At 38.6% G+C, this 114,121-nt stretch overlaps 4 protein-coding genes across 6 annotated transcripts; all 4 read right to left on the bottom strand.

Moving 5' to 3' along the window:
• Window positions 1-12,899: 12,899 nt before the first annotated feature.
• Window positions 12,900-28,472, bottom strand: LOC121073175 (inactive pancreatic lipase-related protein 1-like). The gene is made up of 12 exons (XM_040563913.1): window positions 28,424-28,472; window positions 27,516-27,670; window positions 26,836-26,961; window positions 24,514-24,648; window positions 23,301-23,409; window positions 20,404-20,523; window positions 20,032-20,151; window positions 18,520-18,638; window positions 17,275-17,407; window positions 16,026-16,137; window positions 15,053-15,220; window positions 12,900-13,072 (listed from the first exon to the last, which is right to left on the bottom strand). Exons 1-12 carry the CDS (start codon window positions 28,470-28,472, stop codon window positions 13,009-13,011), a joined length of 1,410 nt encoding a protein of 469 aa, XP_040419847.1. The 3' UTR covers window positions 12,900-13,008.
• Window positions 28,473-31,976: 3,504 nt separating this feature from the next.
• LOC121073442 (pancreatic lipase-related protein 2-like) lies at window positions 31,977-49,615 on the bottom strand. Its single transcript, XM_040564308.1, has 14 exons — window positions 49,463-49,615; window positions 45,505-45,598; window positions 43,697-43,745; window positions 42,728-42,882; window positions 41,093-41,218; window positions 39,467-39,601; window positions 37,529-37,637; window positions 36,838-36,954; window positions 36,625-36,747; window positions 35,773-35,891; window positions 34,838-34,967; window positions 34,449-34,560; window positions 33,224-33,391; window positions 31,977-32,123 (listed from the first exon to the last, which is right to left on the bottom strand). Exons 2-14 carry the CDS (start codon window positions 45,505-45,507, stop codon window positions 32,060-32,062), a joined length of 1,410 nt encoding a protein of 469 aa, XP_040420242.1. The 5' UTR covers window positions 45,508-45,598; window positions 49,463-49,615; the 3' UTR covers window positions 31,977-32,059.
• A 6,256-nt stretch (window positions 49,616-55,871) lies between these two features.
• On the bottom strand, window positions 55,872-72,651 carry LOC121073443 (pancreatic lipase-related protein 2-like). Its single transcript, XM_040564309.1, has 13 exons — window positions 72,472-72,651; window positions 71,386-71,434; window positions 69,713-69,867; window positions 68,063-68,188; window positions 66,541-66,675; window positions 65,974-66,082; window positions 64,719-64,838; window positions 64,515-64,637; window positions 61,951-62,066; window positions 60,327-60,456; window positions 59,064-59,175; window positions 58,417-58,581; window positions 55,872-58,301 (listed from the first exon to the last, which is right to left on the bottom strand). Exons 2-13 carry the CDS (start codon window positions 71,432-71,434, stop codon window positions 58,238-58,240), a joined length of 1,404 nt encoding a protein of 467 aa, XP_040420243.1. The 5' UTR covers window positions 72,472-72,651; the 3' UTR covers window positions 55,872-58,237.
• Window positions 72,652-94,100: 21,449 nt separating this feature from the next.
• Window positions 94,101-113,869, bottom strand: CCDC172 (coiled-coil domain containing 172). Of its 3 annotated transcripts, XM_040563166.1 has the most exons (8): window positions 113,260-113,869; window positions 112,962-113,047; window positions 109,867-109,983; window positions 108,216-108,381; window positions 106,101-106,202; window positions 105,052-105,154; window positions 95,136-95,223; window positions 94,101-94,297 (listed from the first exon to the last, which is right to left on the bottom strand). In XM_040563166.1, the coding sequence occupies exons 1-8, from the start codon at window positions 113,336-113,338 to the stop codon at window positions 94,265-94,267; spliced, it is 774 nt and encodes a 257-aa protein (XP_040419100.1). In that variant the 5' UTR covers window positions 113,339-113,869; the 3' UTR covers window positions 94,101-94,264. The 3 variants fall into 3 exon arrangements, with proteins under 3 accessions (XP_040419100.1, XP_040419098.1, XP_040419099.1); XM_040563164.1 differs by lacking the exon at window positions 109,867-109,983; XM_040563165.1 differs by lacking the exon at window positions 109,867-109,983 and having other exon boundaries at window positions 94,101-94,294.
• Between the last annotated feature and the right edge of the window lie 252 nt (window positions 113,870-114,121).

The raw sequence follows: 114,121 nt of genomic DNA, 5'->3' as shown, positions 1-114,121 counted from the left end.
TCTCCTGAAAGCGTGAGAGTTCAGTTCCCTTTTCTTCCTTGTACTAATACTTTAAAGGAAGGTTTGACATCGTGACTTAACATCTCCTGACAGAGTATATCCCTTTCTACTCTCTATCTTCAAGGTATTTTATTTCACTTGTTGTCCTGAAGGCCTCACACTTACAATTATATATTCCATAGTGATCTCCTGGGTGTGGGTGTGGATTTAGTTCCCAAACACCATTGGCCTCTAAGATCATATTTAGCCATTTATCTCTTTTCAACCAGAAGCAGCAGCTGTCTCTGCAAATTGTTTTTGTTTGTTTCTTTAGATTACTGTTCTGTTGTTTCTGTGATTTAATTTTTCCTTACAGATGTAATCTATCAGGTGAAAGGATTTTTGTGCCACATTAGAGCTGATTACTGTTCTGGTTCCAGGCACCTTATAATCCAGAATGTGTTCAAGGTAGATGTCTGCCAGTCACCCATCAATTATTAAGAAAACAGATTCAGTTGCAGTGAGTACCATTTAAGTTTTCATATAAACATTGATGCAGGAATGCTTGCTTGGAGGGAGCAGTGAAAATACCGCCAGGATAGAGACTGTTATTTCTAGATATACAATCTAATGACAAATGTTACTCAGTTCCAGTGTTAATTAAAACAAATAGTTACAACCAAAGCATGACTAATAAAAGCAACTGCTACTAGCTTTGGTAGCAGGGCCAGTACACGCCCTTTCAGAGTGAAACATTTCCCTATATGTCACATATTTTCATGCTGAAACTTGATGTTTCTCTTCGGTTTTATTAACAGGAAAGAATTGGATGAAAAATGGGAACAATTATTTAACCACACACCTTCAAAAATTCAGTTGCAATCGTAAAATGCTATTAAAATTATTGGTAGGACAGCTCCTACAGTTCAAAAAAACCCTACATTTTGCCTGCTAATTGAAGGAGCAATGTTACTTTTTTTTTTTCAAGTTAAGACATTTCTGAAAACATACGCCAAAAATCCTGATATCTGGATACACAGGTACACAGTATGTTTGGTCCTGTTTTCTCTCATTAATATAGTAGAACTCATCATCAATGAATCCCTGTGCTCAGGAAACTCCCTTGGTGAACAGGGCTATGTTTGCAGCCTTATAACAGGTACTGTCTTATGCAGACACCTCCATTTTACATGAGGGACCAAGGACATCAGTATGGGTTATAGTACTCCAATCCTTGTTTGTGCCATGCAGAGACACGGAGCCAAAATGGTAGCTTTGTATTTCAGTATTTTTTCTTCTCCATACTAATTCAGGTTAAGGATGCTTTTTGGAGCTGAGGAGCAGCTGCCATTTAGTCTGGCAGAATACAGGATTTTGGACTGTATTTCACCATCAAATTATGAAGTCTGACTTTGGAGGCTGAACTTTAATGTGACATTTTGTGGTGAACTGGTAGTGAAAATAAATGGTATATTTGGTAAATGGTAAATACTTGGTACGAGTCTGCTTTAAGAGTTGGTTAAAAATAAATGCATAAAAGGTGATTGTTTCCCAGAAAGTCATAAAAATAGACATATCATAAAGGACTGTAGTCTTTTAGCCTTATCAAAGTCTGGTTTATTGCTAATATTATAGTATCAGGGCAATAAACTTGCCAATAATCAGGTATATTTGCATGAATGTGCATGTTCGTTGGGTGTTTCTAGATCTAGGAATGTTTAATAAGGTCCTGCTGCACTGAAGAACTTGTATGATAGCTTGTGTGATATATTTTTTCTGCTAAATGTTGCAGGCCATGTGTCTAAAATTTGGGACTGTTGGCACTAGCTATGGAGACAAGTCAGCGGTGTGTGTGACCTTGCACTAAAATACTACTCAAAGGTGCAAAGATGCAGGGAATGAGCTGAGATGCATAGCAGCCACTACACCCCAACTTCCACCTATTTGCTGCAATGAAGATGTTTTACAAGTGCTCTATGACTATAATTATAAACACCATCCTAATAGGCTAGGTACTGTATTTAACTTGTAATGAACTTGATTTCAGCTAAACATTCAATTAATGTTACTAGTACAATGGGAAATATAATTACAGTCTTCAGGGACACATTAAGAACCAAATTTTGCTTTCAGTGTTGGAGCGCATTGCTCTGATTTCCAGGGGAGGTTCATGTGTGTGCATTCACTGGTAGAATTTGGGCCTTTCACTGGACTTTTCCAAATTTGAAGGTTTTCTCATATGAGTGTTTCTATTTAAAATTATAGCCCCTTCTTGATAGGAAGGAATTTGTATAAATCCTACATTGCTTCTTCCATGCCTATAGAAATCCTTACTGAAATGTACAGTGTTTTCACGCCTTCTGCTAATAACCGTGGAATAAAACAACTTATAAAACAATCTCCCTGACAGCAGCGTCCAACTTCCCCAAAGGCATTATCCCCTTTCAGTTTCCTAAATAACTCCCTTAAACGTCATCCAAACATCTCTCTCCAGTACAGCTGATTTGGAGTCTCTTTAGTCAGTGCAAAGAGATGCCTGATTTTCAAGAGGTGCAGCTTGGATAAATTGATGACAACTACGGATGCTTTGTATAACTGTTTTTCACTCCTGTCAGTTGCCAGTCTCATTAGGTACTAATGTTGGATGTCAGCTTTAAAAAGTGAGTCTGTATTTGAGATTTTTCTTGTACAGTTCCATGGGTCTCAATTTTGTATTCTTGGTTTACAAACAAATCATTGAAAGGAAACCTTAAAGTCTAAATTCCCAGAGCATACACTTTTAATCTTTTCTGAATTTTACTGCACATTAAACATTTAAACATTAAACATTTATCTCTAATTCTCCAGAATGTTGAATTGCACTTCTAATAGTAAAGATAGTACTACTAGTAAATTGCATCATTTTTATTGCAAGGGAGTTTACCTCCTCCCTTTACAACAGATTTCACTGGAACCTTAACTATTGGCTAATGAGGAACACACGATGTCCCTTATGTTTTAATTAATCATACATTGTAATTCTTCTATGGCTTTCCTCCTTGGACTCCTACAGAATTTGAGACCTTAGTTTCTCTGTTTCATTCTTTTTGAACATTTTCTCAGATCCCTCTACTGAAATAAGTTCAGACCACTGAATATCTTATCTTGGGAACATAATCCAAATAGAAAAATACCTTGACTCTTAAATGCATCAACTCAAGCTGAACTGCAATCCAGGTTTTTGTTTCTTCCACCATATTAACCCAAGGTTGCCTTGCATTGGCATTTCTTCTTGCACTTCAGTCTTACAAAGGATGCCCCAGAAACCCATTCTACCGTGATAACCTTTCACTACTATAAAATATTCCTTAGCTGCAGCTCGTAACTTTGTCACTATTCCTATTCTTCCTAGATTGCTTCATGCAGCCCTTACCAGCAGCTACCACTGGTGTCTGAACAGGGCATCTATTTTAACAGCACGCAGCATACAAGCTGGCAGTCTGGAACAGGACGTCACCTGTGTCCTGTTGAAACTGCTGTTTGGCAGCCAGGAGGCAGTTTCCTATGTAAGAATTTTGACAGCGCGGTGGAAATGACATGAACACTTACGTGAGGGAGCCTTTTCACTGTTTAGGGACTGCTTCAGATCTCATTAAATTCAATAGGAAGGTTTGTACTGACTTCAGGGGAGCTTTGAGTCTAGCCCATCCTGGCTGTTAGCCAAGCCCTCAAATCCTTTGTAGTCAGAGAGATACATATTCAAAAGTAAATATATTTTGAGAAGCTAGCTGGATAGAAAAAAGTACGATTATATCAGCATCAACAAGAGGTATATCAAAAGCAACTGGACACAGACCTCAGTGATATAAAGGGACCAAGTGTTGTGTATGAAGAAAGTCAGTTAACCACTTTTTTTTTTTTTTGCAAGCCAAGAAATTCTGTCTTCTTTGTTCAACATATAATTGTATAGGTGCTGGCTATAATTGAAGTAGGATCTATTTTCTGTTTTCTCATTTTTTTCGAGGACTGTACTAACTGAGAGAAGTTTACCAGATGCTCACATCCCAGGTTGGACTGGCTTTGTGCCTAGAGCAGAAGCCACTGAACTAGGACATGGTGTTCCTCACCATGCAATGGCAAAAAATTGTTTTCAGGATTTTAAGAATGTGGTAGATTGTGGCCACTATGATCCTTTTATCAGTGTCCACAGGTGAGCTGATGTGAAGCCGGGGGAGTGAAAATTACAATATGAGCTTATTCTGTGAATATTGCGTGCTGCAGCAGAGCCAACAACTATAAGGAGGACATTCCTGGATTAAGTGTAAGGAAACCAAAGGACTCAACCTAAGAGGTGTGTAAGTAGTATTTGGATGTGGAAGGACAGAAGCATTGATATGTTCCAGTAGCAACTGAAGACTGGGGAAGGTTTCAAAGTGGGAAGCAATCAGGAGACTGACAGCTCTGCATACCAGAGTTTGAATTGCTGAACTACAGTGTTCTTCTAAGGAGCTAGAGAGGTGACTCTCGTTTTCATAACAGCAACAAGGAGCATTTCCTTCCCTCTGAGGAATAAGCTCTGCACCTCTACTAAGAACTTCCTTCTGCCATCAGCTGATAAGAGTGGACACTGAACTGAACATATCCTCTTCCTTTGTAGTACAAAGAACAGCCTCTCCACGCTTCCCCCATACAAACACTGCATACTGCACGTGGCATCGCTATTTGCTAACGCATACCAAGGCCATGGTTGGGGTACTGCAGTGTAATGTATCGTTCACAGAGCTTTTACAGATCATCTGGTGTTGGTCTAGATGTTCTTAATGAATCTATTTTCTCAACCCATTGCCCCCTCGCACCTTTTCTAGAAGACTATCAACTCCTCAAATTTAGAGGAGTTGAAGGAAGTTAACCGTGAACAGAGCTGAATCCAGCAGAAAACGTGCTGGTCCTGCATGACATCTGCAGGGGGTCCTGTACTTAACTGTGCTGTTTCACAAACAACAGTACAGCATCCTCCTTCCCTTCACATAATTTTCTTCCAATGTTTCTTGTGTAAGCAAAGGTCCCAGATGGCAGAAGAATCTGCAGTGTGCAACATGTGTAATGTGACTGAGGCTGTTCTAAAACACATTTATATTAATTTTGGAGTTAATTTGTTTTGTCCTAGGGGTGGGGCTGCAAAGTTACTCTCTCTCTAGGCAGTTTATATGTCTTTTGTTGTACTCACCTTCATAAAGTTCTGTGTAGTGTCAGCTCTGAGTCTCTGTGGTTGTCCTACCCGCAGAGAACACAGGAGCATTCCCAACCCTTCCTGCCTCTGACAGTCTTGACACATCTGAAGACTATCCCCATGCTTGCCCTGTATCTAGTTCTCTAATTAAACCTTTCAATCATGTTGTGTAGACATATGATCTTTTTTTTTTTTTTTTTTTAACAGTTCCATTGGCAACTTTGAGGATTAGACAGTGGATGCTGGTTTCTTGCAGATAAACATCTCATTGCTGGAAAGACATTTGGAAACGTAAGCCGCAGTCGATGTGTGCACACACAGAGGACTCCTGTTGTGCACATCCTATTAAGAAACAGAAAGCCCTGGCAAAGTGTCAACAAACAACGAAATGTGATGTGAGTAGTTGAGGCATGTTGTGTTCTTGACTTTTGCAAACGCTGATTAAAGGCCTTCTTGTGTGCAATCTGAGGGGTGCACGTTTAAGCCTTAGGAACTCCTTGCAGTAGTTAAGGTTATATTAGTTGGGTGTGTTTTTGATAGAGTGTTCTTATGTGGTAAACCACAAGTCATGGTTATGAAACAAACTGTGAGTTTTGCACTCATTTTGCTTTTAGAATTGGCATCATTAAAGCATTTTCTTCCAAATCCTATACTGCAGAACTTCCAATAGACTACCTGTGCTTTACTGAAGCGTGTTGAGCTTTTCAGGTATGTGAAAAATGCTGTGATGAAAAACTTCAGGGAGGGTGAGAAATCTCTAACTTCCTGAAGGACTTGCTGAGGATGTTTAGGCAGGATGCATTGAGGTTTAGCAGTTTAAAATGTGGTTTTAAACTGCAACAAAGTAGCCTTTTTTGTATGGCAGAAAGCCTGTTTCATTTGGTAGTCACCCTCACTTTTGAGTAGATGTCAGCACCTCAAGTCCACCTTATGAACTCCCTGTCATTAAATTTTTCTTCTCCAGTGGCTGTTATGGGACATACTGTGCTTCAGAAAACCAGGATGTAAATGAAGAGTGTTGGAAGACAGTGCTTTAGACTCAGTCACTTAATTGCTATTTTACTCAGAATTGCTGGGTGTGGAAGAATCACAAGCTGTCTTGGTAGATTCTCATTGCTCCATCACCTAAATCAATATGACTGATATGATGCCAACAATGTATGGTAAGCACTATATAGCACTATTTTCAGCTCTGCTTAACTGATGGAGAAAGCAGAATTGCTGTAAACAACAAAACTGCTGACTATAGTGCAAATGCTGTAATAGAGCTGTTTCACCTTTCTTGTTCTACTTCCTCGCAAAGGTAAGATGAAACATTTTCCACATTGTTTCCATGCCCATAAGCCCTTACATGAACAAAGAAGTCCACAGGGTTGTTATGAAAATCAAAATGTGCCCCAAACCCTAGTGTGCAAATGTCCTTTGATGGAGTTCTGGCTGGGAGTGATAGAACAGCTGGACCTGTTTCAGACAACAAAGCAAAACAAAAACAATTGGAGAAATTCTCCAGATGTCTTGAACACTTCTGGGGGCTTTTGGTGTGTTGTGTTAATCTTCCCAGAGTTCTATTAGCATATTCACTTGTATTTAAATGATTAATTTTCTCTTTATATGCCGAGTCTTAATTTTTTGTTCTTTCAAAATTATTGAAATCTATGACAAGAGGTAGGTGATACAAGGAAACGTTTGGTTTCTGGTTAGTTAATCAATTCCATAATATCTCATTCTTTACAATTGCTTTATTTAATAGCACCAATTTCTGCTTTCAGGTCTTGACTTCCCTGTTAAGCATTTAAGTTTCAGATTTTTTTTTTAATCTTTTAACCTTTATCCCTTTGAATTTTTTTTTCTCAGCCTATAATTTGTTATACAGTCTCCTGTCAGAGGAGGAGGTAGACTAGGTGATTTTTACTGTATTGCAAATTATAATTATTATCGTTATTTGCATTAGTAATGGATTCATTCTTATCACTGAAAACAATTCCATTATCTGATCAGACAGTTATCTTCACACTGTCCGTGATCATATATTTTCATTAGGCACCTCTTTCTCTGTGGGTCAAAAGGAGAATTATTCTTTAGTGCAGTCACTTTTCTCTTCACTCTCAACATTTTCCTTGGTTAAAAAGAAGTTGTTAAACCTCTACAAATGTCCTTTGCAACAAAAATATGCCATTTTCTGTTGCTGTGTCCCTTCAGACACAGCAAGGAAGTGCTATAAACTGCCCTTCAGTGTCCTTTTTGTCAGAGACACAGGGAGGGGATTTGCAATTCAGGTTCAATGGGAGGAACAGAGAGGATGATTTTCATGACCCAGCAAAGACATTTTGACTCCATTTTGAATTAAATGAAGGTGTAAGGATTTGTAACCTCTGTTCTGAGATGGAGAAGCATCTTTTCCCAAACCCTCCTTCTCTGTCTTGTGTGAGAGGTGCAAGGTTCGGACTTCAGTTATCACAGTGAGGTTGCAGAGGAAGCAAACCCACCCTCCTCTCTGATGCCCCATAGGCAGTGGGTATAAATTGTCAGATAGCATCAGTTTCCAAGCTGCCAGCAAAAGAGAGATGAGTAAAGTTGGAGGGAGGTGTGAGGTAAGGCTATGGGTCCTCCTGAGGAACTGAGAGCAGCCTTGGTTGAAGGTGGTGGAGAACTCCTTTCACGCTTCCTCCTGTTAATCTTTTATTCCCTCATCAAATGAGAGATGAGCATTGTATGACTGAGGAATTAAGGACATCAAGAAAAAGGTCATCAGTATAAGACAAGAGTCTGGGTTTCTTTTTAAGCAGCCACTTTGGGAGTTTTTGTAGCCTGACTGAGACTGTGGTCAGCAAGCACAGTGCTCGGTGCTCAGGGAAGGAAGGCACGGGCTTCTGCCCACCCTCTTGGGCAAGACATGTACATGCTCCTAGTATGCTTAGCATACCACATAACTGAGGTGATGATTTTATTCCTTCTTCCCAAAGAACTCTGAAAGCTGTGTCTGAGCAGGGCTGCACCAGTGCTCCTGTGAGACTGGGCTGTCTTCAGAAGCGGTGGCTGCTTCCACCTGCTGCCTCCGCCGAGCAAGGAGTGCTGGTGCTCTCACGCGAGGCTTGCTTTCCAAAGGGTATAAACAGTCAGCACTCCCATGTAAATCAAAACTCCGTTCACGCTCTCAAATTGCACACCCTGAACTGAGGGACCTGAGCCACTAATTGCTCATTGTTGTTGTTTTTAATGAGATCATGTGAGACTATGTTTATCTAAAATTACATTGTGAAAGAACGCATTGCTTTGCAGGTTTAGATCCCCTGTTTTTTCCCTTCACCTCCATAATTGGTTTGATGTGGAGCAATTATCCACTTAATGCAATTAAAGGTAAGATTTTTCATATGATATGTACCACAACAGTAATTACATAGGCCATAGCACAAAGGGGGACTTGAATACAACTTTTGTCTTTGGGTCTCACATAATAAATGTCTTTAGTATGCTAGCAAGTGTAGTAGCCACTCAGTTGTTGCTGTGCAATTGAATACAACATTTAGACTATTCTAAAGGCTACTTTACAAATTGTTTCTGTTTGTATACAGGCACAATTTAGAAGCAAGTGGCATTTAGGCCATTGTTAGTATTTTTTAATTTAGGGCTGTGGGAGCATCACATCGACCTTCTTCCTCTGCCCCCCACTGATGCCTTCTGTTTTGGCCAATTAAAAATGCTGATATATTTTTCCCCTTTCATTGTCTTCAAACTTGAGAGTGTTTTCAGATGAAAAAAATGGATATCAGAACTTATTGTCTTTTGCCCCCCCTAAAATATATACATATATATATTCTTCAAGGCAATATCTATTTTGTCAAATAAACTGTTTTCAGTTTAAAAAAAATGAGATTTTTAACAAGTATAGTCTTGTTTTACGACAATTAAATACAACCATACAGAGTATATATTTCTGAAGCATGAGGGTGTAGCAAAACAGCCTGTGATTTACACTCAAATTAAGAACAAAATAGCCTTCAGGCATAACATCATAAAATTCCTATTTGCAGCCTCTAAGGACACATGCCAGAAAGGTATAAAAATAAATATGTGTACATAAGCACTGTCTGCTGTGGCTAGGTGAAGAAAGCTTTAATATGACAAACTAGATTAAAAAAACCTCGGGAGGTCCAGAAAGAAGAATTCATCAATGCTAAATTAAGATACACTCAAATATTTCTTGAAAGATAGAACCTCATTATTCTACTGATTTATAGAGCGAAGTAATGACTATAGGCAGCATTGTCTAAAGACAACAATGAGTGCTGCTATATCTCAGTAATAATTAGAGTCACATGAAATCTTCATTTTTTTATTGTTCTTAGATGATTTATAAAGTATGAGAGAAATACATTACACATTCTGAAATATAATGAAAATATATGGCCCAAGTTGACTCCCATATTTAAAATTCTGATTGCAATGCTGCCCACCAACAAAATAATAGTAATTTCTAGCAGGAATTATAAAACCTAAACTACAGTACAAAGCATTGTTCACCAAATTACTCATTCCATAACCACAATTATAGCCCATTTGTTTTCTTATGCTGATAACAAAAGATAGATTTTAAGATCTGTGCTGTGCTACTCTTCCTTTAATAAATAAAGTGAGCTTTTCAAAAGCTGCAAAATGATGCAGATAAAAATCAAAACATTTCTACATTTAAAGATTCAATCAAAGACTTGCCATGAATGGTGTGATATTAAAGTTTAAAAAAATAATCAATTTAGCATGTATTTTTGAACACGATTTGTCACAAATAGCATTCCCAATAGATAAGAATGATTATATGGTAAAGAGCGTAATTTATATATCTCAAGCACTATGCTTTTGTCACCGACATCGTTAAGGAATTTGACACGTTTGCAGGAGAACAATATATGTCAACTGAAATATATACCAATTAGCCATAAATGGGACACTGAAATGAATGATGCATGTGCATGCTATACTTACAAGTAATAACATGTGGTTTAAAGTCGCTTGCGTTTTCAAACAAGAATTCTTTTTATGTTGTCATTTAAAAAATCTAATATTTGAAAAGGTCAAGAATAAATAGCACCATTAGCATTAAAAGCTAGCTAAAGGGAAAGTAATTTGTTGTTCATTTAACATTGCATTTTATGTAATGGCTTTGTAAAGTGTTCAGGAGGGGGGAGAGATTTTACTCTGCTAAAACAAGATGACGGCAGCTCCAGTTCATTATTAAAAGGAGATTTTTTATTATGCTATTGTCAACTTTAACGTCTTGATTCTGTTAGGTGTTTGTTAAAATTACATGGGCTGCTGAAGTGGCTATGGCAAAGGATAATGCAGAGAATATCATGACTGTCAAAACAATTGTGTAGGCAAGAATCTGCTTATACTACGATAAAGGAACAAAAGACAAAGGAGAAACTCTTTTGCAGTGTTAGGAAGTTAATAACCCTGTTGAGGATTCCTCGGCAGGAGGTACTGAGATCAGGAAGCCAAATTCTAGAAGAGACAAATAGCCATGGCTAAAGGAAGCAGGGGACATGGAAACCTGGCATCGGGTGCTGGCTCTGGTGTCTGTGGCTATGTGAGCTCTGGGCAAACCCCGTAACAGTTCGCCTCCCTGGAGCGGCGATGTGTGCTCCTTCCTCCTTGGACTGTGTGAGTGATGTGTGAAAGTGTGCAGAGCCCTGTGGCTAGATCCTGTCTCCTGAAGATGCATGAAGATGCAGAGATCTGAGAAAGGCTTTGTAGGAGCAACTGAAAACTGGACTTACCAAAGCCCTGGCACAAGGCAAACTATTCATATCTTTGAAATGGTTAGGCCTTACACCTTTATTCTGTAAGGCTGACCACAGATGGGAAAAACTGGAGGCAAAATAAGTGTTAGCCTGTACCCCTTATGGAAGGCATAGGCTGGGAAGAAAACATACAAAGCAAAAGCAAACTTCTCAGCTGTGCACTTGTTGCTGCCATGAGGAGCTGCAGGGGTGGGGTAGCAACGTAATGAGTGGAAAGCACAAGTAGCATCATCAGGGTGAAAAACATCTGCTTACCTCTCAAGAGAGAGAATTTGGACAACAAATTGTCTTAGCGTTTTAACACACCACACATCTATGACAGCATTGCAAGGGATGTCTCCTTTGCTAATTCATACATTTATTCCCTACTATCCTCTCTAGAGCAAGGTTTCAGAGACTTATGAAACAATGATTCTCCAGGTCAAAATTTGATTTGTGCTGTGCTCCTGGGGCAGCACAACTGGGTATTGCATTTTAATCTGGGTATGTAGCACAAGTGTAATTTACAATGTTTTTAAACATAAAATCAACCCTGCAAATTTCCAACTAAAACTGAAGTTGATGGGAAATATTCTTTTCAGTTGGGTAAAATCAAGGGACGGTTTGTTTCTGACACAAGGAACTGGTTCCAGCTCTGAGAATGCCAATAAATTGCCAATCTTCAGTGCTGACTCTTCTTATTCTCCTCTTTACAGCCTCCCCTTTTCAACCTCCACCACCGAAAGGGGAATTCAAAACCTTGCAAGGGGGCTGATGTTCTCTCAGGACTAGACCTTCTGGGGAGGAAAGATCATGCAGAAAGGCAGAAGGAGCAGAGGGCCCCAGCCTGGGGAACATCAGGAGAAACCCCTTAAGAGAAAGGGTCCCAAGGAGTGGTGGGTCTCCGGGCCTCAGCAGTTCTGTGTTTTCTTCCATTGAGGATGGGGTTCCTCTGAGAGCAGAGGAGAAACAATCTGTTTCTCCAGCAGCAGGATGAGGGAACTGAGATAGGATTGCTTAGGGACAAAAATTAATTTGTGAGCTAACTACATTTTTGCTGATAGTGTTTGTCGAAAAGATGAGAAAGAAGTGGCTCCCTCATTGCATTGTCCATTTTGTAACTTGACTACTTATCATCTGGCAGTTTTGCTCAAGACTGTGGGTCAGCAGATGGAATTTCAGAATAATTTGATGATTGTTCTGATTATAAGCATGTTAGTGAAATTTCAGTAACATTTGAAATTTGATATGCAAATTTCTCAAATTAATTCTATCTGGATCCTGTGGTTTAAGCTTAGTTTAGCATCAGTTCAGCAAGTTCTTCATCACATTCACTATAGCATTTCTCACTGGTAATTAAAAACTTCTGTCTCCTTTTGTAAACTGCTCACCCTCCTGTCTCTGTTCACATTTTTATCTCTTGCTAATTCCAAGTTTAGCCTTCAGTTTGGTTAAGAACATCAGATTCATTAATCCTCTCATCTCTTTCTTCTCACAAGCATGTCTGCTTTCTCATGGCACTGTCCAGAAGCCATGTGCCAGATTCTGTTACCTGCCCCCTTTCTTCCCCTTGTCTGAAATTGTTTTGAAACACACTGAAATCAGGGGATTTTTTTTTTTCCCAGTGGGCATTGGCTCATTCACTTCTAAAGATACTGTAAAAATTCTGTATTTTGCAGGCTGTCCATAGAGAGATATCCACAGACTCAAAAACAAACAACAAACCCACAACAAACCAAAATAAAAACAAACAAAAAAACCAACACACAAAACCCACATGACCACCCAGAAATAACAAAATGTGCATCTGCAGCCTCCCCATCCCTTACACATTAAAATTCCTTAATTATTATTATTTATTTTTTATTTATTTTTAGCATGCTAGAGCAAGGAAGGTTTCTTCTTGCATGTCTGCATCTAAAAGGTACAATTCATTACTCGGTATGTAAAGCTTCCATTATAACTGCAGTGACTGAAGACTCCAGTCTTTCATGCATGACTAGCTTTTATTGAGAGCAAGGCTTTGGGCATCCATAGGTGTTGTTAGCAAGCAGTAAGAGTTTGCAGAACTTCCTCCCTCACAGTCTCAGAACCACAGAAACGGAATCTGAAGGAAACAAAAATATGTGAATGTCTTGAGCTGTCAAGATTTACTGAGATTATACAAGCGGATTTGTTTTAATATGTCAACCCGATTTGTCATTTGACACACTGTGTTGAGTTTACGTGGCAAGGTTTTGGTAGCAGGAGGCTGCAGGGTTGGCCTCTGAGAGAAGAATCCAGAAGCTGCCCCATGTTAGGGAAGGACCAGTTTCAGCCAGCTCCAAAGGGACCCGCCACTAGACAGAGCCAAGCCAGTGAGTGACACTAGTTGGGTCACTGGGAGAGCAGACTGAAGAAAGGAGAAACAGCTGCTGTGCAACAGCAGCTGGGAGAGTGAGAAGCAGCCCTGCGGCCCCCCAGGTCAGTGCAGCAGGAGGGCAGGAGGTGCTCCAGGCACGCAGCACAAGTTCCCCTGTGGCCTGTGGAGAGGTCCCTGGTGGAGCAGGCTGTCCCCCTGCAGCCCATGGGTCCCACATGGAGCAGATCTCCACGCTGCAGCCCGTGGAGGAGCCCCCGGTGGAGCAGGTGGATGTGGCCTGGAGGAGGCCGCGGCCCATGGAGAGCCCCCCCAGGAGCAGGCCCCGGGCCGGAGCTGCAGCCCGTGGAGAGGAGCCCACGCAGGAGCAGGGGGTCTGGGGGGAGCTGCCGCCCGTGGGGGACCTGTGCTGGAGCAGTTTGCTCCTGGGGGATGGACCCCATGGTACGGAGCCGTGTGGGAGCAGTTCTTGAAGAGCTGCTGCCTGTGGGACTGACCACAGCCCCATTCCCTGTTCCCCTGCGCCGCTCGGGGGGAAGAAGTGCTCTACCTTGTTAGTAATAGGTAATAAATTATATTAATCCTGTCCTTATCTCAACCCTTGAGCCCTTTCCATCATATTTTCTCCCCCTTTCCCTTTGAGGAGGGGGGAGTCAGAGAGTGGCTGTGGTGGCCTTCAGCTGCCCAGCTGAGTAAAACCACTACACGCACCCATGCTACCTGAAAAGCATTTTTTTTTTTCCAGTTTGTGTGCTACCATCACTAGATAGATGATCTCAACTCCGTGTGCAAGGGTGTGAGTCCATAGAAGAGCATGTGCTCACTGAATACGCTTTGTCAGCATGTGGTTTGATGAACAGGAACTACGACTGGACTACCTCTGCTAAGAGATAATGCTTTGGTGCTGTAATAATTTTCCTTTGCTTGAAACTGTTTCCAGCTGCAATGTTGTCTTTTAAGTGATTACATTTTAACCAGGAACTTGTATATGGGCCTAAAACATATACTGTACCCCCTCCTCTAGACATCCAGTCATAGGCTGGATCAAATAACATAAATGATTGAGCAAATGAGGGGTTGTGTTCTAAAAAGTCCAATCAGATGGTTAAAATAGGATCAGTAAAACATACTTCTTTAATCTGAGCATCCACACTGTACTCCACAAAGTCTACAGAAATCAGTTTTAGCCTATATCAATAGACTTTATATTTAGCCATTTAAGTACAGTTTCCAAGTATTAGTCTCTGGAATGGTAGGCCTATTATTGCAACTCTGTCTCGTCAAATGTGATCTCAAGGACCATCAATATCAATGGAAATCTTCTGCTGATTCCCACTGACAGTGAATCAGGCATCCTAATGCAAGCTCAGACACAGATAACCATTTCTTGCAGACAGCAAGTAGGAACTTGGCAAGAATGATGCTGATAATCCAAGCCAGTACTAATCTTTCTCACCCAAAGAGTTAAGCAGGAAATTTTCCCTTCTGAAGCCTGGAAATATTTAAATTTTTTCTTTGAAGTTATTTAAGCTAGAGAGTTGAAGTAGTAGTGAATGAAATTATGTATGAACAGTATCTTGAAAGGGAGGAAATTAAAAGTGTTGTTTAGAGTCTATTTCTTTTAATGCTTTAAACACCTTTTCTTGTGGAAACATTTTTGCTCCACATATACTTTTGTCACTTACCCTTCAAAGTAACTTTCAGGATTTTTACAATGGGTATACTTACTCTTCTCCACTTTCTCCAGATTGTACTGTGATAGTGGCGGCTCCTAGTTTAGGGAAAGTCGGATTTATCACGTTGTTGTTCCAAAGAAATTTAACCTTTGTAATTGTTCTGATATTAACTTCTGCATCAATGAAGGTTGTATAAGTGTTGTCTGGTTGGAGGGTTCCCCTGTGGAAAAAAAAAAAAAAGTTTTATGGATGCAAGACTGGCTGGCATTTTAGTATTAATTACTAGTCCCATCAACTGATTGTCTATGGTGGCAAGTCAATGGAAAGTTAGTAGTATGTCAGTATAATGGAAAGTTAGTAGCATGCCAGTCCATTTGCCAATATAATGCATCCAAATCAGTATTTGTCAGAAGAAACAAAGGCAGATAGGCTTGATATGGTGCAGTCATAACTCACTGTGAACACTCAGTTAGAGGACAATCCCTATGGAGAAGGTAGAGCTGCTCCCTGTTGCTTATGTAGGCAGGGTTTATACCATGTTTTGCACATTAAAAAAAAATCTTATTTAATGTTAATTGATTTATTTGATACAGAGGTTGGATTTGTTTGGGATGGCCAAAAGGATTATCCACCACCTGCTCTGACCGGCTCTCTACCAGAGGTTCTCAAACTTACAGCAGTGTGACTGAGTAAAATGTGCATCTGCTCTTGGGTCACCATAGTTCATAATCTGGCTCCTAATTTCATGTTGCATCAACAGAGCGAGCTCTAACTGGCAGCAGTTTGAGACTGCACCAAATTCTAATGTTTTAAATTTCTAAGATTTTAAAATTCTGCATTCTGAACTTTTCCCCTCTAAAGTAAATCCAGAGTGAGTGAATTGTCTCTGCATTTGCATCAAGAAGCTGTACCTCGGAGTAGAATTTGCTCTGCAAAATTGGACTAACTTAAACAGAAATATTATTAGAAATATGAATTATGCATTCTAGAAGAGAAGTTTCTTTTCTATTGAATATTGAACTCACTTGAGAATCTGATGCTGCCTTGTGTTCCCATCATTCCCATACAGGGCAATATTTGCATATCCTGTTACTTTTCTGTTTCCAGAGAGTGTCACGGTTACTTTGTACCTCCAAACTACACAGAAGAAATACAGTGAGTTAGATCATACCCAGAGAGAAACAATTTCCAAAATATCATTTTTTTTTCTTTTTCTTTTCTGTGTAATGTAGTTGAAAGCAAAAATAAAATAAAATAAAAAATTATCACTGCCTTGCACTTTTAGCTCAAGGCTACATCCCAGGCTGCCTGGACTGGGCAAAGTTAATACAATGCTGTCATGCAGGACTGTTGGTGCTCACCATTTTTCATTGGGTTATAACCGTGCAACACAAACAAAACACCAGTGAGTCAGATCTGTTGTTATGTCTTAATGAGATCAACAGGAGAAATGGGTAGACGTTTGTACGGCTTTCTGAAAGCAACCAACTGACAAACCTAGCTCGTAACACGACAAACACATCATAGACCTGAGCATTTTGACCACAAATGTTTCTACATACAGTGAAGCTGGAAAGAAGGAAGTACTGGGAAAAAACACTGATCCATACCAAGTATAAGCAGTATAAAAGGAGTGTAAAAAAATATCCAATGTGATCATTTCTATGAGTAGGAAATTGCCTTTAGCATGCAATTAGACAAAGCACTTCTTCTCCCTCTGATTCTTGCTTGCAAACATGAAGGGAGAACTGTCTTATGAAAGCTGACATTTAGGATAGCTTATAACTTAGGTTGTAAAGGAAGTTATCTAATCCATCAATTTCTCAAAGCAAGATCAGCTTTGGTCAGGTTGCTCATTGCCAAGTTGAGTTTTGACTGTCTCCAGAGTTGGAGATTCCACAGCTTCTCCAGGCCTCTCTTTCTGCCTTTAACCACTGCCATGGTGACAGACACTTTCATAACATTTAGTAAGAATTTCCTTTCCTATGACTTCTGTGCTTTGCCTATCATCCCTTCTCCATGCACCTTGCAGTGTAGCCCACTGAACATCTCGGTGACTTCCAGTTGGCTATATAGCCCAATGTCCTTCTTGTGCTGGAGGGCACAAAGCAGGGCATTAGTATTGGAGCAGAAGAAGAAAAGGCACAAGGACCGAAGAGCCATTTGTACTGCTATGAGGTCTATTCATCTGTTTAAATTAACCGTAAAATGGGGGGAAAAAGTATGTTTACAAGGAGTAGGGAGTAGGTAGCAACTGAAGCAATCAAAACTCACGAGCAAAATCCTTGGCTTCTCCAGTATTCAGGTAAAGTTTCACAAAACTGTTATCTTTATATCTGGCTTTGAACTTATCTGCGAAGTGACCCATATTTGGGCATCCCTCTTTTGGGCATGGGAAACAGTTTTCCTAGTGAAAATAAATATATCTGTTAATAAAATTATCCAGACAGCCAAGAAAAATAAGAATAATAATAATACTGATTATTAACTGGTCATGAATCACAGCAACGAGTTTTAAGTAACTCTTTCTGTAACTACAGAAAGATCATATAAGCTAGCCAGAGTTCTGCAAGACTGATTTTTCAGGGCTCCATGTTTTTTCTCATGCCATCTTGCTCTCTGAAGCTGTATAAGTGACATCCTTGAGTAGTCTTGAACTGGAGCAGGGAGAAGGAGGAGAAGATTTCTTTCCCAGCAATTTCTGAGAAAGAGTGATGTCTCCTCATACCTTCAGGTTGGGTCAAGAAAGTCTTTTGCGTTGAAAACAAAGCTCATTTTTGTCTTGAAAGCAGCTTTTTACCCTGGTGACAGAAGCATGTAGTTGCCTTCTCCCAGAGTGATCTGTATCACCTGGTCAGAACGTATAAAGGTCAATTTTATACCTTTTATACTTGTTCCTTGCTCTGTTCCCTTCTGTCTGTGCTGCTTGTGGGATATGATGAGCCTGTTGCCTCCCTGCTACAATTAGGCTGTAGTTCATTATCTCCCAGTCTGAGACAGGGAAGGGTTTCCTGCCCTTGGTCCATAAAGCATTGTCCTCTGTCCTTGAGGCTATCTTAATTCACCAAAGTACTTTGACCATGGACTAACCCCATCAGACCTTTACGTATTATTTTACTTCTTATTGTTCTGAAAAGATGTTTAAGCTACATTTGAAAGCTCATCTGCTACACTATGGGATTCTCCTTGCTGCTGTGATTACTGGGACAGGCTCTCCTCCTTGCCTGTTCCCATTTGACACTGCAGGATAGGCCTGGGGCCTGGAGCCCCACCAGCTCCAGTAGCACCTTAGGGCTGTGACAGCAGCAAAGTACCAGGGATATCACTGTTTTGCTGTTACCTTATCCTACTTTGACCCATTCATGGGCTATAACACTGTAAGATGTCTGTCACTTCTCTTACATGTGCACCCATTTGGGTGCAAGCTAGCAAAAATAAATTGAATTTCAAATTTCAGATGTATTGATAAGAGTCACTGCTTTTGAAATGGCCCATCCCGAGGCTCTGAAAAATACTCACTGTTTGAAAAGCATCGTATGAAGTACAAGAATAACCCAGAAATCCATCAGGGAAGATAATACTGTCCGAGTAATACTTGTAACTCCGCAAATGGTTACAAGCCACAAAGTCCCGAGTTCCTGTGAAAAAATGCTCTCGGGTTAGTTCTTATTTTTGGTAAACAAACAGGAAAAGATAACAACACAGCACTTGCCATGCCACCAGAATTTATTATTCTCACTCAAAAGCCTCCCCACTACTCTTGGAGTGGTGAACATGAGGTTTGAACCTTGCTTTTGCAATGAATTGATGCTCTGAGGAATGTCATTGAGTCAACAGGTGTAAAATATGAACTTGCTTTGTGGAGACTGACTGTGCAGCCCAGCCCACCCCTAGTCCCCCCCCTCCAAAACGCTTTTTCAAGTAATCTGACCGAGTTTCACAATAGAAAGGAGAGCTGCACCAACCAGTCTTTTATAGGCAATAGTTGCATTACCATAACAAAAGAAAACTGAATGCCAAGTATTCGGTTTGAACTGGGCAATGCTGATTTATTCCAGCTGAGGACTTCAAAACAAAATTATTGTTATTTGGAAAGTGTTTAAGGGAGGAAGACTCTTAAAATTAAAATAATGAATATATTATTTTCCTTTATATTTCATTTATTTTCCTGTCTTTAGATTAAAAAGAATATGATATACAACACTGTTATTTCTTTGTGCTTTAATTCCCCATTATTGATAATAAGTTTACTTGAGAGTGAGGGGGAGTAGTGCTTCCAGCTGCATTGATTAAAACCTAGATAAAAAGGCTGGTTATCACATAGAAATTAATGGGTTCCCAGACTATAAGGTGCTTGCAGTAGTGTAAGAAAGAGCTCAAATTGTATACTGAAGTCTTTAGAGGAGAAAACTTTTTTTTTTTTTAAATGTTCTGTTATGTGCAATGTAAGTTTATAATATTATACGGATGTTTAAAAAATAATTAGAGCATTTATTGAAACTATGCAAAACAACAAAGAAAAAATTATTGAGCAGCCTCTTTCCAATCTTTTTTTAGCTGACTAAAAAATAGACAAATTATACTGCTTCAATGCAATCCAGATTTGTGATGGGTAGCTTTAAGAAAAGAAAAGAAAATTAAATGTATTGCTTATGTCAGAAGACTTGCAGCTGAAGATCCCACAGCAGAAGTAGATGTATCATTGCCCTATTCCACCAAAGTTAAACGTGTCGTTATAAACCCTTCAAAGATTTTGGCACAGCTTAAGTAATATTTGTTTGTGCTATTAGCTACTTTAGAGGAGGTTTCCAGACCAAAGCCTTTGTCCTGTTTCTTTTTTGATCCATATATGGGAATAATTACTGGAAAGTGTTTTGTTTGAGCATGCTAGCAGTTTCACTGCACTCTGTAGCTGCCATTGCTGGTGGGCCCACTAAAGGCTAACACAAAACACCTGAATGAAGAATAGCTCAGTCATTACATTTTGAGGTTGACCTTCCTCTAAATTTGTAGTGTAATCAACCTACTTACCTTCCCAGATGCCATCAATATCTACAATCTGTGAAACAGGATTCTTCCCACATCCTGGCATTTGCTCTCCTCCATTTGGATAAAAATCAAGATGTCCTATTGCTGGGCTCATTCCAAAACCTGAAGCATTTAAAGTAGGGGTAAGTACGTTTTAAATTCACATCATCTCATATCTATAGCTGTTGGCTTGAGGTTTATCTGTGGTATTTGAGAATATGAAGTCTCAGTGACCAGAACTGTGTGTTTTTTTTTTTTTTTTTTAAATTGTCTAAGAACCACCCAGCATACTTGAGTCTTGGTGAATAATTAGGACATTCAGGTGCCACACAGGACAAACAATTAGGTACCAATACAGTAAAGCTGAACACTCACCGAAGTAGGGGATAGTGGGAGCTGAATCCGTGTGGATAACATCAACAAACTCTGCATCAGATTTATCCAGTCTGACTTCAATTGGAGTGTCCTGAAAATAAGGTTGAGCAGGATCCAGTCCTGAAAGAAAAAGGTTAGTGTCATGTACAGTTGAAGACATCTAAATGTGTCATTTTATGTAATAGTATGGTTGTTTATAATTAATGTCTCATATATTGCCGTCTGTGCCTCCTTATATCTAAGTAGCATACACGTTAATAAAATGATGATATGTGCACTCTTTCCAAATGGCTTAGTGTTGAATTCTAGGTAGGAGAGAAGGTTACTTGTGAGAAATGTGTTGAATTTTGGTGACTTATTTCAATAATGGATCCCAGCACTTGGAGGTTGGTTATTATTTTGAGGGAAGTTAGTGTTGCTCAAATCAAGGTTGCTGTGTCCACATCCCATAGTGCTCATCTATGTGGTTTCTTGAGTACCTCATCTGAGCATACTCAGACAGGAATTGATACTGAAAGCATTACTGCCATGTGCTTGGAATTGTTGAAATCAACATGCCTACTTCTGGCTCCAGTCAGATTTTGAAAAGGCATCTAGTTTTGAAGTTATGATCTTTGCTTTTGATCCTAGCAGAAAATACTACTCAATTTGCCTCTCAAATTGCTGCTGCAATTCTGGGAGCCTGTGTACTCCTGCAGATTACAAAATATTATGGTTTTATACTTGCATCTCTTGTTTTCCTTAGGTAGCAGCTTTTGATTTTGCTTTTAGACTGAACTTTGTAGACTATTAGTCTAAGATTCACCAAGCCTGAAATCCCTAAGGGAATGTAACAGAAAAGGGCTGGGTTAATAACTTGTTAATACAATCCTGTGGAAAAGGGAAATCTTTATATGACACTTGGCAAGGCAAGTGGGTAGTTACCTAGGGCTGTGACTCACCAGAGATTTAACGTATATTTTCTAGAGAGGAGGGAAGAGTTGTCAAGTTAGTTGGAAAATGCAGTGAATGAGATGTTCTTTCAGTGACAAGAAACAGGAAGGCTCTGTGGAACGTGAGTGTACAGGCATTAATGATGCTGAGCCTTCTTTAGATGGAGAGAGAGCCTCTGCCATAAGAGGAGGCAGGTGGAGGAACTGGTAGAAAATGTGCTGCTACATACTGAAAAGAGACTAAACCAGAGGGCTGCTGGAAGGTAGAAATCCAATGAATTATATATAGCAACTGTCACCCAAACCACAGCATTCAGGGCGTCCCTATACAGACAGACAGCTGATACAAGTTGAAATTTCCAGCGTGGCGTTTTTAATAAGAAATTCAACATCTAAAGGTCTATCTGTAGAGGAAGTCATTAGATATAGAAGCGCACACAAAATAACTCAACGTGAGGGTCTGATCCTGAAAACATTTCAGAGCTCAAGTTACAAAAGCCCCACATGAAGGTCATACAGAGTGGATGCCAGCAACTAGTGAGCCCACCTCTACAAGCAAATCTACATAACTTTTGAATTCAGTAGTGGAAAATATGCCTTGATGACCAAAAGTCAGCTCGTGCAAGTGATGCTATGAAATTATATAGCTAAATAAGCAGATGAATGCTGAAAGAAGAAGGGAGTTCAAGTGAAATCTACAGTTTCTTAGTAAGTTCCATTAAATCTGGGCAGATGATATGTTCCCATGTTACTCAACTTTTGCTCCTGAGACCAGAGATTTAGTGTATCAAGTTACATAAGAAATTAAACTTTAGAAAGCTTGCTGGAAATAAATGAAAAACAACAAAAACCCCACCAAACAAAACAACAACAGAAAAAAAAAAACACAACAAAAACCAACCAAACAAAACAACAACAACAAAAAGAGTAAAACCCAGAATTTCATTACTGTAAACGTGTTCTACAGGTGAAAGGTTTATATAGTCCTAGATCATGGTGATTGTGGGTGATATTGAGAAGGTCAGCCTATTGCTTCTGAAACATCAGATTTGGAGCACTATGTTTTGGAAAATTGTATTTGTTACCAAAACTGCAGTACAAAATAATTGTCCTCACTGCTGTGCTGCTTCTAGTATGCTTTGGAATGACCTGCAAGCAATGGCTGTGATGTTGTGTATCAGATGTGCTTCTATATAAAAGGTGAGATAAATGAAAGGTGAAAAAGGCAGGAGAAAAGCTGCCAGGACAAGGAAGTAGGGATTATTTTCCTGGTCTAAGTCTTTAAGGCCAGGCTGGATGGGGCTTTGAGCAACCTGATCTAGTGGGAGGTGTCCCTGGGGTTGGAATTAGATGGTCTTTAAGTTCCCTTCCAACCCAAACCATTCTGTGATTCTATGATTGTAGTAGTGTTGGAGAAACTATTTCGAAAATACAAAACAAAAAACAATGACAAAAAAAACCAACCACAGCAGCTGAAGTTGGCTCTGCGTGTACATTCATCATTGTGAGCTCGTTTCCAGCAGTGACAGTAGAATGCTGTTGTGGTACAGCGTGGCTCCAGTGCTGCTGCAGACGAGCTGGACTGGAGCGAGCTGTGGGCACGCTGCAGTGACACTGCTGGGCTGAGGCACCAGAAAGCAAGCTCTGCAGAGATGCATTGATGTGCATCAGGAAGCCAACTGATGTCATTGCAGGGGGCATTCTGGCTCTGTTAGCTGCAGGGAGCTTTCCCATTGCTGTGTAAATATACGCACACAAGATAATCGTCATGCTGACTGCCCCCCAGGCATGCCAGGGTGCAGCTCCAGCCTGTACTGTGAGACAAGATAAATTATATATTGCCCAAATTACTCTTGACTAAACTATGTCCCCCAGTCAGATACGATTGAAGGAAAAAATGAACAGCAGTGTTCCGTTAAGCAGTGGTATCTCTAGGATGAGCTGTGACTTTGATCCCTGCCTTACCAGTTATTCTTCCAACACCTGGCCTCCTCCTGCCAGCCTCCCCTGCCACGTGTGCTCCCAGGCTGTGTCCAATTATATGAACTTGGGCTGGAGAGTATCCATATTGCTCCTGAGAAAACACCAATTAGAAATAATACCTTACTGCTTCCATTTTCTATCAACAACAGGAAAAAGTAAAGAGGGGTTGAAAGCCAACTCTTAATTTGACTACAGATTCAGGGCCTAATCTGCAAGGGTATTCAGCATACCCTATAGACTCTCAGAATTTTTTGCCAGTTTAGGTGCTTATATCCAAAACATGTTTTTTTCCAAAGCTCCTTATTCAGCTGTTGCCCTCATTTGGATGCTCTTACAACTCTAGACAGCCCTGTCACTGAGCCTTGAGAGACTCAACACCCTTTTTACATCCTAGACCACTGAAGACTCTCAGAAAGCTTATCTTGCTTGCAGGGTTCAACCAGGGTTAGTTACATCTGGCAGGTGAGGCACCGTGTGTAGCTGGAAGATGATGCAAGAGAAGAGATGCCTTCAGCCTTTTAGACAGTAATTCAGCGGCTGGAATGCAGATGTGGAGGGTGAGCGCTGGGTTTGAGCCCTGCAAGCCCCAGCATACTGTCTTGTCAAGTAATTCAGAGTTCTCTTAAGGGGAATGCATGTTGAAAGCACTTAGATGAAAAGAAGGCTTCAAACCAAGCATTGCTTCCCACATAAAGTTGACTGAGAAAGGGGGCATGCGGCACCTCCTGGAGATGTAGGCACTGCATGATGGCTTTCCCTGGGGGCAGCTGGAAAGGTCCCAGGCACTTCTGGTCACCTGAGAGCAGTTGCTCTCCAGTCGCTGTTTGTTTTTCAGTCATTCTTAAGAGCTATTTTATACGTTTTTGTCCCCATGAAAAGGCAGTCTACTGTGTCCGTTATTTCTGCATATTTAAAACTATGCAGCTCTTTACATCTGTTAATGCCTATGGGACAAATATTCAGCTGTAGCATGGGGATGTCTTGAAGATCTTGATATCTGTAAGTTTACTAAGCTTGCTGTTATCACAGTTCTCTGTCTAAAACATAAATCTGTTTCCAGCAGAACTTCTAAAATAATCACTGAGTAGAAGAAAATGCTTTTACTGATGACATTCACATTCATGAAGGTTCCTGAATCACTTTTTTTTCCCAAATCAGCATTATAACTGTATCCATGTAAACGTGAAATTCTTACCGTAAGCACATTTATAAAATAAGCTATTTCAGCTCCTACAACACGGACGTTGTTCGATGCCTGGGTGTACTGACATTTTGAGCCTTTGCTCCAGTCTACACAGATGCAGTTCACATCTTCCACTGTAAGCATCCTCTGTTTTGTAAAACAAAAGCAAAAACCACACAGTTCAATAGTATATACAAACTGTACTGGCTGTAATAAGCATTGTGAATCCAAACTAATAAATGCTGCATGAATTTGTTTGAGAACATTCCAAGAACCAAAACCTTAGTGTATATCTGTGGCCATGTCTGGACACAGTATTGTGTGAGCATGCACATGCCCGAAATGGGGTGGTCTGCTGCAGTAATGGCCACTCCATCATTTTAAATACCCACAGCAGTATTTTGTGCAGAGGGCAAAACAGCACAAGTCCTGACACTTAATTTCAATCAGACTTTGTATATAACACTAAAGTGCTCTACACGTGTACTGGTGCACTTAATTTATTTAAAAGTACTTCTTTAATTTGAATTCAGTTAGAATTTTGCATTACTAAAATCAGTGTTTTCCTGATATAGATTCATAAAAAAGTGTGCATTCTAATAAGAGGTTGCATAAGTCGCTGCTGTCACTGAATATTCATTTGGGCTTTATTTTGGAAGGTGCTTATATGGGCAGATGCTTCATTGTCTGCCATAGAATCTGGAGCTTTGCTTTTCTCCTCTGAGCTGGATTGTTTGGTTAAGTGTAGTTTGCTTTAGTAGATTTAGTATATTTACTTTCCTTTGCACTACGTTCAGGCATACAGAAGCATACAAATCAAGGTACGACTAGCAAAGAACAGAAAAAAGCAACAGCAGTCTGTGACCATATTAGAAATGGTAAAACACAAATGTGCAGATAAGTAATAGCTCTATTGAGAAGGACAGATAGCAGATACACATACGAGGGTTGATATATTCACAGTCCCTCTTGATCTACTCTTTACTAAACAAGATTCGTTGAGATTGACTTCTATTATTTTTTTAAATCAATTGGAGTATTGTGATAAAAGCATAGACCACCAGAGTACGGAAAGAATTTAAAAATTTATCTCATGTCTCAAAGTCCTAATGAAAATTATCCAAAAAGATTTGAGGGACCAGTTGGAACTTTTAAAATGTGAGCTGTCCTCTTGATTGTGAGGTTCTAGAAAAAAAAAAATCTCCAAGAGTCTCTCATTTTACACTGAGAGCTACAGAAGATCAAACTGCTTCTGATACTTTGAACAAATTATTAACTAATAAATCCAACAGTCATTCCCAGGTGTTCGCAAAGTATTAATCAATGTAGGTATGTTTCATCTAGAAAACCTGTCAAATATAATTTCTTTTGAGCTGGTAACAAAGAAAAACAGGTAATGCAGATGCAGTAAGTGTGAAATACTTTGATTTTAGTGGACTTTAACTTTATTCCTCATAGTGTTCTCTTATGTAAAATAAGAATATATATAATTTCCACAAAACTGGAATGGTGTGAATACCTAGTTGAAAAACCTTATCCAAGTAGTGTCATATGCCATCAACTGGTATTTTGCTCTGTGTGCTCTATGACTAGTAGCTTTCATTAGCAGCTGCAATAGAAAGCAATGTTTAGAGGTTTTGAGAAAACCACAAGCTGGAATTGCAACTGCTTTAGCCCTGTGTTAATGAGGTTAAGAAATAAATTGAGAAAGTGGAGAATCAGTGCAAAAATCAATAGAGTACAAAGAGTGCTTTGTACTTCATTCGGTGTTCATAGCAAGCCCTAGATTGAGGGCTTGGTTCACAATGATTCCCTTGAGGTCCCTTCTGGCTGCACACTTCTACAGCCCTACTGCTCCTGTTAGTGGCCAGTCCATGTCCCCAACACCCAAGTGGCAGTCCATGCCTTTGTGATGGACTTTCCACACCTACAAACCTTCTCTCTTGTCTAGAGAAATATGAAGCAATAGTTACAAGTCTATTCTGGAGCTGTTTCTGGAATCTCCTCCTTTCCTAACCAACATCTTGCTCCAGGGTTTGTTTTGGTTTTAACCAAGAAAAAAGACACTTGCTGAGCCAAATCCCACTGTCACTCACTTCAGTAAAGTGAAGGATTTCATGCATTTTACCTAATGTTTTTCCTCAAGGTGCAGAGCTGCAAGTCTAAGTTGCTAACTATTTGAAAAAACATGGCCTTTTTTTTAACCCTTCTTATTGCTACAAGTAGTACTAAAAAAAATTATTAGAAATAGAGAAAGCAGACAATATATAGGAATGTATTATTAAATGCAAACTAAGGAACTTCCCAGGGACAGGATTTCCCTGCAGTACATACCTTGCACATGTCTGACAGCCAGTTTTCTTCTCCGTTATCTATAAATCCATGTACAATAAATCTTGTCATCCTGCTCGTACTAAAATTTGAGTGCCCAATTGTTGTGGCTTCAACTGCAGAGATCGCCTGTTGTAGATATTACATGAATAAGGTTCTAAATCTCTTTTCTGTAAAAAAAAATATTTATCAAAATTGTGGAGAGCTAAACTGTGTTCTTCTGTATAGGTGTTTAAAAGTTTTGTAAAATTAAGCTCATCTGCAAGTGTTCACGTGACTACGGCTTAAGGTCTGTATCTCCCCTCAGAGCAAGCTCTGACACACGTCTCAGAGCAGCCAAAACTTTCTTTTAAGTATGTTTTCATCTTACCTGTGGAGAAAAAAAAATAAATCACCCAACATTAAAAAATATATTGTTTTGCAGTACTTCTCAGTGGGCATATAGAAAATGTGCGCTGCTTTGTGAGGGCTGCTAGGGCTATTTTGCTGTAGGGGAAAAAAAAAAAAAAAGAAAATTTTGCCCAGAGAGCTTGCCAAGCAGCTCGAAGAGTTTCCCTCTTGGGGGGGGGAAAAAAGAAAAGGCTATTTCTAACACTTTTCAGGAACACTGTTAGTTGAACTCTGTGTTTATTTACTCCTTTTTTTATGTCATTTACCAACATTTAAAGCACAGTAGTTCTTACTTGAAAGTTATTAGGGTTTCCTCTTGTGTACAGGAGGAACTGGACGTCTATCTTTTTTGGATCCCAGGGTAACTTATAGATTGGTCTTTCCACAGTCCCAGACCATGGTCTATCATCTGTGAAACATCCCAGCCTTTCATAGCAAACTTCTTTTCCTGTAACATGTAGATCAGATCATGAATTTGTGAATGAGTACAGAACAGCAGACTAATCATAACATATAACCTCTTTTCTCTAGAGGTCTCTTGGTCTGTTGAAAATCCTACAGTTTACATAAAGCAAAGACCAGCACTTGTCCTGTCTTAGCTCTCAAAGGCTATGGTTTATCCCAAGGAAAGAAGTCACCCTGTTGCTCATATAAAAAGTATTCAGTGCGGTTCTCCTGGGGGCATCCTATACCATATCTTGGGTATCTTTCCTCAGCTGCATTTTGCCTAATGCAAAGACAGCTGATGAGTTTCTCCTAATACCAAACCAAGCTAATGCAAATAATCAGCAGTAACTGGAGATTCTGCTGAGCAGCTAACTATGTGAGAAATCTTATAAGCCAGTGACTTCTGCCGAATATAAAGCTGTGCACCCATTGAACTGCTTTGCTTTTTTCCCCACTGACATCACTAAAGAAGAGTACAACAAATCATTTCTTAACAATGTAGCTTGGTAGAGAAAGGAAAGCCTTCCTTTGAGATAGAAGACACCAGCACTTCTTTCATGCTCCTAGGGTGGGTTTTCCAGAGTGGAGAAAAGACAACACGCATATAGACACGTGCTCAATTCACCATCCTTGTATAGGAAAGTGGACCATGTAACCTCAATCAGTAAGCGTGGAATCACCACAGTGCAGAATAAAATCTAACAAAACCCAGCATCATAGAAAGACTTCACAAACGATAACTCCATATGCTTACCTTTGGCTGTGCTGAGCAGGAGTAACGCGAATATCCCAATTCCAAGCATCTAGAACAGGAGAAAAAGAAGCAGCTAGGATTTGCTAACCGGCTTGATTAGCAAGCCTATCTAGCTTACTGGTGCTGATTTTTCTCATGGTGAAAAGGGCCCTGGTCTGTCTTCTCTGCAACCTGTACCTCTGACTGCCATGTATGTCAGTCAGCTTTGCCTGGCTCCAGCTGAGATCATGGTGCTGCAAAATCTACTAAAAATCTGCTTAAAAAAATAAACTAATAAAGTCTACCAAAAAAAAAATAATCTACTGCAAGATCTACTAAAGGCATAACTGAAGTTCAGAGCGATTTTTTGTTCTGGTAGGGTTACTCTGTTAATAGGTTGTATACCAGCTACTTTAGAACCAGCATAAGGACACCCGTATGTGCTACTATTCCCCTCCATACTGTCATGTATTAGGAAGCCATTTACCTGACACGGTAAAAGCAACCTGCCCTGTCCCAGACCCGAACTACTTACGGTGCAGCCTTGAAACTCCATGCACTGAGTGAACTTTGCATGCACTTTATAGTTTGCCTTATCCTTGGAAATGTTCCTGGAAAGATAGGGAAAATTTGTTTATTTCAGATTATAGTTTATAGCTAAGCAGTAAAATGGCTTTAATAGTTGGCTTCTCTGCGAAGTCCAAAACTGATGGACATTGATCTCTTCAGTTGGTGTGCTGGAGTCCAGAATAGGGTCGGAGCTCCAGAAGTAGGGTAATTCCCAAGCAGCAACTCATTAGGAATGGCACATTAGAAAGAAATATGTGGGTCTGGGTAGCAGTGCATTTAAGGGCTTGTCTTAACTGGGAAGGCTCTTGTTTTTAGTGTTGTGTAGGTGGCATTTAGGGGTCTACTGCGTGGTTACTCTAAGTAATGAACTGAGAGCAAACAATCCTGAAATATATACCAATTACGCATGGAATTCCCCCAGATGTTGGGACATGGCTGCTGTGTGTTTTGTAGCAGTATTATAGAGTTCACCAGCTCATTCTCCTAAAGACATCAGCTAAAACGTGAAAGAAAATCTGTGCAAATGAATGGGGCTAGGCCTGGAAACCCCTTGGTCCTATCCTTCCACAGGAGAAGGACATAAGCAGACTCAAGGAAAGAAAAAACATGAGACCTCAGTTAACTTTTCACCTAGAAAGCTTTGTCACCTTAGCTATTTTATTTTATTTTATTTTTTGGCTAGTACCACATATCTTTGCAGAGCTGACATTCCCTAATCTCCACCTCTGGGAACGACCAAATGGATACCAGCTGCATGCATGTGTATCACACTGCTATCATCCATGCTAGTTGGGTTTATTTCTTTAAATAACAGTTTTTTTTTTTTTTTTCTAAAACATCACTTTTGATACTAACGTAGAGCACAGTGCTTCCATCTTTAGCTGAAGTAGCCATTTAGTTTGTATGTTCCTATCAGTGAGTGATACAGGAGAATCAGCAAATGTCCTGCTGCACGATAAGTTTTGCTGAATACTTGTTCAGAATGAGGTAGGAGGCGTCCCATTTAACTTAAGCGCTGGTGGAAAAGATTTGAGTTAGGTTTTTATCGTAATTACTCAGCTTCTCTTTGTCAACACCATAATAAAACACGACAAACTGAATAACTACACAAATCTGTAGTCTGTGGGCAGCTGGGTTCCAGCTGCTTGCTTCTCCTTTAGTTAGAGGGCATGGGGCTGGGATGCACAGCTCAGGCTGCTCACTGTGCCTGGAGGAGCTGCTTTGGCCCTTGAGGCCTTTCAGTTCAGGGACTGTTGGAAAAAAGATGGCTTTTGAGAAAGAAAGTGTCAAATGAGGACTCAGCTATGTTTTAGAGTGAAAGGAATTGCTGTCTGAAGTAGGAAGAGGGCCTGAGGGAGACCCATGAAAGGAATGGATTTCACATGCTACAGGAAGGCCCCAGCTTGCTTCTGGAATGTGCTGTGGGGCTTCCTGGCATTGTTCACGCTTCCTTTGCCACCTGTAAGGTCCCTGAGTGACTTGTAGTGTTGGTGGCTGCAGAGCTCTCCTGGCTGAAGCTCAGCCTTGTGTTTAATTGTACTTTCATAATTTCCTACAGGCTTGGTTAGTGTTTAGTCAATACTATACTGGCTGATGTCTTGTTGTGTTTTAATGACATCATTATAAATGTTCTTAATGTTATACTTCTATTGATATTTCTTAGAAGTTTATCTACTCAAATGCTTGTACATTGTTTTTCAAACATGGGGAAATGGGAAAGAATGAATGGAAAGAAAGAGGGTCAATCTTTTATTAACTGAGAGTTTGCGTTTTGTGCTTGGGAAAGTACATACTGCCTCGGTCCCTTAAAGTTCTAGGTGGCTCATTCATGCCATTCTTTGCAGAGCAGTAGTGTTCACTTTAACATGAAATAGTCGATCCCAGTTTTTGCAGAGCCTGGAGTTATTCAAATTCCCTATGGAATGATTATAAACACTTCTTAGGACTCGGTATTTTCTAGGACAAAAATGGTGAAATCAAAGTTACCATGCTAAATATAAAACTATCTGGAAGAAATTAAATTTTCTCCCTATATTTACATATATAAATATATGTAGGAATCTGAACTAGCTCATCTATAATTCTCAGACGTTTGACCACAGAGCAGTATCACATGAAGCTGAATCCAAATTAATGAATACCATACTTCCTTTAGGCAATAGTTTGAGAAGCAGTCCCCATTCCTGGAGGCACTGCAATATCAGGTTGTTCACAGCACAGGTGGAGCAGGAAAGTGCTACCTGGGAGTAGTGGAGAAGAACTACTTGTTGAGAAGCAGATGCAGAAGTTCATGGACATGGTTGGTGTGACCCTAGCCTCATAAAAATTGAAGCCTCAACTTAACAGGAGAGCTCTTTCTTGTCCTGTCAACTGTAGTTAAAGAAATGAAAGGTGAGGGTGGAGGGAATAAAGCTTCCTGAAACACTGAGCTAAATGGGTGCTCACTGCAGGGAAGAGCAGCTGTATCTGGCTCACAGCTCCCTTAAGCAAGCTGAACAGATGGGCTGCTGAGTGGTCCTGGGTATTGGGGATGCACTTTTTTAGTTTTGCCTGGTGCCTCTGTGAAGGTACAGTGCACAAGGGGCTGTTCTGACTTGCTGAAGTCTTTGTGCTCTGTTTTTTCCTTGGCCCACCGTGTCTTCTGAAAGCAGTGCTCATACGTGGTGTTGCAAGGTTTGAAGCATATCATCAGCTGCAGAACGGAGGCACTGGGGACAATTCCTGGCTGTGGGGGTGTTGCCCAGAGTGGGTTCTGCAGGCAGCAAACCTGGCAAATCATCAGCAGAGTTGGGAAAAAGTCTTTACCCGCTTCTCTTGGGGCACTATTAGAGTAAGAATGTGCCAGTGTTAGAGATGGATTTTGCCATACGTGATTTTCAGTTGCTTCCATAGCTATGAGTGCAATAAACATGACTTCAACATGAGAAAATATTGAAAAATGTGTTTGGAAATACTGAAGAAAAAAAAAAAGGAAGCAACAAGTCAGTTTGAGAATTCTCTTTAATGGCCTTGAGCACCAACATTGCCTTGCACAGGACTGATTGTTTACTCAGCTGCAGCACACAGAACAGATGTACTCAGTGACCTCTAGCAAGGTGTAAGGAGCTGGGGAACTCCATATGTCACAGTTCCACGGCCACAGAAAGTTGACCTGGGAAGGAAAACAGTGTCATTCAAAATCTGTTTTATTTATACGTATGCACACACACACACACAAAGGAAAAGATGTCAGCCCTCACCTTGAGGGTTGTTAGTTAGCTCCATAACCCCACTTAAACCTTCCTAAAAGCCCATTGGCATTCACATATTAGCAGTAACAAGGCAAATTTCCTTCTTATGAGGAAAAGTTGCAAAATTTGGGTTTTGAAAGATGGATATGATTCACCTCTAGATTCACAAAAATAGAGTTCCAGGTAAAAAGTCAAAAAGCCATCTTGTAAGTACCCTTTACTGACACCAGCTGTTTAACTGGATTGTCCCAGCCAAAACTCTGCAGCTTTTTTTTTTTTTTTTTTGAGCTAACAGTAAAAGGGGTTTCATTCTTGTCTAAATAATCCATACCAATGCCAAACAATAAGAAATACTAGAAAAAACTCTAACATATATTTTCTCTGTTGTGAAACATATCAGTTAGTTCTTGACCTAAACCCAGCAGATAAGCAGAACAGCAAACTGTGGTCCTTCACAAACAGCTTATCCATCTGTCTTTATGCCCCTCTCCAGGCTTCTCTATAGAGATTAAAGATACATTTCCTTCAGATGCTCTACACAGACCATCTCTACTAAATCTCTTACTCTTGCTGTTACTCTGGACTTCACTCTGTGTGCATGGTACCTGAAGTATGCACTCCAAGCTTGAAAATGACCCTACTTCTGGTTACATTCTCAGCCCAGCCAATTAAATTAGAATAACTACTCCCTGATCATCTATACAGTACTCCTGGTAATGCACCTGGGGATGAGACTTGCTTTATCTCAACAGCACTGTGGTGCTGGTTTGTAATTGTTTTGCTGGGGCAGAGTATCCTCCGCAAATTATTCACTACTGGATTCTTTTCCAGACGGTTATTCACCATTTTGTATTCAAACATTTCCTTTTCTGTCGAAAGAGTAGTATCTTGTCATTACTGAAATTCATGCTGTTGATTACACATTGTGTGTCTGGTTTATCAAGACTATTTTTTAATCCTGTCTCCCAGAGTCTTGCACTCCTTTCCCATTCCTTCTGACCTGTTGAAAGCACCTACTTACCGACGACCATCTTCTCCGTGAATTATGTTGACTGTTTCTGCTCCCAGTCTTGCCCATAGCAGAGTGAATAAAGTTTTATTCCAGAGAAATTCAACTTTTGCAGTATTTTTGGGGTTAATTTCAACATCAAGGTATTTTGTATAAACCTGGTCTTCAGAGAGGGCTCCACTGGAAACAGAATGAAGACAGTGAAGATAAATGTAATAGTTTAGAGACTACTGGACTAAGTTTTGTTCTTCACAAGATCAGGCTTTTCCCTTTGTTGCTGTACTTTGCAACAGCATAGGGTGCTGGACTGGGACTCTGTAGGCATGCGCTGAACAGGGAGAGGACAAAAACAATACCAAAAACTTTTAGTGGGCATGTGGCAGGAGACAACCAGGAGATGATCAGGGTGAGGTGGGGATGGCTGCTGGCGTTTGTGTGCCTCCAGTGCCTGAGCGCTGGGTTTTGCAGGTAGGGAGGGCTCTGGGTGAGGTTTTCAGAGAGGATTTTTCTGTGACTTTATAGATGAGCTGGGAACTTGTGGCTCTGCTCTGCACACACACACACAGGGGCATGGGAGAGCACGTGGAGGTGCTTGTTTCACAGCAAGTACAGAAGACAGTGGGAGCTATGATTTGGATAGCCAACAGAGATGATAAGCTGTGAATGAAACTCACTGTCCAGACTGTATAAATGTGATATTTATATCATAGTGATGGATTTTAATGTATCGATGGAGGAAGTACACACATCCACTTTGCAACCTGAGGTCGGGCACAGGATTGCCTTGCAGGAAAGCGTACAGCAAGCCACTGGCAGTGCAGGGAGCCTTATCAGCACCCAGGTGACTGCATTAATGCATGTGATGCAATGCTGGCATGGGAGAGGTCACGCTAACGTGCGTATGAAACAGGTGAGCGCAGTCAGAATTACGTGAATACAAGAGGTGCAATCTTTTTTCCTTTAATGAGCAATTCAGAGAAACAGCACTTTCGTCAAGCTGCATTCCTAATTTGCTGTAAAGTCACAGAACTCATGAAAAGGACGTGACTTTTACTTCTTGGCACAACCATCCTTCTGCTCTCATGGGTCTTACCTACATGATAACTTGTTTCATAGCTAATGTTAACTAGACTGTCTGCAACAAAGAATAAGGGTTTACACTGCTCAAATATCTGGAAACTGTGTAGATTAAGGTTAGCAGTATTAAATGCGATAGGGCAGTACTAATTTATCTTACCTGGCAATTTCATATTCTTTTGTGTTCCCCTCTGTGTCATGGAAAATTAGGTTTATGTCCCCCCTCATTTTCTTTACACCAGACAGTTTGATAAACACTTTTTGTCTCCAACCTGCGTAAGAACAGCAGAATAAAACTGGATTGTCATTGATAGGAGAGAATTAAAAGTGCTAGCATCCTGGAAAATGCTTTTTTTCTGACCAGAATTCATTCATGCTAGCTAATGAAAGATTCATTGAGCTTGAAAGATGATGATGATGCAGCATTTTTTTTTTTTGTCAGAGGTCTTAGTAGGTGTTTATAGAAGTAACAGAAGAGCATGGCTGTAAATCGTGTCAAGGCAATCACTTTTCAAATGTGAACAACTGTAACAAACCTTCTCCACTTACTAGTGAAAGGTGGATCTGCTGCTGTATTTAAAAAATATTTTTGGTTTACTCTCTTAAATTTATCTGGAAATCTGTCAGCGTAGTGCCCCATCATCGGACACCCCTCTTGGGGACATGGGAAACATTCTCCCTAGGAAAGATATGAGCATCGGTTAATGAGGTGTGTGGTTTTCATCCTGGCTTGGACAAAATTAAGGCTCAATTAAGGCTTCTGTTCTAACCTTGCAAAGCTGGGGCACTGCTGTATGCTGTTATATCTTACCACCAAAACCTGATAATGGGCTCTGTACTCATGCACACAAGCACACGTGGAATAAGCAGATATGATACCTGTGTACATGATGGTCTGAAACTCCCTATTTTGGGGAGTCTATTCTTCAGCTAGAGTCTAGGACAAAATGTAAGTTTAATTTACCCTACCAATGGAAGGGAACCTGCCTGTATCCATGTTGCAACACTATATGGGGGACAAAAGAATCATATGTGCTTTAAGTTTCTTTTGTTAGTGTATTTATTCAGGTGCTCTAATCTGCCCGGTGTAAATTAGAACATTTAAGGCTTTTGGAAGCTCCAAATCTCTCTTCTTCCAGCCAGGACTTAGTAGGGTTAATATGCAAAGAGCCTATATGTTCTTTGCATAAAGGTTTAGGGTGAGAATTGCATGGGGTTTATTTTTTATTTTTCTCTTTATTTTGGTGGTTTCATCTGTGTATTCATTTTTCTAAAGCAAAATAGTTGATGGATCCCCTGTGTGCTGTGCCTCCTCCTACTAACTTGCACTGCCCAAGCTGACTTTTGAGCTCAGGTCTGCTGCTGGCTAGGTGATGTGAGAGCAGAACCACAAGCGCTCTATGCACATGGTGTGATCTAACCTGAGTGCAGAGGCCTTGATTATTTTCTTTAGATTTCATCTGTTCTTGGGCCGATATACTTACTGCCTCATAGGATTTGTATGATTCACAGGGATATCCAATGAATCCGGTGGGATAGAGGATGCTTTCAAAATAATACTCGTGGCTGCGTGAGTGATGGCATCCCCCAAAAATCGTAGCATCTGTTGGGACAAAGTTTGTGAGCATCCATGAAATAACCTCCTGCTATCCTGTACAAGACTTGTACTTGCCTTACCTTAAGACATGGAATACAACAGCAGCATGGATTAGTAATATATACACACACACAAACATATACATAGCTGTCTGTATATATGATGTCACAGCAAGTGACATTAAGTATAGTTTTAAAAGGTTTAGTAGAACAAAGAGAATTCCCCAGCCTTCTGCCATCCACTCAAGTCTGAAGAAGTCTCAGGTGGAGACATGAGGTGCCCACAGTCCCTGACAATGCTGTGTGCTTCTGTCTATTGTGTGCCTTCAAGGTGCTGGATGCCCCTTGCAGCACCTGCGAGGGACCAAGAGCAGTGCTGTTGTGCTGCAGGTTTAGCAATGGCACTGGCCACCCTCAGCCTAGAAAGTGTCCTGTTGGAAATGTCGCTGGTGTGGGGCTGGACTTGCCTCTCTGTGTTCTGCAGGTTCAATTCAAATTGCAGAAGCAAAACCTAGGCCTATTTGATACCTCTGACTTTTCCTGCAGTGTTCCCTGAGTAGCACTGTTCTGATCTAGCCTTTATTTCTCATTTTACTTTCCTTCTTATAAGTAAATAGGCAAATAATAATAATAATAAAAATCTTGTACTGTTTTCTTCCAAAAGAATAGCTACTTTCACAGTTCACGTTTCAGAATTGAATGAAAATTAAATACTGAGCATGTTGGGAATGTATGCTTACCTGCAATAAGAGCTTCAAAATCATTTTGTTTCATCTCTGGAATTAAATCACTGCAGCCAGGCATTACAGTTCCTCCATTTGGGTAAAAGTCAAGGTGACCAGTAGCGTTGTACATTCCAAGCCCTAGGATTCGTACATGATTGTGTCACAGTCTCAAGGTACATCTGCAACATGCCCATCTCTACAGCTACTTGCTTGCACATGAATGCTTACCTATGGCAGGAAAGTGGGCAGCATTACTGTGAATAACATCAACAAAGTTTGCATCTGAAGGATCCAGCCTCACCTCTGGAGGAGTGCCTTCAAAATAGGGTCCAGCAGGGTCCAAACCTTTAACAAAAAAATAAAGAAATTTGGGTTCAGGAGAGGGAAAAGTTACACATTAATGTCTTTTGCCAACTTACAACATCAGACATTTAATATTGCACAAGTCATGTTGAATAATGACCAAACTGAACCAAATGCACAATGTGAACCTTTCTACAGACTCATTCTAATACAAGCAAAATATTTTCAAATAGGATATATAATAACATTGTATTACTGTGAAGGAGGCATTTTATTATCAGTCGTTTTGTTACTGGACTGTTGAGCATCATGAGTAGGAAAACAGGCTTTTAGATGTGTTGTTTTGTCTTGGTATAGCGCTGGATTCAACGCAGTGGATGACTGTGATGTTGCAAACATACTAACAAAGAGCTCTTCTGCTAAATAGTTTTAAACCTAACTAGAGAAAAAAGATTTAATAATTACCCTTGTTTCTGAGAAGCCTAAAGTTTGTTTATTCATACATGGTGTTTGCAGCACTGCCAATGGTTTAATTCCAGTCTACAGACCAGAGTGCTGCAAGTTTCTTTCCGCTAGAAGCGTCCCTGCTAGATCTGCCCCTCGGTGAGCAGCCTACCTGTGATCCGCCGGATGCCTCGAATCCTCCTTCCCGCCTCTCCCGCTGTATGTGCGCCCAGGCTGTGGCCAATTAGATGGATTTCACAAGGGCAGTACCTGAAGAGTTTCTGATCATTGTGGTGGTGGAGAGACAAGAACACAGGCTTTCAGTAGTGAGCAAAAAGGGTGCCTTACGCTGAGGGCCTTTGGGAGCCTGTAGGCTGACTTCTTGCTTAGCCAACAGTGTGTGAGCTGCTTGAGTTAATTATTGTTTAAATTAACCTAAGACTTGAAAGAAAAATGCCCAATCTAGAAGTTTAAATGCCTCGCGATGATGAATTCACTATCATAGCCTCAGCATATGGTTACCATGTTCAGTTACCCTTGGTGACAAAATATGAACATTCTTGCTCATTTGGATTAAGCCCTAGTTTAAAGTTCCAATGATATGATCTTGTTTTTTATTTATTGACTCTGTTATGGAGCCCTCTTTCATCATGCGACTGTTCTCCATGGGTCTGCTTAGCAAATGTGGTCATGTCACTCAGTAGTACCTTCACTGACAAGCTTAGGGGTTTGGCATCCATTCTCCTCTTTGCCAAGAGTCGCCTGTACAAGACCTGCACTTCTCAGGTGTTATACATGCTTTGAAGACAGCAGTAGAAATTAATGAGCATGTAGTCTGCCTGCAGGGGACACATTTCAGCCAGGCATGTCCTGGGTTTGTAATGTGCAAAGCCAACAAGGATTGTTTGCTAACTGCTTGAGGCTTTTACACTGTTTTCTTTTGTAATGTATAAACCCCCCCTCCACCGACCCCCCCCCCCCCCCCCCCCCCAAAAAAAAAAAGGCAGATCTTTACTATTGGTCTGTCTGTGCTTATCAGGTGACAGATACCTTCAAATACTCTTTACTGTAATTCTTCTGTTTACAGTGCAGCTTAACTTTGCTTAAAGCCAAACTCCCCAAATCTGCAAATTGTGGAAAAGAAAAATTAAGGATCACTTTTTGCAGTTTTGTAATGGAAAAAAGAGAGGTCCAGACCACAAATGGTGCAGTAATAGAAATATTAAATGAAAAGAGGCAGACAGAGATCACATAAGAAACTGAACCATCTTTAAATGACCTGGGAGTTGTATGCAAAGAAGAAAGACACAAAAACAATAGTGTGAGGCTAGATATGGAGCCTTCCTAGGTAGAAACAGCAAACTGTGCCTCAGCCGGTTCTAGAGAAATGGTTTTTGGTACTCAAGTATTCATAAAGTTGGTATGTGGCCTTGTGGTCTCTGAATATCTCTGCAACGCGAGGATTGCCTAGTTTCCAGCATCAAGTCTGCAGCCAAATAGGGGCTGATTTCAGCAGCCCTAAGTACTTGCAAGTCCATTTGAAATCAGTGGGACACGGTGGTACTCTTAAACTTTGCAGCTGAGCAGTCCTGTGCTATATGAGTAAAAGTGAACACTTGCCTTAGGAACATGAAGTTCACAACTAGAAGGCAACAGGACAATTTATTGTGCCCGTAGACAGCAAATATCAAGAAAACCTCTGGTGCTTTTAGCACCACGTCACTTTAGTGCTGCTGAGGTGCCGATATACTTGTGCTAGAAGGAAATTATTCAGGTAAAGACTCTTGTAAGCACTGAACGTGCCTTGCCTCATTGCCACTGAACGCCTTCTTACCCGTAACATCATACGGAAATGTTGCCACCTACTGGTCTTTAATTAATTGGCACCTCTTTTCAACTACATTAGCTTAATTGGAGTCTTTTGTGGCTGTGAGAAGTCCTTACAGAGCTGATAATTAGTATAATTAGCTGTATCTCAACTGCATGCATTGTGCCGCTCTTTCTGAAGCACTAGCTGACCGTACTAGATGAGGTTCAAAATCAAAGCAGAAGTATCATAACCCCATCTCATCTGCTTAAGAACTGTAGGTTGTGGAGCTGCATCTTTTACCTGTAAAGTTTTTATGAAATAAGCAACCTCGGCTCCAATCACGCGGATGTTGTTCACTGCGCTGACATAGGTGCCTTTTGCACCTTTGTGCCAATCAACAGCAATGCAGTTCATGTTTTCTGCCTCCAGTAACAGCTGATGTGGGAACACAAAGCAAAGCATTTAAGGAAACAAAATAGCAGATGGGAATTCAACTTAAATCAAAATAAACAATAAATGGTAACATAATCATGCAATTTCTCATTCGTTACTGAATCGAACTCTTCACTGTAGCCTGTTCCACGCTGAAAAATAAATCTTCTTATAAAACAGAACACAGCAAAAAGTTTTGAGAAACAGTTTGAAAGACTGTAATCAAAAATATTTTGCTATAAGCCATTTATGTACATATTTGATATGATTTGGAAAAGCCACACACTGCACAGTAGCTGTTATGTATGCTATGTGACTTTCTTTGAAAGTCATCTGTAGCTTAACTAAATACTATAAGAAGTGTACTTATTTACCAAGTGTCTTTAAAACAGGGAAAATCGTGTCAGACTGGAAAGGTTCAGAGCAGACTAGAAAGTTCCTGTTTCAGCAAAGATACCTAATGTGTATCTGCCACCTCTGTACTGGCCACAGCCTTGCAGAGATCAGTGATTTTTCCGCTAGATGAATCACGTATTAAAGTCTGCAGCCATAGCTTTCTGTGATTAAGGCTTATGTAAGGTTTGAGAAGGATCAAGGAGTAGAAACAAAAATTGATGCATGATAAACAGCTGAAGGTGAATGGCAAAGAAAGCAGAAGCTTGAATCCTTTCCTTTAGGTACATCATGAAAATGGCTTCTAGTGAGGCAGACAGAATTGCTGTTTCTTTTCCACTGGAAAATTTGGAAATGTAATATTCTAGATTAAAAGTTTTCACAGATTTACGAAAAAAAATAATGCTGCGGAACTGTGACTTAGCATTCAGTGGCGGTCTTTTTCTGTCTTTGTGAAAGAAGCAGAAACCACAGAAGATTTTCGCTTCCTTGTCAGAGCCAAGGCTGACACCACCACTATACACTCCACTGGCCAGAGGGCAGCAGCTCTGTTTTGTGGTAGCTTCCACATTTCATTTTTTGAAATCTTTTTTTTCCCTTTGCACTCATTAATCAAACAGAAAGCTTTGTCTTTCCTTTTTCTTTTTCTTTCTTTTTTTTTTCTTTCTTTCTTTACAAATTGAATAGTTCTGAAACAGAAGAGTGTTTGTAGATTGAAACCTGAACTATTCAGGAAAGCCTTCAGCTGAAGGATGGTTCAATAGTTCCTGATGGGAGAAACAGTGAGTTGGCCTAATCTGATATTCTGACACCAGTGCAGAGGCTGGGGACATCTGTGTTCAGTTTGTTGCTTTGATCTGATTTGTAGGGTTTTGGGGATGAAAATTCTCTAGAGAAGCACAATGTCGGAGATGACCAAGAAGCCTTGACTATGCAGCACCTTCCAGAACGGGAACGTTTTGGCTTTGGTTGGTAACTTCTTGGTTGGTATCTGCAACTATTTAATGCATTACAAAATAGGAGGTGAATCTTGGTGTCTAAGTGATAACGACAGAATGTAGTTACAACTACTGAAGGAAAACAGAGGATATTGTCTCATACCAAGCACATTTCTACCACCCAGCCTTTTTTTCCAGTGCTGCCAAATCCATGAATGATGAAGGAGGTTTTCCTGCGTGAGGAGAAATGTGAGTTTTGGATTGTTGAGGAGTTTATCGCTGAGATCACCTGTGTGTAAACAAGCAAACAAAAAATCAAGTTGTTTTATCTTCTCACACTTTTAAATGTTTTAAAAGTGTAATCTAAGTCATCACTTTTGTAGGACTCACACAACTCCTTATAATGGGCAGAGTCCCAGGCATTTCTCTATCCCATCTTTCCCAGTCCCACCATTGTCTCCAAAGTTGTGCCAACGTGGTTTCTGCTGCTCCTGTCTATTTTCCTTGATGCAGCAGGAACCCCCCATATAAGGTCCATGGTGCCTGAGATGGATGAGTTCCTCCAGAGGGCTCCATGCCTCCTGATTCAGCTTGTCCTTCTACTGACCTGACCTTTGGCCTCTGTGTGCTGCTTTGCATCTAAGAAACAGCATGTCTTTCTGGGCAGGTGATGTTTCATGTCTGTTTTTGTCACCAGCTACTCCAGAAAGGCTGAAAGAATTTAATGCAAGAACTGTATGCAGTAGTGGTGAAGCTGATCTTTGCCCACCACACGTTGCCACAAGCTGCTTAATTATATATATCTTTTACTCTGAGTGCGATCTCTGACCACCTGTATTGTTTTCAAACAAATATAGCACCTGTGATGTGAGCTCAGGGAGTTTGGGTGTGGAAGGGCTGTGCACTAGATCAGGGAGATGTTTAGGTGCAGTGCCTGGGAAGTAATGCAAGGTGTATTTTGACTTATTTTATCAACAACCGAAATGCCTGAGTAACCAATGCTGACTGTGTGCTGTGAGCTCACATGTCCCTGCTCTGCAGATCGTAAAAGTTTATTACAGGTGTAACTTCTCATCCTTAAAGAGCCTGAGCTGGACTTGTAGCATGGCAAACAGGACTGCTGTAAGCTGCAATGCTTGTGGTGCATCGTATTTCATGGCAGTGGATAAATGTTCCTGTATGGAACAGGGGACACTAGGTCTAGGAGCCTGCAAGGGATTTAGCAGCTTCACGTGCATTTGCTGAATTGATGTGGTCCCAGCCCCACATCTTGCAGATCCTTCTCCTTGCTTGGCTCAGAATTTCAGGACATAAACAACTTGGGTAGTTCTGTCTTATTTTCAGCATGGAGAGAGGCAGGTAAGAGTGTACAGTCACTCAGACTTCAAGGAGGAGTGTGGTTTGAAAACCGTATGAAAATGGCCTGCTTCAGACTTCTGATTTTAGAAGTCACTGGTGCAGCTTCCCCATAAACCAGCAGTACTTGTTCCCCTATCTGAGCATTCAGAAAGCTGCTTATTTGAACAGTTTTCCAGCTTTCCTGAGAGATCTAAACACATGCAAAGGGCAGTCTGCTATAGCCCAGTTCTTGTGCAGGAAAATACCAGGAAACCTGTTCCACCTGACAGTTCCCTCACCATCATTCTATGCTTTACCCCAAACAGGTTGAAGGTACAGTAATGAGTGAACACTGAAGCTAGCTTCTTATTTTGACTCATTTGCCTATGATGACTGATGTGGGCTTGTTAACAAACATTGGTAGCTTTAGTCAGTTCTTGATGTTAAAAATAAATGTCACCTGTGAGTTATTTCCTGTTTCCCTGGTGTAGAGAGAGAAGCTCAAGTTCATATGTTCAGGAGAGTCAGGCAAACCTGTCAGAAGTCTCCCTGGTACCCCAGACCACGGGGGGTCATCTGAGAAACAGCCAAGCCTGGGGAAGCAAATTTCTTTACCTAGAGTAGAAGAAACAAATGGTTTATGTTTTGGACTCTCTTACAGCTAGATAATATGTTTAAGACTGCAACAGTCTGAAGACTGTCCTCAGGAAACTGAGGATTTTGTTCTGTGATTGATTTTGAAACAGATTTCTTCTTGTTTCTTTTATGGGTATTGCCTGAGGTAGGTAACACAAGGGGAACTATATAATTTGAAGATAAACCAAACCAAGTAGGGATCCAGACACTATTTTGACACCATATTCTCAGCTTGTAAAAGGTGTTTTATTTTATTTATTTATTAAAAGTCTTTTAAGAAACGCTTGTTAGAACTGCTCCCGCATTCTTCCTGCATCAAAGCATTACGTCTCATTGTAGGAATGGATACGTATGCAGTAGCCTTGCATAGTGAATGAGTTGATTGTTTCTTTTAATACATCATCATTTTCCAGATCAAACAGGTCTCTTGCTCTCATGCTCAACTTTTCTGTTACAGCACTGTTTGTTGTACTAAGCACCCTATTACCGAGCCATTCTTTGTAAACAGCAGTAACAGGTAGAGACATTCGTGCACTGTCTTGATAGAGCTAGGGCACATGACTGCAGTTCTCCTCTGTGAATTTTTGGCATAAAGTTATGTATCTTGTATTCTTAATAAAATTGAAACGAGGTGGAGCCTTTAGCATTAGGTCCCTGTCCAGTAATAGACTTTGCCATACAATGACACACAAATCATGCTATGACTTCAATGTAAAAGATGTCACCGTCTCCTCTGTATTATTTTGTCTGAATTCATCTTTTAGTGATGGTTTTTATAGATGTTGTATCTCACCTGTTACTGTGCCAAGGAGATAAAATGCAATAATCCATATTCCAACCACCTAAAGCAAATCAAATATACAGGTTAAACTTTTTATTTGTGTTACATTTTTATAAAAGGGACAGATCTATAAAGAGAAACACAAAGAACTACAGCCTAGGAGGAATAACCCAGTACCCCTGAGGGGCCAATCGGCTGGAAAGGAGCTTTGCAGAAAGAGGTGCGTGGGGGGGGGTCCTGCTGGCCACCAACTTGACCATGAGCCAGCAGTGTGTTGGGTCTCCAGGCATCCTGGGCTGCATTGGGAGGAGCACTACTGGCAGGGTGGGGCGGGAGATCCTTCCCCTCCACTCAGTTCTCTGTTCTTTGCATTTCTTCCACATCCAATGCTGGATGTAGTTTGCTGAGGGAGTGAATTGGGCCATGAGGTTCTGACTCTCCTGACGGCCAGCAGATAGGTGGGAGGTGTGGCAGAACTGACGGGCATGCATGTAACTTGGTGGAAGTCTGCGTGTTTGGCAGCTTTATGCTATTTGTGCTGCCCTCGCCCAGGGCTCCTTGTGCTTCTGCACCTTCATATTCCCCCTTTGTTTGGATTTCTTTCCTCTACATTTTCCTCCCTTGGCTTTCCTATGGCAGTGGCTCCACATATTTCATCATTTTCCTCCCTTTGTGTTTGCCTTCTTCACTGTTCTCAATTTCTTCTTTTAGGTGTTTCATAGGGCATCCACCTCCCCTTTCCCACATTCTGCTTTTCTTGTAAAGTAACAATCTTGAGCTGTTAACTGCTTTTCAGTCCTAAAATCTGAAAGGCAGCTCTGAAATTAATAGGCTTATGAAGAAAATGGATGAAAACTCACAGGTCATGTCTATAATCTGTGCTGTACTTCTTTTCAGAACACCTCACCAATGGGTAATGACTTTAGAAAATGTGGGAGGTTGTTGCCAAACAAGAGTGATCAGCAATTTCTTTTCAGAGGTTCGTCCTTTGAAAGCAGAAGCTGGAAATGAACGGGTAGCTAGGCAAGTAATTCAAGATAGAGAAAACTCTTTTGTGTGTCTGTGTGGAAAGTCAATTCATTTTGTTATGAAGAGAGGTGTATAGTTTGGATGGGAGACAATTTTTTTTAGCAGGTAGTTTTTCTATATTGGTTTATGTTAGCCTAATAACAAAAGGACTGGGGAGATGTTAAGAAATGATATCTTTCTAAAAAGAGTTGAGGCACCACACAATTTGATGGGAGAAAATTCTTTCAACAGGCATTTAAGAGCCTTAGTGCTGAACAAGAGGAACTTGAATCACTTGTTCGTGAATGTGAACTCAGCCTAACCAGCACTGCTGGCAGGAGGGTTCCTGAATGCTGAGCTCCATTGTTTTACTCGGAATGAAATGGGATATGCACCCCACTTAGTAGCCAACCAGTAATAGCCATTTCCACTTTGCTCTTCAGCTCAGAGGAAAAAAAAAAAGTGAATGTTCATAGATTGACATCCTAATCTATAAAACCTACACAGGTTTAGTAGCTGCCCTTCACAATCCAGCCACCTTTTGGACACTGTTGCTCAACCTGTGATTCATGGGCTGCTAGTGGATGGCTTGTGAGATATGAAAAAGTCTGAATATGACTGCCCCACACGTGGACCCACACCTTCTCAGGACATGTGCACAGACACAGTCTATTTAAGAGAGGCAAGACCAAGTGTCAGACCTTTTAATTATCAGCATCTGATAATTCTCCCTTTAGGAAATAGTGGTTTTGTTTTTGTTTTAATTTAAAACAAAATATGTTGTTTATATAATTCCTAAGACTTTTACTCACCATTCTTTTATCACCCTTATCTCCTTCAGTGGTTAGCAGTAACAGGACACAAAAAGCTTTCTGTTTTCTTTAGTGCAGACTGGGTTGCTTTATGCTTTAAAAAAAAAAAAGGAAAAAGATGTTAAGTACCTATAGGCTAACTCAGTAAAGTGAAAGAAACTGGAAGAATACAGGACAAGAAAAAGGAATACTGGGAATTAAAATTAGAAATCACACGAATTTCATAAGAAAAGCAGCAATGTTAACATACATTTATGGCCTGTAGAGTTAAGAAGGAATATTTCATGTATGGAGGAAGTAAAAAGATGCAATGTTTTTGATTCATTACTAGATAAAATTGGGCAAAAGACAATGATACAGCTCAACCAAGGTCTTTGCACTTTTATTTTTCTATGTTTACCAAAACAAGCTGATGTTCACACCAGGAAAAAAAAAAAAAAAGAGTATTGATGGTGACACTTAGAACAGCTGCTAGAACTATGTGTTTTAAAATAAAGAGACTTTGGTAACTCATAGCTTAGCTAAGAACCTTTTTTTTTTCTTTTTCCATTTTAAGAGTATTAAAAAAATCTATTGAAAAATTTTTGTTAAGTTACTGATTAGTAAGAAAATTCCATAGACGTGGTTTGAAAAAATCTGATATGCTAACAGGTAAGAAAAGATAAGACGAATGATCTGTGGAGCTTCAGGGCAATATCAGCCTGAGGCACTATAATGAAACTTTCCACAGGACAGTTGAAAAGAAAATTTGTGCAAAACTGTTAAAAGATTAAATTGTGTAATTGAATTCAATTACATGACATGACACTCGTATGAGATCAATATTACTAGTCTCATAATACTTGAATTCCAATAAGATGTTCTGCTACTTGATATTTTGGTTAAGGAATTAAAATGTTATACATGCTCTGCTACAACAGTTAAGTGGATTAAAAGTTGAATGTGCGGATTAAGTAGATTAAAATTTGAGTAATTACTGCATCTCAGAGTATAACGGCAATAACTAGGAGGCAAGCCCTGGATTGGAAATACCGTTCTTGCTATTGTGCACAATCACATAACATCATGATCAAAATGTGATCACGTTTTTTAGCTGTGGCTTTTGACACTAGATTTATTGAATGTTTACGATGGATCATTACTCTGTAAATTTTTAGAAGAATCAGTTCTTGGTATTACATTGCATGTCAACATTCAGCACTGGTGACAGTGATCCAAAAGTACTGAAAAAGTACTGACATCTAGGCTAAAGGATTAGTAAATAAAAAGTACATGTAATTAATTTTGGATTATTTTATTTGTTTGGGAAAGTAAATGCTGTCACACTGCATATTATATTTACTAAATGGAGGTAAACATTTTGAGGAAGCAATAACTGAAAAAGCCTTTGAGGTTTTTCTAATATATTACTAGAACTTTTGAGTTGCTAAAGAACTTTTTAGTCTTTATCCACATACACAGATGAGAGATATATATATGCACGCACACATGCAAATATACAACATACATTAATATATGGATGGGGATTGTTATTTAAGGAGTACAGAGGTTTTGTTGCTGCTTGAATGCACAATTCAGGAGGGATACTAAAAAAATTGAGAAGTTTGAGAGAACATCATCTTGGGCAATCAAGAGGATGGAAAAGAAGGAATGTGGAGCAAAAACTGAAGAGAGGACTGTTTTGCCTAGGAGTACAAAGTCTCAAAGCACAGATGATTGTTCCCAAAGACATAACCTATTTTTCACCATTTAGATTTCTGTTTTTCCAGCTTTCCTGCCGTACTGTTCCTGACTTCCAACCATACTTCCTATATTTCCTGCTCCAGCATTGTCCTTGAAGAAAGAACATTTCTGTCTTTCAGTTGTTTTAATTTAGTCTTTCATATTTTTTGGTAGTTTGGTGTAGTGTTTGGTTACTAACGTAAAGGCATCACAAAAGAGAAGTAATCCAGAGTTTAGCCGAGAATCCTTGACTATAAGTTACAAGTTAATTTCCCCTTCTCCCAAAAACTTATTGCATGTATTTGAGCCTGAGGCATTTAGATACCACTTGCTAATTACACACCCAAACATTGTAAAGTTACACAAATGGATAAAAGAAATTGAGGATAAAAAATATTACAGCAGTATCTGTAGGCCTCACAAAGGAGAACATGTATGTATTTAGCCGTATGTAAATACATGAAAATCCACTCTAACTTTTTGAAAATATATTTTGTAGAGATGGCCTAGCCCATTCTGTACAAATATACAAAGAACACCTTTTCCAGGCACAGTCCATGTTCAGTAGCTAACACAGCAAGAGCATTTCTCCAGCTTATCAAATGTGCACAGGTCTGGGCTTAGTGCTGGTGATATAGTGAACTAATTCAGGTGAGCAGAGTAACTGGCATAATTGGTTGAAGACTTAATTTCATCTCAGTCTCCTCCCCATCCCTCAGATGTGGTTGTAAATTGCCCATAGTAAGATTCAAGATGAAGGAGCTTTGGCTGTGCTTCAGTACAAACAAGTAATAATAAGTAAAAGAGCATCTGGGCAACTAGCCAGTTTCCTTTCCTGCTGGCTCACCAGCTTTTAGGTAAGCTCTCCAGGAGGAAACTGACTCTAAATGAATAGCTCTGAAACCAACAAATTTAACAGCAGACAAATCAATCTCATAGTGGAGCAAAGTAGTCAGGTGATCTGGAGAAAGGAAAAGGTTCTGGACCTCGCAGGTGTCAAGGTAAGGCAAAACAGGGTTCACATACGTTGCCTGGTCTGGGTATTAGAGTTTTCTGAGCATCTACTGACCTCTTAAACCGAGTCTGAGACAGTGAACTAGGGCATTAGGCTCCCATAATGACTCAGAATACTGATGCAAATTCTTTTCTTGAGGCGTTAAATGTGGGAAGCGCTCCAATAAAAGGGCAGTATATATGCAAAGTCATACATGTATTTGTTCATCATTAGAGATTACAGTAAGATTGGGGCTTTCAAGTTGCTTCTGTCAGTCACTTAGAAATGGTGTACAATCCAGAGAAATGTCAGGATAATAATGAAGAAAACCTATTAAATATGTCCTGATTAACAGACATAGCTAACACCATCTGCTTTGACCTCCTAAATAATAGGGTTCTCACCTTGTCCCTACAGTAGTGTTCAGACAGTAAAACATGCAATTATGATTATTTAATCTAACTACAAGCATCATATTTAAAAAACAAAACCAACCAACCAAAAAACCCACCTATGATTCGGTTTGGGGAGGTGGCTATGCCAATTCCGGGCTAACTTAAGCTGACTTGCAGCTGTGATCTGGCCACTTCTGTCCTTCCAGGACTTCACTAGTGTCCTTCATAGGTAGACTACTGTTACTTTTAGCCAGCTCTAAGGCCAACATTATTGGCTTTTTGCCATTTCTGAGGTGCAGAATGACCCTTGCTGATAACAACTTACTCCATAAACTGTGGTACTAAAACACATCCTGTTTGCCTCATCCTTCCCTATAACAGCTTTGTAATTCTTCCTCACTTCCATTCTCCCTTTACATTTAGAATGCTCCTAACAGTGCTTAATTTTTTCTTTTCAGCTATTATTTGTATTCTTGTGTACTTTTTCTTAAAATAAATAAGAAAAGAGTCCAGACTCTATGTGGAAATACCATCATTTGATCTTTCTTTAAAAACACAGAGATACATTATCTGCCTAATTGCCTTAGCCCCACTGAATCCACCCAGTTTTCTTAGCTGCACTGCAGTGTCCCAGTCCAGATAGGATCATCTCCTACTGGGATTTCCTGGAATTGAAAAGTTTTTAGCCCTGTTGCTGCTGCCAGGGTCTCCTCAGTATTGCTTCCAGGACCACTCTTTGTACTGTTCAGCCTGTCTCTTTTTTTTTTTTTTTTTTTAAGCAGGAGCCCCAACCATCCATTAGCAAGGACAGTTACCCCCAAACCCTACCAATTCCTCAGTCACTTACCGCTGACTGCAGACCGCGTTGCTGCTTTGTACGCTCCGCTCAGGTGGCTCCTGTCAAGCCCCGGCTGTTCCCGGCTCTTTTCACTTGGAATCAGTCCCACTGCCATGGGTGTGGACCTGCCCACACGGTGCCTAATTACAGGCCAGGTGTGGGTGAGCGAGACCTTTGTCAGAATGACACTCTTAGTGCTGGATGTGACATGTTGCCTTTTCTTGTCTCTCTAGCTCTCCCGTCATTTTTAATTCATCAACAAAAAATTTACCTCTAAGGGTTTTGCTGTGGGTGTGAATAAAAGCAAGGTGAGACCGTTTTAACCCTTGAAGGGGATATGGTATGGGACATTGAAATGCTTAACTGAGTTAACTGGTTATTGGGGGCTCCTGCTGTAGGCAACAGACTGAACCTCCTCTGTGGGCACTTAAGAGCAGAAACTTAATTATGCTGTTTGGTGTCACCCTCTGTTCTCAGACTGATATATGTACCTTGTGAAACAAACCCTTGTGTCTTTTTGTATAACAAAGCTTATTATTATTTTTATTATTGTTATTATTTTATTTATTTTTTTTAAGAGATAGTGGGTTAGCTCCTTTTAAAAAGGGGAGGGCAGGAAGAATTGTTGTACAACATAGTGCCTGAGGATTTATTAGCTTTTGCTAGTAAAGTTACTCAAGCTCTGTCTACCCACTACCATTTCGACTAATCTATGTCCTCTTAGGCCATGTGGGATTCACTAATTAGGTGCCAAGCTTTAACATTGGTTGGTGTGCTCTGAAATAAAACCGACAACTCTTGGCACTGTTGCAAACAGCATAGAGCCGAGAAACCACAGCCACCTTCATTCAGACATGTCAGGAGGAGAAGGAGAGGATGATGATAATCACCATTGTGCATCTTTTTCTCTAATGGCCAAGTGACTAGAGAAGTGGTCCAGCACATAAGTCCCAAGTACTTTTCTTTGCTCAGCAAGCTGTGGGTCTCAATGAGCTCAGACCACAGAGTGTGTCACAACCCAGTTTTTTCAGCAGCTCCTGGGCAAGACCTCAAGTCACTGCACTGCTACCTATGGGATAGGTGCTCCCATAGTCACCTGTTCACACAACTGTGAGTGACATTCATCGTTATACATGGAGTGATTCAACTGCCTAGGGGCAGGAAGTGACTTGGGTTGAATCTAAGTTTCATATAAGAAGCCAGTTTGTGGTCTTGAGATACGTGCAGTGTTTGAGAGAAGGTATAAATTCAGAAATATCACCTAAGGTGCATTTTTTTCATATGCTAAGCAGTACATAACGTGCTCAGCATGCATTGTAAAATACAAGACATGAGCGTCTGTCACTCCTTGTAGTCTACGGAGCCCGTGCGAGTGTTTGGGTTGGGGACTGGTTCTTGTTTGTTGGTGAAGTGGTGCAAACCAATGCCATCTGCAGCGATCATCACTAGCAAGAAGTCTCAGAGGAATCAGAAAGAAGCAGTGGCTGGTCAGTGATGGGATCTCATATTTAATTGCTGCTCAGACTGAAGACAAGTATGTAATTTCAGATAAGAGAACAGATCTAGCTAGTAAGAAATGATTTACAGATCTACTGTATAATAAAAATATAAATAATAAAAATTAAATATGTGTGTGATATATATATAAATATAAAAATATATAATAACAGTTATAAATAATAAAAACCTCATTGACTGGAAGATAGAAAATGAACTGGAAGATTGACTGGAAGATAGAAATTGGGCAGCACTTATGGGAACAGTATCAGATGGATACAGCTCTTTGGATAAGTCAGGGAAGGCATGGGGCTGGGGAGCCACAGAACAGAGATAAGGAGTGTCATGTTCCCCGTTTGTCAGCATATTGGCATGTAAGTTATATGGAAAGCAGCCAGTGAAACTGGTGCCTCTATTAATGATGAAATATATTCCAAAATTGCTGAACGTCTTTGTGTGAAAATCAGACCCCTTAAAAGCATTTGTTAGGGGACCAGGACTGCTGGGTATGCTCAAATATTTTGCTGTAATTTCCACAGAGCTTGCGTTTTGTGTGTGAGTGTTAAAATGGTGCTGCAGAACATCCCCAGAAGCGCACAGTTACAAACTGAAACAGAGATGCAGGCTCATAAGAAGCAAGATATACAATACCTCCTTGGACAAATGTGCACGAATAACTGAGAAAAGCATTTGGCAAGTTTTTAAGTTCACTAACTCCATTCTTCAGTTTGCTTTTTCGTCTGCTCTGTATGTTGAGAAGTTGTAGCCCAGTTAATATGGAGGAACCATACACATTTTCAACACAGAAGCTCGCTGTCAGTGTATTTCAGAGGAATATGCAGTGGTGCAGATAATATTAATGTAGCTCAGAATGACAAGATGGATTCAACACTAGAAAGAGTTTATAGCCTATGTTACAGGGTTTTCGAGGTCTAGCTTGCTTTAGGAATGGCTGCTTTTTCTTGGTATGTTTTTATGACTTAAGAGGAACAGTAGGTTTTTACGGATAGTAACAAAAGTCTGGTTTCTGCAGTTGCCTCTGACAATATGCAAGTGAACGCATCCAGATGGTTTTATAAATGTCAACTTGAAAATTATCAAGGACATAAACGTATTCTGATGGTAGTGGCCTTCGCATTAGCAGGAAAAAAAGGATCAAAACACTCACTGAGAATCATGTTCTCCAAAGGAAACTCAGCAACTGTGTTTCAAGTGCAGTGATATATAAATTACCAAGGCTTTCATAGCAAGATAAGTGAATAAAATTCTAAAAGCAATATTTTTCTCTCTCATTTCAATTTTAGATTGAAGATGGTTAATGAATTTCTTAGCTTGAAAGAAGGTCACCTGGAAGTAGCTTTGTTATTGCATCCCCTAGAGAATTGCTAATATGCATAGACAAAGACCACTCACCTTCTTGGAGAATCTTACCATTAGTCCCTGAGTGACAGAGCCACGAATAAAAGACTTTCTTGATATTTCTATTGTCTAACTCTGATGTGTTCATTCTGGTCAAGTGAGCAAACTTTATATTGAATAAAAAGCAAAACCAATTTGCCTTAGCGTATCCTTTTCAGTGTTGCACAGCAGCAATAAAATGAATATTTTGGAGATGATAAATATTGATGACCTTCCATGATACTTGCTCTCTGCTCATTGAATCAGTCAAAGCAGTCCCTTGCCCTTGCCCAAAGCAAGCAGAGATAATGTTAACTTCTGGTTTTGTGAGCTGAAGACTTACGGAACATAGGATCATGGTAAGGAAACAGAAACGGGAGAATTTTAAAGGCGGTGATGGAAGTAACCAAAACCAGAGTGGGTGGAAAGATTAGGGAGAGCCAGGCTTCCTTTCCAAGTAATAGGCAGAATTAAAAGAGAAGAGGGTGAAGTCCTTTTTTCTGAATGCTTTATTTCCTACTAACACTAAAATATTTAATTTATTTGAAGGAAGAAGCAGAAATAAAAAGGAATAGCTGTAGGTTTTGCCTTGCAGACTGATAGGCAAATGCAAATCTTCACAAATGATCTATGAAAGAATGGATCTGAACAGCTCAGACACAAAACAGTGGCTTAGAACAAAGTTAGCTACCTTGGGCTCTGGACACCTCTTACATTATATCCTAAGTTTTCCTAGTGTCTGAAATGTATGGGACGAAAAGGAGACTGACCCCAATGTCAGCATGTATTTTCAGATATTGCTTGTGCTTCCGGTGTTGCAAGACACTTGGCCGATCCCATCTTGTGGTAGCTGGGAGGAGACGTATGTTGTCCGGTAACACGGCAATCTAGGTGTGCTCTGTTTGTGTGCGGGCTGGTGATGATGCATGCTCTTTCCGGAAGGTTTTAGATCCTTGATAGCTAGAGATAAAGAACAAATTCCTGGCTCTGTTTTATTTTGGAAATACCCCATCAAAAATAAATTTCGGCATGCTATCAACATCCACTTCATAGTAATTGGAATCAGCATAGCTTGAAGCAGCCCGGAGACTGAAATTGCCAAGTCCCTGATTCTGTGTTAATAAAAAAGAGATCCATGAGTTTCATAGACTGTCTGCGTAGATAGGCTTTGTGATGGGTCAGCGAGCAACTGTTTAGCCTCCCAGAGGCAACCTCAATCTCAACCAGCTTTGATTTTGGAAGGATAACTGAAATAAGTGTTGGGAAAGCACATTCAAAGCTCCTCATTTTTTTTGCTTCTGTTCCAGGACAACACCAAAGGTTACAGTTAGAGCCTATGGGTTACATAGAATACCCTGACCTAAAAATGGGTTAAAGTCTCAGCAAAATCCTGTCCCGATTATTTTATTTTACCCTCTATATAGCATGCACATATTTGGAAGTTGGAGCCTATTGTAGGGGAAAAAAATCACTAATTTTGATTGAGGGAAGTAAACATAAATAATTTCACTATAAAAATATTAATGAGAATTTGCAAGAAAAGGGACTGAGGTGATAAACTTGCAAGAGTGCTATCTGGGAAGACCAACTTGCTCCCAAGATGTGTGAGGTTATGGGTGGGTTAGTAACTGATACAACACAACTGTGGGTTTAGACGTTACCTGAAAAAAGGGAGAACAGATCTCAGATGCAAAAAAAAGTCCCCTTAGGATGTAAATTCTCAGGCACTGTGCCACTGTAATCATTCACTCATTTCTGGTATGCCAAAGACAAAAACTCTAACCTAAATTAAAAGCAAAGAGAGAAATCAGAAAAAAATGTATCGACATACAACTATATAGAAAATAATTGAGTTATCTTTTCTTGGGGAAAAGCAAGCCTGAAGAGAGAAAAAAAAACTGATGATAAAATCATGTGAAAGCAAGTAAAATAGAGATCTTGCGGATTATCTAGGGGAAAAAAGGAAAAAAGAAAAAAGCATGATGTATTTTTTATTCATGGAGAAATTTAAGAAATTTCCCATGGCGTTTCTGTAAGTAAAGATTCTGGCAAGTGACTGGGCTATAAAATGATGTAATCAGAAAGCAGATAGTTTTAAAGGCAGGATGTAGGCATTGGGGAGGCTTTCTGTGTAAGAGACGTGTCAAGCTTCTTCTCTAACAAAGATGAAAGACCAGAAGGACTTCTTGAACAAAGTGGTTATTTATTTCCTGCAAATTTGTGGTTCATTTTCAAGGATTTTATCAACACATTCTAGGGTATTAAAATAGTGTGAAAAAATCTGAATAGTCAGAGAAATAAAATAGATAGGATCAAAAGTGGGAAGAGAGATGACTGTATAAACAAAGCATCGAGGTCTTCACCTAATAGTTCTCATTAATTATTCTTTTGCTTTTTGTTCTGGGCCACAAATATTTATGAGGGACTTTTTGATACACTGCATTTTTTTTGAAAGAGGAAAGCACACTTTTTGCTGTGCTTGCAAAAGAGGAAGAGAGGTAACAACCTCAAGTTGCACCAGGGGAGGTTTATTTTGGATATCTGGAAGAATTTCTTGATGGAAAGGGTGGTTAAGCATTGGAACAGGCTGTCCAGGGAGGTGATGCCATCCCCAGAGGTAATTAAAACATCTGTGGATGTGGCACTTAGGGACATGGTTTAGCTGTGGACTTGTAGCGTTAGGTGGATGGTTGGACTTGATGATCTTGAAGTCTTTCCCAACCTAAATGATTCTATGTTTCCATTTTATTCCTGCTACCAGAGAACTCTGATACAAATGGTTCTTGTTTTCAGCACTTCTTGAAAAGCATACTGTTTCTGCTAAAATTATTGTTTCTGATGCTACATATAAGGCAAATGCAGATGATGTAAGTGGAGCAGAGGGTTAGTATTGTGCACTACCTTTTATTGCTGTTTCTTTATTCTATAAAAGATCTAAGAGGTTTGTTGGTTTGTTTGACCTTACCCCCTTGCCAAAAGTGTGTTTTGAGAGAGAGCAGGGACTGAGGTGGAATGCCTTATGATGGTTTGTTAGTAGTTTACCTTGGCATTGTTTTTGTAGTGAACAAATGCTTAAGGAGAATTAAATGAAATTTTTGTTGTAACTCTGAAGCACTCTCAGTATTACAGAATATTTAAATAATTTAAAAGACTGAATGGATATCATCATACATCCTTAGAAATCCTAGACAAACAAAGCACATTTGATTAAAAAGAAGTCTACTTTTCAATTTGACATCCAAACACTTCAAAAAGTACATCTTATGACATTTCAAAGATGCAACTTAAGTTGTTATAACAATCTTGCTTATGTTGTTGTGAAGACATGAAGCTATTACCTCTTCCAGTCATTGTCAAAGGCATAGTATCTTGTGAAATATCAAACCCTTGCATTTTATGGACTGGCTCCAATAACACAAAGTGATAGAATCCAAATTTTCCATACCAAGTAATAATTTTGATTTTTAATTACAAAGAGAAACAGGAGGAAAAAAAAAGCTTAAATACTAAACTAAACCAGCAACACACAGCTGCTTTCAATATTTTTTCACCTGTAGTTCATAAAAATAAACCTCCTCTGTTTTCTGCTCTGTTTATAGATGTCTTAGCAAAAATGTGCGGTGCTGATATTTACCATACCAAAGAGTGAAAATTAACTCGAGAAAGAGTATATAATATAAACACAAAGTGGGACAAGAGAAGGGGTAGAAAGTAACACAATATTTTATTCTTAGCCGTACTGATTGGGTGAGGAAACACCTATTTTTAAGGGGCCTAATCAGCTTATAGCAGATGTTATCAGCTCATGTGAGTTGCTATATTTCATCAGAAAGCTGTTGAAATCAACAGCTAAAAATTAAACAAAATGAAAGTTTGTATTTTTGAAGGGAAGAATTTTATGATTTATGATTCATAAAAACATCAAATTAATGTTCAAAATTGCAAGGAAGACACAGCCAAATATGGAGACAGAAGGGAAAGGGTTTGTGCTTTACAAACTCCTGAATTCAACAGGGTGATGTTTCTTTCAGTGAGAAGCCATGGCCCACATTATCCTGTTCACCCTGATTCCTTATGTCATTAAATCAGATAATGCACTTCCTGGCCCTGCTAAACACATTTTTTGAGTCCCCAAGAAAAATATTTACGTTTCTTTTGCTTAAGGACCTGAGTGCATGAACAGAATAGTAAGTATTCCTTTCCCCCTCCCTCCATCTGCTTAATTTGTGCAACTCTGAGGCAGAGAGCCATGCCTGATTTATGACAGATGGCCAAGATAGTGTAATTCCTAACTATAGGTATTTCCCAAATATGTGCATGTACCCAGGGCTTTGGTTTATACTTCTCTGGGGAATGAATTCCATGCTTGGGAAGGTTTCTGGATCCTATTCCTCATGTGGGTGGAGGTGGTAAACATACCAAAGCAGGGAGCCCGTGAAAGTGGACAGATTTGTGAACTTCGATTCAAATATCCTAAGCAATCTCCTCTGGCAAACTTCATGGGAACTGACTGGATTCTGATATCTCAAAATTATTGCTGCATAATTTATAACACACCTGTTCATCACTCATGTTTAGCCTTGTGTAACTCATCTCATCAACGGTGTTTCTGGTGAACCTCATTGGAAGTATTCTGGAATAGCTAGTTATTAGGATGGAACAGATCAGAGTTGGCCAACATGATTCCCACATCGGATTTCTGTGCCCAAATGATAAACCTCATATTAGGTTTAAATATTCGCTGTGTTCCTTAGACCACAGTGAGCAATAAAATCCAAAAGGATTTTTGTGGTGAACTTCCACTGAAACAAAAACAGTCTGGTAGCCTGATTTTGCTAAATAGTGTTATCAAAATACTCCCAAATGGTCTGGGGCAATGCTACAATAATGAAAATACTGAAGCTGAGGCCCAACTTAAGCATCATCAGAATTTTTGTGGGGAAAAGTTTTGTATCTCAGAAAGGGGCATATTAAGTTCTTTATACTGGGAAAATAACCATGATCCTAAATATTTTTCTAAGATACTTTTCCTGAAATTATGGGAGGTCTTAAAGGTTTTCTGGTTTTAGAAAAGCAAGATGCAGGTGGAAAATTCAGCTTCAATGGCAAAGGGAAAATTATTATTTTGAAGGCTGACAGAAAATTTAATATCTTCAATTGCACAACATTATCTTGATAAAGAAGGTACCCATTTCAGGTACAGAGAGAGTCCCAGCTCACCCAATGTTCAGCAGAGCTGAACACAGCAAGTCAATGAAAAAGGCAACAATCAAATATTCTGCTGTGCATTAAGTTGTCCTGCTTGACATAAGGTGGACTTTGATGATTGAGTTTCTCAGGGTACAACTTGGTATGCAGTCCCAGCTGCTAAACAGTCTTTTGGATGTGTTGCTAAAATGTTGTTTAAATACATTCTTCAGGAACGAAAAGCAGGTGTCACTCAATGCCATTAAAACTCTGAATATTTTTATATTAAAATTATTTGTCAGAATCCTCACATAGAATAAGATGCTCCAGAAAGCATGAAGGTGTCCTTTTCCTGAACAATCAAGCAGGCACAGTTAAAGGATTTGTCTGTCTATGCTGTGTTTGTTGTTGTCGTTGTTTTGTTTTTAACCTATTTTAGTATTGTCCTCCTTGAATTTGCAATACAACCAAACCATGTGATTGTATAGCTGGTAAAATGCCTGTTAGCTGTGGCTGTAACTAGAATTCACAGAACTGTAGCTCCCCTGTTTGGATACAAGCTGACAGCACCGATTTAGAAATAGAGCTTTAGTAGTAGGCTGGAAAAATTGTCCATTTCTCTTGGAGGAGCCTTGCCAGCAGTTTGGCTGAAGAAGCAAACTCTTGCAGAGGGCAGACAGCTGTGGCATTCCTCTCCCAGCCCTAGCAAGGCATCAGGGTTTGCCATTTGTTCGGCTGCACAGACCCGTGGCCACAGAACACAGACCTGGCAACAAGAGAAAAGTTTAAGAAAACAATCTTCAGCATAATGGCATATTTTTCTATTCCCCACCCCTACCCCCCGAGTCACAGCATGGAACACAATTAGGCTGTATACTCACACATTTCCATCTTCCCCAGATATTACAGTGACTTCATCAGCTCCCATGCAGCCTCTGTGTACCTGACCTAGATGCTTCTTCCAGAGAAACTCGACTTTTGAAATGTTCCCAGAAATTTCTGTATCGATATAGTTCAAGTATGTATTGCCTGGCTTGAAAGTTCCCCTGCCAAAAAAGAAAAGCATATAGATGAAATATAAATCCACGTTTACTGGAAAAGGCTAGGCTGAGTGGGCCACAATGCCAGACTCTGGCATGGTTCATAAGAAACATGCAACTTCCCTGCTGGTGTACATTCCCTAGGGGAGGGAATGATCACACAATTATGCATCATTCGTCTCTTTGTCATCTTAAAGAAGATTTCCAAATGACATGCCTGAGACCAGAAGTAGCCTACTATCAAGCCCCAGAGCTCTTTGCTCTTGCCCACTTCGCTATACCAACCTTTGTCTGAAAAGAAAGCACAGAGCTATAGAGACCAGCAAGCACATTTTGACCACAGTCTGTAGCATGAGGAACTTTGACCACGTATTACCTGTTTTTATGACCAGTGTAGATCACGGATCACAAAGAACAAGATGAGACATGTAAAAAGAGACATTACAAATTCAGTATAACAATTTTTTCAACAGTGATGGTATACTTACTTGTCAATTGTATATTTTCTCCTGATCCCATTAGTACCAGTCAAGGCTACATCTATATTTCCCTTCATGGTTTCTGTTGCAGATACTCTGACACATATCTCTTTTCGCCAGCCTTTGAAAATAAAATGAAATACGAGGGAAAGAAATCTCTTTACAATCATTGAAACCTATGTTTCAATGCCTTTCAGGGAGAGGAGAGGATTGCACAGATGTGCTTGTAAGCAAACAAAATGCCGCTCTTACTATTAAGGGAAATATAAGTTCTGTGTGATTCTAGTAATTTTAATTTCCTTGACAGTGGTCTAAATCACAGATGCCAACCAGATCCAATCTCTGTTGGCCTTCTGGCCATGTGGAGTATTTAATCTGCCGTGGGCAACACTGTGCTTTGCTCTTCCGCTTGGCCTCAGTTTTCATTTTGTAGTTACAGTTATGAGAAATTTGGGTGTGGCGGGGTGTCTCATGAGTAGTGCATATTGATTTCAAGTTACCAGGTTTGGAAATGTTTTGTACTGGCTTTAATTTGGGCTATTAAAAGGATAGTCTCTTCACCCACCTCAGGGTATGGTTTCTATAAACTCAACAATGTGGATGTTGAAATTAATGTATTCATTCAGATTTAAGAAATGAATAATTTCTCTGCACTCAAATTCATTTTTCTGCTTCGTGCTTTTCCCAAGATGAGATATAAATATTTTTTATACCTAGTTTTTCTTTCATATTCTAGTGCTAGCGAATGATGTCCTCAAAGACCGTATCTGATTCATTGCCATTGCAATTCATCATCCAGAATAGATTACATTTTATTTACAAATTTCCTTATTTCCCATTTCTTTGTCTGCTTCTACATTAATCACATTTAAAACTATGCTTATACTTATTATTCCCCGTCATCGTGACTTGATGAACTTTGCAAAAATACCCTAAAATGATCTAGTTTTATAGATTTTTGTCAATGACAGCAGTGCAGCTTTACTTGAAATCTTGCACTTTCAGCATATAATTCCTCCCACCTTCAGCTTTATAGAGCTTTTGAAGCCATCATGTAGTTAACAAAATTTAGCAGAGTTTTTAAGTCACATATCAGCATCAATTCTATAATTATCTCAGCCCTTCCCAGATAATGCTGATATTCCATATTCCTAACAGACATGAAATTCCATGAGCACCTCTTACTTGAGTTGATTTCTGTAGAAGTATAAGGTATTTGTTCATATAGACTTTGTTGCCACTTTAAATTCATCACCCAAAACCAGTACTTACGAGAATATGGGGGGCGGGCCCCTGTGTTTAAATAAACCTTCTGCTGTTCTTTCTCAGTTTTATAAGGAAACACGTCGGCATAATGACCCATAAGCGGGCATCCTTCCTTTCGGCATGGGAAGCATGCTCCCTGGAGGAAAATAAGTTTGTTACAAGATGTTATCTATTTTAATCTCAATTCTTAAATTACAATAAATTAGGATATTTCAGCTTTCTCTCTCTCCCTCTCTCTCTCTCTTCTTTTTTGAAAAGGTATTTGTTTCTGAGTTCATATCTTCAGTATTTAAAAGAGTGGTGGCAAAAGGAGTTGAGATGGTCAGTCTGCTTATTTCTTCTGGTGAAAAAACAGAAAACAAAAAGGTTAAAATCTGGCCTAACTCTTTTTGTTCCTGCAGAGACCATGAATAAATATGTAAATGTATGCTGCACCTTACTACCTGACCTGTAAAATACAGATAAGATATTTAAGCATAGGAATAATAAAGCTTGGGGCGTCACTTTGGTATGTGGAAATTAATCTGTGTAGATTGAATATTGAATGGTCTTGTTGTCTATTAAAAAAATACTAAGCATGTATATTTTCAGTGAAGGGATTCAATTTCAGTTGGAGAAAAAAAAGGTTTTGCAATATTTGGAGAGTTCAATTTTGATAATGAGGAAGTTCTGCATCTGTGGCATCTGTGGATCCTTGGCTGTTTAGGCATCAGATGAATGAAAGGCTAAATGAACATCATCAGTTATTATTCTTCAATTGACAAAATCATTTCCCCCTCATCACTAAATTGCACAGGGTTCTGGTTTTCATTCAAGACCTGAATTACATCAGACTTTCAAGTTATGTGGCAGAATCACTACAGGCAATAACAACTTTTCAGCATGTCCTGGTTTCACCTGGGATAGAGTTAGTTTTCTTCCTAGTAGCTGTCGTGGTGCTGAGGTTTGGACTTAGGATGAGAGCAATGCTGATAACACCCCACAATAACACACTGCAGGAGGAGGGTGAGCGAAGGGCTGTGTGGTGCTGAGCTGCCTGCTGGGTTAAACCACAACACTGCAGTACTGCAATCCTTCCTTTTGTGAGTCAATAGAAGCAAATCCAGTCCTGGCTTCCTAGTTATGTCAGGCATGAAACACCAGGACATTCTGCTGCCTTCTTTCTTGTGGCACTTGAGGGTTGTTTTATGTGGGAGCACTGCTGCGCTGTATAAATATTTGTCTCCCCTGCTCTAAATACCGTGGCTCCTTATTGCTTATACAGATGTTTAAACATGTACGAAATCCATCAGCCATCCTCTTGATGATGGGTTCCACCAGGTTTATAAGACACTGGTTTAAATGGACGTCCTTCAGCCAGACCATGTCCCTTGCTGCTGACCTATGCAGAGGGTGAACCCAGCTGTGTGTATATGTACTGTCTTCATTTTCTCCCAGATCTTTCTAAGGGTTTGCTGCTTTCACATTTTGCCCATTTTCTGCCTGTGATCAAGAGGGAGGGCAGCCAGTGGGTCTGCAGAGCCATCCTCTATCCTATCATTTAGAGTGCAGAAATGGTCCCGGAATTTAAGAGAAGGAGGGCTGAAGGGATAACCTTACCCACTTCATAAACATGTACCCTGATACTTACCAATATAAAATCTCGGTATGTTTCACACTGGTAGCCAAGAAATCCATTTGGGGTGATAATACTTTCAGCATAATACCGGAGGCTTCTTTTATGTCCACATCCAATAGATCTATATGCTAGGAAAAAGCCCACACAAAAAAGATTAGAGCAATACATTAACCATAAAGTCCATGCCAAAACAGGAAATGTGGGTCTTTTATCCTCCCTCAAAAGCATTTGTACATACAGTGAAGTCTTGGATTAAAAAACAGTAACAATTAAATGATGTTTAAAGTGTGAATTATTTGGTTTTATGGTAAAAAGCACACTTGCAACTACAAAAATATTTTTGATGGGGAAGAGCTAGGTACTGCCCATGTGTGTCCCTGTGCCCATAAAGAAGCTCACAGAGGTGGAGATGCACCTGGCAGCCTCCAAGCAGCCTCCAGTCCTGCTCTGTGCACCCTTGACTGCTTTTACTTTAGCACGAGAAGAGGGGAGCGGTTAGCCAAATTCATAGTTGCGGCATTTGCAAAGCATATAGTAGTTACTGTGAAGTAGTTTTCGTTTGCTTACCATTATCACAATGTGGTATTTTGTAAAACCACAGTTTCCACTCACTTCTAGAATTAAAGAAAATTGTAGTAATTATTTTAACTTCAGTGGCTTTCAGTGTTTTTAAGCTCTAGAAAATCTGCGGTCATTTGACATTGGTGATTCTGTGAAATGCTCTGAAAAGCAAGATGTTTGGCAGTGTGTCCTTGATTTTGTTAGAATTATTCTAAACAAGTGCATTTTGCCCTCAGAGTGAAATTCCTAAGCAGGCAGTGCAGGGAAGAAGAAAGTGCAATTTGTGTTATATTTACAGGTCCCTTGTTACAAGCATTGTCTTTATGAGTTCCAAAGCCTCTCCTTTATCAAACACACCAACATTAGGCTATAAAAGCAGGCTCCACTGTGCTTCAGGGTCGGGGGACCTCGCCTGATTATAGGGTGATGTCTTGGAGGCACTGAAGTAATTGCAAGCTGGCACAGCTTTTAGTGAAATCAGAATTTCACCTATAGTTATACATCAATATTTATGCATCTTAAAGATAGACCGGTTGATATTGACCAGTCGATACACATTGCTCTTTACGTAGGGAAAAAAAAAAAAAAAAAAAAAAAACAAAGAAAAAAAACCCTGAAGAGTATTTTTGTCTGTGTTTCTTGAAAACAATCCAGGTCATCAAGGCTTCCTGAGTACATTTTCTTTATAGTTCTGTCTTTAAATCTGATTCAGAAGGGTCTGTGCTTTTAACTTTAAAACTCCCAGCTCTCAGAGTTGGCTTACTTTGTGCTAGTGCCAAATTCACTTGACATCTATACAATGGGAATATAATACTCATCTCCTTCCTGCATCAAAAGTTGTAGAAAGAAGTTACTAAATAGCATTTCTAAAGCTTTTTTTTTTTTTTTTACATAAAAGCACTACATAAATGTAAATATTATCAAGCAGAAGAGATAAGTACAAAGCAAGGTTTAAACAAGAGGCAGGAGTTAAGGCTGTCTCTATTTTTAGAAGCTGCATGAAAAACCCACTCCATCTGCTTGTGTTCAGAAGAGCTGGGCTTGTTTTTTACCACAAAACATTGCAAGCAGCCTAGTGAAATATCTGTGGAAAATACGTAATTTTTGCTGAAAACTGAGACATTTTTCTGTTGTCAGTCTTGAAGGTGTTTTGGTTCCAAATGATTCTGCGTGTAGCCAGCTTTCAGTCTTGGGTTACTAAGTTCTCAAACCAGTCCTGATACAGAGCATTTATGAAAACCAGTTACTTAAGTAGTGGTAGGGATTTCAAAACATTTAGCTGTGAATAACATATGTTCTTATTTCTGTAGGGTAGGACCAGAAGGCAGGATTTGGGGTATCTGTTGGGCTCAATCCCAGGATAATTCTTATTAACTGCCCAGCTTTCTTTGAAGAACATGAACTACTAGTGCAGCAGTCATTTTATCATCTTCTGTATTTTTAACCTTGTGCCGTTCCCTTTGAAGACACTAAAGCTGCTAATGGCATGGATGAGTATGTCTGACCCCGGTAATACTGGGACTGATGTCTTTGTAGCAAGAAGGGAAGCTCAGATTTTTAAAAACTCATTTTTGGATTATCCTTGAATGAATTTCACTGGCCCTTTTTGCGTGGAATTTCCACAGAGGTCAGGCAGCCAGCATGGTGCCAGACATTTAAAACAGGCTGGTGAACAAGTCTGTATGCTTTGACTGAGGTTTCCACCTGGAGTTTTCCTTAATTAGTATATTGATATGCATACGCATACATACACACATGTGTATATTATTTATAAACACCCATGGGTGTATAAATATGTACATTATGTACAAACACCCATGGGTGTATAAACACCCATATATGTATGGGTATTTCACAGCTTTAAATCTTTCATTTTTGAGCATTCTCTCCCTACCCCAAATCTGAGGTATATAAGTAATGTATACATTCAAAAGGCTTTACCTTAGCCTAGCCTGCAAACTAGCCTTTCAGACTACAGCTTATAGTGGCACATTACCTCTTTAAAATATACTTACCTCTCATAAGGTCATTGATATCCCGAGCTGTGGGAGGTACTCGAAGCTGCTTGCATCCTGGCATTTTCTTCCCACCATTTGGGTAAAAATCCAGGTGGCCACAAGTCTGAAGAATCCCAGGAGCTGAAATATGTAAAATGACTGAAGGCTGATCACTCTCTGATATGCCTTTGTGTATGTGTTGGCTCTTGCGTGAAAACTTACCAAAGTCAAAGAAGAGATGACCAGCGTGAGTATGAATTACATCAACAAATTTTGCATCTGAAGGATCCAGCCTAACCTTATTAGGAGTATACTGGAAAAGAGGCCCAGCTGGATCCAAACCTCAATGAAAGGAGATGCGACTGGTTAAGTAAACAATAACTTATTTACTGTCATCACACGCAATGTGTATACACTATATGTCATTAAATTTCTACCTTTATTGCTAAGATAAAAATCTATTTTGTGGATGTAGGACAGCTGGCCAAACAAGTGGGGTTTTAATAGAACTGTGGCTGGAGGCAACACAGCAAAAATTGGACGGATGGTTGACTTACTACTGGGGAATAGTGTCCTAGGAAGAGGTGGTTTGTTTGTTTGTTTGTTTTATAGTAGCAGAAGATGTGAAATTTTGGTATGTTATTCTAACCATGCATATTCGTCTGAGAATTTTTATCTGGTCAAAAATTTATTTGAAATAGCAAATTTGCTTGAAAACATTGTCCTCCACTTCAGGCTCACTGAGCTCTCCCTGTGGCCAGAGCACTAAAATTCTGATCCCATTTTCCCCAAATTGCACACAGCCTAGTCAAAGAAATGTCTATGCAAAGCAAAGAACTGACTGGAGGAGAAAGGAAAGCAGAAGATACTGAGCCTTTAACAGATGTGATGTGGGAGTGTGTCATGATATTGTGCCTCCCTGCGTAGCTATGCAGCTAATAGCTTTCTTCCTTTTGAGGGTGCCCACAGCTATTTATTGTCTCATCCTGACACAGTAAATATAGGGGTATTTAGTTTTTCATTTCAGATTTTCAATCTTCTTAACTGCTGAAAAGTCATGTTAGAGTGGGCTTTTAAAGCCAAATATGATAATGAGTTGCTAACATATTTACAAGTCTGTTATTCCAGATGTGATACGGTATTTTCTTCCTGCTCTTTGATATAGCTAAAAATCATAGGCAGCTTGCTCTCAGGGACTCAATATGATCTATGCAAAGTGACATATATTTAGCCACAGTAGGGACAGTTAAACCTTTCTGTTGCTGTCCAGCCTTTCTCAGGGCTGTGACTGGTGATGTGAAATGGCATGGGATAGGACATGGCTTCATTTGTGTGCAGTCATGCTGGCTGTATGCTGTTACTTATGGCAAAGCAACATAGTGCAGTCTGTGTCGTGTTCGTTAGGTAGCAGTGACTCTCTGGTTCACTTAAGTTGCATTAAAATATAAAGCTTCTGCAGCTGAAACAGCTTCAGTACCTGTTATTCTTCCAATGCCAGGTTTCCGTCTCCCTGCCTCCCCTGCAGCATGTGCTCCAAGACTATGGCCAATGAAGTGAATATTGGCAGGAGAGTAGCTGTAGTCTTTCTGTGAAAGATGTATGGAAAGGAAAAAACAAGGGTGCTAAATGGGAAATAAGGTATGAATAAAGTGGCTGTGGTGCTATGGAGGTGCTCCACCACCCAGCTCCTGCAGGAGGAGGAGGCCACATGCTGCTGGCACTCTGGGCTCGGCTGAGCCTCTGTGGGGAAAGTGTGGCTTTGGGTGGCTGTGGGAGAATCGCTTCTCTGTGCTGCCATCCGCTTGTAGCTGGAGGCAGGGTGTGAGGCCCATGGAGGGATATTTTAGTCATGTTGGCCCTTGACTACTGCTCCTCTCCTTGCCAATTTTCCTAGTCTCCAGCCAGATGGCTCATCCAGAAAAAAGGCCATCACGAGCATCTGTACTTTCTGACTACATCACATCAAATCTAAAGATGCCACCTTGACCACAGGCTTTACCATACAGACTACATGCTGGTGTTCACATTCCATGGGTACTTGTACCTCGAGAAGGTTCACAAGATATACGAGCTCAGCCCCCACGATGCGGACGTTGTTAACTGCTTCAGTGTACAAGCCACTGGAGCCACCTGTCCAGTCAATCAGAATGCAGTTTACATCTTCAACATGAAACATGAACTGTTGGGTATGAAAAGAAGAAGGAAACAAGTGTGAAGCACAGTTCTTCCAGGTTATGAGCAAATAATCATTTGTTTTGCTCTACCTGGGGGTTCTTATTGTAGTTCTGTGCATTTAGATTTTTGAATCCCGCCCTTGCAGAATTGGCATGCTGCTCCCGTCACGAGGCTCTTTTGAGCTCCCCCTCTGCTCTCCTGCTGTCTTCTCTGCGCACTGTTTTATAGAAGCCTGTGGAGCAACTTGTAGACACCAGTCTGCAAGGCCAGAAAGCAGGCTGCCATGGAGTACTCTATGCAGTAGTTATTCTTGTCAGTGGTGTGTTGAACACAAGGGGGGATAATTTGGAGATATATCGTCAGGATATATATATATATATAAATATATATATATATATATATATATTTGGCCAGTGATTTTTAAATTTTTTTTTTAAAGAAAATAAAATTATACAGCTCTTAGGGGATTCTTTCTAGTAGTGCGTTTTTCTAATATCATCCTAGAAACTCAGATTTTGCATCATTCCATTACTCAGAAAGTGGCATAGCAAAATGATGCTATATGCACCTGCTTTGTTTATGGGACTGGTAAGGATATATTTTAGAGCATTTTTTCCCATTAATACTGTAGAATCAACACAAGGAGGCAGACTGGAGGCAGGCTTGAACACTGCATAAAGGCGTCTAACAGCTGGTTTCAGTTGTTTTCCTTCCCAGCTGCTGTCCCTGGTTTTAGAATATCAGCTTGTCTTAGTTACCCCAGTTAGAAAAAGAGGATTGAGTGATTTCTTTTTTATTGTCCAAGCTCCATTCTTCAAAATTTATACATTCAGATCATCTAATGAGATTCACAAATTCACGTTCATGTGCTTGAAGTGCTCAGCCCACAAATCCAAGTATTTTAAACAAACTATTCTACTTAGAGACTTTTGGCAAGTGAACTTTCTGATTTTTCATTTTGAAACAATTTCATTTTTTCCATGTTCCTAAATAAAATGAAACCAATCTGCTGAACAAAACATTTTAGTTTTGGTAGATCAAATGCCTCACTCGACCTGAAATGTTTATTTTGAACTTTTACTGAGGTGAAAAAAGTGACCTTTTTTTCCTTTGTTATTGTCAAGGAATTGAAAAACCAATCAATTATAGCTTTCACTGTGGAGGTGAATGCAGCAAAAAGCTATTAAGTAGGAGTCTGAAGTGCTCTATAGCTAGGAACAAGCAGGCAGTTTTCTGAAACTGAACTTGATTCCGAGGATTTTTCTGCTCATATATTCCCAGAATTAACAAGAAAACAGAGAAGTTAAGTTTCGTAAGCCAATTAATGGGGAATGTCTATGGATATTTTCACTTTCAAATACAACAACTGTCAGACAGTAATCACACCATACCCTGCACATGTTTGATATCCAGGGGAGGTCCACTCCACCAAGATGGCCATGTATAATGAAGCGAGTTTTCCTGTGTGCTCGAAAATTTGAAGCTTTGATAGTTGAAGGATTTGAAGCAGAAATTTTCTGTGTTGAATCAAACAAACAAGACAACAACAATAACAATGTGAATGCTCTGTACAAGTGCACAGTTTGATATGGGGCAGAGTATCCCAATATTTAGAGCATAGTTTTGTTCTGGGCTCTGAAGAGATGGGTCTTGTTCCTGGTCCTAAACTGCCTTGCTGGGGAATATCACTAAATAGCTTCAACAAATTCAACTTCTATTTAATTGAACTAATGATATCAGTATCCTTTGCACAATGCTTTGAGATATACAGGTACAACACATCATATAAATAAAAGATTTTATCAAAAATCATAACCAAAATACAAAAAATAGTGTTTTCTACGAGGTATAATGCAGTTGACATTGAATCTGTATCTTTTTTTTTCTCTTTTTTTTTTTTTCTCTTTAAGATAAGATTTGCATTCTAAGCTTATTCATATATTATCTTAAAGCTAGTCTAGACAGCATGACAAAGGCCACCAGGCTGACAGCAAAGGCTGTGTAGGTATTTTGGGGTTTATGGAGAGGGAAGGCATTATTTTCTTCAAAAATGAATTCTGAATAATGCATTCCTTTTGAAAACTGGCACTTATTTTTTGTTATAGCCTGGTAAGCTTAAAAGGGATGCCACACGCTAGCTAGAGCACATCTCACCTCCAGTGAAAGATTGACTCAGATTGAAAGCTCACAGACTCAGAGATGTCTGAGGTGACTCAAAGAGGAGAAATCATTAAAAGTCTCCACTGTGACTACCATTTATAAAACAAACAAACAAACCCATCTGTGAAATCTTTTTCATTTATCATAAACCAGCAACAACAAAGCAGCCCTTCTCATTTTTCACATTAAATTACTTAATTTTTCCTTGCTTTTTGTCCAAGTAAAATTCACAGGGATGGTTATTCTCTTCTTCATTTTTTCTTTTTCTTTAGTCTCTTGGTTTCCTTTCTAAGCTTTTCTTTAAATTTTCATCCCATTTTCCTTCCCTTCTCTGGTGCGCAGTTACTTTCCCTCCAAATCTTCCCTCTTAACTACCTACGTACTCTTAGGGCTCAGTGTTGGTCATCACATGAGCAGAGCCTCTGAGACCAATTATGTATCATTAAAAGGATCCTGTAATCATGTAGGAACTGCGCCCCCAATTCATGCATATGGGCCTGAAATATATTTTTCAGCTGGAGACGCGCAGAGTCCAAAACTGAGCATTCCTTTTATACTTGTCTTACTTCTGCCTTTTTAATGATAAAACTGAAACTGAATTTGGGCCATTTGCTTATTGTAGAGAAGTACATAGAATAAATGCAAAAATGTCTTTGACTACTTGTGTTAGAAGACTGCAAGTTAGTAAGATGTTGCAATTATACCTGGCCCATCGGAGAGCTGATGTGAGGAAAAAGAAATGAGATGAAAGAAAATTGGGATGGACTGGTTCTGCCATGTGTAATATGGACTGGAGCCTTTCCTGGGAGGAACGAAGCAGTCCGTATAATCTGTTGACTATGTAGTAGACTATCAATATTTAAAGCAAACCAGTTTCTTACTTGGTATTTCATGGTGTTGTCTCTAGTGTAAAGGAGGAAATTGGTGTTCACAGCTGCTGGAGGGCTGGGCAAGCCTGCCAGTTCTCTGCCTGGGATCCCAGACCAAGGGGGATCATCGGTAAAGCATCCAAGCCTTTCGTAGCACACTTCCCTTCCTGGGACACAATGAACAATGTTAGTGTTCTGGGAATGTAGCATGCCAGGCTGCTGCCTCTTTACAAGAAGCTGGCAGTACAGTGTTTATAGCAGGGAAGTGGAAAACAGCTGGTTCAGATTAGCGTGGCACCTGTGTCCACTTTCATTAAGGGCTCAGTTGTGCTCTTATGCCTTGTGCATTTAGCAGGGACTTGAAACTGAAGATCCATTCCTGTTCCAGACGTTGCCTAGAGCTCAGTTAGGTGAGCTCAGGAGAAAGCAGGATTTGTTTTGTCAAACATATCGTTAAAATAGCTATCGGAAAAAAAAGTCTTGATCCTTTCTGTATATTGAGATCAAACTGAATTTGACGAGCTTTTGCTTTTGCTGGCAACTTTTGCTGCCAGCTCAGAGAATTCTTCAATTTAGTGCTAATGCTCCACGGATTATCTAAATTGTTACTTCTTGTGCAAGAATTAAAGAAGGAGTTAAAATAACAAAAGAAAATAAACCAAAAAACAACCCAGCAACAGAAAACACCCGATCATTAAAATATACACCACTGCTTGCTCCACCACTTATGTAAACCACCTCTTGTTTTTTTTAATCATCAAGGATTTAGTGGAAGCAATGGAGTAAAATCTGAGTGGAAGCCTAGAGCAAAGCACAGACTAAGGAAGTATGATTTGTGGCTGAATTTCCCAATTTCTGTTGTGACTTTAATACAACAATGATGTAAATATGACATGCGGGCGTTGCCATTAAATGTCAGCCTTATCCACCATTATAGCACAATAGTTGTGAAATCCCAGGTTTTTATGGCTATTAAAAAGACACTGAAAACAAAGAGAAGCTATTGCTACCGTGGATGGGTGACGGAGTCAGAATACATCAGACCATGGCTTACTCTATTTGTAAGTCTGTACAAAACTCTGATGTATTATATGCTGGAAATACATTCAGAGAAAGAGAAAATTTGATTGTGGAGCTGCAATCAAGGACTCCACCAGTGATTCAGTCATTTTCAAGGTTGTTTTGTTTTGGTTTGGTTTGGTTTTTCCCCTGATTCCAGGCAACTTCTGGATTGTGTTTCACTCTTTGTTTTCTCCCCATGCATCCATCCCTATTGAACTATGCTTTCCTATCAGTAAAGAGATGTTTTGGACCAGGACTATTTTTCTTGTTCTCCGCACAGTGCTGTGCAGAGTAAGCGCCTAGACTGGCATTACAAGTTGTTGTAGCTACCATAAATGCTTGTGGGTGGGTGGGGAAAACAGTTCTGGGAGAAATTTAGAATCCATTTGTATATTAAAAAACCTTTCTAGTTCCTTTTCTGTTTGTGATCTGCAAAAGCCTTTGCAGAATTAAAGAGTGATAGGTTAAACATGGCAAAGACAAGACAGAACTCATTACTCCTAATGAAGAAGTCTATTATATCCATTCCAAAGCATGTTCTTTTTCTAAAAAATAGTTATTGTGGTGTAAATTGCATACAACAATTTTTACTGTTTATAGACTTTATCAACTGTGTGTCTTACCTGTGGCTGCATCAAGAAGGAAAAGAGTAGTGATCCAGACTGCAAACATCTAAAGCAAATAAAAACGCAATTCAGACCCAATTAAAAATTGAATCTGGAATTCACCTAGGGTTTTCCTTGATCCATTAAAAGAGTCATAGTGACCACAGGAGAGCTTCAGACATAATGAGCTGGATCCAAAAGAATCAACATTTCGTTAAAGACAGCAAGTTTTCAAGAAAATACATTTGGCATTCCTTTTGTTTGCCATGGCAATACTGTGAGTATACAGTATATCCTCTTAGCATCTCTTAAACATTGTCTTCCTGACCTTGACAAACAGAAGCTTTTTTTTTCCTCTAGAGCTGCAATTTATGGACAAGCAAATGAATTTTTAAACAGATTTGCTACAACATTTTTTTACAGAGTAAGATTTCTTTTATCATTTAATAGAAAAGTTATTCACAGAATTACTATTCAGTGATTATGTTTAAAAGAACCCAGGAACAAACTTAATTTGTATTTCTAAATTGTACTGCAAAGATCAAACTGAGTCTTCAAGACTCTCAGCCATGTACACTTATTAGCCCTGATCTGTTTGATCACCTAATCACCAGCTGATATGTAAGCATCGGAGTAAATGGAACCAGTCAGGTACTTCGAGGTAAAGCAGGCAATGTATTTTAAGTGTAGTCTTACTGCTAGTAACTTATCTTCAAAGGAAAGATGAAGAATTATTCAGGTACCATTAGTCAGCGACATAAATATATGCTGATTGACTTTAAAACTTGTATTTTGAACGCTGTATTAAGTAGGTGTGCAGTAAGAGAACAAAAGTAAGAAGTGCATGCTATATGTGCTGTAGAATCTGACAGCTCATTCTTAGAAAACTAATATCAGGTTCCGATCCTCCAATAAGTCCTGCATCCCCTCCCACCACAGTCCCCTGAAGTCAATAAAATCCCGTTAGGAGCCAAGAATTCATTGCAGTAGGACTCACTGCAGGTTCAAGCATGTCCTGCTTCCATCTCACCACTCACCCAACACCCTGCACCTTATCAAGATTTGAGTTCCTGATTTCCTTGGCTTCAGTATCTCACATTTTACCTTGGCAAGGCTCAAGCGTGTTCTTTGGGTCCACCTCAGCTGATGGCAGCAAGCCTTGCAGAAGCCCTTTGAAGTGGCTGGCACGAAGCAGGACAGCTCTGCACCAGCCCTACAAAGGCAAAGGGCAGATGGATGCTCACCCTGCCACTGCTGCGCAGCGCTCGGGCTCCTGGCAGCATCTGGGACATCGCTGGCTGGTGCCAAAAGAGCTCTCGTTGTGTCAGGAGTGCTTCAACTAAGATAATAGGAACCAGTTCAGACCAGTTGCTGCGGGACTCCACCTGCTTAATGCAAAGTGTCAAATAGGATGTTACTGTCAATCATCGGTAATTATTTTTAAAGCTAAAAAGTACTGGGAAGTGTGATGTAAACAGTGAACAAACACACAGCCTTTCAGCACCACGAACGGGGTTATTACCATCAGCTTGGCTCCCCACCTCCATGTGGTGCTGGGTTTGGATCCAAGTGACAGCAGCACGCAGAAGGCTGTAGCAGAGTCTGTCTTTTGTGTCCTACACCAAACTTCTAAAAGCAAAACCATCTTTCCTGGACCTGAGCCCTGCCTTAAATATTTTACAGTCTTAAGCAAAGTTTTAAAATTCCTGTTGAATAGTTGACCAGCACACAACTAAGGTGTGGAGGGATCAACTAGCATGTATGTTTGCAAAGTTTAATCTGTTACTTGAGAAAAAGCAAAAAAGAAGAGACAAGGATGAAAAATGGTTTAAAAAAAAAAGTATATAAAAAAAATGGTCACTGTCATCTGTTATTTGTTCATTTTATAGTTCTCGCATATATAATTTTGCTAGTGGATGAATTACCTGACTCTTCTTTGAAAAGAGGACAGGAATGCTTTTAAACACACAAAACCTACTCCCAAGTTACCCTAGGTCATCCTGGCCTAAACTGCATTCAGTGATAACTACAGGTGCTCAGATCTGTGATGATACAGTGTATGGTATGTTCAGATCCGTGATATAATTTCAGGGAGTGGATGTTGTGTCTTCACATCTCTAAGCATTTATAGACAAACTCAGAAAGGCTGATTCAATAGTTGATACAATATTTATTAGTTGACGCAATGAATTATTATTGTTAATTTGGATTCACAGATTTTACCTATAAGTAGAGTATTTTGGTGCATATGCTCTCTGGAGAGCTCAAGAAAATTGAATCATCCATTACATTAAGAAGCCTTTCTGGAACCAAACCTACATCAACCGTCTGCTGCAACATGAACCTCAACAGCAGTCTGATGGTGAAGATTTCACATCACTTACAAGATTTAGGGGCTCTTGACTGTCCTGGGTAACCAGGGTGGCAGCATCACTGTCTCACATCCTAGCTACAAATTTGTGAAACGTAAAGCCCTTATAAATCATTGTTCTATCTAGTACTGAGCATCAGTTGAGCTTAACTTCTATAGGCTTTTCTTGGAACATGAAGTAGATATTTAGTGAAATTCATTTGACTTTTTGTAGTCAGTGAGACAGCACAGCACTGCCAGAGTTGAAGGCAAGGTTACTGGGAGAACAAGGCATCTTCTTATTTGTCTCCAGCAGACAAGCATGAAATGGGTTTTTCACACTAGTTTACTAATACCAGGAAAGCTCAGCACCATTGTCAGCTGTCAGCACTTCCATGTCAGCTTCTAGAACTCATATCACTGTAACTGGGTTAGCTACTTCAGTATTCTTTGGGACCCGTGTAGGAAGGAGCAAGCCAGAAAGTTCTGCCCTTTCATCCTATAGAAGCTTGTCCAAGCTTTCCCTGAACTCACACAAACTTTTAGCATGCACAGCATCCTGTATCAAGCAGTTGCACTTTGTAATCATGCCACTGTGCAAAGAAACATCTCCTTTTGCTTGTTTTGAGATGTGCAACTGCCAGCTTCATTTCATGCCCCCTGATAGTAGTGTGGAAGAAAACGAAAAAGACATTTGTATTTGCCTTCTTCATGATACTGTTTGTTCCATAGACCTCATTCATGCCTCCATCTTTTTTCCAAGCTGACTTCTTTTTTTTTTTCCCCTCATGTTTCAGAGGAGGTGAGAAATGACTGCTTGTTCCCCTCAGCCAGAGTAGATGAACATCTCTCTTTGTCTTCCATTACCAAAATCAGTACGGGATTCTTTCTGCCTTGAAGTTTTGTCCATGAATTTTTGCTTTATTAAGAGAAAAAGTGGCCACAAGTGGTAGAAGTTTCTTTCTGCAGCTCATATCCTGCTTTGTGCAGTCTCCTGAAAGCTCCCTTCTGTTGAAACATCTGTAAGAGGGAAAATTCTGTGAAGAGGTGCACTCCATATAAGTTATCAAAAAGAAAAAAGAAAAGAAATGAAAAGGATATAGGGATATATAAGGAAATATAGGGACATATAAAGGAAATAGGGATAATTCAGGTAAGTTATTGTGCAGAGCTGCTTATGCTATTTTTGTCTTCTTGTTCCTCAACTGCAACTGAACCCACCTGTCATCCTGTCGTGTTAACCCAGAGGGTGAACTTTCTGGGCAGGGACCTACCTACCTACTTCTGCACATTGTGGAGTGTGTAACTCGTTTGGGATAATGTATGAGTAGTTTTTATTATTAATGATAATAGTGCATCAGTTGTAAGAGCTTCTCTAAGGAAGTAAGACTTTTGAATAAAAACTGAAATACCGCTAAGTATTTTTCTATTCTTTCCAGTCTGCTTGGCTGTTGAAATATGTATTCAGGCTGCTGATATAGGTAATATGCTGCTGAGGGGATTACTATTCTTTATATCTGCTGTTATTTCATTATGATCCAGCTTCTAATACCTTTATTGATGCTAATCCCATTGGGATCACTCATAGAATAAAATACATCTTAGCTAGAGAGAGCGCACCATACGTTAAGTTGCACTTGTTTTGTATTTTAATACCATTTAAACTAACCTCTGCTGTGTGACTTATTTGTACCTCTGATGGAAGCCCACATTTTTTCTTGTACTCCTTGAGGTGAGCCTGGAGATTTCATAGATGGCATACCCTATTGTGGGCTTGGAACTAGATGATTTTTAAGGTCCCTTCCAACCCAAGCCATTCTATGATAAGATTTGAAATGTAATGTTCCTAAGTTTTGCCCCAGTAATTAAAGTGAAGAAGTTATTTAAGAGCATTGTTTCCTATTTGCTCTCCTCATAGCAATATGTGAGTGTGTATGTCTTGATTTATTAGCTTTCTAGCTGGGTTGCCTACAACCTGAAAACACTCCTGGGTGAGCAATGATTAAGGTTCACAAAGAATATGGCAGGAAACATTCCCTTGAGGTTCGTCTGTCCTTTTACAGTCTAAATGAAGAAGTTCTGTATAGCCTGGTCTGTCCTGGATTTATCTGGTGTATCTGGGAATTACTGAAACGTCCCACTACCCTGCTGCAATGATATTTAATTCAGTGCCAGTTTAGAGCTCCTAGAAAGCTGGAGACCTGTACCCTGTCAATGTTAGAGAGCAGAGATAAGCATCTGCCTTTAGTCCTAGCACTGTTTAACTTTCTTTTGGTAAAGTTCAGTAACATCAAAATTAGATTGGAAAAAATGGGGAAAATAATCATATATGCATAGTTTCAGTTTGTTAAAATATCCCTCTCCCTGGAAGAGCTTAGAAGAGGAAAGAATTCAAGAAGCATTAGTGATTTCAAGCTTGAGGACGTCTTATTATTTTCACATAACAGTGATGCAATTGCCAATAACCAGCTGATTAGTAATTGTTTGTGCTTGTCTACAGCAGTTACTTGCAGATTATAAGAGTCTAGGCTATGTATTTGAAATAGATATAGTAGGTCATTGATTGGATTCAACAGGCTGATTTACACCAGGCAAGATCTGAAATTTTTGTCTTAATAAACATAATAAATTTCTTCTGGTAGTTATGTCTTAACTTGTTGCAAATAGAATTAAAAGAGAGGCAATTCTTCATAATTTCAGTGCTAAAAACTTGTGCTTGATGCACATTCTGATCAATGCATTGAATTGAAAAGTACAAGATAGGAAACTAAATAAGGTGATAAAAATAGAAAATTTAGTATTTTAAGGCATGAAGACATTGAAATGTGTTGATCTAAATTTCAAGATGTAGATTAGTTATCTATAGTGAAAAAAATAATGAAAGAAATAAGTAACTTTTGGACTTTTTTCTGACCAATTGACATGTCTTTCTTTCTCTCATCAGCCATCTGGTTTGAAATTATTGTGTTTGTACTTGTTGAAAGTTAGAAATTATGTTAAAAAAAGACAAATACCATATAAAATGGATTTCACAGGTTAATGGAAAAGCATGGAATGAAGATCCAAAGCGTAACGCTTTTTGACAACCTCACAGAAGGCCGTGGTAAATTAATTGTAATTGATCATGATGAATTTAGTTACACGGTTTAAGGTTTACATGAAGTGGTGGAAGAGCTGCTGTAGATCAATGCCTTTGATTTTATATTTATGATTTTTTAAATGTGTTAATTAAAGTTGGTGGTTATTAGTAAAATAGGAGGCTGTACTTTACGAGATAATTGGGACAAGTCTCTATCTGCTAGCATACCTAGTGAAATGCTATGCCTTTAGGAAGAATGTGTGACTTTTTTATAACTGCTCTTTGCTTGAAATTAAGGAAGTCCTATTTTATGTTAAACAAGTAACATCAGCTTGCAGGGTGGCGGAGTTATTTTCTGTATCGTGATGAAAATTTCTGATGTATTTATTTCTGAAAGACCAGATACTAACGATAAAGACACAGTCATTCTATGTATTCTAGTGTCTTACCAGATTGCCTGTGCATTTCAATCTTAATCAGCTTTTTTAATATCTCACTTTTCTCAAACCATTGTGACTGTAATTATTGGAAGAGAACTCTCCAAGTATAAAAAAACGATGATAGAGCCATACAATGTTATTAATTTATAAAAGCCGTTAGCTGCTCTTAAATAGAAACACCTAGTATAATTACAAAGTGGCTTCACATCATGCTTTTTGTGTTGTATGTGGCCTGGTTTATTTGGGTTTGGTTGCTATTTCGCAAGTGATGTTTTTGTTCTACTGTACTTCCTCTAACTTAAGTCTAGTATAGAAGGCTTATGCAAAGGTGCTGTTATGTTTGTGTCACTGCCTTTAAGTTCTCAACTACTTGTGGTTTGGCAATCCATGTAATAATTTAATAAAAACGTATATTGTTTTTATTGGCATCCTTTATCCTGCACCATGGGTTTGTGTATGTCCCTATTCTGTGTCTCATTTGGAGAGGAAGTTTGAATTTGGAGAGGTATGAGATTAAATCAGTTTTTAATAGAAGCATTACCTATGCCTTCTGCTGTTTTAGGAAGATCTATCAACACATTTGAGAGGGGCCAGTCAATACAGGGAAGACGCTGAGGAAAAGTAAGTAATTTGCAGCATCTTCCTGTAAATCATGCACTGGCATCTATTTGTTTTACAGGCCAACTAGATTAGTATCATGTTCAAAATGACTTAAAAAAAAGTGGGTATCACCTTTTCAGCTTTAAGCCTTTGAAGTTAAGCCTTTGAGGCTTTGATGTTAAAAACAAACAAACAAACAAACAAACAAAACAAAAACAAAAAAACAGATTTTTGCAAAATTGTGAAGAATCCTCCAGCCATGAGGATCAGAGAAGAATATTTAAATACAGTGTTGAAAAGGGCCATTCCAAATGAGAGTTGTAAGGCACGACCACAAAGCACAAAGTCATTTTAAGTGTATGGAATGTGGGAGTGGAATGCTGCAATCAGTCATCATGCAATATATAGAGGCATTACTCCACTGATTAGATCTAAAGAAGTTTAACTGGAATATTTCATAACGTGAGCCCAACGCCCCCTCTTTTTGAAGTCAGCTGAAGTTCTCGCCATTGATTTCAATGAGCAAGGGCAGAGCCAGCATTTCAGCATTGATTTCACTGTGGTTTGTATTTGAGATGCACAGAAATGTCTGAAAAAAAAAAAAAAGTCAGATTTCAGTAGCATTTCAGTGATCTATTACTGGATGGATACTAAATACTAAGTGTGAGGAACTGAAGAGTTAAAACCTTTAGGACTGGTTTACCTGTGAGCTTCGCGCTGCTGAAACATCACTTATAAATTATTGCAGTAGGCAGGTCTTAAGTTTCATAGAGCTGTGAGTGTTTTATGCTTATTTGACAGTTAAACCTTATGAAAAGAAATGGCTATCTAGGCATCTTTATAAATTGCATTTTAAAAGCGGTGACAGAAGGATAAAATCTTCCAGCAGAATATAAGAACTCCTAGGCCCTTGGTTGTCCCCTCCCTTGTTATGGACATGTCAGAGATGCAATGGGCAGTCCGTTCGTGTGTGCAGAGCAGGTACTGGCTTCCTCGAGGCACTGCTCACCTCAGATGTGCTCTGCACCATGCACATGTACATATCCTTGTTGGCTCGCCAGGAGAGAGGACACTGGGACTGCCATGGACACACCAGCCATGATTTGTGCAGTGCTGGTGTATGCAAAGCAGGTGGCCCTGGTGGTCATTTACAATATTAGTGATAAGCAACATAAGCAACAATTATCTGCTTTCTGTTGCTACCAATCAGACTACAGTTTGGGCTGGTTAAGGTTGATGTAAAACATCTAATGGCCAAAGCTAGAATTATCAACAGTCACAAGAGGCCAGAGCTGCGAGCAGGACAAGCCATGCTAGCTTAGGAGTTTACTGCAGCCTTTGCCAGACTGATCAGGACCACTGCCAGCAGTGGGATGAAGTCCTTTACGTGGATAAACTGCAGTTTCACTTCTGGGGCCACCGTGCCAGGCACTCTGTTATTCATCAGCACAGCAGATGCGCTGAATGGAATCTGACCACATGCAGGCCAAGGCCAGCGCTTGCTCCTGGAGCCTCCAGCAGCCATTTAGGATGAAAACGAGCTGCCAGACAGGCAGGTCAGGTTTGGCAGCCAGAGGTTTTCCTGTTTGTCGTGGCTACCAGTGGTACAGCAGCAGAGCCTGCATCAGCACTGATCCAGCCAGGCGTCTGCATGAGGCTTGTGCCGTCACCCCCAGCTGCAGGAGGCCTAGGCCCAGTGTTGGACCAGGAGACGGAGTTTTGGCCAAGGAATCAAATGCAGTCCTCATCGCTGGCAGTTTCAAGGGTTCTAGGAAAACCAGCTCCTTTGTTTCTCTGAAGCCTTGAAAACATACTTCAAAGGTATTGTTTTCCATGGCCTTCATCTAGATACTATCACTTTGTACTTATCACTGTGAGTTGGACTCGATGATCCTTGTGAGTGATCCAAGTTGGGATATTCTATGATTCTCTGACTTAAAGTAATAATCCTCTCTCTGCAATAAAGCATGACGATTATCAGGTGCAGTAAGCAAATACTTTTTTTTTTTTCTTTAATTTGCAATGTAGAACACAAAATGAAGGCAATGAGGAATTTTTAGTCCTGGGCAACCTGTGTAGGGTGGCCCTGTGTGAGCAGGGGGCTGGACCAGGAGACCTCCAGAGCTGCCTTCCAACCTCTACCGTTCTGTCATTCTGTGAAGCTAAAGGCCTTTTTAGTATAACTTTGTTGTCATAATAACTGCAAGTATGTCCAATGGTATGAAATCTTAAATACAGTGGAAATAACACTTTAAGAGTCCTTGGTTTTGCCGTTACAGATATTCTCTGCTGTAGCCTTTATCCCAGTAGGACTTTGTTACCGAAACTTTTCTCATTTCCCACAGGAATGCTTAACAAACTCCTGAAATTTAATAATTTAAATTATCATTTAAATTATTATTTCTTCCACACTGTGTACATGTCTGCCTCTTAGCATGTTTACTGAACTCTGTGTAAGAGTCTATGTGATACATAAATGGGATTTACTGGGCATACTTTTTAACATCATTGACATGAAATTTTTTAAAAGGAGAGAATTGTCATCAGACAACTACCAAATCTGTAGAAAGATGGAGAATATTATATGTATGTCTCCTGTAGTGACACAATACCTCCTGCCTTTATGGAAATTACAGGGAGCTCTGGCACCCACAGGGTGGCAGCTCCAGCCCTCGGCCTCCGAGGAGCATGTGCAAGAGCACTGCTCACATGGGCAAAAATGCCACGGCATGCTTGGTGCTCTGTTAAAACATGTATCTCCCAGAACTGACTTCGTTCATTAGTGAAACATTCCCTATGCCCCATCCACAAAGAAAAATTAACAGTGAACGACTTCAGAAATGTAAAATTGTGTTAGAGCTGCAAGCAGACAAATGGTCTAGGTTACTGAAAGAACAGAAAAAATAAGGCCCAAGATCTGCCACTCTCTGCTAGAGGTGTTCATACACCTCAAACTGATGCACTTTATACTTTCAGAGAATTAATAAATAAGGATAAAAAGTCTCAAATATAACGATTCCTTTGTGAATAGAATCATGGCCTCATTTTGTTGGAGGGCTCCTTGGATTAGCTGACACAGCCATCCAAAATTAGGTGGGTTGATATCCAAATACCAGCATCTTTACCCACAGTTTCAGTTGATTTGCAAAGACACTGTGATCCCTAATTACACATGATGATTCATTTATATTATCAGCCCCAGGAATGTGTCCTGGTTCCCAGGCTGGGGTCCATGCTCTGGCAATGTACTTCTTGTATATGGGGTTGAGACCCAACACACACTAGCCTTCACACAAAAAAAAACCTCTCCATACCCATAGTGAGACAGAAACTGGAAGACTTTGTAGTCAACTGGGAAGAGAACCATGTGGTGAACTACAGACTGCCCCATTCTTTAAATCTAAAGGAAAAAACAGCTTTCATTGCATTGCAGAGCAGCCTCACTATTTCATTATTGCCTTAAAATGACATAGCCTCTAAACAATGCGTTTATTATTATCTTATTAGTTCCCATTAGACTGATATATTCAGACATTTTAACAATATAATTGAAAGTAAATTACCAGGAACATCACTTTTCCAGTTGCATTGTATAGTTAGTAGATAAATAGATGACTTGAAAATGCTCTTGCTTTAGTGTGGTGCAAACTTGGACTACTAATTTCTTGTGCTAAGAGGGCATTTAATGGCTGAAAACGATGCTTTCACCAGATGATGTTTTGAAGAGGAATAAGTTAAATATATAAGATGGTTATACTGGAAATACACTGTAATACTATTATCAGTTTGCACTACTGATTCCTAGGAACCTTTGCTTGAAGAGAAAGTGCAACATGCCTGGGCCTGCATGAGTAGTATGTAAAGATACTTGCAACTCATCTTCCTAAGTTAGAGCAAGAGCAGCTAGACCAGCCATTCTCAGCTCTGGAGTCTGCATTAGCTCCACAATCTGAGACCTGATGGCACTCCTTGGGGTTCAGAGTCTGTGAAATGCTGGGACTGCCATGGAGGTATCATTTTACTAATACTGTCATTTGCAGACTGATTTCTTAGCTACCTAAAGGGAAAATGCTTTAAAATACTTACTTAAAATTATTTGCAAGTACTTTTTATTATCAGAATATAGTTTCAAAACAGTATCTAGGAGTCTGAAGTAGTGAAACACTTAATGAAAGTTTAGAAATGATAATAAAGCATAGCAGATGTATTAATCAGACTCTCTTGTGAATTGAACTTGATCATTTGGATCTTGAAATATGTTGTGAGTTTCCTGTGAAGCTAATAAGCTTGATTACAGTTGTAGAATCTACTCAAGACAGGATCAACAAGCACCTGCACATATTTATGCAGAAGAAATCTCATATGTTAATACAGAGTGTCATGAAAACGAGGGTAATTTTGCATTCGCCTTTCAACTTCATTTTATAGTATCATTTCCATCATCCTATTGCCAGATACTTGCATCTCAGCAGCACCTAGAGGCCAGCACTACACAGATGTGGGATGGGAAGATCTTGATCCCAATGCAATGAACAGCTGAAATCAACAGGGGGGAGGAAGGAAGCAGAGACCGAGAGTGATGAATCAAGCAAAGTATGAGACAGTTGACAGCAGTCATTGCTGCCTAAGCAAAGTGTGAGACAGTTGACAGCCATCGTTGCTGCCCACCCCATTAGCTGTCAGGAGGTAATGGGATTCTGTAGGTAAAACTACGCTGCAGTGCCTCTTAGAAGGTTTTAAAGGAATCAGAGATGACAACTGGCCTGATATTTTTGTCACTTCATATTTACTGTTTTATGACAGTCCTTCTGTGAAATGTATTCTGGTTTATACCTGCACTCTAATATATGAAAAGTTAGAGCTTGCTGAATTTTTTGGAGAGTTGGAACTAAGCCTTAAATTAGATGAATAATACTTTCCTTCTTCTCAAGACTGAATAATAAAATTGTAATGTCTTATTTCCTTGAAGAAATTACAAGAAATTCTATGTTAACTTGAGGGGCAAGAGAAAGGGAAAGGGAAGGGGATAGGGAAAGGGAAAGAGTCCCTGTAAGTTACCTCTCTAGTAGTGAAGCAGAGCCTGACTGAAAACAAAACTGCCTTTCAACAAAGGTCGCATTCTACTGAAGCACTGCATTAGAAATAAAATAAAAGCTAGGAATGTTGGCAAGTAAATAGCAATATTTTCACACAGCCATGATTTATATATCCACAAATGGCTGTTTCACATTATTATTGGGGTTTAAGATAGAAATCTGCATCAGAACATTTGAGATTTCTGACATGGCATGTACCAGTGTATGCATACAAGTGACATATACCAGTATCTTCTATCTGAGTAGAAAATTACAATTTATGTAACTTGAATACTCAAAGGGTTTGAAAAGCTCTATTTATGTGTATTCAGTTCAACAGGAATAAATCAAACCCAGAGTAATACGATCTTCAAATACGTCTGATTTCTTATATTTGCTTGAGTATTTTCCGAGAAGCATTAGGATGAATCATTTGGTTTACATAATTGTATTGAACATATAATTGGAGGCAACTGTGTAAAAAGGATTTTCATTAATCTATTGGTTAAGGTAGTTTCCCTGGAAACTTGAGAAGGATCTTTCTCACTGTAGTCCTTTTATTTTTATTTTAGTATGTGTGGTATTTTGTTTGATGAAATGATTAAGAGTATATAATGATTGGATGAGTGTTTATTTTCACTGCTTCTGGCATAGGGGACAGAGTTATGGTTTATGTGTCTGAGTGTGACACAGAGATGGATGTCAGCTGATATTCATAAATATCTTCCACTGATAGTCTGCAGGTATTTTTTTCATTGATGATTTTCTTTACAGCTTATGACCTAAGGGAAGCAAATTAACATAACTCTTTCTCTACCTGTTTTTGCAGCCTTGTTATGCTCCTTGTACTGCCCCAGTCACTCCTGAGACAATAAAGTCAGCTGTGATTTGTTTGTTCACCTCTCCTGCAGTGTCCTTCCTCCTACTAAGCCACTCCTAGACCTAGCACCTGAGCTTGGTCCCATCACCTGCCCATCATCTGCTCCCATCACCTGCCTCCTTCCTACACATCCCCTGCAAAGCATTCCTCTGCTTCATTTCATGTGTAAGCATCATTATGATGCACTCAGCTCTGCTCTGAGTAACTCTGTAGCCTCCCTGCAGGAGGATCTCTTGTCCTCCTATCCCCTTCACTCTGTGGTTGTGTTTCCCGCTTTTGACTGAAATGAGATTTTCAGCTCTTCTGCGATGCCATGTAATCTGTCTGTGCTGTGAGGCACCAGTTCACTTCCAGATGCCATAAATAAATAAATACAAATGCTCTAAATTTATAGGTGATAGTTTTTATATTATGTCTGTGCCTACGAGTTTAGCCTGGCGTTGTGTTCTAGTGGAGCACTGGCTGCTGCATGTGTGTGCGGCAGCATGCAGGGTCCTGCTGTAAAGTGTCTGGACCCCATCAGGAAGTGCTGCAGTGGTGTGGTGACACTGAGCCACCGCAGGAGAGGAACGTTGGAGCCATTTTGGTGGTCATACGGGTTTTCAAAATCTAGTGCGCTCTTCTGAGCTTAAAGCTGGTTCTCTCTAATGGACAAGTTTGAAAAATGTTAGCAGAAGCATCTGGAAGATGACTAGAAAACCTCTTGTGAATATGCAAGGCAAGCAAACAAACATAAAAGCAAAGATCCCTAAAATAAGTGGGCTAATTAAGAAAAGTCATCATGGAAAAGTCTTTCTGAAGGAACAAAAATGGATTAAGGGACTAGAAAAAAAGGACTACAACCCATTCATGCTTTGGTATCCTCCTTGTTTATTTACCCTGTTAGGATTAAGGAAGCATTAAGATACACCTTATGTATCTAGCTATAGATGTATAGATGGTATAGAAGACCTCAATAAGAGAAAAGGTTGTGTTGTCTCTCTTTTGGGGAAGCTAACATCTGAAAAAAAAAATCCCTCTGCTTTTTGACATTTACTACTGTATTCAGTAGATTTTCCTAGGTAAAGTATTTCTGGTTAAAGAAAAAAGCACTGCAGATTTTATAATGAGTATCACAACTATTACAGTTAATCCTAGACCATTTCCTAATGAGGCGCATGTTCATACTACCACCTAGTGCAATTCATGCTTCAATGCAACAGCATTGTACAATATGATGTCTTTATTATTAATGAATTCCTCTGAATGATTAATCTTGCTGAGGTACTTATTGACTACAGTAATAACTATTAACAGAAGAACCAGAAATAGAATATAATTGTTCTCTACCTCTAAGCCCTCTGTAAATAGTACGCTGCTTTCCATACTTTATCTGCCTATTTTTCTCATGTGCACATAGTAATTTCAAGATAGTAATCATTCCCCTAGCACAACAATACCCACCTACACTCCTGCTGTGGGTTTATATGAATGAACAGTGGCTGGTTTTTATCAGCACCCTATTAGTATTTGTAGTGTTATTTGGAAAAACATAGTAGATTGTCTTGTGCTGTGATGTGTAAAACCACAGTAAATCTCTAAGATCTTAGGTATTGGCATGCCGCTCTTAATGAAGAAAAGTACAGACTAAACAGCAAATGTTGCTATTTCTTAGTGTGTAGTTGTTACTTTAGAGTCATTCTAGTTCTATCAAGAAACAACCTTTTCTAAAGGTAGGTCTGGTAGACTTTCTTGAATGATATAGGGATTTTATAAATAAAATAATGTACATAAAACATTCTGATCATTTACAAAGGGCTTGGGTGTTTGTTTTTTATATTTAATACCATAATCCTCATTTTATCTCTACTAATGTATTATTTCAGAGTCACAATATGGATATTATCATCATTTCCTTTAAAAAAAACTTTGTGAAGTTGATATTTACTATTGCTATTAACTCCCCTGCACTACTCTAATGCTGTGTCAATAAGGAAAATATACAGGTAATTAGCTTACTGTGCTACAGAACTTCCTCTAATACTGCCTATATTTGTCCTTGCTCAAAAAAATAAAGAATGTATACTTATTTCGTATGCAGAAATAATACAGATCTATTAATAGCAGTTCTCTCTATGGAGTAAACTAATCACAACATGTTCCCCATTCTGAAAGAGCTAAATACATTTTAGTTTCAATAAGGAACTATTTTTTTCCAGGCCTCTCCTTTTCAAATTAAGGTAATAATAAGGTAATAAGAGTCAGATCTAAAGAGACAGGACGGATTAAATGCCCTATAAGCTTAACACGCAAATAACTGAAGTTTCACTGATCTCGAATTGCAATGCAATTTTTGCAAAGGGATTTTACCTACATCAAAAGTTGAGTGTTTAAAACTTAGGTACAGATGCGGAGGGTGAAATTTGGGGCTGACAGATAATTCACTGGACTCTAGCAAGACTGCAAAGTGTTAAGATATGAACAGAATGTAAAACAGTTAGTTTAATAATTGTAAGCTCTAGTATTGTATGTAACTACAAGTTATACAGGTACCTTTTCTGACAGGGTAAACTCTTCTAAGAGCAAACATCAAATACGGTGTTGCAGTTTGTCCACCCTACCAGCACTGGCTGGTTCTATAACATGGCTTCACTTTCACTGTCAGGTTTACATGTGTTGTGGTTTAGCCCGGCTGGCAGTCAAACACCACACAGCCGTTCGCTCACCCTCCCCCCTCCCTCTCCGGGATGGGGGAGAGAAACGGGAAAGTGAAGTCTGTGAGTTGAGATAAAGACAGTTTATTAAGACAGGGAAAAAATTAAAACAATAATAATAATAGTAATAATGTGTACGAAATAAGTGATGCACAATGCAATTGCTCACCACCCGTTGACTGATGCCCAGCCTATCCCCGAGCAGCCGGCCCCCCCCCCCCCCCTCCACCCCGGCTAGCCACCCCTATATATTGTTCAGCATGACGTCAGGTGGTATGGAATACCCCTTTGGCCAGTTTGGGTCAGCTGTCCTGGGTCTGTCCCCTCCCAGCTCCTGCTGCATCCCTAGAGAGGCTGAAAAGTCCTTGGCTTGGTGTAAGCGCTGCTCTACAACAATTAAAACATCAGCATGTTATCAGCGCTCTTCTCATTCTAATCCAAAACATAGCACCCTGCCAGCTACTAGGAGGAAAATTAACTGTCCTAACTGAAACCATGGACAGGTATGGCTATAAATTTACTTTATGAACTTTAGAGGAGTGAAAAATTATGTCTTTATTTTTTGGGGGGGCAATATTCCCAAATAAACATTTCAAATGCACCCTCCAGTAGATTAATACTATGGCTACTCGATGCAGAAAGGGCAAAGAGCGTCAATATATTGTTTCTGTTTTGTGCTTGGAAAGAAATGTGTTAATTCCACTCAATTCATTGCTAAGTAAGGGAGAAGTTAGACATCTGTTAGGGATGAGTTTTTAAAAATGATTATGTCTGGATCATTTGCACCTAAAAATCCTTGAAGGAAACATCTTTGACTGAGGCACTCCACATACACCAACCTCTTCTGAAATTAACTTGGGACCGCTGGGGAAAGTGCAGAAGCGGGAAAGCTATGAATAGCTCCCCAGTATTTGAAAAGGACTTTTAGCTAAATGGCCAGTTTACCTGACTTGAGCTCCAGGTGGAAGAGTGGGAGGGAACATGGGATTGCAGTGTTAAAGAATTAAACGATAGGAATGCAATTAACACAAAGCAGCATGATTTTATAGAAAATAGACCTAATTTAGCTCCTTGAGATAGAACAGTTGTAATCATACTGCATAGATATCATATGCCTTAGCTGCTAGAAGACATTCAGCTAGCACAAAATACTACTGTTCATCTAAAATAAGTGGCACCTTAGCACATACAGTCTATAATCAATGACTGAAATCTGAAACTGATGGTTTTGAAAAATAATTCCAGAGAGGATTAATCATTCAGTGAGGCTGTTTACAATTCTGTCTTCCAAAGAAGACTGCTCAGAGGTGATGCTACAGTATTATGCATAACCTGGACATAAACATAATTCACAGCTGATAAAATATGCAGATGACACCGAGACTTGACAGCAGGATAGCTAAAGGTGGTGACAAGTCCATCACACCAAGTAACATGGATAGCCTGGCAAACAGAACCCATGCAATTAGCTAATGCTATAATGCATACACATGCAGAGCTGCGCAGCTGAAAATAACCAAGGTTATAAGTATTGGGGCAGGGCAGGGAGCACTGTTCTGGAAAACAGCAACTTTGAAAAGTGCTTATAAATCATCTTGAACAACTGAGTCAACACAAACTTGAAATGTGACATCTGAGGTAAAAAGGCTTAACAGGAATCTGTAAATCTATTCAGGAAACCAGTGTGTAGGAGTGAGAAGGCAATTTTATGTTTATATAAGCACTGACGAAGCCAGCACTAGAATATTGCTTGGAAGTCAGGTGTCAGTGTTTCTAACAGTGCAAGAAATGGAGAGGGTGTATGAAAAAAGCTACAAAGATTATCTGAGCACTGGAAAAACGCTTCACTGTGAAGGACAGGAAGAATGCAATTTGTTAAGCTTATCAAAAAAGAGTCTGAAAGGTAACTTGATTGCAGCACAGAAGTACTAGCACAAGGAGAATATACCAGGTATTAAAAGACTTTTTAATCTCAGAGGAAAAGGCTGAAGAAGAAACGTGCTAGAAGCATCAGCTGACACATTTGAACTATCAATTATACAAAGATCAGTGTGCCAATTAGTCAGCAGAACAGGTCTGATCCATCTCCCCTCTTGAAATCCTTAAACTAAAGCTGTGTCCCTTCCAGAAAGATGTATTTTAGCCTGACTGGCTTATTGATCTCAGCCTCACAGTATGATTCCTCCTCCTTGTATGTAATACAGTTTGGTTGGTATATTCCCACTCTGCATAATATTTATCCCAGTTTGCACAGGAATAGTCTGTCCTTACATCAAGCCAATAGAATTATTTTAAAGGCAATGTGTCCAACATCATTATATATAAACGATAAGAAGTTAGTAAGTCAGTAAAAAGAAGTATTTTCTGATTACAATTATAAACTGGAAATTGTCACACGAGAGGGAAAATTTATTATTAATATGAAAAAGCCACTAGATGGCACTGGAACATCCCTTTACAATCCTCTCACTTTGAATGATAGCCTGATTATCCATATTTTTTAATCAAGACTAAAAGGAATTTATGAACCACAGTATGAAAAATCCAAGGGACATAAAAATATGATACTAGATAGGATGAATTTTCTTTGTTGTACACGATATACTGTTCATTATTTAGTTTATGACTAAGTTATCTTTAGGCACTTATATGTTTGGAGACTTTTTAAAAGAAGTTAATCAGTATCAAATTATATCAAATGTGCCTTAGAATATGAATCGAACACTATCCCAATCCATAGTTTGATTGCTGGCTAGATTCTCTTCCTGCTTGAATAAATTTAGTTAAATAAATTGCAACAATACTCTGTTCTAAAGTGAAACATGATGTCTCACATATATCTTGATATCAAGACTGCTTGGAAATTTATTAGTACACAATAACAGGAATTATTGTTTCAGTAAAATGCAAGAAATATAGCGTGTGCTTATAAAGACTCATTTCTGGCATTTCATCTGTTTAATGAATTATTTACATCTAAAAATCTATCACTGGAAAGCTATTTCTTCCAAACAAGTAGATGTTATCTTTAAAAATTCAAGACATTTAGTGGAAAGAAAGGAATCAGCTCCCACTTCACATGTCCAAATACATTTTTAGGCTTCTCAACTATCCAGACTGTCAGACGTGTGCTGATGGGAGCAACCAAAGGAGCAGTGAAAGCTGGCAATATCTGAGAATTGCTGCATAAGTCTGAAGAAATGCAGAGGGCATATATTTAATGAAACACATCCAGTGTTTGAGAAAATGCAAGTCATGTTGCATTTCAATTTCTGATACAACTTTAGTCAAACAATAAATGAAATACCAGCTTTCTGCTAATGACAATCCCATGCTGAAAAGGTTTTCAAAACCTACAACTATCAGCAGGGGACTGCAGGTGACTGTGAAAGAATGTCTGTGCCTTGACTTTGGCCCTTCAGAGAATCTATGTCACCTGCATGGATTGCAAAGATCAGGGAGTGGTTTTGACAATTTGTGCTTTAGGAGTTTTACTTGTGAGCCAGTGGAAAAGTGTCCTTCTGCAGATGAAGGTATTACTAAATATAAGCTTTTTTCAGCACAGACTATAGATACTTTCATAAACAAAAGAGCTATAATATTAGCCTGGTATCTAGAATATAAAAAAGCATCTAGAAATTTGATAAAAATCAGCCCCCCAAATTCACCAACTGAGCAACCAAATAATTACAAAAGTCATTTGGATAAGGGGCTGACAAATCCTAGCAGACGTGGCGAGAGTGGTGGGAATTTGGAAGGCTGGGATATGGCTAGAACACATCAGCACTGTATGTCAGCTATGTCAGCTCCCATCAGCAAACAGCTCAAAAGAAGCAGAGCAACTACTTACTTAAATACTGTAATACATACTGTATTGACATAAAAAATACTGTATTGACAACCAAGGCATAGATCATTAGACATTGAATCCAGTCCTTTACCCAGTTAACTTACTGTAGGATCACATCACATTTCAGAGCACAGAACTGGAGCTCTTTTGCTAGTCTTCTTTACCCAATAGCTGCTTATTGCATTGTCAACCTTGGAAAATGGGCATACGGCTTATCTACTAAATCCATCATCTTTCCATGGAAATCATGTGGAGGTGTTCTCTCTTAGTAGAAGCTTCAGGGCATTATTTCAGCTCAGCCAATGGTAAAATCCTTTCTCGTGTTACAAAGTGGTATCAAACCAAAGAAGACTGGTAAGCCACTTAGCTCACAGGTAGAGTGTCTACATATGGTTGAATCTGCAGCAGAGAGATGCAGTGAATGGCAAATCAAAAAGCAATGTCTTTTTTTTCCTCTCCGAGGACAAGGAGCATCTGCTACAGATAGGCAGCACAGCTGGTCAGGCACAGCGTCCTTAACCAGGGAGACGTGCTGGAACAAGCACTTTCTGTTCTTGAAGGAATTGTGCCTCTCTTTTACACCTCCATGTTGTCTCCTATGTGTTTTTCATCAAAATGGGATGTTTTCTGAATTTAGATACATATTATTTATTAAGACACAAACCCCGTTCTCAGTGCTGCACTTCTCTAGTGATCTGCAACTGACCACCTGTGACTTGAGCTTTTACCCCAGGGCTTCTGCTATCACCCCAAACCTGCACTCTCATATTCCCCACTACACCTTTGTGGCAGGGGTTGGCCTTGCAGTTTTTCAGTCCATTTTTGATCTATACGTGTAATTCAGTCACAAGTTTTAAAAACAAATATTCCCTTCCTTTGGGGTCTAATTTTTTTCAATGAGTCAACTGCCAAACAAGTCAAGCTCTACGCAGGCAACCAGCCCTGGAGCTGGAGGCTGTGACTGTGAACCCCATGAGCTAGGTCAGCTGAACATGGACCTGTGACCTTAAATGACATTTTGCCCCCTGCCATATATATGATTTTTTTCCTTGCTGACTCAGTGTGTCCCCAAATTTTTACTTTTCTAGTTTCTGTGACATATTCTTTATTTCTTGTTTGTTTTCAATTTATAACATTAATTTGGCATTACCACAAATTCCATTGTATTTATGTCAACCAATTAGAAATAATTTGTGTGGGTACTGTTGCATTAGCTAACCGTAATTTTATTCCGTGTTCCGATATTGTAGTGGTTTTCATGTGTATGAAGTCTTTGATTTGAGCCATTAATAATAAATAAAATAACATGAAAATGTGGCAGCTTAATTCCTTTTTATAAAAACCAAAACAAAAAAAGGAAAAAAACAACCACAAAACCAAACAAAACATTTTTAGTCTCTCTTCTTTTTTTTTCTTCCTCCTAGTTGCAGCTGTTCCATGTTTTAAAATAGGTACATCTCTGGGGAGCTAAGAGTAACGTGGGGAGCTTTTGGTACAGTTAAGCTGTAATTACTGGGGTTTCTGTTCTGTTTTGGGTTGTTGGATATCCTGCTTTTTGAGTCTTCAGCTCTTCAGCATGGCCTCTGACCATGACTTTTCCCTTGCATTTTGGCTTAGTGCATCTCCCAGTTTCTTTGGCTTGCCTTTGCTCTATCTCCAGACTCATAAAGGCTGACAGACTATTTCCTGCTCAAGTTTCCCCAGCAGCTAATCTTGTAGATTTAGGGTTTAACAGACCTTCTGTTTTAGGGTTCTGTGCTCAGACCTCTCTCACCCTGGTTAGTAAGCTCTTTTTTTTCAAGTTTACTTATTTCACGAGTCTTCTCAGGCCCATGTCCTGGCATAGTAGATTTTTTTTCTTCATGTGGATCTTGGATTCTCCATTGGAATCACCTGTTTGCAGTAGGCTGCTGCTGGGAAGTGTCCTTTAGTCCCCATGGCTGGGAGCTGTGGTTTGATGATTAAAAACATCAGTGTGCTCAGCTGTATCATAAGGGGAAGGGACTGCAGAGCTGGGGAGCTGTGGTGCCAGCATATAAACCTGAGATAAAACTGCAGTTTGTACATTGTGAAAGATGGGGGGACTTGATGCTTGTCATATCTCAATCCTTACCAGGCAGATTTGTTAATCTTACATTTTTCTTTAGCCCCTTTCAAAAATGAGGGACATTTTCTCTGTTTCTCATAACAAACAACTGTCCAAAGCAGAAGCATGGCTAATTTTTCCTATACTTTTTTTTAATCTAAGATGGCTTTTTTTTTTTCTGTGATACTTTCCTCTTTCTCACTAACTGCTTCAAGTATTTCTATGGCAGTACTTTTTTTATTCTATTTTGTCATTAAAAAAGGGACAACTACTACTTCTGGCCTCAGAGGCTGTGATATGCTAGGTGTGTAATCTATGCTAAAAAAATAAAAATTCTTTGTCATCTGTGCAATAATGATTTTTTTCATAATAACTGTGTGTATTTTTGTAGTAACTTGGCAATGTTCTGTAACATGAATTAAATAGGATGAAATTTGCTTATTTTTCACTCTTTACTTTAAAGATTAATCACCTCTGGATTAAGAATTTTAAAGAAAATCCATGAAACACAATTTTTGCTCAATTTTTTGAGTTCTCTAGACAGAAGTATTATATTGGTCCCAGTTTATATTAATCATGAGACAGTGGTGACAAGTGTATTTTTATACTGCAGCAATTAGTTTGTTTTACCCCGCAACAGCTGGTTTAGTCCAGCATTAAATATTTTTTATAGTTGTTGAGAGATTTCTTTAGCCCAATAGAATTTATATTGATTTGTTTCACTTTTTTTTTTGTGAGCTTTATTTTTGTTTTGCTGCTGTATTGATTCAGAGAGTTCTAGCCATTTGAATTGTTAATACAAATTGTGCTATATTTATGCTCTAATTCTGCTAAAATAATCAAGAATTTAGACCTTCATAGCTATTTAAATGAATGACTAAATACATCTGAAGCTTGCAACTAGTTTTTTGGAATCAGAAGTATCTCTGAAAAGGGACTAAGTTGTTTAAAATTAAGAACATCCTACAAGGATCTCCTTTAGGGAAGAGACAAATCTTATAGAGAATTCTGCTCCAACAGCACTGTCTATTGAGAAATATAGTTCCAACCTCCTGGAATTATCCTAGTTAGCCCAGTGGATCAGAATACTCTTTGATACTGATTCTGCAGATCAAACCTTGCCAGTCTTTAAACTGCAGCTGTGTCCTAAGAGGGGAAAAAAACTTTTTATATCTCAGGCAGAACTTGGCCAGTTTCGAAAAAGATCGATTCCTACCCTCTTAATAAAACATTTTTAATGACAGAGCTTGGAGGGCTCTTGGTGTAGAAAAACTAGTGAAGATTATTCACTTACATGGCTTACCATAACTGGAGGCATCTACTGATCAGTAGGTTTGAAAACTATTCTGGACAATCATCCAGTATCACTAGAGTTGAGCTGTTTCAGAGAGCTAGTTATGGAATTGCATTGTCAGATATAACCTAAATAGCCCACAGGTCCCGTTAAGTATTTCTTGACGTTAACACCAGTCTTCCTCTCAAATGAGACCGCATCATTACCTTAAAAGGAGAGTGTTCATTCTGAAAAACAGTACGTAGAGAACGAAGCTTGTGTTATAGGAACTTGGCTGTGTGTGTAGTAGAATGTGTTGTCCATTCATGGGCAACAAAGAGGAGAATAAATATGGATAGCTGTTGAACTGGAGGGAGGATAAAACACACACAAAAAAAACCCCACACTTTTAAATGAATAAAATTTGATTTTAATGGAAAATAAAGGCAGATACAAACTGCGGTTTAACCAAACAGCACCAAAAGGCATGCTGATACAGCCTGCATAAAATTGTTTTAAAACTCTCAAAGATTAGCTTCTGTGACACTTCATATGATACGCCACATATTATTCACTTGTCTGAAGACTTTTTTTGTGATAGCTTCTGGAAAACAGAAAGAATTGAATTACAGAAAATCAAGTCAAATAAGTTCACTGTGTTCTTTACAGAGAAGCTTTTAAACATTATGCTGTTTTTGTTTCTGAAGTTTGACAAGCATAATAAAATTAATGGAAGAAGTAAAAGAAAGTTATATTCCTCCAAAAGAAATTTAAAAATCATCATAACAGTCAGTAATACAAATTTTCCATGACTGATATTCTGCTGTTGATGATAGTAGCAGCTGCATCTTCATACAACTCAATCAGGGGCTCTGAAATGAACCTTTAAAAACCCTTAATTTCCAAAAATGGGACTTCAAAATGTTTTTTCTCTTTGTATTATTACGCAGACTGACAATCAAAAAATTTGAAGTTAAGATTGACATTTAGAGGAAAACACACTTCAATTTTTTTGTGAAGAACTTGAGTGGACAAAATACTTCCATAAAGAATGTTATTATAGCCCTATTTCTCCATATTCCCATCTTTCATTTAACTGACAGCTGGAATTAAAGATTAAATTATCTCCTAAGTGCCTACTCTTTTTGCAGCTTTCAAGAAATTAATGATTACTGCTAGTCTCCCAAATAGGTCTTGTGCTACAAATGTATCTTTAAATTCTTTTCTGTGCTTCTTTTTTTCCGTGAGAAATGATATTCCTGGACATTTGGAAATAATATGGTAAAACAAATGAGAATTGAGTGCACCTGCAATGCAAGGATGTTTGGCTGTGTACATAGTATAAAAAACCTGCTTATCTAAAACTACTGTTAATCATCCTAAATTACGCATTTAGAACTAAGATTATCAAACACTTAAAATATGTAGGGAAAATGGCATACCATTTGCAGAATTTCAATTTCTGTTCGAAGAGTCTCATAGATACTTTCCCAATCATCATCTTTGTAATTTTCCAATTCTTTCTTAAGCCTATGTTCAAAAACAAAAAATAAATCAGGGAACGGCTGTTTGGATTACGCTGTTCAGCTTTGGTCCCAGTCGTCAAGTTGACTTATGTGAGAGAACCCTCATTGATCTATTTGCATGATCAAGACTTAAGTTTGCTGGTTTTGTAGCTGGCAGTCAATATGCTGCTCTCATGCAGTATCACTGGATTTCATCCATCACTGGCAGTTGTGGTGGCAACGTGAGGAACCTCGAAAAATGTCAGTTTGGGTTTTTACAAAGTATATCTTGACTAACAGTGCTTCATTAGACAGACTTCTAGACTATGCTGTTATAAACCATAAAAGATTTATGGCCTCATTAGTCATCATTTTCCTTATTTAAACATGTGAGTTTGAGTGTTGATAGTTGGGAAATACCATATGGTCCTGTTCTTACTTTACTTGGGCATCCACTCGGAGCTGCTGGCGAGGACAGAATATCGGATTAGATGGGGCCTCTGCCTGACTGCACGGGGCAGTTCTCGTGCAATACTTGTTCCGTGCCCCTCCACAGGCTCCTTGGCTGTTGCTGCTGTTCTCCCCCCACTGCTCCAGCCCTTGCTGACTGTTTTCCTAATAGTCTCAGACAGGAGTTCTCTAACTTCTCCACAGTAAGGACTACTTTTAATATAGGGATTATTCCCATTCAAGAGAGCATTGGGTTTTCCCCATTCTTTCAAGTTTATACAATAGCCCCTATGGCTTCTGTCTCTTGCAGTCATAAAGCAGTTTTTACAAATAGCTCCTGATTTTACCATCGGTATGGAAACAATTAATAAAACCAAATGTTTTTATTCTCAATTGTTGCAGCTACTGAGTCACTGCAGCTCTTCTCCAAATATTTTCATAGAATGAAAAGAGACAGGGGGATTACCTAATGTTGTCTACAAACAAGGCTCACAAATCCAGTGTTTTTAAAGCCAGAAAATAGTTTATTTTGGGGGGAAAAAGTCCTCTATAGAAGAAGAGATTCCAAGGGGAATATCAGTATTCAGGAAATACTCAAGTCATTGGTCCTGCTAAAAGTAGAGGCCTAAACTTTGCACAACACTGCCTATATTGGTTTAGATTAATGCTCTGTAGGCCAGGAAAAATTTTCATTGAGAGAAGCTCAATTCAAGGTCTAAGATCAGCTTCTGATCTTGGTTAAATCAGGTTAAGTTCATTGCCTTTCCTCCTCGTTTTTTCTCTGTGCTTTCTGCTAGTGTGATTTTAGAGCCCTAATTTAAGACAAAACAAACAAACAACAAAAACACACACACACATACACAAAAGCCCTGCTTTGCTGAATTTACTTTAAGAAAATGCTCTCATTGTATTCCACATTGGAATATTGATGCATAGCCTGTTTGCAACTTGTCAGCTAAGAACGATACCCATCCATGTTTAGGTGTACACTAAGGACAAAACAACGGGAAAATAACAAGTAACAGTTGCTAATTTGTGTCTTGGGGTTGTGAATTAATTACTATTGATGATGTGCTTCTGTGAAGTTTTGCCTATGGATTTTTAAATTTTATATAAAATATTTTATAAAACTTAAATGTGATGAAAGCACAACTCCTTATATAGCATCAGGTAGTGGTGATAAAAGTCATTTATTCAAATGTGGTGTTTAATTTTTACATTAATCAATTGATTTTGCTTTCAGGTCTTCCTTCTTTCTTATTTAGAAGCTGGATAATTACAGTATGTGCCAGGAATATTATACTCACAAAACAAGGGCTGTCTGTTAGGTTGCAGTCTACACAATTAATGCGCTGGAGATGCCTGACTTACTGAATAAATGATGAAGTTTTACCAGAAGGAATGTGAGACAATGGAACTATTAAAAATAATGCTTAACCTGGAAGCAGACTTAGCTTTTTTATTTTACACTTAAGATAAACAGGATACTCCTATTCATCTTTTCACTATCGAATCAAATATGCAAACCAATTATTCATGGAACTATACTGTCTAGATGTAGGGCAGGTTATCTGTCACCTTTGGAAATGGAAAGAGATGTGCCTTTTGCCAGAACAAGGATTAATATGACAATTATACCCTCCTTACAACTATGATAAAAAGCAAATCTGTTTAAAAACAAAAGAGCAACAAAAACTGAAAAGATAAATTATTTTTTCATCTTCCACATCCTTTGTTCTTATTTTTAGCACTTTGATCTTCTAGAGGGAAATCGAAGGTATCTTTAAAGAAAAAAAAAAAAAAAAGGTCATTACACTGAATTGATGCTGTAATAGTAAGTTACAGAATCACAGGTAATGGGCTCTAATGACTAACTGGGCTGGAAATGCCATGTTTGTGGAAGGAGGTTTGAAAAACCTTCTTCAAGATAAGGCTATGTTTTATTACTGGTATTTAAATCAGGTAGGTGGGACAAAAGCATCAGATTTTTTTTTCCAGATGCTAGCTTGCTCAAGACTACTCAACTATCTGTGGCCTGTTTTCCATTACTCTCAAATGCTAGAAGTGACAAAGAGATGAAGACGGAGATCACTGAAGATGATTGGTTTTGCAGCTTTGAAATGAGCACATCTATTAAACATCATTGGCGTTTGTGGTTGATATGCACTCTACTTGAATTTTAGCTGTATATGCAGAAGGCAAATTGGAAAAATAATTGTGAAATCAATAGTTGTTGGTATTATGAATTGAACCGTGATGAAAAAAATAATATTCTCAGACAGATTCCTCTGAAAATCATCCACAGGCTCATAATACTGAACCAAGGCTTAGTAGTCAAAACTTGCACTCTAAGAATGATTTTATGTAAAGAGGTCTCAAAGCAGAAATAGTTTGTGTGAATATGCATTTTAGAGGTCTTTTTTGTCTAAGTGGAAGACAGATCCAACCTGGTAATTGTTGGGGTTGCAAAAGGAGCAGACTCTTTCTTGGTTATGTTTTAATGAGACAAGAAAAATATTTTTTTCCCTGTTCTCCTTGCCTCTGACTTGTGTATGATCACTGTTCTATTTTTTAACCATAAGTACGAGGGAAAACATTAGCATATTATAAACGGAATTGCTTGATTCTGGGAATCAGGGAATAGAATTTGTGACACAAAACTGGAAGTTCCCTAACTTCCAGAGTATCTACGTTGATTTTCCTGAACTTTACCAGAAAGGACAGGAGAAACATTTATCAGGGTTTTAAGACTTTATTTAAACTGAAGAAAAGAATAAAAGACTGGTTTACTGTCTCAAGGAAAAGCAGAACTAATGCATTGGGGCTGTTCAGTCTCAGTTCGGTACTGGGGCTAAATTAATGTGTATGATTCTAAAGTGAGTGCAAGATTTTGCTGGGTATCTACAATTTGCTACTAAACAGAAAATGCTATTGATACAGCTGAAGAAGTCAATGAATTTCATAGTATTATCAGTTGATTGAGGAAAGGAGAAAATAAATCCTGAATGGAATTCAGTATCTCAAAACACAGCTCAAGCACTTGAGTTGAACAAATAAATTATAAAAGTATGTGCTCAATGGAGCAGAAATAGAATAAAAATTAAGATGTAGTAGTAATAATAAATACTAGCAAGAAGATTAAACTAACAAAAGCAAACAGTATACTAGGCTATGTAACAACTGGAACTATGTAATGTAAATAAAAATAAATGGAATAACGTTAAAGAAAAAATAGGGGAGAGATTCCAAATGAAGCATTACAAATAAAGTTGCCACACAGTATTCCAACTGAGGTTGCCTTGACCAGTAATGTTAAAACTCATGTGGTTTTTGTGGGAAATAACTCTTGCTTTTATGTTTTCCACAGCTATATTTACTTTCATTGTTTATAGTTATCTTCTGATAACATAGTATGCTCAGGCCCCTCTTCTTTGCTTCCAGGTATCTAGTATTGAAGTCCTTAGTACAAGTACATAATATATAATATATATTTATATATAATTACGTTCCTCCTCCTGTATATAATTACGTTCCTCCTCTCTTTTATTTACTTCATTCTGCAAGGACTAGAGTTCTTATATTCTTTCATGCTATTTTCTTAAAAACACTTTCTATTCCATAGTTATTATTTAAAAAATTGGACAGAATCAGCTGTGACTGCAGTTACCTTCTTCCAGCTCTTTTTATGTATTTATTTTTTCAGCCCTATTACTGTTATTTCTATCAGTCATTTCCTTACTCAAAATTTTTAATGTGTCTTCTCCAGTTTAACTAATAGTTTCCCACATGGGATAATATCAAATACTTCACACGCGTCTAGATGGATGATACTGAATTTTCTTTGTATAACCAATCAGTTGTCCTATCAGAGAAAGACATCATTATTCAGATTTGATCTACTTCTTGTAAATCCATACTGCAATTTATAATTGAAACTTTTTAAAACATAATTCAAACTATAATAGTTCCACTGGGTACTTCTGTTAAAAAGAAAAGCTTAAAAAAATCAATTAGATGATTGTCATTAAAAAACTCATTTTGAACCACGTATATTACTCCAGAGATTGATATTTCCTGATTATAAAATTTAACATAAAATTAAATTGAAAAAATATTTTTAAAAACACCAGAAACATGGCCTTAGGCAGTCCACTGTTAGCATGAAACATTTGTTCAGCTCTAATGAATGTATTTCTTGTAAGATTTAGATGAAAGAAAACATCACTTTTTCCTTCCTAATTTTGGCAATGGAGTTTCTCTTTCTGTATTCCAAAGTTTAAGAAGCAATTCTATATTTCTTGGAATTATGCAATATGCAATGCCTTGAACTATTTTTACAAAGTGAGCTGACCATGCATTTCCCTTTGCTACTGTGATTATGAAGTAGAACAGAAATTCAGGTTTTGAAGAAAAAAAATATCCTTAGTCTACCTTTTAGAATAGTGTGAAAAATATAAATTTTAGGTAGAAACTGTCTGCTCTTAGTCTATATAATCTTCAATTAAAATTATTTATAGGTTGCTTTTCGTAAGACAATACACAAATCTAAAATTGTGAAACAAGATAATTAATACGGTAAGTAATTATAGTGAATATAATAGTTAAATGCCATAGTTAGGAATTTGTTGGTACCAGTGAAAGGCTCTGCTTGCTTCTGTATTGTTCCATTTAAGTGATGCTACTTGCGACCAGCCTGGGAAATGTGACTCAAGAGAGCTGTTGCCAAAGTTCTCTCAAAGTTCTGTGTGTGGGGCTGGCATTAGAAGAGCAGATGATGACATTTTTTTATTTTAATTGCACATCTTTTCTGAAAAAGCCCTCTTTTCTTAAAGGCATCTCTGTATTATGCATCCAGATCATGAGACTTGTGACTGTCAGGGAGCCCACACTGAGGAATAGGGTAAAGTGTCTTGAAGAGAGAGAAAGCAAGAAAAGGAAATTCTTGTGTGTTTGTTTTTTGGATCTATGACTTTGTTTATAGCATTTTACAACTGAAAATATTCAGTGATACTGAAACAAAAACACTTTTAGTTCATGTCAGTAAGAAAGCACTTTATGCTGTCAAGACCTGCATGAAGGATGCTGACAACCATGAAGAATTTAGCTTTTAGGACTAACAATCAAGATGGCATCATCAACAAAAACCTCAAAAGTTCTGAGTGAAAATTATGCAGCTAAAATATATTGCAATTCTAAATTAACAACACATAAAGCAAAAAAAACAAAACAAAACAAGTAACAGGCTTTAATTACATTGTTATTTTCACAAGTGTTGAGGGAATTCAGGTTGTTATAAATTTGAATATTTATTTCTCTTAATTGCTTAAAATGGGCTTAAAGTCTCTTATTTTCCAAGTCTTTTTTTTCCTCCCTCTCATTAGCTTTCCAGAATTTTACTAGTTACTCAAACGGAACAGTAAGCAAAATAACAGAGTTTCAGTGTTTTAAATTCTCTTTTTGTGCTCAGTAACATTTTAGTATTTTGTGAAAAAAGTTTCAGAAATAGTGGAAAAGTTTAAAGAATACACTCTCATTAATTTCAATTCAATAATAAATTAAGCAAAATCAGAATGTAGTTCAGCATAAGGAAAAGCCTAACACCAAAGATTGCACTAGAAAACTTCTAAATGCTGTATAAAAGCATCATTTTTAATGAAATATTTTTCTTAAAATAATACATATATATAAATATTGAATAACTCTTTTACCACTGAACGTTCAAGCCAGTATATACAGCAGTCAGTATATTCTACATATGTGCTTGGAATGTAACTGGAAGTCAAAGGTTTGGTGTATCTTTTTATATGCAAAATGTAGTGTACTTTATACCTTATCTTGAATTTGTAGTCATAGCAGTCTGTCAAGAAGGGAGTTAGAGAGTCAACACTGTAGAGTTGTAAAATTTTTTGAGCAGGTTGATCTTAAAAAAATAAATAAAAATAAAAGTAGCTATCAAACTATTGAAGCATATGGAACATTCCTAGTTGTGATGGGGATGATTAACTTAGGTACAGAAAATAGGTTTTTCATCTACTGTATGTGATAACTTTAAACAAGGACAGTATGATTGAAATTGTGAAAGTTCAGGGGTTAGTGATAGGCAGAGTATAGCAGCGAGTCATGGAACGTGGTTTCTGCCATTGGTAGTACTGCTGGCAGCAGTTATCCCTAGCTAACAAGAAGCTAGAGCACTCCCTGATCTCAAAGAACTTCACTGACCTGAATTTTCAGGATGCTGGTAGACTTGATTCCTTTAACTTAGCTGGAATTGTTCAGTGAGTCCTGCCTTAATTGCTATTACCATATTTTGGCATGAGGGTTATTGCTGGCACAGTTTAGAATCATTACTGGTCATATGACTCCTTCCAGTGTATTTCAGCATGAAATAAAATCATGTTGTTGTCAGTGTTTTGTCAGAAAACATTCCTTCTACGCAAGGACTCGAGAGGCAAATGCAGAATTGAAGATCTATTAAAATGCTGGATTTTGAACGTGTGCCTTTTGGTACCACTGTATCTCATAAAAATAAAATCATAATATATTTTTCTCTAATTTTTGGAGAAGTACATACTAAAAATCATATTTTCTTTACTCCTTATCCATAACTATATCTGTATTCAACATTCAAATTTCGGTTAGCTTTTTCCAGTATTTTATGTGTATTAGAACAACCTTGTAAATGCAATACCAGTAGCTGGTGGAATTAACAGTGTGCGCTTCTCACGACCTTCTGTAATTCTTTGATGGATTTCGGAGAAATTTTATGAAACTGCAGATATGGTATAGGGCATTTTTCTGAGATCAAAGATAAATTGCTGTAATTTGAATTAGCTGGCTACACTCTTCAGGTGAAATGCAATTTACTTTAAGATATATACTTAATTGTAATGAAGATTCTTGCCTTGCCAGCTACTTTTGATATTGATTTTTAAGCTGGGACTAGGTATGTGATCCAATAACAGACTTAGAGGGTGGCCTGGGAGCTACATATATCAGGTTATCGATGCTGACTCTCTCTCATGTTTGTTCTAAGGAAGCATTAAACACGTTGGTATTTTTGCCATTTAAAAAATGTTGTGGCTTCCTACATCATAAAAAAAGACAATCAAATTTTGTGCTTTATAGAAAAAGTATGAATTTTTGATCCACACTGCTTGTGTTATGTCAAAATATTCCTCTCTTTATAATGTATACTAAATGTGATTTTCAGTAAAAACTAAAACTATATTCCTGCAATAGATTCTATATGGGGGAAGGAGAACTGGGGGGAAACAGAAGGTGTGGGGGAGAAGCCTTCATTAAAGAAAAACCTGGTCTTCTTGATGGCCTCCTTGTAAGTATCGTAGGGCAGTTAGGTTCTCCCAGAAGGACTATATATACTGTATTATTTGTAACATACTTTAAATTCCCTTTCATTGTCTTAATTCAATAGTTTAGATGAAGAAGTCATGAGTAGGTTCAAAAAAAAAAAAAAAAAAACAAGGTAAGAGGTGTACAAGGCTAAAAAGCTGTGGGATGTGGGATACTTCTAAACAGCACAGCGCTGTGACATAGAGAAGTAGATCAACGAGGATTGCCTGCGTAGCTCTACTGAAAAGCAGAATCTACTAGTGCTGACAGAAGTGCAATGACATAGCTCTGCTGCTTCTGGCATCGGAATTAACTTGTTCAAAGCTATCTTTCTCTATCAAGCAAAGAGCTTTTGCACATATATATGAGACCAAAGGCCAGAGCAAGATAAAAGTATGATTTAGACAAATCGGTCATAAATTATGTCCAGTATCTGAAATGAAAAAATATTTTGATATAAACAAACTTCAGTATATTGTTACACCATAATGAGTGTTTGCTTTTTGTGACAATAGTAACAATAGTAGTAGCACTTTATATTTTGCACTACATGCAATTATCAAATAACAGACATGTATGGGCTTGAATGACTTGCCTGGGATCTCACAGTGAATCAGTGGCAGAGCTGGGGATTTAAAGTATTGCTGCTTGCTACTTCTGTAACTTACACACAGGAAACCTGTTACAGAAAACTAATTATGACAATTTGAATATTAAGTGGCATTATGGCAGTAAACTAATCCATGGGAAGTGTATTATTTAGAAGAAAGCTGACAACCTCATGTATCACAAAACCTAATATATCATGGTGGAATGAATAATGTAGAGGAGTGAATTATAACGGCCTGTCTTACAGCTGCAACGGAATTGCAACTGTTATTATTATTTACACTGTCCTATATGTATATGTTGAATGCAAAGTTTTTGCTACTGTATGCGGAATTGTAAGCTAATTAATTTTTATGTTGAGGGAATTTTGGCTATGTCTCAGCGCCATGTAAGAGGTTGTACAGTTAGTAATAGGGCTGATATATCATTTTTTCTTTCAGAAACTGGTATTCAGCAAAAAAATTGGTCTTTAACAAATCGTCTTTCAGAAAAATGCCCAGAGTTCCCTGCTAAACTTTATTTCTTCATTGAATGATTTCAGAAAAATATACTATATTTATTTTAGTCAAAAACTAATAAATGTATAGGAGAAAAGGGTGACGTTACAAAAGTTCTGTTTTCCCTAATAATTTCTTTTAGAGAATAATTTGGACCAGTTCTTCTAAGAGGAATTTACATTGTCTATTAAATATTTTTAAATACTCATAGGCACTTTCACATGGAGCACCATAAAATTAGAAAAAGAGTTACTTTTGTGACAGGGAGCTTTTTGCATTGAAACTTTTTGTTTTGTTAAAGTCCATTACATGCTTTTGTGTATGGTGAAAATGTAAATGTCACACTTGAGCAAGCTGACAACAAATGAGTCATGACTACTCTCTTCCTGGGGAGCAATATTGACTATTAAGGGAGACTGTGCAAGGTCTTCTGTCTTGTTTAAATCTTCAAGATTTTGTTGTAAACTAGCTTAATTAGAAGTCAAACTAGAACTGATGGCAGGGACAGCAGAGAAAATAAATCTGCATTAAGTTCAGTGCAAAGCCCACCTGATCTGAAGAGGTTTTTGTGGCCCATCCAGTCCATCATCATTCAGCCAGTTAATATATATAGCATGATGGGTAGTTCTTCAATATTCTCTGTACCACCACCACTAATTTTACAAAGACTGAAGAAACTTACTACCCACGGAGCAGGCTTTTGCTCACCCTCCAAGTATGACTGTGATTTCCTTGCAAATGCTTTCAGTTTTTAGTTCATTGCAGCATGTATGTAAGGGTGAAAGACTGTAATAAACAAAGAGAATTTGTGTTCTCTAATAAACACAATTGGTTCTTCTGATTTCCAATGAATTGTATAGGAATATACAAAAAATAGTTATTACTACTGGAACTGAAACTACAGACCTAAAATTAAATTTAAGGATCTACTAATATGAGACTCTTACCTTAAACATTCAGGATCAGTCTGAGGTTTTTCAGTGACTTGGACTTTTTCTGTTTCTAAACGTTTTGTTGTTCCTTCAGCCTCCTTGATTAACTTCTCAAGGTCTAAACATACATTTATAACGTCATTATTATTTTATTAATCATGCATATTCAATGACAGTCTGCATTTTCTAAATTTATCTAACTTTTTTTTCTGTTGTCGGATAAAGGCAGCCGAATGATGAACATGTATAATTTTAGTGTTGTAATCGGTATATACATTACAATCTTTTAGAAAAACTTGTTCACTTTCCAAACAATCTGTGACCATATTTATAACCTATCCTTCCTAGCTCATTTACTGTTACATGCTATTTATACATTTCCAAAAAAAAAAAAAATTAAACCATTTCTTAGATTTTTTTTTAAACCCAAATTTCAAGATAATTCCTATTGCCTGACATCACCTATGAAACAGAACCTTTCTTGGTTCTCTCTGTATAGTTGTTCCTTTTACTGGGGTTCTTGTGTATTTGACACCTTTTTGTCAGACTTGTGTGTGGATCTCTTTTTTTATGCATTGCCTTTAATACACAAATGTCAGTAAAAAAAAACAGTTGAGTTTAGAACTCAGAGACAGTTTTGGCTTCGTCCTCTATCAGTCCAAGCCATGTCGGTTAAACATCTGAATTTTAGTAACATTCTTTAATTACAGGTTAATGGTTTTTAAACAACACTTAGGTTGATTTCAAGTTCACTTTGAAACACATAATTCTCCATTTAAGTATTTGTCTTAGTAGCAAAAGTAGAATTTTCTTTTTCATATTTATAGGTTATGATTCAGCAAAACTGTATGCCTTGCTATCAGTGACATTCAATATAAATCTTAATGAAATCCACAATACTTGTTACAAATGTATTTTAAGATGATGTATTACATAACAAACTATGAAAAATCTTATTTCTATTACTTCTTTTTTTCTGAGAAAAATAACTTGACAGAAAGGATTTTTCAGAACTATTTGTCAAGACAAAAATAATTACCATAACAAGTGATTATCAAGCGCACCTTTGAGTTCACTTTGGAGAGTAAATAATTCCTGCTTTAATTCATTCTTCTGCAGCTGGAGAGCATTTAACTGAACACTTTTATGTTCCATTGACTCCATTTCTAAAATTAAAAAATTATATTTTAAATGAAAATGCATTGCAGTTTAAGTTTTCATAATATAAACTTAAATACTCTTTACTACTTCTACTCATCTTTATCTATTGAAAAAGAACCTTAAATACAACCAAAATCAGTTCTATGAAATCCAGCTCACAGGAAATATGTTATGTAATGTATTTCTCATTGTGAAAATGTTTTCTAATGTTCTTAAGACATTCACATATTTTGTTGACTGGGCATAAAAATAATTGCAAATCTTTTGCTTTAGAGTTACTTCAGCTATAAAGGAAGATGACTTATTGAGTAGGAGGTGAATAAAGACCTTTCAGCACGACTGAAAGAAAAATACCACAACATATTTTGTTTAGTATTACGGATGCTTGAACCAGAATGTTGACAGCATCTGGAATTAATTGTGATCATCCCCCCGCTCCCCCCACCCCAACCAGATGTCCTCAGATAATTTGCTTGTTATTAGTTATTTTATCCTGTTCACTTAAGTTCTGATAGTGTGCTCAGGACTGCAGCAGTCAGAAAGCCAGACAAGATGTATCTCAAAAAGTGCAATTTAAAAAGGATGTAAACGAGACAGCAACTGAACCCAGAGAAGGAGGAGGTTAGTCATCTTTCATGTTCTGCTGATCTAACCTTCAAGAGACCATTTGACTGATCAGATTTGTCTGAATACTTAATTCTATCAAATACATTAATCATTAAAAATAATAGGTGCCACCAAATACAGACTTTTTTTTTCAGTTGTAGATCAGAATCAGAGCCCTATCAAATACAGAAGGAAAGTATAACCAAATACAAACTCACACAGTTTTATTTCAGTAACTATACATCAGAAGTCATGGAATACAAAGTGCTGACACTTGATGAATCATGAGACTGGATAAGACTTTGAGGGGTCATCTGGAGCCTTCTTCCTCCTGAAGGCTATAGCATCAGCTATACATCTGTCACATCTGACAGATGCTTGTAAAACCTGCTTTTAAAGACGTTTGTTAATGGAGAATCTACAATTTCCTAAGGCAGATTGTTTCAATTGTTCACTCCTCTTGTTTCTTTGAAAGATTTCTCAAACAGCCAGCAGATGCTCCCTTACTGTTGTTTAAGCTTGTTACTTTTTATTCAGTTCACTACGGGTATCAAGAATCACTTTCTTTTTTACAGAATCCTTTAAACATTTTAAGACTGATACCCATCTTCTAGCAATCTTTTCCTCCATAGCTTAAATACTTCCAATTCTTTCCTTTTTTTCCCTATGTCCTCCAGATCTCTGATCACTCTAACTGTTCCCATGTGGACTGTCTCCAGCGGGTCCACATTTTTTCTTGAAATGCAACATCCAAGACTAGATACACAGTACTCCAGCTAAGAATTTAACTGCCCTAAATAAAGTAAAAGATTGTTTTGCATGTCTTAGAGGTCAGAATTATGTTTATGTGTCTCAGTATGGTGCTGATATTCTGATGTCATTGACTCGTGTTCAGCTTGTGATCCATGATGACTCCAATGTCCTTTCTGAAGAACTGTTTCTCGATCTGACTCTATTCTGGGAAATCTCATATACTGTACCTTAACTCAGAGAGAAACTGTGGCTGTAAAAGACCAGTCATACCAGACAACTCTGCATATAATTTTTTGAAGCTAAGAAAATTTACAAAACTCAACCAAAGGTGACTAAAATCATTGCAAACCTAATATAGTACATTATGTATCGCAGCGCACCTCTGTGCTAGCTGACATTAGACATTGGGAGCAACTTTTACAGATCTGCTTCTCCTTATAGCACTCATGGTTAGAAATGACTGAAGAGGTTGGAGAATAGAAAAGGCTTTAATGATCTTTGTGTAACGTGGTATGTCAGACCACTCTCTTGCAGTTTAGTGCTAAGAGATAGTTCCAGACAGCAGGAGAAATGATTAAAATTATTGTTTTGCACTCCTATATTTTATTGATTTGTATTCTCTGGTAATCCAAGATGAAATCATTTAATGTAAGACTTACCATTTTTTAACAGAGCTGCCTCATTCTCTAAATCATTTATTTCAGTCTTGACTTTTTTTTTAATCAGAAGATCTCTATTACTTGTTAGTCCATATTCATTGTTAAACTCTGTTATTTCCCTAGCAAAATTATCTTCCTCTTCAGTCATTTTTCTCTTCGCATCTGTCTGAAAAAAAGAAAGGGAAAAACGAATATTCAGATGTAAAAAAAAGAAAGTATTTGTTAAGCTAGGCAGAGTGAAACATACTTATCGTGTATCCTTAAACTTTACACATGCTATGTATTTATTTTCCTGACTTATGAGAACATGAAAATGGTCTACAGCTCTATCATTTTGTCTGCTGTCGGAATCTTTTTTTTTTTTTTCTTGACAAAGTGGAGGATATATTCTTCATAGAAAAACATTTTAAAAATCACCAGATTGTGTTACAGACTTGCATCAGAAGTTTTTAAGTTCAACTCATTATTGAAATTAGTAGCAAGTTCTGTTTAAAGTCAGTAGCATAATATGGCCATTCTTTTTTAGGCTGTTATTAAATTAATTAAAGATGTTTATTCCTGTGCATAAGGCAGACTTGCTTTATCTCCATTGATATCTACTATGAAAGCTATAATTGATAGGCAGTCACTTTCATTTTCTAGAAAAAAATAATCTAAAGACACGGGTAATAATAAATTCCTTAAAAAATCTTAACTGAATAAATTAAAAGAAATAACCTTACGTACAGGAAGAAACAAACAATCTGTATATCAAACCTGACTGATTGCAATTAAATAAATTTCACATTTCTTCAGAGAATAGTAATTTTTTTGCCTTTTAACTGGATAATTTTACTATGATATTTGTGATGATATTTATTTCTTTTTCTTTTCCCCCCCTCTATTTAAGATAGGGAATACTTTGGATGCCGAAGTAGTATTACTTAATTAAAATGATTATTTGCTTAAGGGTTTAGTGGTGATAATGATGATTCATAATGAATATTGAAAATTCAGCTCTGTTGATTTGAAATACAAATACATATGCAGAGAAGAGTACTCATGCATGGATTTACTTAGTATCTAAAGACTTAAGGATCCATGATGAAGAAAGAGGAAGGCAATATTCAGGTTAGCATGACAGTAAATTAAAAAGCTTATTGTCTGTATGTTGCAAGTAGCTACCTTTTAAGAGGTGGCTAAGTGTTTGTGGTCTCAAAGAGATTGTGCGGGATGTCGTCATTCCTAAAACATTCTATTGGCCTCCCTGAGATTTTCCTTTGATACTTCTCAATCTGCTTTATTGTGGTTGAGGAAGTCCAAATTAAGGTGTGATTTTCCTACTTTTCTTTTACGAAGTAGTTACTATGTCAGAATTGGAATCCAGTCATATATCAGAAATTAGAAACTGAAGTTAAGAATGCTAAATCAGCTTTGTTGATAAAAGGCAGCACACATTACCTTAGATCATTAAGCTGAGAACTAAATTTAAAATTCAAAGTGAGAATTTAGCTATGTTTACATTTTTAAGTATGCTAGAGTTAAAAAATAATAATAATAAAAATGGACTATTCAGATTTATAACGTTAATTCTTCCATATTTTCAAATTTAAAGCTGAATACACTCATACAGTACAAACAAGCTGTTTAAATGTTGTAGCTGGAAACATACAAAGTTTTTCTGAAGAATGCTTTTTTGATTAGTAAGTTCAGCTTTCTGTTTCTCTAAGCTGTCTTCATGTTTCTTCAGAATTTCTAAGAAGAACATTTTTTCAGACAGATGCTGAACCTTGCAAGAGAAAACAAAGTTATGAAATAAGGTTATTGTTTTATTATTTCATATACTTTCATATTGGAAATAAGGATCTAGGCCCAGTTAAAACACAGCTGGTGTAGCTGCTGGACTAGAAAAAACATAGTAGCTCCCTTTTTTCCCCCCAGTAATCTTTCATTATACCACTAAGCTTTGGAAAAATATCCTCTTTTTAAAAAAACAGATTTGGTGCTGGCCTTTCTATCTAAAATAATATTTTTTAAGTTTATCCAGGTTAGGCAAAACATTTTCAGGTTAAAAATAGGAAAAATATTGATGACATAGAATCTTTTACTCAACCTTAGTACAATGTCCTCCATCTTGTTGTGTACAGCCCATTTCATAGCAAACCAGAAAATACCTGAATGGCTGTGTACGTCATCAGCTCTGCAGTGCTAGTATTGCATAGGTGAAGGAGGAACAAAGCTCACATTTTTTTTCTGAGAACAACTGCTGGAATTCTTAGCTAAAGAAATATAATGGTAAGACTGTTGATAGTCTAAAGACAGCTTTGTCATAAGGTCCTCCCCACGCCCACCACCTATACTTCTACTTTGCATATAGCTTTATTTTTAGTTTTATTAATTTTAAATGTTAAATTATCTGATAGAAGATAAAAATAATATAGATGATTTGGAGAGGGTACAGATGAAGTGCATCTGTTATCAAAAGGAGGAGGATAATGGAATTAAATGTCCTAAGACTAGCGTGAGATAATCAGAAAGGAAAGGACCAGACTTTTTCCTCGTCCCTAATATGTTTGGCACAATAAGCGTCAAGGAGGTGCTTGCCTCAGCAATATTTATTTTGCATCTTAATTCAAAGAGAGCAGATGATCTTATACCACTGTAATTATATTATTGAACATAACTAACTGCAGTGTAGTTTTTCCATCTGTAAGATGCCTACTTAATCTATATATTTGCAATAGATTTTTTTTGAAGAAATCATTCAGCCATGAAAGGCAAACTGCTATAATTCAGGTTGTAATTACATGCTACCTGATTTTACAGAACAGAGGAAATAAATAGAATTTCCTGGGAACCTTTGGTTGACCACAGGCAGTCTCTGTGAAATAGTTGTCAAAACACTCTTAAATTCAGCCTCATCTGCTTGCTCAGGCATAAGCCCTTGTGCATGCACATGCTTGAATATCTATGCTTATAAAGCACAGTTATTTGTTGTGGGACAAATTGAACAGCGTTAGCTGAACAGCAATATTTAATGTTAGTTGAATTACGTAAACTATTCTAGACATATGTAAACTTAACTGCTGTACTGAAAAATAAATTACTTTAAATAATTTAAATATCTCTATAATCTTTGAACCAAAATACGGTCTGAATGAAATGCATTTTTCCATTCCACTTACTTTCTGTATCACGTCCTATATATAAATGAATCAATGTCAGAATAAACAGGCAAGTAAACTATACTTTTGTGGACACCAGTTAGAATACTATTAATCCTGATGGGTAAAGCACTTAAGATTTAATTAGGAATAATTCTTCAGCTCTTCCCATTAGCCATTTACAATAATAGCTCTACTCCTGGGACATTCTATACCTACCACATAAACCTTGATTGTAAATCACAATGCATCAATAACAAATTAGTAGTATAAACATAAACTAGTGATGTTCATAAATAAATGTAGGAGGAAAGCTACAAAGGACTTTATCTAACAAACAACACCCAGCCATCTGTGATAAATTTAAATAAATTTAAAATGTAAATAAATTACTATTTAAAAGTTATTTTGGGCTCTGAGATTGTTGCATGCATAAATGCTAACACGTGACTAACTGCTTGCAAGATTATAGTCTCAATTTACAACAGTAAATATTTGTATATTTGTTCCTTTTTTTTTTTTTTCCTGACCCCATCATAGTAATGTCGGTATTTACTATACATAGTATATAGCCTTTAAAAAAAGACAGAAAAGCCTGTTTTTGGAAAGATGACAACCATCCCCAAAACATTTATTTTTGCATCTAGGTGAAGTAATTCCCCAAAGGTTCGTGAAGCTGTTTATTTAAATGACAGGACACAACAGTTTTAACTTCAAAGGAGACTCCATAAGCTTTCTTGTTGCGCACACACATTCCACCAATGCAGGTACTTAAGAGCACAAGGATGATATTTAGACTTCATATTCAGGCACAAGCAAATGGATTTTTAAATCATTTGTACTGACAGGTATTAATGGTGAAGAAGTTCTGCAAAAATGAAAGTTTAAATCTAAACCAATGTCTTCCATTTGGATAAATGGAAAGCATAATAAAATCTTAAAAGCACCAAATAGATTTGGAAACTTTCCCCTGTCTTCAGTGTCCCTAGCAAAACTCTAAGGCCTGGTATAATTGTGAACCCAGGAATCTTTAGTATATGACTCAAGATCCTGTGAAGTAAACACAATGAATTTTTCCATATATTCTCTGTGAAATAAATAACAACTTTAAGGAATGGCAGGGGGCAAAATAGGAATGATTTCCAGACCCCTGAATGAATGCATATGTTAAAAGAGCAAGTGCTATAATGACCTCCAAGAGTGTTCGGTCCGGGCTGCTCACAGTTAATCTGCTCCCTGCCCAGCTCTTTTCCAGGGGAGCAGGCATGACTTCATGCGCATATGTGCTGTTTTCAGTGATTCCAGATTTTGGAAGTATTATCTGGAAATGTGTCTGGCCTTGAGGTGAGAAAGTCCCTGAACATATCCAGAGGTCAGTCTGAAGTCTGGCATTTGTGAGAGGAAAGCCATAGACATACCTTTGCCCTCATGAAATACATACTGGCAATGATCACTACAGAAACACATGCTGTAAGTTTTCTCGATGCTCTCTCACTCACTAGGTGAAGCATATGCCTTGAAAATGTTTATGAATCTATTTCTGAAAAGAATAGATCATATTTTTGTAAATATAATGTATTTCATTATAATGTGGCCTGCTTACCTTAGTTTCTAATGTTATTTTTGCTGTGCTCAGCTCTTCTTTTATTTGGTTAATTTTTTCATGACTTCGGTTTATGTCAAATTTAGCTGCAACACAACAAAAACCTGTAAGTACATGTGGTTTTATAAAAACATGCCACTGGCAGAAGCAGCCTGCCAAGCTTTTGCCAACAACGCTCCGCTCGCAATAGCACGGTGGGGCCACTCTGCTTTTCCTAGGATCTTCTGGAAAATGGAGAGGCCATTTAGTGTGGTCAGTGCAGCTCCTCTACCCACAAGATGTCAGCCATAGGGCTGACCTTGTTGGATGAGGCGCCTCTTTTCCCCCGCCTGCTTCTCTGTGAGCTGGATTTGCTGGAACAAAGCATCCAGATTCATTTCTGACTTTTTTTGTGGGCAAGTTTTCAGGTGTGCGAGGGCTCTCCAGCGCTCACTGACTTGTGGAGGGATGGTTGCTGAAAGCCAGGGATGTCCTGAGGGAAGCTGAGGATGGGCCCAGCCACAGCCCTTCCCTCAGGCCTCAGCCCAAGGCCTTGCCAAGCCTCGTCTCTGCCCTGTGGCTTTGGCCTCCCTGGGGATGGCTCCTTCAAGGGTCTGGAAAGAAACTCCAGACCACGGAGAGAAGTCACCTCCAAAGACAGGACCCAGCTGTAGCAGAAGAAGTGATGAGGGGCTGTGGAAAGTGGGGGTATGAGGGTGAACCCTGGGCAGAGGGAAACGTGAAGAGCTGGCTTGGAGAGAGTGCAGTGGCACAGCAAGTGTTGAAGGAACCCAGGCAGGAAATGGGAAAAAGCAGGCACAGAAGCAGCAGAGTAGGGGCGGGACATAGAAGATATTTGGCTATTCTAAAGGCATCTGACTGGCTAAATCTTGTCAAACTTGAGTGCATTTGTGAAACGTTAATTCTGACCCAGGGTTTGGGGAGTTTTGATCAAACAGCTCCGACTTTATTTCTCTGGGGCCAAATGATTTATATTGTTCTTGTGTTGTTCAAAAGCTGTTTTTTATTTTTATTTTTATTTTTATTTTTCCTTCCCCCTTCCTTTTTTTTTCTGTGGAGCATTTACCATCCATTTTTAATAATGTAGCTGTTCAGATTTATTTGTGTTTTGAAGATTGATGCCTAACCTTAGCAGTTACAGAAGTAGGCTAAAATCTGCA

Source organism: Cygnus olor, chromosome 7 (genome assembly GCF_009769625.2).
Source record: "Cygnus olor isolate bCygOlo1 chromosome 7, bCygOlo1.pri.v2, whole genome shotgun sequence".
NCBI lineage: Eukaryota > Metazoa > Chordata > Aves > Anseriformes > Anatidae > Cygnus > Cygnus olor.
The sequence above is the reverse complement of the archived record's forward strand: the minus strand, read 5'-3'. Positions and strand labels throughout refer to the sequence as shown.

Bases quoted from the DNA above. Each gene is read 5' to 3' on its own strand.
- LOC121073175 (XM_040563913.1), bottom strand. From the start codon at position 28,472: ATGCTTGGAATTGGGATATTCGCGTTACTCCTGCTCAGCACAGCCAAA. The intron at 18,639-20,031 runs GTAAGTAGGTTG...ATTTTTTCACAG, and splicing joins TATTGATGGCATCTGGGAAG to GAACTCGGGACTTTGTGGCT. The intron at 17,408-18,519 runs GTGAGTATTTTT...TATTTTCACTAG, and splicing joins CATACGATGCTTTTCAAACA to GAAAACTGTTTCCCATGCCC.
- LOC121073442 (XM_040564308.1), bottom strand. The intron at 42,883-43,696 runs GTGAGATACAAC...CTTCTACTCTAG, and splicing joins TCTCCTTGGCACAGTAACAG to GTAAAGAAATTTGCTTCCCC. The intron at 34,968-35,772 runs GTAAGTATATCG...TATCTTTCCTAG, and splicing joins CATACAAATCCTATGAGGCA to GGAGAATGTTTCCCATGTCC.
- LOC121073443 (XM_040564309.1), bottom strand. From the start codon at position 71,434: ATGTTTGCAGTCTGGATCACTACTCTTTTCCTTCTTGATGCAGCCACA. The intron at 68,189-69,712 runs GTAAGAAACTGG...GATTCAACACAG, and splicing joins ACAACACCATGAAATACCAA to AAAATTTCTGCTTCAAATCC. The intron at 60,457-61,950 runs GTAAGTATCAGG...ATTTTCCTCCAG, and splicing joins CATACCGAGATTTTATATTG to GGAGCATGCTTCCCATGCCG.
- CCDC172 (XM_040563166.1), bottom strand. From the start codon at position 113,338: ATGAATCTGGATGCTTTGTTCCAGCAAATCCAGCTCACAGAGAAGCAG. The intron at 109,984-112,961 runs GTAAGCAGGCCA...TTCTCTTGCAAG, and splicing joins AAATAACATTAGAAACTAAG to GTTCAGCATCTGTCTGAAAA. The intron at 105,155-106,100 runs GTGCGCTTGATA...ATGTATGTTTAG, and splicing joins TCTCCAAAGTGAACTCAAAG to ACCTTGAGAAGTTAATCAAG.